At 38.3% G+C, this 144,179-nt stretch overlaps 1 protein-coding gene across 1 annotated transcript; it reads left to right on the forward strand.

Moving 5' to 3' along the window:
* The first annotated feature begins 15,257 nt into the window (after nt 1-15,257).
* On the forward strand, nt 15,258-107,048 carry LOC139717028 (Krueppel-like factor 6). The gene is made up of 3 exons (XM_071628542.1): nt 15,258-15,491; nt 53,705-54,290; nt 105,675-107,048. Exons 1-3 carry the CDS (start codon nt 15,390-15,392, stop codon nt 105,848-105,850), a joined length of 864 nt encoding a protein of 287 aa, XP_071484643.1. The 5' UTR covers nt 15,258-15,389; the 3' UTR covers nt 105,851-107,048.
* The last annotated feature ends 37,131 nt before the right edge of the window (nt 107,049-144,179 follow it).

The following is a 144,179-nucleotide window of genomic DNA, read 5'->3' on the forward strand; positions in this document are numbered from 1 at the left end:
ATTTTTTAAATTTTTGTGTTGGAACGGCTGGATGAGGAGACTACTACAGCTTGTGAGTCATATGCGTACAACAGTATAAAGAAAATATAAAAGAAAATTCAACATATTTTCACTTTTTTTGCATAATAAAAGAGCAATTGACTTGCCTCTTTCTAAAGGCAGGGGGAATAATATTACCCATAACATTTATCGGTAACGAGTCAGGGGAATGTGTACTTTTTTCAAAAGATGGAATTTTGTGAAATTCTCTTTATATTTTCCTTATATTGTTGTACGCATGTGACATCTAAGTTATTCATACACTGCAGTAGTCTTCTCATCCAGCGGGTACTGCACAAAAACTTCAAAAATTCATAACTTTTGAACGGATTGTCTGATTTTCCTCAAACTTTCAATGATGTGTTCTACTAATATTGCTACATTCTCTCAATCCTTATGTTTATGAAGGTGAACTTGTCCTTTAAGGTTTCTCCCAAGAATACCTCCTATTCAGTACAATGTAGGTGAAGTGAAGTCAAGATGGAATGGTGAGAGCGCTAACGTTTTTAACCAACACATATACATGTATTAGAATCTTCCACTTAATTCTTTGTGGAAAGCTGAAGCCCTTTGGAATATATGAGAGGTGCAATGGTTGCAGTGGTTGTAAGTTTTTAGCTCATCTTAGCCGAAGGCTCAGATGAGCTATTGCGATCACTCTTTGTCCGGCGTCCGTCGTGCGTTAACTTTTTACGTTTCCATCTTCTTTTAAAACTATACAGAATTGTCACCAAAATTGGCAGGAAGCATCCCTGGGAGGAGGGGGGGGGGGTGGGTTATGATATCAATTTGTTCAAGTGGGCACCATGACCAAGCAAGGGGGCCCCAGGGAGCCCACCCCACCCCACCAAATTAAGGAATCTTTAAAAATCTTCTTCTCCACAGCCAGATTTGCAGATTGGATGTAGTACATAATGACTGTAGTTTCATGTTCTGATACCATTCGTGTATATATTTTATAGTGTGTTCAATGAATTGTCTTTTCAAGCTGTATGAAAGTCAAATTGACACATGTACCGCTCTGTATCATGTATCTTTTTTATGGAAATAGATAAACTATTGAATTGAATGTATCTTTATGGCGGAATCAGGAGCGCCCTCCCTTGGCATCCAGGGGAGAGGAGTTTTTCTTCTTGAAAACACATGGTCAAATTTGTCACCAAAACCCACAGCGTTATCACATGACTTGTCCTTCCATAACATTTCGTCGCCTGCTCCTCCGTTCTTTCTTGAGGTCCAATCAATGCATTTGCATGTATAAGTGCAACGGAAACTACTAATGGACGTTTAAATGGTTCCACATACAAAGTGCGTTAAAAAGTAATTATTTTGTTCATGTTTTTCAAGCCAGACACAACCATCGAGGTATAGCGCCATCTATCGCTCAAATGTGTATTCGGTGACAGTTCCTATTTTAGCGTGATAAATGTTCCAGATTTGTTTTTGTTATTTGATTGTTTGTTGTTGACTTTGTTGTTATTGGTGGTCATGTTTCCCCCACCTCCCTTCCCCCCCCTTTTTTTTTCGCCCGAACTATCCATATTCATTGACATATTGTATAGTTGAGTGGTGGTATCGAGCTAGCTAAGTTGAATTCAATTCAATTAAATTTTTTGTGTATATAATATATACATACAAAACATAACACGGAAATATACACAAAAACAATTTAAAAAACACAGATAGTACAAGAACTGTTAACCTAAAAAAGAAAAGAAAAATAGACTGCATTGAATAGAAATTGGAAAAAAATGGAATGAATCTAAAAATCTAAAAAACACTCAAACAAACACGCATTTCATTTCCACAGCGTGCATGACTACACTGACTAGCCCGTCTGCCATATATTTGCTGCAAATGACACCAAAGCTGCAACTTAAAGGTGCCCAACAAAACAAGCAAACAAACAAACAAACAAACAAACAAACAACATGTTGGTACTAGATTCACACTTCACTCGCAGACTTTGATACAGAAAATAGTGTCGGCCGCCTTTGTCGCGGAGACATTAAAAAATACAAATAAGAAGTGCACAAAAAAGTAGTGGGATGCAAAATACATGAAAGATAATTTTTTTTTCCAGGTAGTGGACTGTAAAGGGAAGGTGTGCAATATTACTTATGATTTTCTGTCATTCATTCAAAATCTCTAGTTGCATATCATCAATCCATCACAAATCATACTAAAAATCGACCTGGTTTACTAGCAGGCCTGAAAATACAAAGTCGGATGGACTAGCTTTGCATGTTTTCAGACTGAGTTGTCAAACAAAGTTGGGCTTTATCTAAACTAAAAATTTGGAAGTCCGAATAAGCATAAAGCAGTGTTTTAACAGTTTATGTACATCCGTAATTACATGCTTGTTTCAAGTTGGATTTTTCTATCTTTCACAATTGAAAAACCGACAGAAATGTGTAAATGCAAAAACAAAGTCATTGAAGCATGAACGAGTTTTCAGTTTGTTTGCCGTGGATAAATGGCCATAAAGCTCTGTAGTGTATTAGAAAACGCACGCGCGCGCGCACACACACACACACACACCACAAATAAATGTTTGCACATGAATAATGTAAGACCATAAGATATTCAATACTTTAATCTTTCGAAGCGAAAAGTGACACCACGACAAACACAACGCCATTCTCGACAGTCTCATACATGAAGGCTGGCGAGTGGTTTAACTTATTGCGAATTTTTGGAAATGATGGGAGCATGCATGCAAGTGGCTAGGGGTCGGTAGTTCTATATACAAAATTCTGCACAGTTTATTCAAACGAAAACAACAGCAAAACAATAGGTCTTCGATAACACATTTTTCTAGCGCCCCAGAGGACGGACAGAATAACTGACTCATTGGCCCGAATTCACGAAGGTGGTACAAAATTAATGAAACCATGGTTTAAACCATGGACAAAAACCATGGAGCGTCAAGTGTCGCACGGAATATTCCGTAACGAAATCAGTCTTTTCGTCGATGAAATGATTATTTTGTAACGAAATGACAACATTTTGTAACTAAATGAACATTTCGTCCACGAAATGATAATTTCGTTAACGAAACGGTCATTTTGTCGACGAAATGACCAATTTCGAAACCAAATATTCTGTGCGACACTTGGCGCTCCATGGTTTTTGTCCATGGTTTAAACCATGATTTCATTTGTACCACCTTTGTGAATTCGGGCCATTGTGTCTCATTTAAACTAATAGGGACCTTTAGATTTGGACGTTTGAGACGACGATTGCATTGGACGTTCTCCTCTCTCCTTTCGTCGAGTTGAAAGTAGCTTTAGAGTAGGCGGAGACGCAACCTATAAAAGTAAAATGGCGCCCCTTGTGTAGTTGTGACCGTGTCCTACCTTCAGGCTTCTTAAAGGACAAGTTCACCTTCATAGACATGTGGATCGAGTGAATGCAGCTATATTAATAGAACACATCAGCAAGAGTTTGAGGAAAATTGGACAATCCGTTTAAAAGTTATGAATTTTTGAAGTTTCTGCTATAGTCACTGCTGGATGAGAAGACTACTACAGCTTGTGATGTCACATGTGTACAACTATATAAAGAAAGTATAAGGAAAATTCAAGATATTTTCACTTTTCTCGCATAATAAAAGAACCCTTGACTTCCCTCTTTCAGAAGGCAAGGGGAATAATATTACCCTTAACATAATTATGTCAGTGACGAGTCGAGGAAATGGGCACTTTTTTCAAAAAGTAACATTTTGTGAAATTCTCTTTATATATTTTCCTTATAACGTTGTACGCATGTGACATCATACACTGTAGTAGTCTTCTCTTCTAGCAGTGACTGCGCAGATACTTAAAATATTCGTAACTTTTGAACGGATTTTCCAATTTTCCTCAAACTTTCACTGATGTGTTCTACTAATATTGCTGCATTCTCTCAATCCTTATGTATAAGAAGGTGGACTTGTCCTTTAAACACTTTTTGGTGAGATAATGAGAAACCTCTTGTGAAATATGAAAGAGCATGTGGTTCCAAGAAGAATCTAACTTTTATTTGATGAAAATCCAAAAAATAAAGAATAAAAGCAATCCTAATAAAAGACGGGACAACCTGTTATTACAATCGCCCTGTTATACTATAATGTTTTTTGATCTCTCAGCCATTCCAAAACCGATTTTTATCAAGTAAACTTTGAATTCATCTTAGAATGGTATGCTCTGTACGTACTGTTTAAATAAGTGATTTCTTGGTATCTCTCAAAAAGTTAAAAGCTCAATCCTCATCTCCACCAATACTATACCATCCCTGTGCATCAATACAGTAGCTCTTTGTGTCGTGAATTGAGCGAACGTTAAAATAGCTCATGAGAATGCGTAGTGAAAACTCAGACGACGCTATATGAATAAATTAAAACTGATTAGCATATTTTTCCTCTGAACGTTCGCGTCGCAAAAATCCAAAGCTTCTAATTATTACGTAAAAGGAAATGAAATATTTTATATACAGGTTACTGATATAACCCTGCTCTTTGTATGCTCTTTGCAGTTACTTTCTTCAATCCGAGTTGCCGTCTCGGTGTTCATCGCACACAAAAGGTGTCTTTCTCTGACCAAAATAAGTGATTGGATTAATACATATGATTTTTGTTTCATTTCCAGCAAAATATTATACCATCATACACACAACATAATTAGATGAATTGAAAAAAATAATTACATATGAAAGTAAACTGTTAAGGTAGTAAAATTTGAACTAATAAAGTCATGTGAAATTAATTAATATTGTATTAAACAGCGAGTAAATAGGTAAGCTGTTGAAAAAGGAGGAGACTGTTAAAAAGTTTAGCTTATAATGCATTGCAATCCGCTCAAAAAAAAAAACGAACTTGGGACAAAAAAAGATGGATCGACGAAATTATTGATTGATGGATTGATTGTTGGATTGATTGATTGATTGATTGATTAACGGATGGATGGATGGATGGATTGATGGATTGATTGATTAATAGATTGACGGATTGATTTTCGAACGAAGAGGAAAGTATGGCACCCCTGCAACATTAAGGAAAAGACAAAACAAAACAAACCTTATAGCGTAATAGGGTCGATCGGAAAATAATAGTACGCTTGATGATAGCAATAAACTGTAGCTTATTGTGTGTGTTCCACTGTCTGCGATGCCTACTGCAAACCAAGAACTCTGAACCCGGATGTCGTGTCAATGATGTGTACGAGTCGCAGACATGTTTCGTATCCCGTTCCAAATGAGGGTTTGTGGCTTGTGAATTGTTCTTTACAGTGCTGGATCCAGAGGGGAGCGCACCGGGCGCGCGTACCCTCTTTATTTTTTGTTTAAACAACAAGGAATAAATAGAAGAAAAAAAGTATTGGGGGCGCCACCCCCCCTTTTTTTTTCATTTTGTAAAGGCGCCTCCCCTTTACGGAATTCCTGGATCCGCCCCTGCTTTTCGTAGCCACTGCAATGAGAAGATACCTTGCAATTTGATCGATAAGAACTGTGTTTATGTTTCATCGATAAAGATAAAACAGATTGTATTATGAAGAGTTAGCTTAAGGGCTTTTTACACTTGCAACTTTTTGGTTGGTACAGGACTTTCCTTAGCCCACTTTCTGTTTACACTTGTTTTTGCCAAAGTGGGCTAGCCCCACCGATAATCCCGTACTATCTGGCCCTGCAAAAAAGCAGGGTTAGCACCGCAATAATTGCGGTGCTAACCCCGCAATTGTGGTGCCAAGCAAGCGAGTGTAAACAGAACGAAGAAACAATCCGGGGCTAAGCGACAGAGACGAAGCCCGAACCCCACAAAGTACGGGACTAATACGAATGTAAAAAAAAAAAAAAAAAGGTCAGTTTTTTCTTTAGCCCGGGACAAAATCTTAGTACGGGATTTATTGGCAAGTGTAAAAAGCTGAAAAAATTGGTACAGGATTAACGATAGTCCTGGGACAGAGAAAATACAGGGTTAAGAAACACAAGTGTAAAAAGGGCTTTAGAGCGGCTTAAGCGCCACTTTTACATGTTTCTATGTGAGTCTATATCTGCAGATAGAGGAAAATGGTGATACCTCATTTATTTTACAACAAGGAAAAGTGGCTGTATTTTTTTAAAGATATTTTCTTTGCAGTTTTAATCACAAATATCTCAAATTGACGCAATGGATATAACTCGCTTTGTGATAAAAACATCATATACACACACATAATAATAATAATAATAATAATTATATATATAAATATATATTATGTCATGTCAAATCATATCATATTATATTATATTGTTTCTAATTTCTTAGTATGTAGGTTTTTTTTCCCTTAGTTAAATTGTATAGCTTATGCCATTCTGGCTGTTTATGTAATTTTAGTTGTATATGATTGATTGATTTGTTGTTTGTACTGATGGCATGTTTTGTATTTTGGTTGGACCCCTGTGAAAACCAGCTTTTAGCTGACCAGGGCAATGCATCCCATGAGTGGAGAATGAATAAATAAAATAAAATATTATCATATCATATCATATCATTTCATATCTTATCATTTGACAAAGGACAGGGTGCCAGAAAATTAATCAGTATGCTCTGTAAATAAACTGTTGGTATTGACAGAATAATATATTTATGGAGATCTGTTCTACTATTGATAATATCGTTCGATCAACACGAAACGTGAGCTACTTTCTTTTTTTTTTTTTGCATATCTAATTCCGTAATAAATTAAAACCCTGGCAGCACACGAAGTTGCCGCCCTTCCAAGTGGAGCTATCTGATCACCATTCCACTATTTCTGATAAGGAGACGAGGTCAACTAGGGTTAATGACGACATAATTCCCCAGCGATGATGAATCAAACAATATCCAAAGCGAAGGACCAAACTTTTTTCAGTATTTTTGTGAGCGTACTATACTGATTCTAATGCTGTGGCCACGATGATATCATGGACCTATTATCGTCCATGATGATATTAAACAAACAAACAAAATCCAAAGCGAAGGACCAAACTTTTTTCAGTATTTTTGTGAGCGTACTATTCTAATGCTGTGGCCACGATGATATCATGGACCTATTATCGTCCATGATGATATTAACCAGCCAAGGGGGACTCAATTGCCCCGCCGACTTGAATCTGAGACGGGAAACAACCACCTAAGCTAGCGTGGCTCTCTTTATCGTGTATATGAATATTTATGATGGGTGTATACCACGGGTTTGTATATATGCGACACAGCTGATCGTTCGCTATCTACCATCGGCAATCATCTCGCAACCCCGGAAAAATGTCTGCAAAATGCACGTCATGTTCGATGATATTCTCTCATGGAATACATAACTTGAGAGATGAGAAAGCCACTTCACACCATCGGGTACGGGAGCCTGGTTGAGGTGTCGAAAGACAGAGGTAAGTGATAATTCTTCGTCTGAAAAAGGATGATTGTGATTGCGGGGGCAGTAGAATCGCGTTGGTGTGGCTGCGCGAGCGCATGTAAACAAAGACACACGTGTCGGTAAGCCTACCGCTGCTTCCCGCGCAGTCAGCGGCAGACGTGCAGACACTACTGCCCTCGCGTGTATTTTTACCTGTGGTAATATTCCAGACTTAACAAGTTCATGCGCCCTATCCTTGGCATAGACATAACTAATTAAATGAGGCTTCTCACCATGCTTTGCTGTACGATTGCTAGGCATTATAGTTTACGTGTTTCTAAGGAGTTATAACAGAAAGGCACTTCCAGGTGAACATAATAATACAATGTGTGCATATAATCACCATTGATGGCCAGGAACGCCCTTTTCACTGTTTGTTCTCCTTGTAGGTCGACTGAAATATAATCATACATGTACGTCGCTTCCTTGATTTGTAAGGCAAATATAATTGTGTGAGGTTTTTTTTTTTTTTTTTCAGTGAATATATTGCTTGCTCAGTGATATTACCATATACCATTGCTCCGTGGTATTCTTATACGTAAAGTGTATACATTGTTAATGCTGGTAGACATTGCACCTATTCTTTTGTCCGTGGTGGTATGTTCGCGCGCAATATGAACAACGCACACACTGGTAGAGGTGAATTTGGAACTCCTCCGCACGATCATGTTGACTTTCTGAATGACGGACAAGTACACTGGTTCTGGTGAAGGCACAGAACGGTCGTACGTAACTTTACAAATCTGTTTAAGATGACAGGGGCAATCTTGTTCAGTTTAATATTGATAATACTTGTAATAGTGATTATAGTTGAATAGTGATAGTGTAGTCGTAAGGACAGGAGAAATTATTATGATAATAGAAACAGTAATAATAATGTCAATGATATATATATATATATAATGATAAGTAACAAAGCTGCAACAAAGTTCATGCTGTATTCACCAACGGTTTATTTCTTCACACAAATTTTCGAGCGTCTCGCCGCCCTTTCTCAAGTGTTGATACTGAGAGAACAATAACAATTGTTAATTGTTAATTGTTTTGTTATTGTTCTCTCAGTATCAACACTAGAGAAAGGGCGGCGAGACGCTCGAAAATTTGTGTGAAGAAATAAACCGTTGGTGAATACAGCATGAACTTTGTTGCAGCTTTGTTACTTATCTTTTTATCTTGCCAACACGTGGACTACCTTATCAGCATATATATATATATATATGATATATATAATATATATATATATATATATATATATATGATATATATAATATATATATATATATATATATATATAATATATATATATATAATATATATATATATATATATATATATATATATATAATATATATATATATAATATGATATATATGTTGATAAGGTAGTCTACGTGTTGGCAAGATAAAAAGATAAGTAACAAAGCTGCAACAAAGTTCATGCTGTATTCACCAACGGTTTATTTCTTCACACAAATTTTCGAGCGTCTCGCCGCCCTTTCTCAATTGTTGATACAAGTGTTAATATATATATATATATATATGTATATATATATATATATATAATATATATATATATATATATATATATAAGTTATGGTGATTCAAGTCATAAGAGCTTTGCTTTTAAGTGGGACACACTCTTTTCCATCGCCATATACTATTTACTTTTTTTTTTGCGGGGGGGGGGGGGGTTAGAATGAAAATTCACTACAATATCATCGTATCATATCATTGTATTCTTAGTCCTTGCAAATTTTTAACAGTTGAATTGAAATGTTTCACCGTGTGCTATGTATTTCCTTTTATTGATGGAAATGAAAAATAGCTGAAATATATGTGGGTGTATATGCATTTAGAGAGGGATGGGATGGAGAGATTGAGAGTGAAAGAAATAAGGATGTATACAACATTGTGATATACCGTGTCTTAATTCTCTTTTGTAGTATAGTAATGTTAAAAATGCTACTTCATTTAGTGAAAGAAAAATATACAGTAATACATAATTTTCATTCTCATCATCATTACCTAAAAAGTGTTATGATTAAAATCATAACACTTTTTAGGTAATGATGACGAGAATGAAAATTATATACATAGGGACAGTGATTTTCCGCGATCGCGGAAAACGGACGGAAAACGCGGAAACGGCCATTTGAAACGGACAAAATAATCCACACGGAAAATCACGGAAAATGATCCAGAGCTGCCAACCGTTCCGAAAAAATCGTATTTGTTACGAAAGTATTGTCCAGTGGTAGTACAATTGCATGATTTTGACGGTATATTATAGCCATAATGAAACTATTTTGTCCACGTCATCAACCTTGAATTGGGATCATGAGGAAAGATAGAAAGAGAGAGAGAGAGAGAGAGAGAGAGTGTGTGTGTGTGTGTGTGTGTGTGTGTGTGTTTGTGTGTTTGTTTGTTTGTTTTATTCTGCATATTTCTTGATAAACGTGAACGCAAAGGTAACGTCGAACTTTATGCAAATTAATTGAATGAACAATAGATACATGAACTTATCAGTCGCAACTCATTCGAATGAATTCTTATATATTCTATACACTGATTACTATTCATTGCATCTTACCGAAGCAGAGCAACCAAGAAAAAAAATACGAGAAACCGCCATCTATATCAATTTCGATTAGGAAGGCGCCGTCTTTCATAGATGAGAAGTGTGATTAATGTCAAAAAAAAAAAAAAAAATTAATACTGTACATTCCTTTTATCAAAACAGCTATAGAATGCTTGCCAATGACTTGACTTCTGCTTGTAAGACATAGCTACAACAACAAATGGGTGTAACCTAGAATTTTGGCGGGAATTTTAAAGGAGCCGATGATTGTCATTTTCCTTTCCTAGGTAAGGGCCTATTCATCTAGCACAACACTCGGAGGCTGTCTAGCGCAATGTTTACCTCAGGCCTACCCCAGACTCACCTGTCCTCAGGCTCGTGTTTTCTGCTTTGTGACGTGATCATTTACAGTCCCCCGCCGTCTGGGCGTGAACTTAGCACGACCTCCGGAGGTTAAAGTGCCGTGTTTTGGGGGACTCTAAACGGCCGGGGTACAAGATAACATTAACCCTTTCTCTGTCAATGAGTCAAATATTCACAAATTTCACACACTTATGTATATGCTTTTGGACAGGAAATTCAGTTTGGCGCGCAGAGATTTTACAAACCCACAAGGCTTGTTGATTGGTACACCGACTGCGCTTCAATGACGGACTGTGAACTATGGCTTATAGGATGTCATTTCTTTGAGCTTTACTTCTGGTACGGTAGGTATACCCAATGGTGGATAATGAGTGAGGTAAAGATAATCATTGATATGACATTTGAAAGATGTAAAGCAATCTTCGGTCATTGTTCCTGTTTTCGAAGAAGATATATATATATATATATATATATATATATATATATATATATATATATATATTGTATAGGTTGATTGGAGACTGCAGAAAGCGTAATTTTCCTTTAGTTTTATTGGCGAAATAATTGCCTCATTTTCTATTTTATGATCGATTTTGATATCACTTGAAAAGCTAGTTTAAATTTACTTTTTATGCTTAAAGTTGGAGTGACTTTTGATTCTTGATACAAGGGATCAAGAGGCAACACATATCGTTGATTTTTACCCCTTAGTATATTTCTCTTTTTTTTTTCTCTTCTCCTTGTACTTTCGAGCGTCTTTAGGCCGAATGAAGCGTTTCATTCCTAGACCGTCAGACAAATGAAGCCCACAGTGGGAAGATGGATGCATCTGAATAACAATATTTGGTTGTTTTAATTATTTTCGATAATATTTATAATATAAAAAGAGAGAGATGAATATGTCTATTAAATTGACATATTTCGCATAACTATACTAACAGCAACGCAGAATGGTGAGCCAACAGCGTGACTGTGGTATGCATAGCGCCACCTACGACTCGATTGTAGCATCTGTGCCAAGAAATTGAAGGTCGATTTTGAAGGAACCGTAGAAGTTATGAATGAGTTATCGAGAAAGGAGGAAAAAGAGAGAGAAAATAATCAAAAATGGAGAAAAATGAAAGGAGCAGAAAAGAAGAATTAGGAGATAGATAGATAGATAGATAGATAGATAGACAGACAGATAGAGAAAGAGAGATATTATGAACTGGCAGATGAACAGACACTTTTTTTCAAATATTTTTATTTATTCATTTCCAATCAGATAATACAAGGAACATCAATTCACTTTGGCATTTTGTATGTATTCCTTAAGAGATAACTGAAATATATATTGTACATTTTTATGTTTCAATATAACAAGTAAAATGGCAATAGTACAGCAATTACCAAAGAAAAAATGGAAGGATATTATTCCTAAAATAAACCCACCCAAAAAAACAATTCTCCCTAGCTAACCTTATAATCGCAACCCTTCCTAACACACTTCACTAGCACTTCTACACACACACGCGCGCGCGCGCAAGAGAGGGAGAGGTACAAAGTTATCTCCAATACCCTGATTGGGTGACATGAGATAAATTGTAAATTGTCATTGTCATTGTCATTGTCATTGTCATTGTCATTGTCATTGTCATTGTCATTGTCATTGTCATTGTCATTGTCATTGTCAAAGATTCAGAAAGAGAATAAGGGGGAAAAAAAAGGTAACTGCGTCACAAAGGGAAGATAAACAGCTCTCGTGTACGCTGAAAAATATGAATGAAAAAAATACGTAATATTTGTACTCACTTCCATGACAGGTTAATATGCGTATTTTATACCAAAGTGAAGAATAATAAAGAAAAATTCACCCCTGGGGTAAAGATGAATTGACAGTGTTAAGAATTAAAATTCAAGGTCAGAAGTCATTAAAATCTTGCTAAAAGGGCAATTTTCAGCTGTAATATCACTTAAATGATGTAATTGATCATCAAAATAAGTGGGAAATATTTCCATTATGCAAAAAGGTAAATCCTGAGGGTCATCGGTCAAGATCTATCAGCTTCATCCAAATGTATATTAATGAATGGCTTTGGTCTTATGATTGCATGACATGAGTACTGACGTCGACTGTGTACTATGAGAGTTAAAAAAAAACAAACAAACATTGTTCTTTTCCCCCCTTAAAGAGCAGAATTGGTTTGCCTTAGTCTTTGATATAAGGTGGTTAGAAATACACACATTCTTTCTTTTTTCCTCTTTATTACTCTCTTTCTTTCCCTGTAACTGTAAAAGGTCGTAGGTCTGGGTCGTCATGATTAGTGAGTAAATGGGGTATGTTACTGAGCGCCGAATGTTTGGGAACGTGTATAGCGAATTTTAGCGAATTCTATGTTTCGTCAGGGTTCGTAAACAGTTGCAATCAAGTTTTTTTCTATTTCGTCGCAAAAATTTTTGAACACGTTCAAAATCTCTTTACGATAAGAAAACTGTTTACGTGATTGAAAACTGTTTGCGAATTCGATTGTACTTGCTTACGAATGTGATTGCAACTGTTAACGAACCCTGAAATTTGTAGTTAAGAATTCGCTACGCTTGCAAACATTTGCAGGTGAGATACCCACTTTTACTCTTCGATTGTTAGGCCTACGCCTTGTTTGTGACTGTAAGAACAATAGTGAAATAGCGCCATCTACGTATTAATCATAGCAAGTCGCTAGAGTCGCTGGCTGAAGCTGTGCGAAGTATGATAGCGATTATTGTGTTGGCCGGCTGTAACTATGGAAACAGCTCAAAAGCTCTCAAGTGATAGGATCGAAGTTTTAGTTACATTTGTCACTGGTAATGAAGGAAATATTTCCCGTACAATATTGTAAAACCTGTGTGGGTTCAATAACCGCATTATAATTACAAGCATGTGTGATTTTAAAATGTTATAAAACATTTTTGTTCAACAATATTGTTCCTTGCACATAAAATAATGTACGTCCCATCAGAAGCCACAATATAATTATTTCTTATATAATTGTATTGGTTAGTCTAATACCAGTATAAATGGCTAGGACCATGTGGTAGCTAATATTATTTGCTGTGTAAACAAAATGGCAAACAGCATTCAACAGGATGTCGATATTTGTAGTGCAATCGATACAATTATTTAGCGCGATGAAAATGCTGATATCTATAGCAAAATCCAGTATATGGGTATCTTCCAGATTTGGATACATATATTCGATGATGAAATGTCAAGGTTCATACTCAAAGCGATTCAAATCTTCTGAGTGCATGAAGTCTTTAACTATTGTAGGCACTTTTTTTAACGTTGTTTAGAGTTGCATATTAAAATACTGTAGGCCTACATACAATTGTACCTCTGGCAGTGTTGATGTCATTCGTTATAGATGGGTTCACATAATTTCTTCGATCCTTTGAATGAAGTATGTCTTCTTTGAGATCTATTGTTTGTTTGTTTGTTTTCTTGTTTTTCATGAAGTTTGCCGATGTAAATCACAGATGATTGCTATGATACCAAGGCCCCGTTATGGCAAAAGATATAATCGATTATCTATTTCCTTACAACACAGGCTGCCATATAGACTCGTGATAAATTTCAACAATATAATCAATTATAAATCTTCATAAAACAGGGCCCACGACTGGGTTTCTCCCCCCCCCCTTCCTCCCCCTCCAGTTGAAACATTATCGATAAAAATAAATCAAGAGGGAGAGATTGAAAGTAGCGATAAATATGTTCTCTCATTCATATCTTATTTCATGCGCATATTTTGCATCAATTGTGTTATTTCTTTTCATTACATGTAGTTTCAAATGTCGCCCTCTCTACATTATATATATATATATATATATATATATATATATATATATATGTTATATATATATATATATATATATATATTTTACATTGGTTCAGTATCTCTTTGATATTATTATGCATAATACATGTGCATAGACATGCATAAATATGTGAATGTGTACAATGTATACGGTATGCTTTCATGTTTATTTTAATCACAAATACTCGCCATACAAGTAACAACTTCAGTTTTACCATTTCACCTTAATATCACTTTGCGTACTCGAGGTATAGATTAAAAAAAAAAATGTGAATGACTTCCGACTTTAATGAAAACATCTGTATTGCTTTGGGAGTAAGGCGATCTCAGAAATGAGTAATTCATTTTGTCCTGTGAAATACCAAAATGTGGCTGCAACTCAAAATCACAATAAAATAAGGAAATTCGCAATTGCGAGGAATTATTAGAAAATAGTTAGAAAGAGGATAAGTCATGTATGGTGAGCCCCCTTTTGCCGCAAAATCAAGCACAAATATGATTTTATGAAAATTGAGAGAGCCCATTGTTTTGTTAGTCTCTTTAAAAACGTGAGAAGGAGATATTCTCATATGATGTACACCTCTACTAAAGTAAGTTCAAGTATATACATCGGGGAAAGTGTCAGAAAGCGGAGATGGTTGTTTTTCGATGCAATCTCCATCACAACTTGATGCCCAACTGAAACCCTGGCAGAGGATAGCTCGTCCAGCTTATATACCGATCCAAAAATAGAAACTGATATATTAATCGCGATTATACCAAATAAGGAGCCGACTCGATAGGTCTCTCTCCAATCGCAGATTTGTTGAATAATTCATATAGGATCTGCCATAAAACAAGCATTCCAATTGGTCGATTTGGTAATTGGTTTTAGAGCAGGTGCATCTCTAACTGCCATTGGTCAATCGTGTGGGAAACTTTATGAGCATAAAATGCATATTCATGTTCGCTTCCGCGTTCGATTCACGATACACCGTGCATGCGCAGCGACCGAGGGGGGCCGGGTCGTTTGCTGTCGGTCCGTACGGTCTGGTCTGGCTTATCAAAACATTTCCCCATGTCACTCTAGAAATCGGCTAGGTAGCTGCATGAAACCTGGTGAATTTCTGGAGCCATTTCCCTCGGTTTTCTTGATTCTGGACTAGAAATTGGACGGTGCCTGACAATGGATGCGTTACCCAGTGGTGGAATTTTCAACGAGCTCGAAATTATCGGCGAAACGGGTTGTTTTTCTGCCTTACCTTCTGTCGAGGAAACATGGAGTCAGGTACAGGATAATTATTCGGAAAATCACAGTACTACGCCGTGTTTTCAGTCAATTATATTCTGTTTTTGACCTGAGAGGTCAAGCATGTTTTGGAATATGATACATCTATGGTATTACTCTCAAGATGTCACCAAAATATCAGCCATTTAAGCGTTGGTGGAATTTTAGCAGGTTTTTACTTCGCCTCTTCATCGAGGAAGATTTCTCACGTGTAGTGTGCCCTTCTCCATAGGTTAGCCTGCAAAGCGAGCACCTCGCTCGCTCGCTCGCTCGTAAGCACGTCCACAATCATACAGAAAAAAAAAAATCGTCTGCCTCGTCTGTGTGTACAGAGCGACGAGCGTGTCAGATGTCTGTGTGTGAGTGTGTGTGTGTGTGTGGTTCGTACATATTGCTGGTATATGTACATCAATGTCGTATGTCTGTGTGTCTGCTTCTCTGACTCTGTAGTCTGTATTGATGTACTTTACTGACAAAATGTACGTGTGGAATAATTGTATTGGTGGATCATTTTATTACTATCATCATTCATGTTCTATCTGATGTGATTGTGTATAAGATTATCGCATACGCAATACATTTAGAACGTAGGCCCATATACTGCAGACATGTTTTTGCATCCACAGGTCATGCCAATTTCCTGAGGATGCAAATCATGAATAATGTACAAGATTCATAAAATTAACCTGTCTGGAACCATATTATTTAAAGCACCTCCCTGCATGCAGATCTGAAATGGTTGGCTAACATTTGAATCAAAGCCATGGTTTTATGTCAGCTCCACTTGACAGAGATATCAGACAACATGTGAAAGCACACAATGTACATGTAATAACTCATCACTTTACAACAGTTCTGCATTGAAATATTTCATTTTCCTCACAAACATTATTTTGATATTCATTCCTCCCCCATTGCCCAACACACACTAAGCAGATAAATCTTCTACAATATACCGTAAGTTACATTTTGTTATTCTTAATTATCATATTTCATTTCTTAATATTTTTGTATTAAAGAAAGTGTAATCACCAATGGATCAAATTTTGAAATCATCCTCTTTGGAGGCAGTGGAGTATGAAGGAATTATGATGGTTGGATTGGAATGGGGTTGAGATGAAAAAATATGCCCTTGCTGTTTATTTGGAATTTGTCTTCTGAATGACAGATTTGACTAAAAATTGTTCAAAGGGGATGGCTGCATGCAAATTACATGATAACTGCATTAGGATGATACAAGAAGGATGGTCATGCTGTTGGTTTAATTGAAACTGTTATTTGGTTATGAAAAACAGAGTAGAAAAAAGAGGTTTCTGTCCCATGATGGAATTGGCCCTGCATGTACTGAAAGTTGATTGTGCATAGTATTTTCACTGTTTAATAGAACCTGATTGTTATGGCTGTGTTAAATAATTGTAAAACATGTGTGATATTGATGTTTATGTAGGTATTTGCAGAAAAAATGAACAGGGTCTTAATAGAAAAAAAATGACAGCTCATTTTGAGCATACTTTTATAGACAATGTAGCAACAGCTAGTTCTGCCTCATGCACACTAATAATATGTGATAGCAGTTGGTGCTGCAAGTGTAAGCATGTGTACCTTCTAGGGCTGCAGTGTGTTTGTATTGTCTTGCAGCGATTGTTAATGTTCCCTAGAAGGTTGAAGCTACACACTTCCATGGCCTCTGACAGCCAATGACAAGGCATGTGTATGCTGTAGTCGCCGGATACATGTTATGTAACAGCTTTCGCCATGATGTCACCCCTGTCTCCTAATTAGAACCTGCTGGTCACTCAGCTTCCTCCCTGCATCACTGAGGCTGTCGTGGAAAGTGATGACTCTGTGAATGGAGTCGACACAAATGTGGCATTGTAGGATTTTTCGCTGAAGAGTAGTCGCCATGCTGTTGTTGAGTCACTCTTGTACATGTATTGAATTTATGTGCCACTAATAGGACCTATGTTCCCTTCATCCATTGGGGAGGAGGGCATTTCATGAAGCATTTTGTCAAGATGGGCAAATTTACTCTCAGCCAATCAGATGCAAGGATTTCCGTAGCTTGTAACTGTTTGTCAGAAAAAATCCAACAAAATGCTTCATGAAATACCCCCCAGGACTCCAGGAGTAATTTAAAGGTACCTCCTGTTGTGAATGTCTCCCAAATGGGCATTTGTGACCACCCAGCTCAGAACCTACAAAAAGTTGCAGATTAGAATTCTATTTGATGGACCAGAAATAGTCGTCTTACTTGACCAACTCAAATTTTAAGGTTAATCTTATACCTTGGAGAGTGATCTCTTCTCTAACCTACTGTCAAATTTGGCTACTTCAAACAAAACCATAACAAAAATATTAGCAGTTTTTCTGGACCATTTATATATTTTTTTTCGCACAGGCACAGCTTTCGCTGTGATTTTCATCAACAATTGTGCATAGCACGCCTGAGTGACCCTAATCTGTAAATCCTCTTTTCTCCCCTTTCTATAAAAATGCACCTCATAAGCCTCTCTTCTTTCAATCACTTTTGAATGGGTTTAGGATGGTACAATCCTAACAAGTTATGTATCATGTTACAGCTTAGAGCTTACCCTTTTAAGCTATGTAGAAAAGTTTGAATTCATTTTGACCTACTTTTTGTGAGTTTTGAGCCAGGTGGTCACATTTTATTTTTTGAAAGTTTCTAGAAGATGCAAACAACCAATGTGGCAGCCCTGTGGTGTTTTGGTGACTCCCCGAGTTGACATTGCGTCATGTTGATTGCATGTCATGAGATATTATCCTGGTATTCTGTGAACACTCAAATTTCCCAGAAGGATTTCGAAGGGGAATAAATAATGATCAGATATCTTGGGACATATTTTATGGCCACATTTCATATGTCATACTCTGTGCTGTATTCTACCTGATTGGTTCGAAAACACTTTGGAAGAAACCTATGGGGGAAAAAAAAAACCACTGTTTGGTCAGGATGATCAAGAATTCATGGTTCATTCGTGCATTTCCGACCATTCTCCTGGCTGCCAATCTGTGGGCCTACTGTAAGTTCCACGTCCCATGCTTCCCTTTAAACCTAAAATTATAATGCGATTCTCTCTCGATCCCCCCTTTCTCTTTCCCTCTCCGCATGGTCAGTATCTCTGTATAGGCCCGGAGCAAGGCTATCTGTACGGTAGAAGCTTAATTACTCCTCAATGGAAAATTGCTGGCCCGTTAATTCAGCCCCTCGTTTTGATGCTAGTCTAATTCTCAGACTCTCGTCACTCACTGTTTAGGAAGGTATTGATGCGACAAAAAGAATTTGACACACTGTCACCAGCATGTAATATATATGCCTATAAACTTGATGTTTGTTCTCTGTTGACCATGGTACAATATCATTGTTACCCCCCCCACACACACACACATTAAAGTAAACATCTGGAGTTGCAAGTTAAATTGCACATTAATGGTTTCGGGGAACGACGAGTATGTTGCCCATTATGTCTTCGGTTAAACAGACACTGATAAAATCTTAATCGTGGTTTTGCTGCGTACAGCTATCTTGTTGAGCCACATTTCACAAGTTATTAATACTCTTCACTTTTGTTGGTGTATGCTTGTGTGTTGGTGGATTTGTTACTGGAGTTGGTCTTCTTTTAATCAGGATTTTGAAACGTGACCTTCCGCCACGTGTGGCCATTGAGGTCACAGAGCCACTTCCTGTTTGCGTCTCTCCTCTCAAAATGGATTTTCATTACAGGTGATGCAGCAATTTGGCAAAGCCTTGAGTCATGTGATTAATTACTATGCCTGCGGAGATAAGAGCATCCGGCACAATATTTGACCGCACTTTGCAATGTGAGCCACTATATTTGGGAAAATATTCACAGATAAGGTTGGAATCTGTGGCTCAAATTTTAATAGTGAAAGATGGAAAAAAAAAGCCCTCTTATGTTAAAACATTATCCCCTTGCCATTCTACCAGTTAAAACTGAAAGTGGAGTTTAATGTTACAAGATATCGTGTGAAAGACATGACACCCTGATGTACTATCCCATACCGATATATTTTGAAACAAAGGAAGTCATAATAATAGATATGATGAGAGTTTCTCATGCAACTAAAGTAAATCACAGATAGCAGATGATTGTTTAAGAAATACCATTGCCGTAGAAGTGTTCACACAGTAACCAAATACAGGCATTTATTATGATATAAATTCCAGTGTATGCTCTGTAGCCTATACATTGTTTGTGTGATAATTGTGAATGAAAATAAGTTGTAGTACCATTTCTTCTCAACCCTATTGATAAATTGCATCGCACACTTCCAAAAAAAAAAAAAAATAGTGTCAGTCATGTGAGAGACTACCATCGCATGATAAAGATAAACATTCATGAGTGGTATATGACCCGTTCCCTTCCGATCGATGCTACAATAGCACATTACCCATGCGGCATCACACTCCCAGACTCCCCTTATTCCATCACTACTCATTATTTCATGCCATATGCTTTCTCTTGGGCTGCCTGGTTGCTAGTCTGCTGTTCTTGGCACGTTTAAATTAACGGTCATCGACGATGCAACCAAGGTGATAGGCGTTAAAAACGTTCAAATCATCACAAAAAGATTAAGATAATTGCAGGATAGTAGCGGTAAGCATAACCACATTTCCTGATGGAATGTAAAATTGCACAAATGGTATCTTATTTTTTTGTTCAGATGTGGGAAACATAATATCTGCATAATATATGCAGCTTCCATTTGTAATCCTTTCTGTGGAGGAAACATGGGCAAATCTGAACTAAAATGACAAGTTATTTTGTCATAAATGTTAGATCATTCACGTACGTTACATTGTACATCATATCACGTTCAGGTAGTGCACATTAAAATTAAACCCCAAAGCAATATTACCAGGGTCTTTGCTGTAGACTAGACTTACATGGTGTTGTGTAATTATATGCAGTTGTGTGTAATCTGATATATGGCATAAAAAACATATTGGTGCAGTCGTTGCTGTCTAATTACCAGGGTATTACTGGAGAGATTGTACCAATATCCCTTTGTGTTCTTTCATGCAAATGAGGACTACGTAGAGATTTTCAATGTCGATGATTCATCCGACGTTGTTTACGTTGAGCGAGGCTTCTTTGTTCAGCTGTAATACAGACCAGATGAAAAATGGCGATCAATAATTTCTTTCTGTGTGAGGTGTCTACCCTAATATCGCATGTGTCTACGGTTTTTTCTAACACATTGCACATGTGTAAATTTGACATAAAGCAATGTGTAACTGAATATGTATAGGCACATTGGCACTTGCTTTTGTTAGTCTGTGTTCTAGTTTTCGAATCCCCAACGAGTTTATGGGGAGAAACATTTGTCATTTTCTTTTAATATCAGATTTGTAACCTTCACAGAATTTGATGGTTTAATCTCATTTTGTTGTACACTGATAATTCTCAAGATGCATTTCATGTTTTCTTTTTGTAAATGTGTGAGACTATATTCATTCAGCATTTATGTATATCCTTTCAAAATTACAAGAAAATTATGTTTGTGATGCTTTTTACATTTAAACTTGTGGATGTGATTATCACAATAGTGTGTGGAAAAAAAGGTGTTCAGCTATAAATGAATTCCTCCACAGTTGAACATAATTTGAAGAACTGTTTGCTTTTTGTGTGCTTGTGAAATCTATTTTGGGCAAGTGAGAGAGACTGCCCCAGTGATAGTTGTGTACACAGCTCAAGGTACATACGAGACATTTAAAAGTAGGTTGCCTAGTTACATCTTTGGAGGCAGGGCACTCGGCTGACAGATAATGTTTATCTCTGATCAGACTTTAACTGAAAACTTCAGATTGCCATGTTTACATTAAAGATGACGTGGCGGGGGGGGGGGGCAGCGACATTACATTCGTGCATTTCCTTGTCTGTCTTCATTATAAATATTGGATTGCAGTGTGCATACTATGCGTTTTGCGCTTCCTTCTTTAAACAGCGCTCAGAATGTCAGAGTACATATTGCGCTGATCAAATATGCATTAAAGCAGTCCAAACTTCCTTGTTGTGTCTCTATGAATAGATTCTATCAATATAAAACACTGTGGTGAAGGCCTAGCCCTGGTATAGTTTCAGTGTTAAAAAAAGATGCCCTCCGAAAGAAAAACATGTTGGTACGTCCCATTCATATTTCCTAGTTAGATGAGTTCCAGTGTGTTGTACAATGTAAGTCATGTTTAGTGCCTGAGTTAATATATAGTCCTGAAATTATTCATAATACAAGACACCCGTAGTGCACACACTCAAACAAAATGAATTTTCAAAAAATGCAGGCGTGATGGAATATTACTCCTTGCCTTTTATTACAAGATCACAACTGACATTAATGCCTTTTAGTGTGTGAGATGCCTCTTCCAGGAATATAAGTGCCTTTTATCATGATCTCATGGACAGCAAAGTTGTTATATGTGGTAGTTTCTGTGAGATTATATGAAGGATTTATGTATTGATAAGTGTTCTAGGACTTGTGCTCATAGGAGGAAATGTGTGAGAAAAAAAATAGTGATGTAAAAATTTGTAGGAAGTGGATCCCAATGATCATTGTTTGGAGAACAGGAAGGAAGGCATGTCCTAGGCCATATGGCTTATTAATAGTAGAGGAAAGAACATTCAGAGTTGGATTTGAAAAAAAAATATATATATATACAGTGTACATCATTCATCAATGTCAAAGGTACAATGTAGGATTGAAATGCCTCTTTATACTCATTATAGATACATTAGGTGTTTATTTTTTCTCAAATTGATACATGCATCATCCATGATGTTGTCGCTTGTATACTATCGAGTCTCATTTTGCTCTCGTGCACAGTAGATGAGTGGAAGAGGGCAGGTATCCTTGGCGATTCACTGACATTCGTTCCCGGGGCAGGTGGAAAATTTTGGAAGATGATACGATGGCCTTGACTGTCCTCATCTGCTGGCCTCTTGGCGAATTCAAATCAGCGGAGATGATGCGGACATTCTTTTTTTTCTCGGTGCTGAATATGCATGACTTATGAATATTCATGTGTATTGCCTGCCCAGCTTGGCTTTTGATGATGTTGTTTTTACATGTATTCGTGTCCGTAGTCTGGTGGTTGAGATGAAGATGGGAGATGGGAGATACATGCGTAAAATTATGTGACATTTTTAAAGATCTCTCCTTGATTATCTAGTATAAATCTATAAAATCTATAAAATGATCCATCCAAACATGACAGTGTGCACATGAGTGTCAGAAGCTGTACATTGTATTGTCCCTGCATGTGTAAAATAGAGATTCCTTCATCTCCCCCCCCCCCCCCGAGTCTGACCTGTGTGTGACACTTCAGTTGAGTGACATGTGAAAGTCAATCATCACCTACAGAAGATGATCTCATTAATCACAGTCTCCCTGCTCCGAGAAATTTGCTCAAGAAAAAAAAAGAAAAAGAAAGGAAAGGTAGACACATTTGTTCTTGACTAATATTTGTTGTACCTTTTTGCAAATAATTATATTCTTCACCTGTCTAAGTGTTTACTTGAATCCTGTGCCGTCTTTCAGGTTTGGAAGGTTAAGTAAGGAGGGGATGCAAAGGAAAGGATAACAGTTCAATTTGACCCTCTGAGGAAAGAGAGAAAGTAGGTGGGAGGATTTGATAATGGGGAACACGTATTGGTGAACTTCACAGCTTTAAAGTGCTCGAGAAGACGGCATACCGTCTCTCTACTTCTTGTTTAACGGACTTTGCTCTCAGCCAACACAAATATTTCCACGTTACGTGCCAGGTTGCATACAGTCAGCTCCGTTTCTCACACAGTGTATGACTTGACCAAAAAAGAAAAAAAGAAGAAGAAGAAAGCAACATTCTTTGCTCATGATTCATCCAAGAGGTAGCTTCAGCATTTAAAAGGAACCTTGGACATACAATTGTACTCACCCAAGAGCAGTAGACTATTACATTGTAAATATGTGTTATCTTCTGAACAACATGCGTGTCTTCTTTTGAATATGAATGTTTGAGTCAGCCTGATATTACATGCATATGATTATACATTTGAATCTGGCTATTAATAATCAGGATCTCAAAACACTGATGTAATTGCTATATTCTGAGCTTGTACAAGTATCTGGGCTGAGTTGTGCTTATCTGAATCTGATAGAGACATAATGCTCTTTGAGCTAGTCACGCATGGCAATGATTGCATTATAACTTCTCCTTGTGTTGTGGATTTTTTTTTCAGCAAAATAAACAGCTTGTTATAGTAAATACTAAATTTGACTGCCTATAACATATTAGAGAAAGATCCAATGGAACTAGTTATATCTCCACCAAATCAGAAAGGCATTTAGGCCTAAATGTAACAAAATTTACCAATTTAGGAGAGAAATTAGAATCTTGTTTTTTTATGTGCTGTCATTTGAAAAAAATTAGTTGATAGATTATAAAGGTAAGAGACTTAAATTTTCAAACAAAAATATATTCACTTTTGTTTGTTGATATTTTTCTGAAATGAGAGGAAGATTGTAATTGAGGAATCTACACATAACACATGAGAATGTAATTTAAACTGAGGAGCTACCATGTAGTTGTGTGTCAGTGAAGTGTTCAGGTTTGCGTGATTGCAAAATCCTTGAGAACTACCGTAGTTCAAGTTTGATACACTGTAGTTTGATCACTTCAGTTTTATATATGTCTACTGACATATATAATCGGAGGTATACCTCTCTTTATTGTATTATGTACATTACCATACAACACATACATTGTACAATGTATATTGTGAGGATGTACAACACCGGAGCCTGCAGTAGTGTTGTCGTACATGTGATCACATGACGTGGCGGCCCACTGCCTGCTCATTCTGTCTGTCTGATTCTTGCTGGTTGTGATCACGTATCAGATTTCAGGATGAGTATTTTTGCCGTTGGGTTTTAAAGAGAAATGTCCTTACTCTGAGTGTTCTTTTCCTACCTATTCTAGAAAAAGACTAAAGAAAAGCATGGGATTACACATGTACATATTGTCTTTTCTACAGTGATGAATTATAATGTGAAGTCATCATATATAATCTGAGCAAATCTGTAGAGTTTTACCTGCCAGATTAACTCATTCAAGGCTTTCAATATATATGACAAGCAAATTTCTAAGCAATTTCTAAACTTTGAAACCCAGTGATAGTCAACCATGTTGAGATTTTCAGTCTTTGTATTGAATGTGTTGCAAGATTGTGGATGTTCCACATAATCCCTATTTATCAATCATTGTAGTACTACAAATTTGTATATTGTAGATTTTTCAGGAGGGCTGATATTTGCCAATAATATGAAAAGAAGCAACATTAGATGTATATTACCCTATAGGGCTCACCAAGCATATTAATCTGCAAATTAGAATATAGCTGCCTATGTCATAATGAAAAGGACATGCATACATACCCCTATTTTCTATTTTGACATCAGATACTGTTGTAAAAATGTCAAATGTGTATATTTGCATTTAATGCCTATTGGTGCATGTCACAAAATGGTGATTATGACAGCCATTATTGTGGATGAACGAGGAATATATATCATCTTTCGTGGGGTGCAAAAAATATGCTGGTATGAACGTCAAGGGATACACTGTCGACAAGACGTGGAATAGCCTAGCTGCATATGATACATTACACAATTATCTTGTACTGAGTTGTATCTGATGCACTATATACTGTAAAACAAGGAATTTTCGTGTGCATTTTAATTTCGCGAATTTCGCGAGCTCCGAAATTCGCGAAATTAAAATGCACACAAAAGTTTTTGTCTACACTACATGCATTGAACGCCAGTGGCATTTCGCGAAAATTTCATGCCACGAAAAAGGCTGTCGGCTCCAATTCACGAAAATTTCATGCCGCGAATATATCATGTTTTACAGTATGATGCATATTAAGTGGCAGAAAGATGTTCAGTATCTCTTTGATAGCATTTGAGGACATTCAATGCTGTGCAAAAAAGACTCATTTTCCACTTCTCAACTTAATGCTGTGTACAGTATGTGCAAGCCAAGTTTAGCTGGGACAGTGCTCAAACACAAATGCACATGATTATTTGTGTGCGATATGAAGCATGTTGCACATTGTTGAATTGATAATGGTTTATTAGAACAAACATGCAAAGTAGTAGCCTGAAGGCTAAATTATAATGCATCACATAAAAAACATATGAATTACATCAAACAACATTAACATTTTAACAATAACAAATTCCAATTACATTAACATAATAAATACACAACATCACAAATACACAACATCATATCATATAAAACTTGAATTTCCCTGTAATTAATTCAATACAATATAAAAATTCAATAAATATATTATTCATATCATCTGTAAAAATAAAAAAAAACCCTCATTAACCATTAACACTTTAATACTCAAATAACTGTGTCTACATTCATATGTCATGAGGAATTGAATGAATATTCAGACTGCCAGGACAATTAAAAGTGTCAAGATGTCATATTAGAATGCTAGTTCTGCATGAAACGAATTTGCCTTTAAATTTCAGGAGTGGAGTATGACTCAATGGACGTAGGACAAGGTGCATTTTCATCACCATGGTAACGCTTCCCTCAAGAGTATTAGCTTCTGAATATTTTGTGACTATACCTTCAAGTGCCCCGATGTGAGACACATGAAAACATTGTGCTTTTCACCCAGTTTTTGTGTATTTGGTGACTAATGCTGCTGTGCTCATTTATATGTGCATTTGGAAAGTCACAGAGGCTCCCTGGCAGTTAAGAGCTGGCCACGATAAATTGAACAGGCAGTAAGTGTGAATAACTAGCCCATTTGTGATTTTGAACTTGTGCTCAAATATCACAAATTTTGTGAGAAACTCATCGCCTACATTGTATAATCATGTCATGTGAATCATACTTGTCAGACATCTTAGATTCTGCTGAGTTTTAATGTTATTTTTTTAATGGACTATTTTTGGATTGGTTGAATGGTTGGTTGAAAGTTCATTTTGGCACAATCAGTTGCAAATTACCTTTACTTGATGAGACTTTATGGTTTGTTGCATGATTTGTGGATACTTGTTGAGGAGATGAGCAGGTTCTTTTTACTCTTGGTAATGGATCAATATTATGTGTATGACAAAAGGAATTCTGTCTTTTTTATGCCTTGTACCATGGAGCTACAGTAGCCCTCTGTTAATAGCCTGTTGAGGATGAGTCCTGAGTATACTCGGGCAGGTGTCTATGGGAAATGCGTATTGTACTTGTAGCAAAATCAAACCGTCCTCAATGGGTTAATACAGAATGAGCATTCTCATGTTCCCAGCGTACTGTGTAGAGTATGTGTGTGAGGGTATGTTTGTGTGTATGTGTGTATACGATCCCCTGTATGTGTATAATGTGTGTATGAGAAAGAGTGTATACCCAGGTGTTTCGTCACATGGTCGAACATGCCGCCTGGGTATAAGTTTTTCATTACGCAGTATTTATCTAGTTCTCGTCGGATATCACGCCTCGTTGGACCTGAAGAGAAAAACGGCGAAGGCCACACTCAAAGGACTTTCCCACACATAGCACCACCAACTCGCCAAAGTTTGAAAGGCTCCTTTGTGTTAGCTTTACTACTCTCATTCATTACAGTCAATACCTCTAGTTTTTGGTCCGTATCAACCCCTTAGAGTAGATTTTGTTGTTCTCCTTGCGCTACATCCTCCATTCCAAATGCCAACCGCAAATGTGCGTAGGCACTAATTCAACATACACATATTGACAGTGGCGGAAATTGGCTGCAAATTCCCTCCACGCATTTGTAATTAATGTTTACCTAAAATTATTATCTTACCAATCAATATTGAATGGTATGTGACCCGTACAGTTCCTTACCCTCCCACTGATTCTCTTTTATACCCGCTTAAGTATTTCATTCTCAGAGTGTCCCATTGAGGATTATTCGAAGACATATTGCAAACAAAGGAAAAAATTCCGAATTATTCTGACATACCATGCAGCACTCTACATAGATCTTCAAAGAAATAGCAATTGCCTTCTGCCATGTTGTCTGTCTGTCTGTCTGTCTGTTTCTGTTCTGTTCTGATTTGGGGAAGTATTGATATATGTAAAGAAAAAAAATGATAGCAGTTTTGACAGTCATTGTAGTGGTCATTTTGTTTAGTCAGTGCAATGAAATTGACATAAAAATTTGTTTTCTCAAACATATGAAGAAAGTAATAACAGGACATTTTGGCTACCACTTTCACAGACTTTGCGAAGTGAGCCATTTCATGGTTTTAAATGATTAAGCCACGGAGAACAAGCTGATTTTGGTATAACACATATTTTCCAAAGACACTTTAAACGTGAGTGTGCTCGGGGCTTGTGTGGTCATGACATCCTCTGACGTAGAAAAGACGAATCCAAAAGAAACAACAACAGTGGACTCTTTTATTAGCCATACAATGTAGCTTCGCGGATTTTTGTAGTCATATAAGGCGTTTTCACATCAGCCCGATTAAAATCCAAGCTCGAGATATTTTTAACTTCCCAAGTCAGAAAATAGCGCGCTATTTCGAAACATCGGGCTGATGTGAAAACACCTATAGAGGCTATCAGTGACACAGTATGGTGTCTGTTAAGAGTCAAGTATACAATAACTATTGCTCCTAATGGAAGGTGTCAGGTTCTGATGTGAATGAAAAAAAAAAGCGCTTTGTATAAACAAGAATGCTACAGAGTAATTAGAATGCGGTGATTGCCTCCAGTGATGTTTAACAAAGACTCCAACCAACCGCATATTTGTTTTTCACACCGTTTCATCTTGTTTCTTCTGCATGTTGTTCAACATATTTAGAGTTCTCTGCTGGAGTCCTGCAAAATTTGTTATTTTGCTAGACGAGAAGTTTTAGTTTTGAAATAAGTGGCATTTTTTCCCTTTTGTGTGATAAGGCAAGAACAAGATTTTCCAACCATTACTATTACCCCAAGAGCTTGTAGCACAGTCGTGTTACTCAAATAAAGTAAGCTTGTTTTAGAGAAATAGATACAAGTGGTAGGAATGTGTGAATTGCGGTATGGGTGTGGACTAAAAGACAACTTTCTTTCAAGCCCCGCCCCATGTTTGCTCTTTGAATCTGACCCTCTTGGTGGTCATCATCACCAGTAGGGGAGGGATGGGGTGAGGGTGGGGTGTAGACATGAAGGAAACTGACCAACCAATCTTCTTTTTTCGATTGTTATGTCAGCTTAATATTGTCATACATATATGCACCATTTTTAAAACAAAATGTGGAGATTTTTATCACTTTTTTAGGAGTACGGGAGGATGGTTATTTTATAACATAGTATTGCCAATACCTACACTTTGTGTACTTATGTAAACATGTGAAGTTAAAAATGTTTTGATACTTTAATAGCTGTAGATATTTATTATTAGCACATGAATCAAATCTGAGTAGATCGATCTGGGTGGGAAAATGGCTGGAGCAGTGGAAGCAGAAAAAAAATGTATGGAAATAGAGAGAGCGAAAAGAACAGGGTTAAAGAAAGAGAGAGAGAGGGGTATTAGAGAGAGGGAGATATTCAGCGAGTGAGTGAGAGATTGTAATATTCAAGTGCAAGGTGGGAAAGTATGCATCCATGTGTGGTGTTGAATCACAACAAATGATGTCATCCAGCGCTCCCTGTTGAGCTCAGTCTATGGGCTGCATGCACGGCTGGCAGCCCTTCGCAGCGGTCGCCATGACAGGCGAGAGAAAGTTCGGCAGGGATGAGCACGCCCTCAGTGGGGGGAGCCTCTAGGAGCATCTCCTGATTGACCTTGTGCTCGCCGATCCCACGGAGATCAAGCTGCGACATTTGGCTGTGTTTGTTGTGCTGTCCACCTTTTCCTTCTCCCTCCTCTCTGCCCCTCACCCACAGACAGACAGACAGACAGACACACACATAAATACACAAATGAAAACATATATACAAACATACATACATGTATATACTCTCTATTTTTGTCTCTCTCACCCTGTTATTCTTTCTTTTCTTTCTATCTGTCAATCTTTCATTTTCTGTGGTTTACCTATGTTTCTACTTCTCTTTCTTTCTACACTGTATCTTTAACTATAGATCTATCTTTTTGATCTATCTATCTATCTATCTCTTTCTTTCTTTCTTTCTTTCTTTCTTTCTATCTATCTATCTATCTATCTGTCTATCTATCTATCTATCTATCTATCTATCTGTCTATCTATCTATCTATCTATCTGTCTATCTATCTATCTATCTCTATCTTTTCCTCACTTTGCCTCTTTCTTTCTCTCTTTATTTCCCCGAGATCTGATCTCAAATGCCCATCATATGACTATAGTCATAATCTTTGCCCTGGCCTGCCCAGCGGGTGTGTAATTGTACCAGGACCCACCAAAATTATTCAGTTCAGCCATATCCTACGGAGGTCATGGATGTATTCTCAATATCCTAAGTGTGAAGAGGTGCATGAAAGCAGATGGGACTTTGCAAGGGAACATAATCATATAAAACAGGATTGTTTTTATGGTCATATGAATGTGATAGTATTATGTTTGCTTTATTATCCCCCATCACTCCTTCCTCATATCACTTTACATGATTGCGTATCTAAACTTCTTCCTGGAGCTGACCAATGCCAACTTTTCCTTTTAAATTTTGATGATTATTTCACAGTTTTGAAGATGCTGTACTTTTCTGCTTGTTTATATTCCTAAAAAGTCATTGGGAGCTCAGACAGGAAAGTCGGAAATGACGTATGGAGTAGTAGAAACTGATAACCAAATCATTTTTGTCGTGTTTTGAGTCCCGAAGCTATGTATCTATTCCGAGAGTGAAATGTTGACATTCAAATCGAGAATGCTCATCAATGGCCGTTAATGGTTTTTGTACTCCTCCCACTTTCTATTATTTTTAGACAGCAGGAGTTTGAGAGGCTAAGGAAAAACAAAACAAGACAAGAAAGGTGAAAGCAGAGAAGATGTTGTTTTAGAAAGACCTGGGAGTATTAGCTTGTAATGAGCAAGTTTGTGAATGTGGGGAACTTGAGTGTGTGTGTGAGGACTCTCTTAGCTGAGAGTGATCTGAACTCTTCAGTTTGATACTCTTGTTTGGAGTTTCGTTATTTGATTGTCATTTTCCTTGATTTAGTGCGGTTATTTTCATGGGTGCACAGTATCATTTCTTGTTCGATTCCATTTAATACATGAAATGCAGACACAACTCGCTCAGGGAAATGAGCATTGAATTGAAGGCAGTGGAAATTTGCAACAAGATATGAAGAGTTCGTTTGCAAAAACCGATAAGTCCATTTTTGAAGATTTTGAGTTACGGTCTCTGTCATAAAGTACAAAATAATACCTTTTAAATGATATGTTGGTCATTACATATAAAGGTACATTTTTGAAGTTATGGTCAAAAGAAGCAACATTTTTCTTATCATTCTCTTTATTTTTCTTGACCTTTCATTGCAAATATCTCCATTTGGCAAATATGGACTTACTGGTTTTTGCGAACAAACTCTTCATATAATGGGTAAAGAGGAAGGGAGGCTTGTCTAAGGAATATGTTTCTGTATGTTTCTTTGTGGAATATTACTGTCAATCTTGCTTCTTGGTTTTTTTTTTTGGTGGTTTTTCTTTTTGCTCCTCTTGATTGACTTGAATTAGCTTGTCAAAATTGGTAAACACCAGTGATACTGTCAATGCAAAAATGAAAAAGAGAAAGGGGAAAAAATGTGTTTAGGCTGATCACATTGTATATAAGAGTATTCATCTTGGGAGAAGTCCCAATAGATTTATACATCTATGTTGTACAATGATTTCTTTGAGACCAGTCCCAAAGCTGTACAGTTTCCCACACTGACATAATATCTCCTTCTCTCTCTCTCTCTCTCCTTCTCTGTCTCTGTCTCTCCTTCTCTCTTGCTGTCTCCCTGTCACTCCTCTTCCTTTCAACGGTCAACATTATCCCTGCGAACAATGTGTATTCCAGTCAATCAGCTCTAACTACGGCATGAATGGCCGGCTTCTATGGCATGCAACAATTGCGGTTCTTTTCGAACAAAAGCGAAAAGCCTCTTTACGGAAGAATGGATTCCAGGTTTACTTTTGTGTTCAAAGAAAAGACGAAAATTCCGATCTGCCCTGTGATTTTTTTTCTCTCACTTCTTCTCACTACAAGCACCTTCATTCTCCGGATCTCTTCCCCCTCGTTGCATTTAAATCATGGAGGAATAAAGTATTAAAGAGTACTAAGGCATTTGTGGCCGCTGAGTCACATATAATGCTCTACTGTCCAGGACCATGCCAATATGTGCCCAGAAGCAAGTTCTCCATCATTTCATACCGTACACTCTTTGAACAAACTTCTAATGACATTTGGATGTTTAAATTAATGCTATTAATCAGAATTTGCTTGACAAAACACAAACTGTCATGATGGTTTTTCTGTATACTTGCTTCATTTGTTCATAGGATTTGTAATCACTGGTTACAGTTAGTCATTGTGGCATATGGCTTCTTTAACTATGGGCAAGATTAGGGCATGTGGATTTATTCACCTAGCAAAGCAATAATCCTGATCTGAAGGCAGTACCATGTAATTTGCAGTACTTGTGTAAAAGGTTGAGAGTACAGATTCGGTGACAAAAATCACTTCAGCGATAAAACTGGCTAAATTTTGTTAAACATTTATATCTTGTCATGTGATATGACATGGTGTTTTGTATTTGAATTAGACCATTCTGGAAATAAATTTGTAATATTTTCAGGAGTAGTTTCCCCAATTGCCTTTCTGTTTGAGTTCTAGCTTTATGTGCAATGTTTTTTTTTCTTGGTACATGTAGTTTTGATTTTAGTGTTAGCTTGCCACAGTTGTTGTTGACAACATTTAGAGTAGAATTCTATCCCATGCAAAATTCATGGAGATTGAAGGTACTGCCACAAAAGGAAGTGATGGGGGCAAATTCCTGTTGTGTAGACTGGCTTTATCTTTCCAGAAACATGTCCATTGGCTGTGTAAGTTGAGCAGTACTTACACAAATAGGTGTATGTTGGACTATTATTTTGGTTTGATACCAACGGCATGACGGTGGCTTGATTTTGAAATTGCGATCTTCAATTGATATTCTGTGAGGGACCTCACCATCATACTCAAAGTAAAATGCTGCACTTCTTCGTCTAATCATGGATAGAAGTTTTTTGTGTTTTTTTTTTTTTTTAATCCAAAAAGTTTTAGCCTAGATGAATGTTATGCCAATTCAAACTATGATCATATTGTATCTTAGGCAGCAAATGAAATTCTGTTTCTACAATGGTGAGAAAAAGTGAAGAGTTTGTTTGCAAAAACCGATAAGTCCATTTTTGAAAAGTTATGGTCAAAAGAAGCCAAAATTTTCTTATTATTCTCTTTATTTTCCTTGACCTTTAATCGCAAATATCTCCATTTGGCAAATATGGACTTATCGGTTTTTGCAAACAAACTCTTCAAGTTTTTTTCATAATCATTTGTAGATGACAGAGAGAGGGAGAAAAATCACTTTGTAATGTCAAATTTTGAGGGAATTTTTGCCCATATTTTGACTATTAGAAAACTTTGGAAATTAGAAATTAGAATTTATATTCTGATTTCAAGCAGGAAGAGCTTGAGAGATACAAATGAATGTGGCTTCCATGTTTGTGAAGCTGTGAAAGAGATAGGTGAAGATGTACCCATGTGACTATCAGAAACCGGTGGAATGAGGGATCCACTTTTAAGATGATGCTGTCCCCCGCAAAGAGAACTCACAAAGGGGCTGAGAATTTGTGGCTAGATAATCTGCATTAACGTCTGCACCTCTGGGCTATCCTCTCTCTAGCATCGCAGGGGCTTATACCGCTCAAATTGATGGCTAATTCAAAGTAAATTATAGAGGCTGTACTTAGGGCTTTCTTCTTCTTTTTTCTGAATGCATACTCTGGAATCACAGGCTTAAATCTGGCTTGCCCTCTCAGGCAGATTAGAGTCATGCCTGCTTCACTTCACTTTGTCCAGGAAATTCAGTGAACAATGACTTTAAATCTTCATCTTCTTTGCCCTTGAACTGCAGTTGCCAAAGACAAACCCTTTCATCCGATCTTGGACTCACCGCAAACATTCCTCTCTTGGATTTTACAGTTAAGATCCTTATCTCCTCGTTCTTTCGCGCTTTGATTTTTAGAAGAGTTTGGCCATTTTCAGTCCAAAATATCACAGCTTCCTAAATAGCATGTGAGTTACTGCAGCTATCAATTTACCCACGGGAATTAGATATAAGGATGTGCTGTCTTATTTCTTTAATACCAGAAATGCCTCTATCACAAAAAATGTCCACATGAAAATATTTATGTTTTCTCTTCCTTTTTATTTGGAATCCAATCGTGAAGATTCCTTGAATGTTTCTCTTGAAGTTGACAGTGTCTGTTGACATTATTTTAGAGTAATTGTGTTCCTTTGAAGGTTAGAGGGAAAATGCTACTTTGGGAAAGAGTTCTTGGTAGGGCCTAAATGATTAGATGCCAGTGTGTGGGAGCAGGGTGGCCATCTATACACTGTTCATTTGTCATACATGCATCTAGCTTTTCCACGATTCATAAAGCTACCCGAGGGTTAAGTGGTAGTGAATTAATGGTAATCCACCGGCATTAACTCTAGAGCCAAATTGCTCCTCCTGAGACTGAGCTGACAATTATCAGTGAGGAGGATAGGAGCCGCTGTTATAGATCTTACAGTATAAAAAGGATAAAATTAATGAATAGCTGATACTTCAAGGAAGATGAAGTTCATTGACTTTAAGTAGTACCGGCAAAGTCTTTCATGCCTTTTCCTTCTCTTTTTCCTTGTACCAAATGTATTTTCCAGGGACTATAGGGAATAGGGTTGCATATGTAACTGATACTCTGCAAAGTGACAGAGACTTCCTTCAGATTTTTCTTCTTTCCCTTTCTATTATTTGTTGTTCTTCTTGTTGTTTGACTTTTTTTTTTGGGGGGGGGGGGGGGGGGGGGGTCCTTTAAATCTCTGCCCGTTTCAAGCTCCAATTGTGCGTGTACAATGACTTTGGTAGAATAGAGAGGGGGCTAGGAGCTTCTCAATAGCATTCAATCAATACCGTCCTCGGACCCACTCCAGGAGGGACAATTCATGAATGAATGGCTCCGACTTCCAGGGGACACTACAAATCCTGATTTGCTCCCCCCCCCCCCCCCCCCTCCCCATCTGAGGATCATAGAATGAAGGGTAATAGAGGGAGAGCAAGAAATAGAGAGAATAGTGTCTGATGTCCACAGTCGAAGCTTTCTCCCTTTCACCCTCTTTCACGCCAGCTTTAGCACCTCATTTATCCTCCCCATGGCACCCCCCTCCCACAAAGCTCATTTGTTGTGCTTAGAAGCCAGTCTGAGGCGACGTTGGCTGAAAAGACATAACTGTTTATAAAGAATTAAAATAAAGGCAAATCCTCCTCTACCCGACATGGTAGACATCTCCTAAAGCCCCGAGATCTTGGCATTGTAGTGTCCAGTACCTGTGATTTAAAGAGGGAGAGATAGAGAGAGAGAGAGAAGTCCTTTTCTGCTTGACATGGTAGGCATTTTTTAAAGCCCAGAGATTTTTTGCGTTGAAGTGTCCAGTACCTGTGATTTAAAGTAAAACAGAGGGAGGAGAAAAAGTCCTCTCGTGAGTTCTTCTTATGCCTTGTTGACTTTGTCTTTATAGATTGATTGTGGTTGGCATGAATGAGATGAACAGTAGAATTAAGCAGCATGGGTTCCATCTCTGCTGTAAAATTTCTCCTCTAAGCATCTTGCTTTCACTGCCTTGGCATCTCTCAACTGTTTCTCAGCAGATTGTGAAACCAGAAACATTCACATTATCAAACTTTTATAAATTGGACCCGTTGTCATCTCACCAATATATGCATTTATAATGCATATGTTTGAGATAATATGAAGAGTTTGTTCGCAAAAACCGATAAGTCCATTTTTGAATATTTTGAAGTACGGTCTCTGTCATAAAGTACAAAATAATACCTTTTAAATGATATATTGGTCACTACATACAAAGGTACATTTTTGAAGTTATGGTCAAAAGAAGCAAAAATTTTCTTATTATTCTCTTTATTTTTCTTGACCTTTAATCGCAAATATCTCCATTTGCAAACAAACTCTTCATATAATAATGATTAAAATAGAGTTAGAATGAAGTTACTAATGCTGCTAAGGTTCCTTCAAAATGAATACAGTTCCAGGATTCATTTGGTATCACCAATAAGGAAGTCATTCATGTTTTGCCCCTTCTAAATAAAGCTTTTATCATATGTTCTCTCTTTGCTGAAGGAGAAGGAACAACTTGTAATGAAATGTTATAGGCTTGAAACTTCCTTCTCCAAGTTGGCAAAGTAGGGATCATAGCTTCAGTAAAGGATACCTCAATCAGATACAGCAGTGTAGAGTTTACCATTGCCTTTTCCATAGTTTGTTAAGATATTGAAAGTCCTCTTCCTGTTACCCACACCTGTACCAATTCCTTCCTGTGAGGTCATGTGGTTACTGTTGTTGTTGTATTTTTTTTTTTTGCATTTTTCTCGTTCAGTGGTAGACATGTGGAGATGAGAGTGCCTTTCCTGTTCTGAGCAGGATCTGGGTGTCAGGGTAGAATGGTGCAATGCCGATAGTGGTGAATTCCCAACTGGACTCCATGCCAGCAATACACCAACAGAGGCCGAGTAAACTTTGAATGATATGCGATGATGGGATAGAGCCGTCTGTGATGAGTTTTTCTATGACCAGTGCATCGGTGAATTTGTGTCTCACACACTCTTAGTATAGATCAGATAGGAGACATGAAAATTCTTTAAGTTTGTAAGACGAACAGCAGAAAATTAAAAACGCAGTAGTATTTCTTCTTTATTTATTCAATTTTAAGCACTCATGAGCAGTTAACCACGTACAAGACATTTATGAAATATTGATATGCATATGTCTACTTTAAATGAGGTTGGTTTTCTTTGTAAGTTAAAGGGAAAAAAAGGATGCAAATTTAGACTTTACTCTTTTTTTAAAAAGTATGATGGTCATGCAGGGTGCATAAGACACAGTAGAGCTGCCAAGAGCCGTCGTTGGGGAAGTGGACGTATATATTTGCAATTAAGCTGTTCAAATGATGCATTCTAGCTCATCTTCTCCTCATCCCCCAGGGTGAGTGGTCACTATGGTTGATTGGTCTGACTGCATCTCGTCGCTACGGAACCGTGAGAAGCAGTGTCAGATTCCGTGATAGTCTCGTGATATTAGTCCTTCATAAAGAGTGATAAAGTGGACTCCCGTAATTAGTCCTTCATAAAGAGTGATAAAGTGGACTCCCGTAATTTATAGTGAAGTCCTTGGGACAGGCAGTTTTCTTTCGTTATATTGAAATTTCGTTATTACCAAATAGATGAACAATAAAAAACGTAGAGGGGATAATTGTTATGGGGTAAATTTTTATTTTGTTGTAACCGGAATTTCGTCATAACAATGTTTGTTATAATGGGAGTGCACTGTATTGAATGAAATTTTACATGAAATCTCCATGCAGTTTTGTAACATGCATTAAAAAAAGTACTATCAGGTATTAATGTGTCGAGTAAAGCTGTAAAGATCATCCAGCCATACTTATTTTAGATATGGCTCTTATAACACTTTAGAAATTGAAGGTTCATTTCGACTGTTTTCCTATCATAATATGAGATGAGACATCAAGAACTAAATCTACCTGAAATTTTAAAGCAACATTATTTGAAATTGGTGTAAAGGCTAATATTTTTACAAACCTTTACTCACTGGCACGTTTATAATGGATGGATGGCGGTGGCTACTTTATGTCTTAATAATCTGGACCAGCATTTTATAGTTTATGCTTATCTCAGACAAAATGCCTGTCGCATAGATTTGTAGTAGGCCTATATTATTCAATAAGAAAACATCTATTATTATCTATTCAGGACAATGTTGCAATTATTCTAGGAACACTTTCACATCTGTTCTGGGCCTCTAACAAGTGTTAAAATGTAAGTGGTCAGATGCATGTCTGGCATCAAATTTTAATTTATTTGTGCCTAAGGAGGAGACTAATCAGTACTATAAAGTAGGATGGGATTCCGTGCAATTCCATACTATGATGTAGAATTTTATCTTGATTGAGCATCAGTGTCCATTAATTGTTGAAGGGGGAAATGATAAATCACAAAAGAGATGGAAAATAGGCCCTGGGATAATGACAGTAGATATTAGGAGCTTAAAGCCTTCATTATGTGCCAGGTTTATTCTCCACAAGATTATGAATTGAGTGTTTGTGCCTCTGAAGACAAATTGGTCAGAACGTACATCATACAACTGGCAGAATATAGTGCTCAGACAGCCTGTATCATTTATACAACTTTCTACCCTCTTTTGAGGCTGGCTGTTGTCATTGGAAGGCATAAAAGAGGAGTGAAGAATGAGGCAGAATTCCAGAACTTGTGTTGGTGTCTGTGTTGACAATACTAGCCAGTTTGTTATGTAGGTCAGTAACTCCTCTGCTATTGTTGGTAGAAAAGCCAGTTTTTTATCATCATTTTAAGGGAGGGAAAAAAAAGAGAGAGATTAGTTGGGGGAAGTTGATGGAGGGACTGCAATAAAAAGGAATGAAATCTATTCTTTGCGGAAATAGAGGTGGAGAGAGAGAAATATTGACATCATTGTTTGACCTAAGCTTTGCTAGCCCAAGGCAATGAGAGAATAGTTGCATAAAGCATACATAGATTCTGAACTTCATGCTTGCAAACACCTCTTTTAACCATGCAGATTCGTGTCGAAGCAGTATAGGGGGTAAAAACGGGGTACGGGCAGGAGGGGAACAAATTTTGATCAAAATCATTTGGCTGAGACTAGCACTGCTGGCTCTTGATGGCTGGAAAGATGGGATTTGAAAAGTTGATGGATGCACGACTTGAGAAGGGCTGTCAAGCGGGGATTAATTCCAGGCTGTAAACTACTGCAGCAACTTGGCACGCTCATCCACGGAATGATGCTCGTGCTGAGCATTTAAATGCAGAAGCCTACGACCAAATGTTCCACAAAAAAAAGAAAAGACAGACCCCGGGGAAAAAACAAAACAAAATTATCATTGAGCTGATCTTAGATTTCATACATCTTTATTTTATTCAGTGGATGTGTCCCATTCATGCGCACAGAAACACACAGAGATAACAGCCAAAGGACCAGTTGAATAATGAAACTCACTTCAAGAATATAATTTTGTGAGACGAGCACTATCTCATGAGAAATAATTGATGAATCAAGTACTCAAACTTATTTTCTTGAAAACTTCCAATTTGCAAGATGACCAATGCAGATGGATTGCCATTTCTGTTTTTGAAATATGTGTTTATTGTTAGATTTAGATGAAGTGTACTTATTGGAGATTTACTCCATTCCTGTTCTGACACAAGCATTGCAGTTTTTTCTCTCATTTCATAAAACAAATGTGCCATTGCAGTACGTATTTTGATGGTAATATGTGGATAAATTGATAAGGAAGGAAATTTGATGGAGAGATAGCCATATGATCAAATAGATTAGAGTGTGACGAATAAATCGTCCAGTAGCTATCCATGGCAGAAATTGAAATGTTCTTGTGGTATTTGGACGAAAACAAGACACCAAGTGATATTTTAACCAAGGGGGGTGGATATAAATGATATGTCACATGTTATTAAATCATACCATATGTTCCTATGTTTACTCACAGCTCATTGATTGGTTCGGAGTGGGCGTAATTCAAATCTAATTCGACGTTGTAGATGTGCAAGTGATGTGTGGGAACTTGTGATATCATGTGACACACGTAAACCAATGTGACCGCGCATTGCCCTCACATGTGTACCTTCGCTGTCTTTTGCGTCATGTGCTGTAATTTGTCATGTGATGCTGCACGGTCGTTAGTGAGATCACTTCGATGATGTTGCCATAATGTTGGGTCTGCCACAGATGTACAGCATATAGGTCGATATGTGTATAATATACGTATACCATAAGCAGGGAGGTAAATTAACTACAATTTTTTCAAGCTATTTCAGGTTCTTGTTTACCCTGGCAGCAAGAGAACAGTTCTGTTGACTGCTTGAATGTTTGTAGTCTTGTAAAGCTCCTCACCCAGTTGTGTTGGTATCAGTTATATTCAGAGAAATTAAACAAATTTTTGTGTGTGCTTAGGTGGCATAGAACAATAAAAGTGAAAGTGATAATAACAGTTTGATATCTGTGCATGTTGATATAGAGCAAAATGATATTGATATTAATATTTTGTCCTAGCCGCTGTTCATGAAAACAAATTATGTCAGTAATTACAGAGAAGGGTAAAATCTTGTCATGGAAAACCTCTAGAAGTTAACTCTTTGGAAACTGTATATGTTCCATAATCTTATTAAAAATGAAATTGATAAACAACAGCACCACACAAAAACTGAAGATGTTATAACCTGCTGATGATGGACTGATTTTGCTATAACATGCATTTCCCATAGACACCTGCCCAAGTATTCTTGGGACTTGTCTTCAGGGGGTTAAATGAGCGAACCTATTACTAGATTACAGATTACAGAATAATTTCTTCTCCTCACATAGATGCGTTTGTTGATACTCTGTTTTTTTATTAGCATTTATGATCCTATTACAAGTATACACACTAAAGCAGAAATGTATGCATTGTAGTAAAATTCTCAGTTTTACCACCTTGTGTTGATAGTGGGAGTTTTTTAATCTTCCAGAAGGAGAGTTTCAGCATAGTTTTTAATGGCTCTGTAGGCCTACTTGAAGATCAGATGCAGAGGCAATATCTCTGGGATGAAGCCGCTCGACCAGCTATCCCAGCAATCCACTCTGTCATATCTCAATATGAGTTCAGCCCCCTCAGATTTATGGGATCCCATTCGTCTCTCTGTTTCACAGTCAATTAAAAGGCCTGGGGGCCTAAAATTATGACAGCACCACTATGGATGCCAGTCTACAACTCTTCCTTACCACCATCTGCTTGTCATATTCGTCTCCTCTGCTCTGTTGGGGGGTGGGGGATGGGGGTGGGATTGGAGGGTGGGGGAGGGGAAGGAGGAGTAGGAGGAAGGCTGTCTATCAGGTACTTGACCATGATGAATTAATACAAATTGCTTCAGCCAAACCCCCATAAAATGTGTGAGATCAGGCATGAGTTCTAGAACATTCAATCACGTCATCTGATTCGATGTGATGTAAAGCACTGTGAAGATGTCAAGAGCTGTGAAATAACTAAATAGTTCGCAAGAGTGCTATACATGTGTAATTATTGTATTGCATTATATCAGGATCATGCTTCGACTTTCACCCACTGTTATGTTGAATGCTTACAGGTATCAAACATCCTTGGGGATGATGTGATATATTTTCATGTTCCTGTATTCCAGACCACAAAATGCTCTCCAAAAGGGTTCGGATAAAGGAAGAAAGAAATACATGTGCAAGATGTGCTGTTTTTGGAAAGCCTTCTTTTTTCCTGCTATTTTGATGTCATGATGCATCTTGTAGCAGAAAATGGATTACTCTCGGGGGGGGGGGGGGGGGGGGGGGGGAAAGAAGAATTTGTGTGGTATCATTCTCACGATGCGTGTTGCCTGCTAGAGTACATTAAATAGCCAACACCACCCCACCCTCAGTCCCCTTCACTAACTGGTTCCTTTCCCCCCAGTTTTCTTTTTATCGAGTGGGCGCTGGCGAGTTTCCATGTTTACTCAAAGTTTTAATGCAGCCACAAGAGGCAAATGATAACACAGCCATCCCCGTGGTAACCAGTCTTGCTCTGTTTGGGCTGGAAACGTTGCCATGGTAACAACAAGGACATGTGGGAAGCGGGGAGGAGAAGTGAGGGGAATGATTCCGAGCGCTGTGGCAAAGGGGAAGAGAATTCCCACACTCGGCCCCGCAGACCTCCACGCTGAGGAGTCGCAGTTCCTGATTGAACATGACACAAATTTTTGGCAGCTGAAGAGAACTGTCGCTATCCATTGTAGCGCTCTTTTAATACGTCCCACCGATAACCCGGGCTATGTGTAAACACCGTCAAACTCTCATGCTATCTATCACAGTAGCTGTAGAAGAAGTTTGTAGTGTGGTTGATTATTTTCTAGTGTGGAGGCCCTGAAGCCCTTTGCTGCACACATCAAAGAAAAGACAATGACAAAGACTTTTTGCAATTAAATAAAACTGAAATGATAAGTTAGAATGTAAATAGAAAGTTGTATTGTGGTATTAAAGAGAAAAACTTGTCGGTTTATTGTATTGGATTTGGAGGGATGAAATATGTTATGTAGGACCTACATTCCACTTCCATTTCATTTATGTAAAGGTTTCAGTGCTGGTATAAATGATACCTGTTGCTTAGCTGATTAGCAAGAAAAGATAAAGGTTAGACAGCTTTGCCCATATAAGATTATGACAATGTTTAGAGACAAGAACATATAAATATATATTTCATTGTTTTCTAGTGTTTTGTATTGGTTGATCAAATATTATTATTGTGTTGGGGTTTTTTGGGGTTTTTTTGTTTGTTTGCTGTAAGTGGTATATCATGGTCAACTCATAGCATTAGAGATGTTACAGGTAGTAGACCCTTAATGGTCCTGTGTGGTGGGGACTGTGGATGGTGACAGTGGTGCGTGTGTGGTGTCTGTTTGCTGGTCAGCGAAGAGGAAGAGAAGGTCAATCAGAGGAAGCAGATCTCCTCAATGGAAAGAAAACATATGAAGCTATATATGTTCTGTTTTGACAGCAGAGTGTGGAAAATGCTTGACTAACTCTTTACTGCCAAAGAGAAAAGAGAGAGAGAGAGATGAAAGAGAGAAAGACACAAGATGGGGTTGAAGAGAAAACAAATCAAGCTATTCCATTTCCAGGCTAATCCGGCAGAGCCCAAAACAAACTCTTTGAAGAGGAGATTCCACAATGAGGGGGATCGTTTGAAGGGAGACGGGATGAACCCTCAAGGAGCAGAGAAAGAGAGGAAAAAGACAAATATTGGCTCGGAGACATCTGAAAGGACAGACGGATAATAGTCACACCATTCCCTTTTGTCAAGAGCACTAAAAGGGTTGAGGAAAGTAGGCTAAATGCCTCCTAAGCTCTAAAAGGAGATATGCCGATGTCCGCATCTGTAGACATCTAAAATGCATCTTTGCATGATTTACCTGTCTTAACCAAATTTTGCAAGCCCTCTGATGAGTGCACATGAAATTGAAATGATGGTGAAGTTGTTTATTGTGAAAGAATGCATCCTCCTTATTAACCTGTTGAGGATGGTCTGATTTTGCTACTACACGCATTTCCCACAGACACTTGCCCGAGTATACTTTGGATTCATCCTCAACGGGTTAAATAAGTGGAACTTCAGTTTTGCTATGATTATTAAGGGCTTTTTACACTTGTAAATTTTTGCTTAGCCCCGGACCAACGGTGGGGCTAAGGGGGGGCCTTAGCCCCACCGTTGGTACGGGACTATCCTTAGCCCACTTTCTGTTTACACTCGTTTTTGCCAAAGTGGGCTAGCCCCACCGATAGTACGGTACTATCTGGCCCTGCAAAATAGCAGGGGTTAGCACCGCAATTGCGGTGCTAGCACCGCAATTGCGGTGCCAAGCAAGTGAGTGTAAACAGAACGAAAAAATAATCCTGGGCTAAGCGACGGAGACGAAGTGCGACCCTCACTGACCAATCAGAAACGAGGTTATCAAGTGCTGCCGGTGCGTGCGTGTACGCATACAGTACACAGCGTAATTATGAATATTCATGTGGTTTGGAAAGTCCGGGGCTAAGAAATATGAGTGTAAAAAGGTTAGTTTTCTCCTTAGCCCCGGACAAGAGATAGTACGGGACTAATTGGCGAGTGTAAAAAGCTGAAAAAATTGGTACGGGACTAACGATAGTCCTGGGTCAGAGAAAGTCCGGGGTTAAGAAACACAAGTGTAAAAAGCCCTTTAGTGACCATGATCAATGAATTATATCATCCCAGCTCAGGTCTTATAATGGAATCGCATTTGGGGAGAAATTCTTTTGAGATTTGTGCCAAGTGATTTATTAGGCAATTTCCATATTCTGTGTAGTGATCTTTGAACAGGGCATGCCATGAGAAAAGTAGGGCTTACTTGCTATTTAAAATACAGTGAATGCTGAAAACTAACTGCATTATTGGTGGTTGGGGCTAAATACTGTATGTATGTGTTAAATGATGTCTGATCAAGTGAAATTTGATGTGTTTTATGTGCTGTGATGTATTTTCTTGTTAATTTTTGTGGCAGTACAGCATTTCAGTACAGTGTAGCTCTATGTTATGCATTGAAATATTAAGTGGTCCTTCAAACTATTTTAGTGCAGCAAGACCTGTTGAAAATATTCTGGCCATGGAAGGTCGCATACCTCTTGAGATTTTAGGATTCACTCAGAAATTGTGAATAAAACTGAAGAGAACAGTTAGGTTGCTTTTTTTATTTGTTTTCACTCTACCATTCCTTACTGTATGTAACAATTTACAATAGCTTTTCAAGGCTAACAGATAAACAAAATAATGGCAACACAAATTTGAACAACTATCTTGCTACACTTACAGTTTGCTTGTGGCTTGGTCTAATACCGTATTTTACGTTTTTATGGCTTCCATGTTTTCAGATTGGAGAAGGATAAGGTGTGACAAGGCACAGCCTAACCCAGACAATTTATGAAAATGATTATATCTCCTGTTTATTATAAGAGGGGACAGCTTGTAAACATGGTTGGAAAGATCCCGGTTAAAAATGCAACCCACCTGTTTTGGAGTTTAGAATGATACTGTAACTCTTTGCCTATAAGAAACCATTGAGTCTCACACGGAGTTTGTAGGGATTGGAGACTACAGTGCATTTATAATATACCTACATAGAGGGTAAAGTGTCAGCATTCCACCTGTGGTATCATACAACATTGTAAAATGCTGAAGTCTGACACTTACATGATTTGACAAGCCGCAGTGGGTAGCTTGAGAGCTGCATTGTAACATGACAAATTGAAGCAAAAATAAATTGCACGTCAGTAGTCAGCCTGTCTCTCTCTCTCTCTGTGTTTCTCTCCCTCATTTCCTCTGAACAAAAAACACACAGTTATACTCATCCCACGCACATTTTCGAGAATGTCTGCGACGAGTAGCTGTTTGTGTGCTAAATCTCTTCCAAATAAGCATAGCAGAAAAAAAAGATATCAGTTTTTTCTCTCTCTCTGCCCTCAGGGGAAGTGTATGGTTGACATGTTAGATATATGAAAAGTGCACAAGTGTATTATATTCCAGAAGTGAAATACCACTGTGGAGAATGAGAGAACTGAACCAAAAACTTATTTTTTTTTCTCCTTATTATTATTTTTTTCAAAAGCCATCAACCGCAATTGTGTACAAGCACAGGTAAATGTAAAACAGAGCACACACCGCAAATGATGTCCGTGTCTTGAAAATATGTGAATCCTTTTGAATTGCCCTAACCGCAGGAATTCAATGTCCGGAACAAGGAAAAAACATATTTGCATTAAGAATTGCTTTTTGTATGGTTGTAGAGTGAAAGAAGAAGTTTTTTAGCAGTGGTGTTTTTCGTCAGTATTTGTTGGTATATGTGTTAATGCATTAATTTATCTATCTATCTATCCATCTATTTATTTATCTATCTATCTATCTACCTATCTATTTGTCTATCCGTCTATCTATCTATCTATCTATCTATCTATCTATCTATCTATCTATCTATCTACCTAGTATCTATTTGCCTATTCATCTATCAGACTTTTCTATCCATCTATCCATCCATCCGTCTATCTATCCATTTATTTACCTATCTATCTACCTATCTATCCATCCATCCATCCATCTATATCTTTTTCATTCTCTTTCTTTCTCTCTTCTCTTTCTATTGCTACCATTTGAAGTAACCATTTTATGCTGTTTATTATTATCATCTACCTGACAACATTTTTGTTTTGCTATTTTTTTTTAATTTGAAGCTGATGATAGAGAACAATAGATACTAATTTGCAGGGACACATTGGATGAGAGCAGGCAGATGTCAGTCTTAATATTTCATAAAAACTTTTTATTACCCTTTAACTTACAGCAATTTTGCAACTACATACATAGAGAGAGAGAGGTTTGCTGGGAATGTTTACAGAAAAGCTGCAGTGGGAAGAAAAAGTGTGTGAACTCTGAGATTTTGGTGATGCAGAAATTGCTAAAAAAAAAAAGAATAGCTGTTCTATATTGGTAGAAAACAGAGACCCCCCCCCCCCCTTTGGACATTTACATGAGAACGGGGATTAGTCTGACTTAACTGTGTAGCGCCTGGAGTGGTTTTGGGATTGTGAGGAAGTGGTGTAAACAGGGTCATGGTTCACTTCCCAGGGCACTCTGGGAGAAATCAGTATGGTGAGTCGACCAATAGGGATCCAGTGTTTTGCGTGTAGCGTCTTGTTCATTCAGCTGTAACATACCAAGGGGCCCCTAGATGTTGTTTCTTACACTTGCAGTTCTCACGCACATAGCACAGGCATGAAATGTTTCTTCGTCTTCTTCCTCTTTTTTTTTTTCATTCTTTATCAAGTTCCTTGAGTCTTTCCTGTACTGTATAGATTTTCTATGCATGAGGGCGCAGGAGTTGTAGAACGTGCTTATACTGCCATCCGATTTGAAGCTCAAAGAGCTGGAATTGGAGTGCCTGGGAATGGGATCGCACGAAACAGCCTTCACTGATCGCAATTATAATTTGTATCATGCGTGTACAGTAGGATGTGTGAAGGGAACTACTGCCGTGTGAGGTATGCACGGGAGTGAAATGTGGCTGTGTACCGTGGAGTTGTATAGAGTAAATCAATAATGCAAACACCAAATGTGTCATATGGTTTCATGAATTGGCAGGGGATTTTTTTTTTTCTTCCCAGTATTGTTATTGGTGGAGATGAATCTGTGGAAGAAAGGGATTTATTAATAACTTTTTTTTTTCATTTTCCAATGTATAACATGTCAAGTCTTCTGCCATAACAAAGGATGTAAAAAAAAAACCCACCAACAGCAACAGCAACAAAATAGGGTGTAAGGGACAAGAAAGAATAAGTCTCCTGAAATTATCCCATTGAAGCTTCCTGTTTTGATTATACTGGTGTGCAGTTCTGAATTGCAATGTATCAGAGTCGTATTCTGGTGACACAAAAAAAATGTGTTAAGTATAGGAAAATAAGGGTGAACAAGACAAAAATGTCATATGGACATATTAGGTCTTGGGGGTGTGTGTGTTGGGGGGGGGGGTGGGAAGGGTTTGCATCTCCCTTCCACCAAGAAATTTCCCCCTTCCACAAAGACCCCACCCCACCCCTCCTTTCACTGAGCAAGTACTTTTACCCTTCCCTCTACTGGAGCTCACCTTATACTGGGAGTTTGTACCCCTTTCCATCAGGAATCCCCTTTTAAGGGGACACTTTCCCCCTTACCTATTGATACCCTTTTCCATCAGGATTTTTCCCACTTCCATTGGAACTGTTTTCTACCTTCCAATGGGACTTTTTTACCCATTTCCATCAGGACTCCTTCCCCCCCCCCCCTTTCACTGGAACTTTTTCAGCCCTCCACCTTCAACTGAGACTTTTCACCCCATTTCTCAGGGACCTCCACCCCCTCAGTTCTCCTCTCTTCTCATATTGCCGATCTTTGGCTTGTTTTATTCCTATATTATTTGGCTCCCACATGGTGGTGCATTGCAGTTCCTGTTCACATGGTACATGTATTTGAAAGTCACTTTTTGAAATGTCAATTTTTGTGCGTGAATGGACCTACCAGTACTTCATCTTCCAAGCTCTTCTGTCATGCATTTTACAAGGATAAACACAAGTGTCAAGTGTCACATGTATTTTGTTGATACCCAACGAGAAATGTTTATAATATTCCGCTCTACCCAGAGGGTTGTGTGTCAAATATGAAATATGGGGAGAAAACTATGACACTTCAATCTCTGAAGGGATTTTTTTTTTGTACATTGTCTTGAAGAGAGCTGTAAAAACATACTGCTTGCTTAACCCGTTGAGGACGAGTCCCGAGTATACTTGGGCAAGTGTCTATAAGAAATGCGTGTTGTTGCAAAATCAGTCGGTCCTCAACGGGTTAATAAAGAACTGGCTTATCAGAGAGTTTTATCTTTTAATTTTTGAATGTTGCAGCATTTATTTCAGTTCCTGACATATGCAGTGTTATATATTCATCCCTTTAATATTACCTCATTTGTTGTCATTGAATGTTGCTTGGCAACAGTCTTTACATGGATACCATTGCATCAGTTTTGATACACTATCTGCGCAGTTACAAAAAAAAAAGAAAGAAATGGATGATTTGCCAGTGGTCCCGTACATTTAATGTTGCGTGGGTGAATGAGCAGTGATGTCAATCAGTATGCCCACGTTCTGTCTTTGTGGTGGTCTCCCACAGATTGTGTAGGCACTGCAAAAGCCCACAAAATTGAGCAAAACAATTTCGAACATTTTTGTTTACTTTATGAATGGGCGGGAGAATGTCTGCGATAAGGAGATGTAGTGAAGTACAGCAGTCACGCCTTATATGCAATACAGAAACATTGTCTACTGAAGATGGGAAATGTTGCATTCCTAGATTTTACAAACCTGTAAGAAAACTGGAAAAAGAAGTATTCTTCCAGCCTCTGTACTATGCTATACATGGTATATCTTGTCACGAGTCCAATTACTTTAATTGCCTTCTAAAGCAATTTTGTAAATATATCTTTTCTTCTTCAAAATGTCGAGGAGAAGAGATCAAGAAGCATGAAGTGTGTCAGATCATGTCAGAAAAACAGTGGTATTCTATGACTGGATTTACCCTCAAATCTCGCTTGTGCACTTTGTACTTAAGTTAAAATTACCGCCTTAAAAACAGCATTTTGGTATGCATTCTGTGATGTAGGGCCTATTTGCGTTCACATTACAAAACATGCACGGAACAAATGTCACAATATTTCACTATTAATGTGAACTTTCCTATCGAGTATTACCATGTTGTTGTTCTGCTCTGTTTTGAAATCATGGCACAGAGAGTAATATGCCTATAGGCCAAGTTGACCAAGATATACATTGTAGTTGAAAGAGAAAGTTATTTCTGCACTGACTGACTGCATGTTCCTGTTTTGCATTCTCTGTTGCCATGGCATGAAATGGCGTAGGAAGTATTGATCATCATAGAGTTTTTCTGTTTTGGTTTTCTTATTAGTATATTTTTGAAAAGAGAAACTGAAAGTATATCCAGTGAAAGAATGTTTGATCTAACTGTTTGATCTAACTCCTTGTATCTAGCTGAGTTTGGAGTAGGGTCTTGCCCAACCACTTTCTGAGAAGAAAATTGTCTCGAGCAAATCTAAAGGGAGGAAAAAGAAAAAAAGAAGCTCTCTTAAAGGAAAAGTCAACTCCCAGTGTCAAATTGGTATTTATTGGCACAAATTATCCAATATCCAACCCCCTCTGCCTTTTCCTAGTGGTTAACCCAGGAATGCAGTCTGGAGGCGTGTCTCCCATACTCTTCTCTCATTGGCTGTGGCCAAAGTTTGGCTTGAAGCCAAGGGGGACTAACTTTTGATGGAAGATTATTAGAGGGTCCCTTTGACCTTGTGGTGATATGTAGGTCGTTTGAGAGCAGTTAGGATTGTGTTGGAGGATCAAGAGCAAAGTTTGTCTACTAAATTCCTGTGGAATGTTTGGGGTTCCACCTTTTATTTCAGAGTGGGGTGTAGTAATTCTCCACATGAAAGGCAATAAGATTGAATAATGACATGCGTCCATGCACGCAATATCCTATATACCCATCTCTCGCCTCTTTCTCGACCTTTCTGAAAATGAAATAGGAGTTGCCTCCACTTCTTCTTCATGAGTGTTTTCAGGACCTATTCTGACACACTTTGAAAGTTTTTGAAAATTGATTTGTGCAAGGCGATGTGCAAACAGATAGGCCTAATTCTTGTCTGTAGACACTTAGAAATCATTAATTGTTCTGATCAGTTTTCCAATTGATGCGAAAATCTGTCCAGTTTGATTTTTTTTTTCTTAAAAAAAAGCTCTCATGTTAATTTACCCTTTGTGGCATGTATAAATAGCCCATGTAGAAATTATCAATTATTTTCATCCCATAATGCAACTCACCATGCTAGCTAGGTCCACACACTCATTTGCTCATCTGCAGGGTCATGCTCCATGTGTTGTTTAGGCCATATGCCCAGTTTTAAGACTCAGAATACTTCATTTACAACCATATGACTTTGTGTTTTTACCTGTGTGAACAGTTCCAAATTAAATTGATTTTTCGCTGGATGCGGAAAAAAAAAAAAATCATTCTCCTGTGTGTGAATGCAACTGCCATAATTCTCTGGGGCTCTCAGTGCTGGTTGTCTTGCACTTATTGCCATGCCAGTGAATGTGGTGATTGATGAGACTGCTGAACAACATCTTCCATGTTGGTTTGACATCAGTATACAATAATAGTGGTTGAGGAAGCTGCAAAACCTTTTTGGAAGGAAGAATGACATCAATTTTAAGTTGTTTCAGGACAAACTGTTTCTTGGACCTCACTGTCAAATAGTATAGTGATGTCGGTCTTTTTAGTTCTACGATATCTGTAACATCATGTTTGATATACAAAGTCAAATTTAATGATCATCTGTTGCCTTCATTTATATTCTTAACTGTAAATTTGTCTCTAGGGTGCTAAGCATACTGTACTTCATTCTCTATTACTAGTGGCCAGAGTTGTGTCAATATGGTTTGATCTTCAAACAGGGAAAGAAAAAATATATGCACTGTTACCCAATACCCATCATTTTTTTTTAATCTCTGTGTGAAACACTCGGAATCCTTCAGGGAGTTGTGATGCTGTATAGTATAGTTTCTTCTAAACTCAACTTAGTTTTCCTGTTGTTGATAGACGTTTGCTCATTAGCGTCAGTTTCTAAACAGAAGCAGTCATAAAGATCGGCGTTCTGTGATAACAGAGGGTTTATGGTGGGGTCACTTCAGAAAGGAAGCATGGCGTCTAAAACAATTCTTTACCTTATTTCTTGACAGATTGCTAGACTACCAATCTCCTCCTATACTTTACTACCCTCGTTTCTGAGTTACGCATACAGTGTGAAGGAATTTTGGTGCTTATTGGGGGAGAGGTTTATAAAATAACAGCGAACAGCATGTTTCTGTTGCAATGTGAGTAGTCTAGAGATCTGGTTTACACAGGAGGCACCACTCTGTCATCATTGGACAAGACGTGTTCTGAAATCTGTGCACAAGTATCGTATCGTCTCCACCTCATAGCCACTTAACTACAACAAAAAATTTATCCAGCAGTGTGCATCCCATGCCATCTACTATGAGTGGAGCAAAGGAATTTGTGATGCCCTAAGAAAGCTTTATTTCAATATCCTGTTGTTACAATTTCATGTTGTGCAGATCCATTGCCGCAATGGAAAAGTTGGCAGAGAAATCTGTTTGGCGAAACACCTGCTCTTCGCTTTTAATCTGTTCAGTCTACACTTTGTCTTAGATGGTTTATGTCAATGGTACAAAATATTCCTGAGTGTACTTCATCACCTCATCATTGGATTATTGTAAAAGCAATCACCAGATCAGCTAGGACTATAAGTTCATTCCAAATTTGTTGCAAATTCCAACATATCAAAACAGCACAATTCCAAGAAACCAAACTCAAATTCTATTCTTTTTAGTGCTCAATCCACGGCAAACGTGAAGGCATGTAACATATCTCTTGTGTCAGCAAAATCCTCTGTTCCTGTCTTATCTTGCCTTTCTCATAAGTTCCTAGCAAAGTCCTTTTTACCTCTCTCTGATCTTGGAATTCGTGCTTAACAAATACAAAAACTACCTATTCATATCAGGAGAAGTTAAAGTTCGATACGTGCGAGTTAAGGTACCAGTATTCGGTGATTAGAGTCCATTAGGCTTTGGTCCATGAAGAGGAATTTTTCAAGGAAATTGGCCGGTGGACTGATTAAGTGATTAACCAGGTTGAACTTCCTTTTAACTTATTGAATTCTAAAGTGAGATCCTGCATTTATTTCCTTTGATCGAAGGGCCAAAGCTGATGAAGAATGCACTTTGGGCTCCCTTTTGACACGATCTCAGGCCTCCCACGGGTAAACAGTAGCTTCTACAGTTGAAGTGGAATCTGTGTCGATACCAGTTGGGCAAGAATGGTCACGACTCTTAACCCATTGAGGACGGTTTGATTTTGCTACAACACACATTTCCCATAGACACCTGCCCGAGTATATTCGGGACTCGTCCTCAATGGGTTTAGACTCACAGCTACAGGATGTAAGAGCTATGAATAGAATACTATGATGATAGAAGATAGCCTTTGTCATTAAAACAAAAATAAGTTTTGGAGAGAAGTGACAGAGTTAAAGTGATATATTCATATGTTTATCCTCTTTTGATGATTGTAAAGGGTGTTCTGTGCTCAAAAACACTTATCATCTTATAAATTTTCCATATTTTCATTATTATAATTATATGGACCTGAAGATCAGATACATTTGCGATAGTTGAGTCAGAAGCTTTGGGTGTAGGCCTACTTCAGCCTGCTCCAAGAAAGGTAGGGTGAAAATGGTTAACTGTCACAACTATCGTTCACACTGTATGATCAAAAGCAAAGACAGAATAAAACTTTTATTTTCTTAGGCCTGTAATTGTTCAATGAAAAACACTTGTTGGAGATGATGTAACACTAACCTTCCTGAGGTGGGTGGCTGTTACATAACCAAGCAGGAAATCTGTTTATGAGGAACCTACACTTTCATGGTAAGCTAGTCAGAATGGAAATAGACAAAAGGAACAGCATACGTGTGTGAGAGCATGTAACCACATATACTACGTATTACACATGATCAGATTTTCTGGGTACTGCATGATTGTTGCCTTCTTACATTAAGTTTGTGTGAATGGTTGTGGACAGTGTTCGTCTTCTGAGTATCCAAGTACATTTGAATGTTCCTATGTATGCTGACTTTCAGAAAATGGCCTCTCGGTGATGTGATACTCACTGAAAGAGTCTTCCACTAGGATTGATGCAAATTAAGAGCACTGATGCATTAGAAAAAAAGGTAAATTAGACAAAAATACTCACAGTTCTAATACAGAAAGAGAACAGATATTTAGAGAAGAAACTCTAATCTTTCAATCGGTGTAGTAATCACTAAATTGTGAGATTTCTATTTTTTCTGCCAGACACATCAGTTCTCAAATAGCACACTCATGCAGCCTTGTCTCATGCATAATTGATACTCACATGTATTCCATGATGTGTGATGTTGTGGATGGCTTTTATGTGATTAGAAAAGATGCCTTCAGCTGTATTTGGCATGCCTGAAATGCCATAGTCAGCAGTGGGTGGACTGTGGGTGATTTACTCTCAGCTTGTACCGTGGGCTATCTGGTAGATGGAGAGAAATATGTGTGGGAAGTTGGAGGGGGGATAACTGCCACAACATCCTCCTCTAGGAGGGCCGGCGTCTTTGGTTGTCAGGGCAACATAATATGTACTATGTGAATCCCAGCAGATGGATTCTGAATGTCCCCACCCTTCCCCCCCCCCCCCCCCCCCAAAAAAAAAGGATCCAGGGGGAAATGTACACCTGCAGTCGGGCGGTCAATCAATCTTTGTTTTAACCAATGTTTGTTCTCTTGAGCAGTTGGAACCAAATGGCTTGCAGTGCAATAGTATACCACAAGCTGTGCACATAAACACATTTGTGATATACTACAGTCACTGGATTCCAAAGTAGATCTGTAAGAGAGAAAAAAAAGCAGAGAGAAAGAGAGACTGACAGACAGACAGGCAGACAGACAGAGAAAGCTGTTTGTGTGTACCTCAAATCTTTGATTTTGATATTTCATTCAAATCAAGAAAAAAAAAATAATGAAGGGAAGGTTGATTTCAGCTCACTAGATATTGTAGCTGTATGTGTCTGTATTCTGTGAAGCTGACATTGAAATGACATTGTTCTACAGGGAGTTGAGTTTAATATAAAGCATCTGTTTTATTTATTGTCATTCTACAGCACTGCCTCGAAATGGAAAGGTTGCTGAAGTCTGAGCCTCGTCCGATACGGGATAAGCGAATGAAGGAGCCGGAAAACCCATGGAATAAATTCATTTTACCTTGCCAGGACCGTGTCGTCGAGAAGGACTGCGACATCCTGGGCTTCTCCGACAGCGAGTGCAGCGACAGCCGGTTTGACACGATAAGCCTGAGCTCGAGCTCAAGTGGAGTGTCGTGGGACAGTTCTGGTGAGCTTTCGCCATCCCCGTCGATGACCACCATCAACTGTGATCCGTTCAAATCGGAATTCAAAGCAGCACGGATGATTTCAGAAGCAACACTCACACCTCCCTCCTCCCCTGAACTCGGCCGTAGCCGACTAGTCAGTATGCCTATGGGACTCGTAGCGGTCAGCGTAGGGAGTCTAGTAACGGACAGAGCGACGGTCAGAATGAGGAGTTTAAACCCCACATCATCACGTGGTAGCAGTAAGCGTTCAGAATCGCCAGACCCCAAGCGAAGGACTCACAGGTGTCAATTTAGTGGTTGTCGGAAAGTTTACACAAAAAGTTCGCACCTCAAAGCACATCAAAGAACACACACAGGTATGTCACAAAACGATACTCTTTTTAATTAATTTCTATCATAGAGTTTCACCAAACACACTGTACACGTATGATGAATTTGATTTGGGGACTGCCCTTGATTATGTTGAACACCTTGATCAGTTCTTTAATATCTATGATGCATTTGTGTCATATGCAAGGTTTGTGTATTGTATTCAAACTTATTATCTGTGTTACATCGTGATTTTTATGACACGTGACATGTTGGTGAAATACTCAGAATGCCTTTTATGTAATATTGATATGTTTTGAGAACAGCAGTGTTTGAATGTCTGTAGTGTGAAAAAATCCTATGTATAATGTATCTTGCCCATTGAGATTTCATCTCAGTTTCTGATTGCTTTTTAAATTGCAAGCTTTATGGTATGTTGTTTAAGTCTGATGCTGTATGTGTACTATCCTTCCGTAAGTAGTGGGTATTACGGAAGAGTGAAGAAGGTCAATAGAACTCAATGCAGTATTAAACCCTTTCTTTGTCAATGTCTTGTCTTGATAAATTAAGAAAGACCTTTTAGTGCTCACTATGAAATTCATAGAGCTGAAGATACTTCACTTTTCAGTGGAATTGTGATTTGATATGTTTATGTTTAAATCATGCAGTTATCCAGCCACAACATTTGAATGCATAGAAGTTGAGAAGACTACACATACAAGTGCATACATATACCCAAGAATACATCCTGAAACTATGGACCGACTGCTTTTGTATTGACAGATAGAACAAGTGCAAGTCATGGGCATCTTTCATACAAAATTGTCAATGGCAGTACAATTTTTATAGCTTGATTGCATGGATGCCCCAGAGGTTTGTTGACTGTGGACTGTTCTGTAGAATCCATGCCTTCCGGCAAGTCTCCTCACAGCAGAACCCACAAATCAAATATGGAGATTAATCACAGGGATTAACGAATCAGGCGCCCCCAGTCTGCACGAGATTTTTTTTTTAGGACCGTCCACTCGCGAGCCGCGAAGGGCTAATTGGCTTCGATTTGGTCAGACAGCTCTGCTTTAAAATTGGCGGTTATTGATTTTTTGATCTGTGCAGTCAAATGTTTTGTGTGTAGAGTAGAGCGGCTTAATTCTGACTCCTTCTGGTTTGGTCGGGTTTTGACGAGTGCAGAGATACGGCTGTGCTCTTTTGGCCAGGTCTGGAATTTGACAGTTCCTACTCCCTTTAATGCACGTAGCGTAGACTCCAATCACAAGCATTGTGTGTATTGGCGATGGCTACTGATTACTAAGGATAAAGTTCACTTTCCTGCTTCATTATCAACAAAGTGCACTGAGTTTGGCTTTTGTGATAATATTTCATATGCTAATGCCATCCACAGACCGTTTCCTTGTCAGAAAAACAAGAGAAAAAGGAAGGAAAATCTTGTTTGAATACCAAATAAGAGCTTCTAGTGTTACATAGTAATTTCACCACTCGTACAAGCTTGGTTCCTTCCTAGATGGGTATTGCAAAAATATGCAATTTAGGTTGTGGTAGCTAGGGAGAAATTGAAATGCAAGCCAGCTTTCCATTCAGGAGTATACTCAATCCTGTCTATAAAAAAAAAGAGGAAATGAATAAAGAAAAAAGTGTATAATGCACGCTGCCTCGAGCATGTGAGATAAGCGCGGAGAATATGAAGATCAGGCACAGAATATGTATGAAGTCTGAAGTGGCGAATTGTAAATGCTGGTGGTGAGTCAAGAGAGCTATGCAGTGGAGGTTCTACTTCCTGCTAGGGGGTTTCAGGCAGAGTATTATATAGCACGAAGAGTGAGCTGGGACTCGCTTGATCGTCTTGTGTACTTTTCAGTTTAGGTGAATTGGCTTATGGGATGAGTCATTAATGCATAATTAATGATGAAGGAAACCTTTTTTTCCCCCTTTCCTCATACTCATAGCAGTAATAGCCAGTATCTAATTCTACGTGCCTGGTCAGTCTCATGAATAATTTGAACCCGGCACCATCTATCTGGCATGTTAATGGCCTTTTACAATCCTTTCCTTGATTGCATAGGACTATTTGTCTTTTGTTGTTGTTGTTGTTGTTGTTGATGTTCTGGGTGTAATTTTCTGCTATTTCTGATTATGTGCCAAAAGTGTGGTTTTTATTCCTTTTCCCACTATTCTCAAAATCAGCACGATGAGTAAATTATGTCGTGAAAGTCAGGTCCAGTAGAATGCCGCATGAGATTTCTCACCAAAAAAAAAAAATCTACACTTTGAAACAAACAGCATGTGAGACAAAAATGAAATGTATTTTTCCAGATAATTTTATAGTCAAATTGCTACAAATTTTAGTAAGTTTATATGATATACATATATGATGCTATAGGATGTATAATTGACTGTGGTAAATGGAGAGTTAGGTTGATCAGATACCATAAGTACACAAGCTGTCTTGGTCCACAGAATTTGCCTTCATTTTGCTCAGGCAGGTACTTCCCATATAGATGCCAGTGTTGTGTGACATAGATTATGACCATGATGTTCAACAGAAGTCTTGGAACATGCACTGAATTCATTGAGAACCTAGAAATGAATCTCATATGGACTTGATAAAGTCATTCAGGGCTGAGAAGTGGGGGGCTTGATATTATCCCTTTAATCCAGAGAGTGTAGGTGTAATGGCTTCACTGCACAGAGAGATCAGTGGGCAGCCAAGCTTGTCGATTTAAATCATTGTGATCGCTCCGGCTTAATTGCATTCTTATTCCGCATCCACTCGTTAGCATCCGACAGTCAGCCCGGAAGCCCACTCATGCGAAGAGTGACCATTAACCGTCGGAAAGATGGAAAATTGAACTTGTCATATCACTCCAGAGCTTTTCTCTCTCTCTTTTTCCCCCCTGTCTCCTCCTCCGCTTTTATGATTCATCTGTGTTCGGCCCATTTATGTCTCAATCTTACATGCTGTTTGAATCTATAAATCTATCTCTCTCTTCCATATTAAAGCCATATATTTTATATCTTCCTTTCATTTCCTATTACATATCAAAAAATCTGTATGTATTTTCATCACCTTCTCTCACTTGTATTCATTCTCTGTTTTCTATCCTCTTGCATCTATTTTTACCCATATCTGTTGCTTCCAATATAATTTGCCTCTTTGCAAAGTGATTTGCCATAAATGAAATATATAGGCCTATTTGGCATTCAGAGAACAGCAATGTTTGCATTTTTGGCTTCAATTTTGTCCTCACTTTTGCTGAGATATAAAAAAAAGAACAATTTTGAAAGGTCTTGGAAAAGGAAATCATGAAGAGCTTTCTAGTTTCCATATCTAGGATGCTTCATTAAATTTCTTGTGTGACATGAGACTGGATATTTTCAAAGGGAAGCATGCAGCAAAAATCAAAATAATAGCAACCTTAGGAAAATACCCCAAGTATACAATGTACATCCAACTTGAATGGGAGATCTAAAGAATTTGTCAGTCATGATAAATAAAATGATAATTTTTCAGGTAGAGAATATAAGCTGCAGGTAAATGTGAGCCCAAATAAGATCAATCATAAATGAAAGATCAATCATGTTTCTTTAAAAAGTTGTCATAACTTTAGACTGAGCAAAGCCTTTTTTAGTACTAAAGCATATTAAACTGGATTTTATACTTACTTGTCTCCTGATCTTTCTTCTCTTTGTGTGGTTCTAAAGTTTGAGTCATAGCAATAACATGCTAACAAATTGAGTATTGGAAATTTTGCTTCTCTCAATAAAACGATCTGAATCATGTAAAAAACAGTGACTAGACTAGCATACATGTGTAAGCTCCCTTTAAATATTGCATGTTGGTGAACTGTGAAAAATGCATAACAAAAATGCATCTGTGTATATACATGTATTCAACCCAGTTGAGTGAAATTCCTCAATAAAACACAAAAATAAAAAAGAAATAAATGGATGATTTGATGAAACATGTTATGTCATTGCTATGATTGTACTCTGGCTTTAATTTCTCTTCGCTTTATTTGTCTTTTTATCATTTAGTATTTCATTTTGTTTTTATATAGAATGGCAGCAAACATGTTTCAGTCACGTTTGCAGTCCTGACTCTTGGCTCTCTACCCAGGGTTTTCCCTTTGCCAAATAGACAAAATTCAGTCTGCTGTCATTGATCCGTTGTATTAACCATCTGCATACTGAAATATGTACTAAGTCCATCTCATCTTCAACAGGTTGATGTCTGCTGCAAAACTAATTTTTGCCATGAATCTGATCCTCTAGAATCTTTATATCTTTCAACTTGAAGGAAGAAGTGTTCTTTGATAGTGGGAGCAAGCGATGTTAAAGCTAATCATAAATGGATGATGTATAAAGTTGTGTTAAACTGAAGGAAAGGATTGTTGGGAGTAAGTGTGATATTTGTACATCTGTATCGTTTAATTGAAATTATCAAGGTGGATTAAGTCATTCTTGAAACTGTGGTTAGCAATGACTGTAATTGGGACATGCTACTGTTCATGTCTGCACTTTCCTGGAGCCATGTGCCTAGACAGTAAGGATATTAATGCCATTGGACTTCAGGGGGGATGGGATGATGTAAGGTTGAGAATAAATGAGGCCAAGGCCCTATCCCTTGGGATTGTTCTTGTAGTTTCTTTTCTTGTTTTTCTTTTTAAAGGGAGGGATGGGTGGAGAAGGGATCCCAAGGTAAAAAGGAAAAAAAAAAAACTCAACGAAGCTAAAACCAAAACCCCTGGTGATTACAGAGGGACCCTGGGGGTTTGGAAACAATTCAGGCCAAAGACCTACCCCTGGGGACTTGTTTTTGTTTTGATTGCTGTTTGTCTTTTTATGGTGGGATTGGGGGGGGGGGGGGGGAGAAGGGCAGACCCTTGGGATTGAGAATGAACCAGGCCAATGCCTTACCCCTGGGGATCTCGAGGGGGACACAGGAAGGAAAGCCTAACTTCCGTCTGGAGCTTCAGTGGCTGCTGATTGTAACATGATCAAAAAAAGAAGAGAGGAGGTGGTGGAGGCTTCGAGGCCCGCTGGCACATGGGATCGTGTTCCGGTATCATGAAGGGAGAGAAGATGAATGATAGAATGGCTAGGTGTGCTCATTAAAGGAAATCAGTATCAATATCTATGTATTGTATGCGGAAAATTAGCTAGTCATTAATGCAAAATGTATATAATTCACGTAAGAGTCCCTTCCTTATCTTATATGGTATTTATAATAATACTAACTCTCCCTACTGTAGATTAAAGTTGATATTGTCAATCATGACCGGAAATAAGCAGTATTGTGGAGCAGGCATTGGTGATGTATTTGATGATTTGGGTCTGTAGAATATATGCAATAGTCTTACTGTCCTTTCAAATGCTTGGGTAGAACTACCAGTTTGTGTTTGATGCTGAATTAGTGGCTACTCTCCAGCTGTAGTTTCTTCTCACTCTGGTTGTGGAATCGGAGGCAGTAGATTAAAGGTAGAGTGAATTGGATCAAGACTAGTCCCGGGACCTGAAATGACATCTCAGAAAAGGTTGAGAAGGATGCAAGCATCTGGGCTGAATGGAGGATGCATTGGCCAACCTTCCTAGAGGTGGGAAGGGAAGGAGACAAGACATGATGCTGTAGAGTAGAAATCATACTTGTGCGAATAAGCAGGATACAAATCATGAGATTTGCATTGCGATCCAAATCTTGCATGGACATAATGTCCCACTCAAATAGCGTGCTAAACATTGCATCCAAACCCCAAGAAATCTTGTCATTCTTTCAGAATTATCACAATAATTAGAGAAATAGCGTGGTGATTCTCACTGTGGCGAGCATGCGAATGCTGGAGTAAAAAATCTGGAGTTTTCTTTTTTCTGTCATTCAAAACATACATCAGGTCAGCGCATGAACATGAGGGCAGGGATCACCATTCTGTGAGATTTCATATGCAGTCTGGTTGACAAAGTATTGCGATCTGCAATTGACAGGATATTCTATCCATGTGAACGGATGCAAAATATCTCGATATTTGGATCGCGATTGTTATCCCGCTATTCTGTCTGTATGAATGTGCCTACAGAGTGAGGTGGAAGTCATGAGGATTGCCTGTGGATTCTGGGGATTACAATGTGTGTCGTCGCCGGGGGAGACTTGACTCACGGAAGGTGACAGGTTGATAACCAAGCATGAACCCTTCCTGCCACACACATTTACCCATTTGGGATGGGGTAGCATTTTGTACCCTTGTCTTAAAACCCATGCCTTTATTGCAGACAAAGAATATTATTGTCATATTGGCAGTCACCATGTTATCGCTTTTTAACAAAAAAAAATAAGAATAGAAATATCATCAAGATGCAGAAATAATCATTATTAACTATTCAACCTGCGTGTTACTTCATTGATCAGAACTGAAACTTTTAAATCAAATCGAACATTTTGTGTGGGTTTTTTTTTTCTCATGCACGTAAGTTTGTATGTGTTTATTTATGAGGAGAATCAGTTCCTTGTTTTCAAATGTGCTAGTCATATTTTCCACAACATCAGAGTAGAACAATGATGTGGCTTCTAGGAAGTCATAGTCATTACTACTTTTTTTTTCAACTGTCAGTTCATTGTTATTGCAGTCTTCCCTCATATCGAAATAATTCATGCAGATAGTTCCCACTCAACTATGCCCCTCCAGCGAGGGGGGGGGGGGGGGTGGTGGTGGAGGGATGGGGTAGGATTATCTAATGCACCTCCTTACTGCCCCATGCTGCACATAATCCATGCACATTAAGTGGGGGGAGGCCACTTCTATTTGCTTGCTCTGGGGGCCAGACATGCTTAGACGTGAATACATGTCATAAATTACTCATAAAGCCCCTTGCTGATTAATATTGCGCTGATGCAGTTCCATCAGGCGTATGTGTACTCTATCACAACGATCTTCTCTGTCCCACAACCGCAAAAGTAGAGTACCTCTCTCCCCATCTCTTCTCTCTCACTAAACCCCCCTTTCTCTTCACCCCGTCCGCTTCTTCTCATTCTGCAGCCCTTGTACAGTATGCTCCCTGAGCTGCATTTGTTTATTGCCAATAGATACCAGTGGCGGATCCAGAGGGGGGTGCAACCGGCGCACGCCCCCCCCCCTTTCTTTTTCGTTAAAAACATAAGAAATAAAAAGAAAAAAAATGAAATGAAACCCGGAAGTGGCACCAGAAATATTAGTCACGCCCCCCTTTACAGAATTCCTGGATCCACCCCTGGATACACTCTCAGTGCATGTTAAAGTTCAGACCTTCTCCATTAGGTAAAGATAATATATGATGACATAAATGGTATCGCGGGGTACCAAATAAAAATCAGTCATTTTGTTGAATTATTTTTTTAAATTTTTTTTAAAGGTTGTACCCTGGGTTGCCAAAAAGTGGAAATTATTTTGGTGCTGGAGCTAGCGCGCACTAGCCACTGCACTGCACCGTACGGAAGCACATGCTATTGCTAACAGTGTGCCATGCATGGATAGTACAAGCATGTATAACATGCAGTAGCATGGGAATGACAATGTACACGCACACACAGTGCATGCATTTCTCTGCGGCTGTCCTCGAGTGGACGTGAGGTGGCGCTACACAACGTGGTACACGGTACCCTGGGGTAACACGTGATGCATCATATATAGAAATGATTGAAATGAAGAATATCTCCCCCCCCCCTAAAAAAAGATTAATGCTACCTTGAATGTAGCTGCATTGACTGTAGTTACATTATTGAATTTGATTCATAAATCCTCTTTTTACTTTAGGTGACCCTGTCAGGGGAATGCTGCATGTCTGCAGAGCATTACAAAGATTTTTCTGCCATTTTTCCCAAATTATCAATGTAAATGCAGTAGTAAATTCAGTACCGTATATAGGCCCTAAAGGAGATGTTTTCCAGCAGTGACATAAAACTTTCACTTTATCCAGGCGCTCTTGTACCTTTCGTGCAATTTCAGTGCCCTCCAAGTCCCAAGTAATGACCAGCAAATAATTTCTGCTTAAGAAGAGCGAGGCACTCATTACCGTGGGCTTAAAAGACGTTAAAGGACGCGAAAGTGGCAATAAAGTACGGCAGGTTATTAATAAATTTGTCTGTTGACTTTCAGCAAAGGGAAGGGGGAGGTAGGGGGGACCTGCAGGCTAGATGTGAGGCGGTTTTTTAATAAAATGCCCTTCCACGGCCAGTCAATAATTTATTCGGTCGAGTCAGTTGCCTGATTAGCCATCTACTCGTGCTGCAGATCAGAGCTGTAGGTACTGTAAGCTTTGCTGGAGAATAAAGGTAAATGTGGCGTGGATTTAGGGCACTTTATGAAAACAAAGATGTAGAAGACCGCTATGGAAGTCACATACACAATGAAAAGCGTGCACTGTGAATTATTTACAGACAATTTGTATGTACTGCTGTCTCCCCATTTGTATTTTTTTCTTAAGAAAAAATTCAATCTGGAATCTATCTTTATGGAGATATTTAATTAGTGCCGTTGCAAAATCTTCCTTGGTTATTTGGTTAAGAGAGAAATAATAAAAGATTAACAATTTTCACAATATATTTGGCCAGTTGATAATTGTCTAGCATTCAGTTCATAAAGTATTCACGATTTTTTGTTTACCTTCATTGTTTTGGCTTGTTTAAATGTACTTAAAGGACAAGTTCACCTTCATAAACATAAGGATTGAGAGAATGTAGCAATATTAGTAGAACACATCATTGAAAGTTTGAGGAAAATCGGACAATCCGTTCAAAAGTTATGAATTTTTGAAGTTTTTGTACAGTAACCGCTGGTTGAGAAGACTACTGCAGTGTGTGAAAAACTTAGATGTCACATGCGTACAACAATATAAGGAAAATATAAAGAGAATTTCACAAAATTTCATCTTATGAAAAAAGTACACATTCCCTCGACTCGTTACCGACAAATGTTATGGGTAATATTATTACCCCTGCCTTTAGAAAGAGGCAAGTCAGGTGCTCTTTCATTATGCGAAAAAAGTGAAAATATGTTGAATTTTCTTTATATTTTCTTTATACTGTTGTACGCATATGACTCACAAGCTGTAGTAGTCTCCTCATCCAGCGGTTCCAAAACAAAAATTTTAAAAATTCATAACTTTTGCATCGATTGTCCAATTTTCCTCAAACTTTCACTGATGTGTTCTACTAATATTGTTGCATTCTCTCAATCCTTATGTTTATGAAGGTGAACTTGTCCTTTAAGTTAGTGAAATTGGAGTATGAAAATATGAAAGGATCTACCAGGAAATGCAATTTTGTTGTGTGCAGGATTGGGGAGAGAGTATAATGTATCACTTTGAAATTTAAGTACTCCTTTTTTTTTGTTAACAAGCATTCTAATTGTTCAAACAAAGCTCAGTTTCATGGAAAACTTGAAAGCTATCCTCCTCAATGGCACAAAACCACAGGATATGGTTACTACCACAAAATGTGATTTTTCTGTTCATATTGATATTGACTTTGAATAATAGCAGGGCTTGAGAATAATGATGATAATTGTAATGTGGATGACCTCAAGGCCTTCAGTGGTTAACCCATTGCGTATGGGAACCGGGTGTGGTGAGTATGAAAAATTTAAGGTCAATTACCTCGTCTCAGAGGGAATGAGTTAAAGACCCCATAGAGTAAGGGAAAACAAGGTTTGGGCAATTGAATTGTTCTTCATTCACAACCAACCTGAGTACATTAAAAAATGATATCTAGCATGTGCCTGCAAGTAGAATGAAATTGCCTTTAAGCGAATAGGGCCTATGTTCACCAAAGCATACCCCCCTTATTGGTAATGTTCAACTCTATTTGAGATTCACGATCTTAGGCTATTTGTATGCTGCATTATATAGAGCTGTACACAATTATGGGGATTTTGGAATATATCAGAGTCTGGCAAGCTTCCCATTGCATGGTCTCCCCATACTACCGGATCATTAATTAATACGCAAGAGATGTGATTATTTTGTAGACCGAGAACAATTGGCTGTGACGCCTTTTGAATGGAATGTGAACACTTGATTGATTTTTAAATCTGCTGATTGAATTTCGTAGAGGAAGTCCTTTTGTCTGTACACCCCCCCCCCCCCCCCCACACACACACACACCTTTAGTTGTGCACTGGGAGATCTTTAAAATATGAGTGCAGCCTGCTCTAGATGTCATCTGCTTTTGAAAAATGGAATCATGTTTCAGTAGAATCGGTTCCTGCACTCACAAGAGGCAGGCTTCAAATCACAGGGTAATTGAGGAACTGGAAATAAGGCATCTTATAGGCACTTGCATGCTGAACTACACATAACAGTACACTGCCAATAGCCAATTTCTATAGCACACAGCCTTGCCACAGTGACAAAAAAATCTTGTTCATAAACCCATTTAGAAATATATTATGCTAATTTCCCTGTCATTAGTTTGGAAGGCAAATTTGGATCACATTGCTTTTCCCCAAAAACGTTTCTCAAATTAACCTTGGCCATTAGCAGATTGGGGCATCTTTTTGTGTGTGTGTTTTGCGTTTGTGTTTCTCAATTTGCAGTTTGAGCAGTTTGACCGTTAGCAACAGTATTGAGGAAGTAAAGTTTAGCTTGACCTTACATTTACTTTCGCCTTGATACTTGCATATGCACGATACCACATCTTAGATAGCCATTATCTCATGCAAGAATATCGAAAGTGGCATGTTCAATCGAAATACCTCGGAGTTTGTAACACATCTGATGTGTGCGTAGAATATCGTTTGAAGTTCACAATCAGCATTTGGTGATTCTTTTCTGTTTTTATATGTGTTTCAGAAATGTAATCACAAACTGTCATTTGAACCTTCGCACAAATGTAAAATCCCTGATTTTTCAGTACTGACAGGACTTGTTTTTAAAGGCTCCGAGACTTGTTATTAGCCTTGACTCAAGTCTGGAAGTTTGAATTAAAGTTTGTATTCCTGAGAGGCAAGATTCAGAAAAAGTGTAGCATCAGATTCAGAAAAACTGTAGCATCATTCTGTGATCATGTACATCGTCTAGACTATCCATATCTTCTGGGGTTTTCAGCTCTTTTTTTTTGGGGGGGGGGGGTGGGGGGAAGGAAAGAGGGTAGGACAGAGAATGTTTCCATTCTTGTGCTTCTCGTTTCGTTGACTGCATCATGTGTCGTTAAATTTACAGTTACACTGTAGGTAGTCCCTTCTAGAAAATGAGGTCAGCCACTTGTGACTGTGACTTTGTTCATTCATTTGGAGAAGCTTCATTCTGTTGCCCAGGGCAGTGTGGGATCTAGGCCTACCATCTAGTGAAAGGGGGGGGGGATGTGTAGCAAATACAATACTAGGCTTGTTCACATTGGAAAATATTCTGATTTGTTAATGATTGTGATGCACATGTGTGACTGCCTTCGCAGCTTCGCTGCATATAGCCATAGGAATGATGTACAATTGTAACGACAGCTTAATTGATAAGAAGTTGCAAGTTTTGTGTGTAGCGACAGGGAGGAAATAAGACATCGTGTTGAAGTCTCGTGAGAAATAATGACAGCTTTCCTTGAATGTCATGATATTTCTGATGAAACAACTTTTAAATGTCAGTGTGAATTGCCCTTTTGTATACCAATTGTTGTATACTGAAACGTATAGGGGAAAGGGGGGCAATTTGAGCCCCCTTTTTTACATTTTTAAAAATATCTCAATAAATAAAACATGCTGGAGCATGATAATACCCCAGGTAATAGTAGTAGATAGGCTGAATAATGCCATGTAGAAATTATGATACCAGCTATTCCAATTTGCATATTAATTGGTGTTTAATAACTACAACAAGGGGCTCATTTTGCCCCATGAAAATGGGGTAAAATGAGCCCCTTTTCAAAACCATTTGTAATTAATCAATTTCTATTCTGTAACAAACTGTAATGAATTTTGCTTTTCTCATAAGTATTCTGGAGTATAAAAGTGTTGCTGATAGCTTAATATCCCCCTAATTAATGACCACATTAATTAAAGCAATGTTAATGACATAGCGTATGTGTTTCCACCATGTTCTATTTCCGTAAGTGTTGTCACACAATGCATAGTGTCTGTTTTATATGATTTGTTAGCAATAATTGCTTACAAAAAACTGCTGTAACGTCTAAAACTAAAGAGAGATCAATGCCACAGCAGCAACACCCCTGCAAAACAACTTTGGACAGAGATAACAACCAATGAACTTGAGTTGATGGTATCATCAATTTCACCACATGCTTCACATTTTTCGACTTCATTGTCATCCATTTGGGGTTTCATTGTCACTTAGTGGAAGTTCCACTGGCTCATCAAAAATATTCTGTTTCATCCCTGTCTTTCCTTTGTTCTTGATTCTTTCTGTTCTGCTTTCCTTACAGTCTTCTTTTAGCCTCTTCACTCTTTCTTACTCTCACCCAATGTTCCGATGCACCGAATAATGGCACAAATACGTTAGTGCAAGATGCATCCTATTATTGTAGGGCCACATACACCTGTATTCTCTTTAAATGTGGGCTTGATTACATGCATTTCTCTTATTCAGGTATATTTCAAGAAACATTCGATTAAAATCATAAATTCTATTAAAATATAATACTCGATCCATTATTCACATTACACAGCGTCCATACATAACAGAGGGGGCTCATATTACCCCACGGGGTACTATTCCATACATTCACATCCAGGCACAAAATCAAAATGATTTTCTCTAGAATTATTTTATAATTTGCACATACTATGGCTACTTAACACAATCAACAAAGAATACAAATAATTGAAGCAAAGGGGTGGATAGAGTACTGATCTTTCCAAAGTGGACATGCCACTTTCGAGATGAAATTCCTTAGTGCTATGTATTTAACTGCTCCTCCTTGCCATATGAAATAGGATGTAGGTGCATATTATACTGCAACTTGTGGCAGAGATAGTGGACTAACATACCACAAAGTAGTAGCCAGTTTGGCCCTGGCACATTAGAGCAGTGAGCAAAATTCCTCAAGGGGGCTCATTTTACCCCGGGGCTCAAATTGCCCCCCTTTCCCCTAACCTTCCTCTCTTCAACTGTAGCTCTGTACTAATCAAATCACATGAAACAGATTTAATCAAGTAATTGCAGCTCTTATTCACAACTCCCCTCCTCTCATTTCAGTTTACCTTTTATGTATGAAGTGTGTCTCTTTACTGATAAATTAATAAGTCTGCGAAGGAGACAAATACATTAGTCTCCTCCAACAGACACTTTCATGTACATTCACCTTTTGAAAAATTTAATGAAAAATTCTGAGACAGATTTTTTTTTTCTTCCAGCAGTGTTTGCAAATGAAGAGTTTGAATGCAAAAGTAAATAAACACCAAAGTTAATCTTTTTCAAGTGAGGTTATCATCAGACAGAGAAAAGTGAAATATTTTAAACGATAAAAGTACTTGTATGACAAGAAATATTTTTGAAGATGTTAAAATTATCCCATATTAATATTTTGATTATTTTCTGTGCTTTTAGTAGTTTTTTATATCAAATATCTCAAATTGATACAAATGGATATGTCTGCTTTTTCATAATGAACTTTTTTTTTCCGTGTTCATCTCGTCGGTAGGTGAATAAACTTTTGTTATGGAAAAATGATGACCCTACTCCTCCCATTTCACCCTTGATCAGTATTAAAAACAACGATTTTTCAGGATAAATTTCCCGTTTAGATCAGTCACCAAAGTGTCCTCGAATTACTTGATTGGCATTTCCTCATTTCCCCCCTGTCCTTCACAACAACCAAATAGTGATTTTCAGGGTAATTTGTGAAATTATCAAACCAGTCAACGGTTAATTGGTAGCATTCTCCTTCCTATTCCTCCATAATTACCAAATATATTCTAGGGGTTGGGTGGCAGTCATTAAGTTTACAGACGAACAATAAAATTTTTGAAATCGTTTGCCAATTAGCTGTTTGAGTGAGACATTTTTTCTCAATCATACTCAAAACAAAATGAAATATAACAATGTAAGAACACATGAATGTTGTGGCACCTATTTAAAACATATGACATATATATGTCTTTAGGTATTGTGTAATAGAAAAGTGGAACATTAAGGATATGAAATCAGTCAAATTTATTATCATAATGCCTGAACTGTAATCTGAAGGAATGTATTCCCTTTATGATACGATATAATAAAGATAATATAATGTAATGTAATATAATATAATATGATATAATATGATGTAATATAATATAATATAATATAATATAATATAATATAATATAATATGATGTAATATAATATAATATAATATAATGTAATATAACATAATACGATACAATATAATATGATATGATATAATATCATATATCATATCATATATCATATCATATCATATCATGTATCATATCATATCATATCATATTTAAAATAATACAATGCAATACAATGAATAGGGACTACTTTGTAGGCTGTTCCCAGAAAACTCACATGTCACAGCACTTACAGCAATGTGTATGGAGATTATTATAGAGTTGAAATTTTAAATCCTTGGATTCTGCACATTTTCTACATTCAGTTTTAAAGTAGTGTAACACATGCCAGAGTTTGTCCTTTGTGCTACACCCTGTGTATTTTGATAATAACAAGAGGGTGCTGAAAAAGTACTGCATTTTACATACTTATCTTCTTCTTTGAAATATCCTTTTCTTAGCTTCATGCAGAATTTCATATGTTTCTGCGGTCTGTGAGATCTCTCGATAAAGCTGTGTCAATAAACAACATAAAGCGCTGCATATGAATCAGTCACCCAGAAAAAAATGGTTATCTATGATTTCAAAATGTCAACCAAAGATTTTTTTTTCCAACCACTGGACCACTGTGTCAGCATGGCCACGTACTGTGTGTGTGTGTGTGTGTGTGTACTGACCTTGTAGATGTGGGCCATTTCCTTTTCACTAAGGAGATAGATTCTAAGGGAACCAAAGGGGAAAGGTTGACTCAAGGTGCATGTATAAATATTTGAGTGTTAGCATAGCCCGAGATTAGCCTCAAGATTTGCCAGTCCCATTTGAATTTTCGGCATACCAATCCCCCTCAAAATCTGCTTGGACAAACTAACAGAGACCCTCTAAAACATGGCCCTAAAATAATCAATTGGCAGCAGCGCAGCTTTGACGGGGAAACAGCTAGGCTTCAAGGACAGCCTCTTGTACGTTATTTGACTTGGTACATCGCAAACTTAATCCCTCTTTGTATGGTTCTGGAAAATCACTCCTGCAATTATGTATAAAGCAATGTAAAGTTAAGCTCCTATTTCGGTGGTCATACAAAGGAGGAGGGAATAATATGAATTATAGAATATTTCAATTACAGCAAACTCAATGATAGTATTATAATTGATGTTCAAGAAAAGAAGGTTAAAATATTGAGATCAGTAAAATGTAAAGCAATTATATTTTATGAATAAAGCATAAACATAGTGCCAGTGAGTAAAAGACATTAAACTACAAACTGTCGGCATATGCTAAGACACTACAAATTAGTTGATTTGGTTTTTAAAGGGCAATCAAAAGCGTATAAACTAAGATGAGGATATAGGTTCTAACAGGTTGAAAGGAGGCCAGCTATGTCATCCCACCTGGTATGAAGTTTATTGTCCATTAAAGTTTCCTAGATGGAGGAAGAATTGTAAATATTGGGTCATAAATCCTCCTAATTAGACTATAACATGGCCCAGTTAACTCAACGTAGTTGAGTAAATCCAGTTTACCTAGTTTTGTTTGACCTTCCACCCCTAAAAACTCTGTTTATATTTTAGTAGCTCTGCACAAATTCTTGTAGGTTTATGAAGGCAACTGAAAAGATAATTCATAGAGTCTGCCCACCATTAGATGAGGAAGTGAAGGGAGGAAGGAGAAGAGGGAAAGGAGGAGGAGGAGGAGGAGGAGAAAGAGGAGGAAAATAAATCAGTATTTGACTTCCAACAGCTTTCGCAGTTAAACGACACAAATTACATGTTGATGTAACATGCAACACACAAGGTCCAAATCAGAGTGCCATCTGACAAGAATTTGTGTGTTCGGCCGTTCATTCATTTGCTGATACATTGTGAGTCACCTGCATGACGAATCCTCCACTAGTCTTAACGATGCGGTTGCCACGGCAACTAGCCGGTCCACATTCAGACCTGAGATGGAGCATCGGGCCATCATGTTATATATTCATCAGTTGGTCGCCATAGCTGGCGGGGAATGGGGTTACGGAGGGGGTGGATCTTGGAGAATCTATACAAGGTATGAGGTGAAATTTCTAGAGCAAGGGGATGAGTGGGAATGCGGGCTTGTTAAATTGTCACATTCTGTGTCTATGTCGATAAATCCCTCCAAATCTTTTAGAATCTACAATTATCAATAGATGCCAAACTTCATGTATTTTTCATGGAGAGATTCTAGATCAGTCCAATCCTCTGTTCCTGCCTTGCTAAATTGAAAATAGCTCACCTGCATAAACACTTGAGATGTGTGAGCGTATCACATTAGCACTGATAAAAAAAGGAGGTAAAAGTCATCGAATTCTGTGTTAGAAGAAGGCGATTGTTTAGTCTACATAGCTATGAAAGCAGTGTACACGAGAGATGAAAGTCAGTGATAAGCATAAAATGTGCTACCACATCATTATCTCTGCAATGCTCTGTTTACTGTAAGTGAATAGTGAAAGTGATAGCATAGGAATTGCACATAATTTCACATGAACCAATGACCTACCAAGCTTGCCATAGCTGTGTAGATAGTCCATCAGTCTTGTAAATGTGAATGCTACCTGAAAGTAATAGTCGTACATACCTGTAGTTGTTGTTGAAATGCCTGCAGGGTGCTAGAAACTCACTCATCTGGGACAAGTAAAACTTGCCATGGGGCATGTAAAATGAATAGGCTCATTCTTGTTTAAAATCAGGTTGCTTTTTCTTGCCTAGAAATGCCCATTTGGACAATTTGGAGGTTTTGATCTATTTTTTTTTCAATGTCCATCCCCTGCTACTGTCAAAGTGGATATTTCTCAGTATTACCTGCTAAAGTGCTATAGTGTTTTGACACATGTGACAATTGAGACATCAAGTGTAAACACATGGTAATCTCATTAAGGGGCTAACTAAGGGCTAATTTCCCCCTAATTAGCAAAGAAAATGTTCTGCCCCAGTAGATGATGCTGCGAGTGGGGAGCTGTGAACAAAGATGGCAATGGCAGAGAACACATTCAATGGGCAATACAGTTCTATGTCAGAGTTTGATTAGTCATGAATGTAAGCGTTTGCTCTTGCGTGCACCTGCTCGGCATACATGTGATTTTGATTTTGCAGTTGAACGAGTCGGTTACAGAATATAGAGCATGATTTGGTGATTTACGTTGTATGGGGTTGGTGAGTAATAGTGAGAAAAAGCAATGTTGTAAATCTTGGCATGTTTGGCGAGATACTTGTAATGTACGTGATGTCGCTGTCTCAAATCCACTCTCAGTTCCGAGCCACACTTTTAGACTCGCATGGCTGGCAGCGGAAAATGAGTCACCTTCGCTTGCGCTTTGAGGTTTCCTTTTCAAAGTCTCTGGGAATTCCTTGTTGACCTTCGACCTCCCTCTGCAGGTGAGAGAGGCGACAAGCTTTTTTTCAAGGTGTTGGGTTCTGCTCACAAGTTTTTCTAAATTGAATAACGAGGAGGGGGTGAAGCCTAAAAGAGAAGCTGTAAAAGCATACCTCAACAAGATAACAAGGTTCTCTGCGGCAGAATGGTGTTTCGCTTTTCATCTGTTTAATGAGGACAAGTGCATGTTATGTCTAAGTCCTTGATCGAATTGGGTCAGTAATATTAAAAAAAAGATTATCAAAAAAAAAAAAAGAAATGAAAAAAAAATATAATCATTGCAGACTAACTGGCAATATCCAAGATTACCCTTTTCATGTTATTGTTGTTGGCATCATGTTACTGGTTGGTGGTATCAAGCAATAAATCATGTGCTTTGAGAAACAACAGATGCAAGACACTTGGTGATTTTATCCAAGAGATTGTGCTCTCATACCATACTTTAGATTTCTATTCTAGCATGTGTTTAGAGTTTGATAGTTACTATGTGAAGTGCTTGGATATTTATTTCATAGAGGATATACTGCTTGTGAGTATGCTACACATTGGAGGATAACATTTTGGATACCATATTGTTGAATATCTGTGAAAAAAAAGGAAGGACATATGAAATCAGACTGAGAGCTCTCTATCATGCTTTTGTGGGAGAAATTCCTTTGTGTTCTCCCAAGTTAGATCCCTCATTAGCGAATTCTCAGAATGTTATTGTGTAAGTTGTCCAACCGCAGGCATGTCCTGCTATATTCAAGGTGCAGGAAGGGGGAGGGGGGGGGGGGGGAGGGGAGGTCATTTGACTGTTGATGAAGTCTCCTTTCCATGTGCGAGATTCTTGAATCTTGATTGAAGAATCGTCATTCAAGAATGCTCTAGAAGAGAAGCACCGATGTCATAGAAAATTTCAATTTCAATTTATTTTCATATTTCTCACAAATATAGCGTGGAAAAAGTACAATTATACAATTCCAAAATTAGTAAGCATAAATTAGATGAAACTTCTCTGGAATGTACAACAGCAGTCTGCCTGAATATAAACACAAAGGTCTATTTACACTCATGTTGGGCTTTGCTCGGAGTTCGAGAAATATGATGGGTCCTATGTAAAAGCAAGCTTGTTTATTTGTGGGTTCCAGGTTGAATCAGATAAGGGGAATTATGAAATACAAATATCTATCTAGACCATACTATGATTGAGGGAAACCGATTAAAACAAATATGAAAATGTCAAATAAATGTTACTTAAATAAGACACAGAAATGAAAGACACCCTGATTACAAGTTCTACTGTGGGTCTTCTTATGGTATTCTTCTGGCCTTCGACAAATCAGAGTGTCATTAAGTGACAAGGTCCCTTTTCAATTAATATCAAATTAATATATCAAATTAATATTTGATAGCAACTGAGATCAAATGGGGTATTAAGCCTTTACTCTGTCAACGGAAAGTCATCTCCAGGTGAAGTCTCAATGGAAATAACTCCATAGGCAATAGAATTTGATTCTCATTAACTCCTTCAGTCTAATTCTAAACCGTCCTAAGCCTGCTTACCTTTGTCAACCAACAGTTTTTAAACTTTACTGTTAATAGTTCTGAGACTTGTGTGCAATTCTGATGCAGGTTTGAAATTGTCATCCTGCAATGCTTAACTCTGTGTGTGCTTTTAATGCAGATTGGCCCAGATAAGAACCATAGTGTTGTACATTCTGTCCAAATTCCCTGGCACAAAAAGGGTTAAAATGCCATTTCACTCCTCAGACTGCCTGTGGTGGCTTCCCTCAGATTTGACAATAAAATTTGACATAATGAACTCGTAGTTTGCACTTTCCTTTATTCCTTCTCAGTTTTTCTTTTTTTTTTTTTTGCAAACAAGTGTTAACAGACACATTTGGAACTCTGAATGCCAGGGCTGATACAACTCCATAGTGGGAACCACCAATCATACAGACCTGTAATAGCCTTGGAAAGTGTCATGGGCAGATATAGAAATAAAAATCTAGGAAGGGCAGTTTATTTATTTGCGAGTTCCTCAGGGGGTGAGATCGTGTGGAGACGGGAGTGGAAGTATTTCAGCACTGCCCTGCCGGCCTCGTACACCGATGCCCAATTAGGCATTGATGGATGCGATTCATAAACTATACAGCTTCATCATCGCCGCGAGTTGATGGCGGCCTGAGAGAGATTCCTGGTACGGCTGCCAGTCTCCCGTTCAATGGAAAACAAACACATGGTAGTGGACCTGCAAATGTCATATAATTTTTGTTTCATTGTTTATGGGGCACCATGGCAACCAGGTGAAGCGGAATGAAATGCTCGGTATTGCTATTTGAAAACCAGACAGGCCATCTTGTGTTGCTCCAAACCCTCTGTTTGTACATCCTGTGGTGTCCACTCTATAGGGGCGATGGACATTGAGTGTTTGATTGACAAGATGGTCTTCTAGTGCAGCCTGTGTATGAAACACATTTCTCTCACCTATCTTTCACATCTAAACCCATTTATTTCTCACTTCCACTTAAGAATGGAATTTAGAAATAAATGTAGGCCTACGTGCAGTGTGTAGGCCCTGTAGAATATATTTTGATCATATAATTCTGGCAAATCTTTGTGAGATAGAAATGAAGCAGTCTTGTATATGCCTACTCTTCCTTTTATGAGTAATCAACACTTACCTTGATGCAGTAATCCCTTCTTGCAACTCTTATACAAGTGATCTCAAAATGTGAAAACAGATCATTATCTTTCATACCCTTTTGAGATTATTAAAGATTACCACACTGATATAATGTGTTATGTTTACTACCATTGATCAGTCTGTATGTTTGATATCAGTTCTTCTGTAGTTTTGTTTTTCTTTTACAAAAGCAAGGAATACTTCCTTTGAACAATATAGAAAGAGAAGAAAAGGGGAAAGTGAAAGAAAGATCTCTCATGAGATGATAGTAGCAGATTCAATGAGGGCTGAGAAAGCTTTGCCTGCTGATTTATCACTCCGGACGATCTGACGCATCCCGGCAAGTCGAGAAGAGACGAGGATGTTGTTTTGGGGTGCATCTGAGCATCATGCTCAAGATGCCGCTTCTCTTCTCCCCACCCCACCCCCACCATCCATCCCCTTTGCTGCGGTTTAACCGGTGAAATGCAATGTGGGTAGATGAGGCACAGATCTGCTACAAGATACGTTAGATATAAAAAGCGACGAATCGTGATGCATCGCATTGCCAATGGTGCAAATCAATGCAGAGTCTGATGAGTCCAGACTACACATCTTCACCTGTGGATGAACCTAGTCTTGGGAGATGCTGTGGGGAGGAGAGTGGAAGAGAAGAATAGATTGTGGAAGATGGCAGAGGATGCGAGAAGTGGGAGAGACGGAGGAAGGAGATGGAGACGGAGCAAGAGAGGAGGAAAAAGAGAAAGAATAGAAATCATGGAGAGGAGTTTATTGGGGAGATGTTCATGCTGAGTTTATGGTATCCTGGGATGGAGAGAATGAGAGAGATAGAGAGAACGAGGGGTGACGAAAAATGAGATCAAGAGGAGATGTGAGAACATTACAAATGAGGCTGAGTGGAAGATGGTCGAACTGTCTTCAGGTCAATGTTGTTTATTGTTCAGTGGATGCGCCATGTCGTGCGAGCCCCTCTTGTTATGAGTATTTTGATGATGCAATTGTGCAGGCAGTTAAATGTCTCTGTAGGAATGAATGCTAGCTACATGTATGCATTTTAATACCTCTGTTACAACACATAAGCCTTTCCTTGCCAGATTTACGGCATTTTACAGAGCTTTGCTTTTGGGGATCATAATTGGCAAATGATAAAAGTCATACATAGGATGTGCAATTTGATGACCGAATCACACAGAGTTTAAAAAAAAAAATTGAAGGATCATGGAAGTATTCTGTTTATGTGCATTTGAAGATTGTATTTATACTGGTCTATGCAATGTACAAATGTGTAGTAACAAAATTTGTCACACTGTGAAGTTTTGGAAAAGTCATACTTTCCCATTAAATTGTATTTTAAGATAGAAGTTTCATAGTTTTATATTGTACCTCAAGGGAATGTCTGCATGATATTTGTATGGCAATGTACAAGTAGGTAGATATAATGCATCTATGTATGGAAATGGTGAGTTTCAGTCTATAACCATACCAGTGTTGACATGACACAGATGCAGTGTACAACATGTGATTCTGTGTAGGCAATGAATAAAGCAACCATGATAAAGCGTAGAAACCACATAAAACCTGGATGGAGTGAAATATGAAGAAAATATTTACTTGATTGACAAGTTTTCTTGTGACATAAAATACATACATGTAGCTTGACAGGAGAAAAATTTGAATATATCCCTACACTGACATGTTTTTCATTACTGCAAAATTCATACTATTTGTAGCTTTATCAGAATCCTGTCCATTTCAATTGGAATCACTGTAGTTATGTGCAACAACCCCGTCATTAAATGAAGATTAATGTTGACAGTACCCTGCAGGGATTTCATTGTTGTTGCAATCAGAATGTTTATCATATTGGAAAGATTTACCCCGATGTGCTCGAAATCATGTCCCAAACAACCAAGATTTATCTCTCGGGCCGTGGCTAATCATAGCAAGAAGAGTGATTGGCTCTGTCGGAATGTTACTAGGCAACAGCCTTGGAAAGAAGAAGACGATAATATCCAGCTCGTCATGGCAGGGATTGCAGCGCAGACACAATTTTGAAAACGGGAATCACCGTAATTTCGAAACCGCTGAATAACCATGGCGACCCTCTCCTTGTCTCTACAGCAAATAGAGCAGACAGTCAAAGGCATAATATTTGTTACCGTGCTTGAACAGATGGATAAAAGCTGAACTCGGGATGAACCCGCACAATGCACACCTCGTCTCTTGTCCGTGACGTCGGCAGCCATGGCAATTTCTGCTCCAAAAGAGCTGTGCTTGATTAAAAAGTGTGACTGACGAGGGGGTATGGTGGCAATAAATAGGCGCAGACCAAACAAATGCTGCCGTACGACATTTTTCCCAAGTCTGCATGAAGACCGTGGCTGTCTACAGTTAGATTTCCAGTTCATAGACTCAAATATAGATTGTGCTATGCTGTTTGTCATCTCTCTGTCACATGTTTACTTTTGCATACAAAGTCAGGAACTTGTGAGGTGCTATTTGTTTTATGAAAAAAAAAATGTACTTATTTCCTTCTCTGGGTCTGGTATATTGTCAATATACACAGAGCAGTTGCTTTAGCCCTTTCCATGATTGCAAAATAAAACCATACTGTTTACATGAGTATATACCAATGGAAAAATGTGTATATAAAAAGAGAGAGAAAGAAAAATATATGTACTTACATGTGCCATGCATACAAATTTACATTTATGTCTTGAAATTTTGATGTCTTAAGGCATCCAAATTATAAAAGCAGTACACCATAACAAGCAATGTTAGAGGTGATGGTAATAGTGTTGATCAATGCCATGGGCAAATGCCATTTGATATGTAGAAGGGTTTAATTTTCATGATAGACTTTGTACGGTACTAAGTGCATTTTGGTTATCAAATGGTGAGAAGTTTACCAGCTTTGCACCACTATGTTATACTGGTCAAGTCCATACATAAAGACTTTACGGCAGGAGGTTAGAAGGCACAGTGAGTCACTGTCATGATGAAATATTTATTTATAGCTGTGACCGAAGGAGCATTTTCCTAGAAGTGAGTAATATTCCAGAACGTCATATAAACTGGACAGGCCTGTGACTGTGCCTTGCAGAAGGCTGTGTCTGTTACAAATGCATTCCTATCTCATTTTTTAGCTCATGTCTGGTTCCCTCATAAATCACACTCCAAGAATATTGAGGGGAAAATATGTGGAGAGTGTACTACGTGTGTATGTCTGTGAGTGTGTGTGTGTGTGTGTGTCTGTGTGAGCGGTTGGGCCAACTCCAGTTTCTTAGGAACGCACATGAAAGAGCGTCTTGCTAAATGTCAAATGGATGAATTATACAGTAGAGAAATGGCCTCCTCACTTGATTCAGATTACGGACCTTACGAGATATCTCAAGAGGTGGAGGGAGAGATAGAGAGCAGAATATTGAGAAAGAAGGAAGTGATATTAAATAAATATTGTGAAAAACGAGAAGGGAGACAGAGAAAGAGAGAGAGGAACAAATGGGAAACAACAAGTGAGATTTCCTGTCTTTGAAAACCACAATAAATCTGCCTTCCAGACTAGTTTTGCCTTTTTTTTTTAAAGACAATTTTCTCACTGTAAAACCAGACATTTTCATGTGCATGAAACTGTGCAAATTTCCGAAGGAGCTAAGATTCGCAAAAGTCCTTTTTTTTAATACACAATGCATTGAAAGCCAGCAGGTACTTGCAGAAGTCACACGTTGAAAAATAGGCCGTCGGCCGTAATTTGTGAAAGTTTCCTGTCATGAATCCTGTCTAGTTTTACAGTATTTTGTTTCAACACTCCAAACGAATATCTCAATTCTGTTAATGATGTCTTTACCCCATAATGCTTTGCCACTGATGAGAGCAGCTTTAACTTGAAAACTGCGTGGCCATGTTCAAATCGGGTGGAATTTACCAGGGCAGGGTTTGTATGGGGTCAGGGGAGCGACTGGGAAGGAAAGATGGGAGTTCTCCGATTATCATCATCACCAGGTCCTTCCCATTCCTCATCACATGCCTACCACCTGTACAAGAGCCACTGAGCACGAGGTAAACTGACCCACCTGACCTGGGAACCAGATAGTCTGACCAAATCAGACCATTTATATAGAAGAGCAAAAGGCAAAACAAAACAAAACAAAAGAAAAAATTGCTTTTATGAATGACTTGAGATTTGCATATCTTAACATCATTTGACTTTGATTTGATTCATTATTGTTGTAGTCTCTTTTTTTTGGTGCAAATATTGAATATATGCCTCTTCTTTAGCTCTTGACCATTATTATTGTGGGTTGTTCTCTCTTGTAAGAGAGAAAAAACATTGTGTGGAGAATCTCATTTCGATAAATTTGGTTTTCAATGGTTTTGGGCAGAAAAAGTTACGGTGGCTGAAATCAGAGACTGTTGATGGCTCTTGACATGCATTCCCCTGAACTAGTCTGGGGAGATAAGATACAGACTGTGACCTGTCTGCATCACTGATATGTAATATGTACAGTGAGAATCCTAATTGGAAGATTTGATACCTGTCTGGGATTCCAAAGGAGAGCATGAGACTTTCCCATCTAGTCTCCATGTCAAGACACTTTTACAATATTTTTAGACTTTACTCTCAATAATAATATCAAATGGTAGTTTTATGATTTTTCATATGTTTCTTTAGAGGGGGGGTGATGATGATTATTAATTGAAATGTACTCATGTATTTGTTATGGACCTGTTTGGTATTGACCTGTTATTATGTAGGCCAGGAAAATCTGATTGTGTTCATGGAGGTAAATCCTTGGGTTTGAATGGGAATGAATCATCCTCATTCCTAGCTGCTGGGTTCTAAATGACTTTTGATTGTTTGGGTCCCTCTCCTTCTTTCATCCAGTATTGCAGAGATTAGTTTTTGCCTCCAAGGAATAGGGTACAAAACCTTCGAATCCAAACAGAAACACCTTAGACTTTACTGCTTACCACACATTGTATGCCATACTCTCGGGAGAAAATTGAATCACTGCATTCATGCGATTTGTATTCATGGTTCAGCTCTCTTTCTGTTTCGATATACGTTTAATAAAAGCCTGTATGTTATCAAGCCACCAGTGTAGTGAAACTGCCTGCACACGACATGCCTAAGTTTCACATACTGAGTTACTGTTCAGTTTGAATCTGAATTTGTGGTCATAACCATTCACTTGAAATGGATATCATAAGTATATTTCAATGAATGAGAGAATATGATGTGTCACCTACAAATACACTTACTGTGCTGCATTGACAGACTATGGGCATGAATCATTTTATACTTGATATGTGTATGAAGTTTCAGTCACGCAACTTATAGTCGTCTTTCAGTGCATCTCTCCTACTGGATTTCTGAAATTAGAGTGAGCACTTGAGACATAAAAAGCCTTTTTTTTTTCATATTGACACCAGGTATACCATGCATTGAATCAATGGGGAACCACCACATATAGGTAATGACATATCAAATTTAGTTTTTATATGACAAACTACATGAAGCAACCTGAAACGACTGGGAAAGACAAGAATGTTCCATGTTGCGTCGGAGGAGATCTCCGTGAGAAGAAGCATAACATAAAACGAGAATCTGTCTGTGAGCAGGTAATGGTGGGAAACCATTCTGTTTGGTTCAAGGAAGAGATTATCTCTGACCACCATTCAGGATTTGTCCTTATAGCTGGGGCTTCTATACAAAATGGAATGTGGCCAGACGCTAAGTAGACCAAAGAATGTCAATTATTATGTCGGACAATCACTACCTTGTTCTGAATATTTTGATATGGAGGGACCATTTGATTTCTCTGTTGACCTTCTTCTTATTCATTGAGCCTCTAACCCCTTGAAAGTGCGATTAGTCAATAGAACGGATCTCTTTCGTCTTTTTTCCCCCCTTCTTTTGCATAAGCAAGAGGTTTTGGGAAAATGGGGGCAGATGTACGGTGTTCTATACAAACAACCTGCACATTTGAAAAAGTGCAGAGAAACACTGTAGAGATGATAAATTACCTCTTTAGACTTATTCATGCTTTTGTCACGTCAAGACTGGACGCATGTAATGCACTTCTCGGTAACGCACATGCAAAAACCATCACTAAGCTCCAACGGGTACAAAACATAGCAGCAAGAATCACAGAAAGGGCGACCACACACACCAGTACCAAACTTCTCCTCAGAAACCTCCACTGGCTCCCTGTCTGCAAGCGTGTAGAATACAAAATACTTCTTCTCACATACAAAGCACTCACTGGTGAAGCTCCATCCTACATTTCTGACCTCATCCACGTCTACACACCTCCTCGTGCTCTCCGGTCACAACACCAACTACTTCTTCAAGTCCCCCGCTTCAACACTCAATACTATGGCTCAAGTTCCTTTTCTGTCATGGCACCCACCCTATGGAACACCTTACCCAACTCTGTTCGCACCGCACCAACACAAGAGACTTTCAAAACTAAACTAAAGACGTATTTATTCAATCAATACTTTGATCATTTTTCTTAATTTCTTTATTGTTGTTGTAGTCAGTTGTATTGTATTACATAATATGTATTTTCTAATTGTATTGTTATTATAGAAAATTTTGTAAAGCGCATAGAGACTTCAGTGTAACATGCGCTATATAAGCAGAATGTATTATTATTATTATTTAGAAAGTTTATGGTGCCAGTTGTGGAGTTATTCTGTATGAGTCACTCTTCTTTTAAGTTTGTCAAAGCAATTTTCTCTTCACATTTTAAATGAATCTTTGAATTAGCAGAACCCATCAAACCAGGCCCAAACTTTCAAAGAATATTGTGGAATGTTCCACCATAAACCTGAATAGTAAGAATTTCTTTTAAAAACCAGTTTGAATGAATCTGCTTCCTAGCTGTGAAGGAGGGGAAAAAATAGCAGTGATAATAGCAACAGGTTTTTGGGGTTTGTTAAATCCATTGGGGACGGACTGAATTTGCTACAACACGCATTTCCCATAGACACCTGCCCGAGTATATTCGGGTATCGTACTCAGTGGGTTAACCTTTTCTCTGCCAGTGAGTCAAATGTGCTCAAATTTCATACACAAACCTATGGACAAGAAATAGATGTGGCACTCAAAGAATCAAGGGAGCAAAGACAGTCTGAGATGAGACTAAATCTCTGTCCTTCTCCTTCTCCTCCTCTTCCTTCTCTTTCTACTCTACCCCTCCCCCCCCCCCCCCCCCCCCCCCCACCTCCACCACCATGATATTGAATGAATGTTGTGAAAACATTGACGCCTGGTTCATCACTTGTTTGATTGCACCAAGGATCCAAGCTACTGCCACCGCCAGTTGAATCAGGCTAGGCTCGGGTTCGGGGGAATTTGTAGTTCAATGACACAAAGAGCGTGAACTGGAGAAGCATCGCCTAACCAGATGCAGACATAGCATGGTGATGACGTGCCTCCATGGTTGTCAATGTTGATGCCCTTCTATCTCCACTAATGTCACTCCAGATGATTTTAGATTCTTTTTATGGCATGTTCTGCCATTGATGAGATGTGCAAAGGTTAACACTGATATTCTAAATATTCCCCTGGATTTCTAAACCCAATTGCTCCCACCCCTTCATTGTCACTAAGGCCCATGTCAGTGTACATCCCCCCTTATCTTTTTTACTGTACATTCATGTTCTGTTTACTTTTCCTTTGATGAAAGTAGCATCTTCCATTCCTACCAAAATATTTGATGCTTCCACTTTCAACTTTTGCAGATGAGAAGTACAAGTGAGCCACCTCCAAAGGGTTTCTTCCAGATGTTTGACCCATTGAAGACTAGTGAAGACTAGTCCCAAGTATACTCGGGCAGATGTCTATGGGAAATGCATATCATATCAAAATTAGCTCATTCTCAATGGGTTAAGCCTTGGACTGTCATATCCCAGCGTAAACCCAAGTGGAAAATAGATCCTAATTTTTGCTTTAGTGAACTTTTGTGGAGCAGAGTATCTTCAGTATTCCTACTGTTTGTGTGGTCTTAAGCTATAGGGCCCTATATTCGAATATTTGTGAAAATTATGTAATCACATAAAAAAGATATTAAATATCCACAGAGAGTATCAAAGTTCTGATCCACTTTGTTTGTGCATAATTGCTCATATCATATTGTGAGGAGATTAGATATTATGTTCACACTGCACCTCTTTGAAAGTTATGCAGATTCTTAGAGCTGAAAAAAAAAGTGCAGTTATGGGAATGCTTGCTTGCCACCGAGGCAAATCGCATTTAGAATCACATACTTTAAAATGGTCTTTTCATCCCCTCCCAAATAAATGTGGTTTCACTTTCGTGCCATAAACATTCCAGTGCTGGTCTGCTTGCAACGTGTCATGTGTCAAATCAATGTTCCATGACTATATGTGTCAGTAACAACTTGTTGGCTTAACTATAAAGAAAATTTGGTATGCTATTCTGCAAACTGAATATTATAATCAAGGAACTTGTTATAATACAGCTCCACCTAAGTTGTGTTCTACAGGGGATGGTATCAAAATGCTTGCATACAGTTTATGTAGCAGAGTTGTTCATGTTTTTAATATGTGGAAATTGTTGCATCATTGCTGAGAGTGGCACAATGTCGTAACTGCCATTGCAGTATTTTGTAAGCACACCAATTAAAGGGCATCTCTTAAAGTTTAATACCTCCATTCATACTGGGTACTTAGGAGTACAATGTACTTATGAAGTGCTCCAAACTCAGTATGAGCAGCACTCTAGAGATATTATACCCCTTTCAAGGCTAGGTTCAGGAGCACTGCTGTAGCACTCTAGTCTCTGTGTGAACAGCCTTTAATAGTACTTTTAGAACATATCAGACGTGGTATGCAGCGTGCATTGTGTATAGGCCTATAGTTAGTCTATGTGCAGCAAAGTTGCCATGACAGTTTATGGCTGCCTCATCCATGTTATGTATGGTCTTGGAGCACAGCGACTCTCTGTATGGTTTTGGAGCGCAGTGACTCTCTGTACGATCAAACTCAAAGGGGCATAATTTGAAGTGCTTTAGGAGTGCTCCTTGGCCCAACCAAAGACCCCTAGTACCTCCTTGGCCCAAATTTGTGTGTGAATGGGGCATAAGGTCCTCTTGTTGTGATATGATGAATGTCAGTAGAAGAATATGGGGTGGAGAGGGAGGGGGGTACAAGGAGGCGACACTTTGTATATTTTGTCAGGTAAGAATTAGGAAGGCATTTTTGTGGGCATGGATAATTAATTGGTCATGGAAGTTCTGCAGCATCATGCTACATCATGTATTCAAAAGGAAGGAAGGAAGGAAGGAACACCTGGAAGTCATAAATTCATTGAAGTGTACTGCAAAAAGGCTATATCTCACCTAGGGCCATTACAGCCCACGCTCATTTGCGACCTCTGACCATCCAAACATGGCCGCCGACAATAACTGTCAGATATCGGCAAACTAAATAGTGTCATCTGAGCAGCAAAAAGGCTGAAGGGTGCTACTGACTAATTCTTCTTCTGCACAGCATATGACTGTTTGTCTGAATTCTGGTTTTCTGACATAAATATTGTGTGGAACTGTACCAAATGATGGAGGGGTTGTGGGGGGGGGGGGGGGAGATAAAACTTGACAGGTTACTCCCGGTCAACATTCAATCCCAAACAGACCAGGTTTCCTTGGTTTCACATGCATCTCTCATCGCCAACAAGCCATGAACATCTTTTCTTTTCTGTCTCTGTTTCATAGTTGGGGAAAACGATGGCAATTAGATCACAGCTTCCAGGAGGAATGCCAGGTTGAGAATTCCAATTTATGTTTTCCAGCATCTGTTTCGGAATCTCCTTCCCATTTTTTTTCTCTCTCTATCTCTTTCTTCCAAGCTCCGTGATTCATGTGTTTATATGTTTCCTTCGGAGTTAATCTGTCCACACCTGTCTCGCTCTCTCTATCTCGTTTTCTCCATATCATTTATTACATTTCCACAGATGAAATCTGTAGTCTAGCGAATATCACCAGAGAGTAAGATCATTGAACCTTATCATGAAAAGGAGAATATTAGCCTACATCCAGTTAGGTGTCTTGTGATTAGGCCAAGGCGGTTCAGAAGGAGCATGTATCAGTCATACCTAAATGCATATTTATAACTCCATAGAGTGGACATAATATTTCTCTCATCTTCCTGCAATACTGGAAAACCAGAAATATTCGCGGCATGAAACTTTTCACGAAATGGAACCAACAGCCTTTTTTTTTGGGGGGGGGGATGAAATTTTTGCAAACTGCCACTTGCATTCAATTGTCAAATCTTGGCACTCACAAACTTTGCATCCAAAAAACGTTGGTTTTACAGCAACTTGTCACATATGGACCATATTGATACAAACAATGCCTGTATTGTATGCGATTACTGTGAAAGATGGAATGTGAAGGAGTGTGGTCTAGCGTCTAGGTGAAAGGCTAGTGCCACAAACACACTCACAAGCACACACACATACACACACACACACACACACACACACACACGCACACAAACATATGCAGGAGAATCACAACCCATGACTGCAGGGGTACAGTGGCGGAACAGTAGCAGAACCAGAGCCTGGGCTTTTCCTAGGTGATGACAGGCTGGCCTTTCCCTTCATAACATGGGGGCAGACAGACAAACAGACAGACAGCCAGACAGACAGACAGAATCACTGACAGATGTAGGTTAGGAGGGTTCTTGCCATCCCTGACAGGGTTCAATTGAGGTCGCATCACCACCATAACACAGATGCTGATTCTAGATTTGGTGTTCGGTTTCCCCCTTGTTACGAGAGTCGGTGAACCCTTCTTTCTTTATTTTCCAGTTGCTTTTTCCCTACATAAACCTCCCTCTTGTCTATTTCTGACTGCACTTCACACCTGGAGAACCCTTACCCGCAATGCACTGGGATGGTTAGAGGTGTTGTTATTTGCAAAAAGAAATTTTGTCGTGCTCTCCTTTCCTCTTTCTTTCTCTTTGCTTCTGTGCTCATCTGTGTGCCAGGTCTCCTTTTTGAATGTGAAAAAAAAAGTAAGCCTCTACTTGATTCCCAAAAGATGCAGAAAATGCCACAATATTTTTACAAGGGTTTTAATTAATTTATCTTACGTTTATGCAGATGAAACTGCAATGTGAGGAATACCAGGATGTTATCATGAAGGCAAAGGAACATATTCATACACTTGCCCACCACACATGTTCAGGTATATGTTCAGCACATATGATTTGATTTGATTTGATTTTATTGTTCCACATCTCAAAACATCAAACATATGTATACTATTTGTGCATGGATGTGTACCAGTATGGGTGATGGCAGGCAGCCCAGGGGCTGGAGAATGTTAAAACTAGCCTGATGGTGATATAGTCTGCTTATATTGACAGAGGAAATGTGATATTATGAGGAATGTTTATTTTCATACCATCATCCATAACTCAAAGTGGGGAGGCATGATTCTTGAGAGGTCCTAATGATGCAGCTATCATGGGCTGCGTTCATGCGAAACTAGAATTGCGTTTCTAAACACGTTTAGTCGCTAAACGTGTTTAGTTGCGTTGCGTTCATGCGATTTTTCCATTTAAACGCGTTTCAAAACGCCGATCTGAAACGCGGAAAAAAGGGCGTTTTGAATCATGATTCTGCCAGAATCACGATCGCAGAAACCGCATGAACGCAACCGTGATTTCAATCATGATTCTATGACGTCATTGTGCGCTGTGCGCATGCGTGTCTCATGGAGTATCCCATGCACAGCTTCTAGTTCTGTTCGCGCGCTTGTGTACGTCTTATGAATCGTGTGTTTTGGTACCATACTTGCACTTGTTTGTTTACATCAACGCCATACACCGATTCTATGCTAAAATCTAACGTTAACTGTTTAATATAATAATACATGTAATTACTCTCCGATTGAGTTGATAAAAGTAATAGCTGCAGCGCTGTGTCTACCAAGGGAAACAATTGGAGAGACGAAGAATTAGGATTATTCCTCGATCTGTTCCTTGATCTGTGGGCAGAGCCTGAATGCCACGCACAGTGTATCGGAAAGTATTCACCGAAATAAAAACGTAAAGGCCTGTACAGCTGGAATAAGGAGGTCTGGCTCGAGTTGCAGAGACAAGGTCAAACTGCGCAGTGCGCTGCGCAATGGCAAAGGATGAGCTGAGCCAGAATCAGCATTGCGAAAGCCCGCATGAACGCTCTTCCGCTGAGACCGTGATTTGAAACGCCGTTTTGAATCATGATTCATGTTTGTGATTCTGGCTACGAAATTCGCATGAACGCGGCCATGGTGTAATATCCGTGGAGTATGACATCAAGTCTGTTGTTATGATAAAATGAGGCAGGTTTGCCTATTTTTTTCATTAGGATGGAATTTACAGGCCTAGGCCCCTGAACCAGGATAAGACCCGGCTCATCTCAGCCATTTGTCACTCTCGAGCTGGACCCCATGCCTATAATTTTCTCATCCCCTCAACCTTCCCTCCCGAGATGAATTGCAAGACTTGATCACGGTCCTGCCCGGCTTCATAGTGAGATGGCATCTTTGTCATTATACCGGTAGCAGCTCCATCCTTGCCCCCGTTTTCCCTCCCATCCTCCCCCATCCCCTCCAGGGAGGCGGCAGAAATGGCGGGTCAGAATCTTAATGAGGAGGCATAGAGCATCTCGTTGGTAGCCTTGGAGACAATCCCAGAGATGATGAAGATGGTGATAATGATGATGGTGGTGGCGATGCTGCGAGAAGGTCACATGGTGGCGTGAGTGTGCCGATGGCGTGACTCGATTTATAGCTCAGAGTGAGCACTCCAGAGTGATCAGCTATGTTGAGTTATCGATAATGATCACGATCCCTTTTTCCAGCACACAGCATTCACATCATAGTATATGCTATGTATGCACAAATAGAGCCTTGCGTGACTACTGTATAGGTCGTTGTTGTTTGCACCGTCACTTGGAGAATTTGTGTTACGTGTAAATAGTGAGACATGTGTTTTAAAGGGGAAGGCTAGTAACTGATCAATGGGAATCAGTGGAAATCCTGGGTTATGATTGTTCCAATCCTTATGGGACTCATTCAAGAGTTCATTGTATATCTATTGTTGTGTGAAAATGATTTGCTTCAGAATGGTCTCATATTCAAGTAATGTGCAGTTTAATGCTTCCAGGTTAGCGTCCCTGGTCAGTGACGGAGCATTAATCTGCACATTACTTGAATATGAGACCGTTCTGAAGCAAATCATTTTCACACAACAATAGATATACAATGAACACTTGAATGAATCCCATAAAGATTGGAACAATCATCTCCCAGCATTTCCACTGATTCCCACTGATCAGTTACTAGCCTTCCCCTTTAAATTGCAAGTAGAAAAATGACAGGGAAATAGAGATGTGCATTGTATTTGTGGCTTTGAAAGAGAATGCTGGTGGAAGTTTCCCATTAACTTTCTACTTCTTGGCTGGCAGTTACATGGGTGGTATCAGTATCGCTTCTCAAATGGTCCTCGGTGCTCATGGCGGAAGTTGAGAATCAAATGCTGCGAAACATGCCAACTAGCAATGAGAGACGTGGACGCATTGCTTGAATAGCCGGCAGAGAAAGAGGAGATGGAGGATGTCGTGCATGACCACCAATTCAGGCCGTGATCTGGTGACCAATTAAGACAATTAGGTCATCAAGCGAGGTATGGAGGCCCGGGGCATTGGCCAACCGTTATCTCTGGAGGCTTCAAATGCATAAAGAACAAACGTAACATGTCAAGCTTACGAAACAAAAACCCAAAAGGAATTTAAATGGTTTCCATGCATGATAAATTGCATAAAGACAAACGAACAAACCCACAGAAAGAAGAAAAACAACAACAGCAATCGCATTATGTGTTGGGAATCGCAGTCACTAAATCCAGAAATATTTGTCGTGCCATTAGAATGGAATGTTCGCCTTGTGCAATGAGCTACGATGTGCCATTTCCTTTGCGCTGTCTTCGCACATTAACGGGGTCGAATGTCTAATTCATTGCCTCAATGGCAGAGGAGGACGATACAACGCGGCTCGTTATCAATACCATTGCAACTTAATGAGTTTGTCCCCGTTTAAACTGGTGTGTCCTGGGTCACATATGACATTCCTGCCACCCATCCGCCCTTGTGACTTGTGTGAACGACCTCAAATGAATTGCTGAGATTAAGATTAATCATTTGTCTGTTGAGCCTCTGTTGTCAGCTAAGGTTATTATCTTCATTTTTGTTGTCGTCGTTGTTGTACTATCAAATGTCTTCTTTTTGCTACGCTGTAATTCAATACATATGTACCATGATCCAGTTTGTAATCGATAACACGCAAAATTGGAGCAATGGACAAATGTGATCTTCCCGGGAAATCTTTTGGTCCTGTGTGCATGAACAGTAAATATATTCAGAGTAAAAGTTAGATGGAAGTGGTTGTTAGTTGTCATTCCAAAGATGTTTGTGTCGTTACTGTTTGACTGCTTGTTCCAATCACAGATTTGTTTATTTTGCTAATACTTGATCTTTCATTCGATGAGTACTGACAGTAATTTCAAGAACCCAGGCCAGATGAATAAAGCTTCACCTCAGTTACAGCACTGACATTAGTCTCTTTATTTTCAAGGAAAACTCTTTCAATTTTTGTTCTTGGAATGCTTCATGCGTAATATTGATTATGTAACTTGCATGCAGAAGTAAAACAATGCGACACGAGAATGCTGCACATTTTGTTGATAGTATTTACAGAGTAGCATCATTCTCGAATCTGTAAAATCGGTAGAATGATCATCTACATGTAGTCAAGTTAAGTTCCACTCTTTTTTTTAAGTTGTTTGTAGGTTACTGAAACAGAATATGAAACAATACTGAATGTAAAATCCTCTCTTCTTTTGGTGCCATATGGAAAGTATAATATTTGTACCTGTAAACATACTCATCCCTTTCTCGTGTTCAAAGAAGCACACAGATCCAAAATAACATCTGTTGGAGAAATCATATTTGCAGAATGAAAATTACAGACTCATCCTTCTTCTGTCAAACAGGTCGTGAAATGTGATGAGAAATGTCTCGATTTTGACAGTGGATCCTTGGCAGAAATATATGCTGGATGCGGTTCAAATTGATAAAAATTTTTGTTAACATCTGTTGCTTCTTTTTGTCTTGAAAAGTAATAACTCTTCCGTTTGAAAGCTCTCTTTTCTGTAACTATTTTGCCGTCTGTATTTCATTCATTCGCACACACACACACACACACACACACATACATGCTCACTCTCACTCTCCCTTCTTTCAGATTTTTTTTCTTAATCTATATCCTATCTTCTGTAACATAATTGACAATCCTTTGGCTACAGGGAAGGATTTTGCCCAGTGCAGAGCCTGAGGAGTTTGTAGAATATCATCCCAAAGGATTAATAGCCAAGAAGGGACAAACAGCAAATGTGAAATGAAAAGCTTCTTTGTTTTGGGATATTGCCATTCCACTGATTTATCTTTCAGATTTTTTTTGTGTGTGTCTTACTTCTTCTGCTTTTTTAAATCTCCTGGGATCATAACTAAAGGAAGTATATCATTCTGTCATCAAAGTGCGTAATGACAGCTGGTACCGAGTTCATTCTCCACTATTAAATGTAAACTTATACCAGGGATGTTTTCTACCCACCCCGATGTTTTCTAATTCTACTAGTGCAACTGTGTACTGGCAATGCTTTCTACTACTACAGTACTAGGGACATTCTGTACCAGTGATGTTTTATGCTAGGAAATATTTTCTACAAGTAATGTTTTTATTATACCAGTGATATTTTGTGCCAGTGTTGTTTTATACCAGTGATGTTTTATACCAGTGATGTTTTATACCAGTGATGTTTTATACTAGTGATGTTTTATACCAGTGATGTTCTATACCAGTGATGTTTCTACCAGTCCAGTGATGTTTCTACCAATGATGTTTTATACCAGTGGTATTTTCTACAAGTGGTCTTTGATACTAGTGATGTTTTCTGCTGGTGATCTTTTCTGCCAGCAGTATTTTCTACCACTTAGAGTAATGTACTGTGCTATTGTATGGTTGTATATTGACAAGACAGACCAAGCTACTGGTACCCAGTCAGTTCTTTTTGACATGGATCTAAAATAAAGGCTGAATGAATGAATGCTTGATTGTGAAATCATGGCAGAATTAGATTACTCTGTAAATATTCTTTATTGCACTTTATTAAGAAATTGATTGCACTTTATTAAGAAATTGATTGCACTTTATTAAGAAATTATAGCCAGTAAGTGAAGAGGCCATGCGGTTAATTTCTTGCAGTGCTTTTATTTCATATTCAATTGAATGTAAAAAGAGACAACTGTCAATCCGACCGATCGGTGTGGCAATTCTATGTGTAGTTTTAGTGGCTTGTTATTGTGTACAAATAAGCAATACAACTTAAAACAGGGTTCTTGGGAGATATTCATTTCATGAGCTATACTTTGCGTGTATGCCGCCATCGACAGGAATTTCATACCAGCAAGGATGCAGTTCGTTCGTGTCACTTTGAGACAATTTTGTAATGGAACTAACTTTGAAGTTTCATCTTAACATGTAATGAAGATGACCTTCAGAACCTGTTTCTGACGGTCAGAGTGTAATGTACACTGATATATTAAAGGCCCATTCGCACACACACAGAAAAAGTGTGTGGTGTGAATTGTGATTCAAATTACTTTTTTGCACTCTTGTTACATACTACTCTACAGGCCTACATTGTATATTTCACAGAGTTTTTATTTTCTAGACTTTTGCAAGGAGGGTAATATTCGCAAACATAGCAACATGTGAAAGTATAAACTCTGAACCCCAACATGAATATGACATGCACATATATGCAGTACAAGGTATTGGCATTCCTACTGTGTGAATAGATGCATGCACTTCCCGATTTCTCAGTCCATTGCTTAATGCCATGATCACAAATCTAACATCTTGCAAAACTGTTTGGAAGTCCTGATTCGTGAAAAGGTTGACTTGCTATCATATGGCATATGGGCCCTGGAATATTCATAATATAGCAACTTGGAAATGGTGATGATGATTCAGGGATTAAAGTGACAGAATCTGATGATGGTGCTATGGTGATGATAGTGACAACCGTAGCAGTGGGTCCTGTACACCCATTCAGACTACCGGTAGTTCCCGCGTCTCGGGAAACATCCCCCATCTTTCAAGACTATTATGTGGAGAGGCTCAAAGGGGACATCCTTCTGTGTCCCTGCATAACGTGTTGAGTTAGGGAACAAACTTTGGAGGGGAGAGTGACCGCTGGTTCGTAATTGATAGTGCCCAGCAGTATTCATCACACATGAGCATGTGCAACTCTGGTATTAAATGGCAGTGTGCGCCTCATCCATGCATGGCCGATATGGCAGAACTGTGCAGGCAGATCGGGAACATTGGACGGCTAGTATGGACGGTCAGTCGTAGAAAAGACAAGATTTCTCCTAACCATCCCAGAGACAAGGGATCTGGTTTGAACGCAGGGTTAGTGATGAAAGGGGTGATCCTGGCGTATAGAGGAGATATGGTCCTCCAAAAATGCCTGTTTAATCATTTACTTGCACTTCCAGAGAGGCATAAAATGCCCCACTAGCAGACAGAAGGGTTCCAGAGTACTCAGCTTTGCTCCCTCACCCCCATGTCGCATTGCTGGCATACCGCAAATAATTGTGCTTTCACAGACCATTTGTGGTGAACTTGATGGTGTGTATAGTATTTTTTTCTCTTCCCTTCTCTCTTCCCCTTTCAGTTTCTATTTCTCTTCATGAAGTGAAGTAGGCATTTCAGTGAATGCTTATTTTGCCTCTGTGCTTTTCACAACATGCCATCAACCAGCGCACAGCCTGTGTCTGATTGCCCGTTGAGGCCTCAAACATATTCCCATACTGATATATCATTCTCGTTCATTTTCACCAGGCTGTGTTATCTTTGGTTGTCTATCCTTCTGGCTATATATATCTATATGCCTATCAATTGGCAGGTTTATCTGTCGGCCTATATATATTTATCATCTTGTTGATCTACTTCACTATTTCCATTTTCTGTTCATCTGTCCACTGGTCTATGTTCATTGTGATCCTTTTTTAACCCATCCCATAACATTCTGCCATCATTATGTTATGATAATTTTTTCACTGACAGTTTGCGCTTGATTCCACAAGATATATGCATTCATGCATATTCATTTTCATCTTTGGTCATCATATTCTCTTCAAGACTCATCCATTTCTGGCTATGTATTCCTCTGTATATAACACTGCCAGGGGTATCTAATGCAACAGATGAGATACCCTTTTGTTGCCTGATATTTTATCTATCTCCCTCTCTTTACCTCTCCATCCTTCTCTCCTTGCCTTCCTTTCTACCTCCCCCTTTTTTCCTCTCTCTCTGTTATTATCCCTGTTTGAGAAGGCACGTAAAATCAGCTCTGCTGTCTGGTTATTTTTTTTCTGTTTGTGTCTGTGTGTGTGTGGGGGGGGGGGGGGGGGGGCGTCATTTACGAGATGGTTAAGTCTTTCCGAGAATGGAGCCACCAAGATGGGAGCAATCCTCCGGTATAATGATGCTCTCCCTGTCCTCATCCTCCAATATTCGTGATTATCTTGAGTGTGGGAAGTCATCCCAGTCGTGCTCGGGCGGTGATGATACTCGTTTCGCCTTGGCCGTGCGGGTAAGTTGGGGGGGGGGGGGAATTTCCTCTCTAGCTGATCAAATTGTCTAGGACGCCAGACGCGTGTGCAAACAAGAACTGGCTGGCTATCCCCGTACGGCGTAAACCTGACATCTGAGAAGGAATGTTGTGCAAAAGAATATACAGGGTCTCGGTAACTTTACACAATCCGTCAAAATTGTGAATTTGGCGTAGCTGTAGTAACGCAATAATTTAAATAATGCCTTTGTACACCCTGAGGAAAGTTACATCAGGAGAAGTCTTAACCCTTCAGCTCCTAGTGGTTTCTTACGAAGTCAACTTTTACTCTTGGATGGGAAGAAGCTGTAACTTTCATACTTTGCATGGATTTGGACAATTGATGTGGTATCCATGGAAACAAATCCTCAGAGTTGGATGATGCAGGCATGAGTCAAACCACACAAAGCAAGTACAATGTTAACACAATGGCACACAAGTTACTTTTTTTTCTAGAGGAATGTATAAAAGGGTAAAATCATCTATTCTGCAATAAGTGTATGTAATACATCATATACTTGATATGGATTGCATTTAATCTCTTCAGAGACTTGCTTGTGATAGCTGCTTCATGTGTGTCGGTAATCAGAAGGATTTATTGGGATGACCCAAGGAGAATAGGAGCTGATCTCTTGATCCAAAACAGGCTGTGATTGATTACCTGTGAGAAGACTTAAGCTGTATATGTTAAAGGGACTGTACAGTACTGGTTGAGGTGGGGATTCAGGTTTATAACATTCCTAAGTGAGATAATGAGAAACCTTTTATGAAATATGAAAGAGCATGCAAATTTTAAGAAGGATTCAACGTTGATTTGATGAAAATTGGTTTTCAAATGGCTGAGATATCCCAAAAAGTGATAATAATAAAAGGCGACAGGCAACGCCTTTTATTAGGATCTCTTTGTTTCACCTTGTTTTTGGATATCTCAGCCATTTCAAAACCGATTTTCATCAAATAAACTTTTGATACCCCTTAGAATTGCATGCTCTTTGACATCTCATAGAGTGGTTTCTGAATATCTTGCAAAACTATAAAAGCTAAATCCACACCTCAACCAGAACTGTACACACCCTTTAAGATTGTCTACCAATCAATAGTTAGTGCTCGTCAAATAGTGCAAGATGTGCTTAATATGGGCCTATGCCGAAGTGGGTCTAGAGATCTTTATTTAGTCCTTGGTTTCGAAATGGACAGTGCATGTGTATCGCTCCTCACCTCAGATCCCATCTTTCCAATGGAGATGGGAAGTGGTGGGGGGGGGGGGAGAGAGAGGGTTTTGCTTTGATGTAGAGAGGTAGTGACAGAGACACGCCGTTGATTCAGTATTATTAATTTATGTCTTTCCTCGATTTGATGCGTGGTAATTCATCCCTGCCAACATCCCCTTTCTTCTCTTGCTCATCTCGAAGGACAACTCGGGTTTTGTGCCTCCCAGGTAAATGTCACCAACATTATTGAACTTCCCCCTGAACATTCGGAATGAATGGCCCATCATTGTCGGTGTGATCGGGTGGAAAGGACACCTCGTGACCTCATGATAGTTATTACAAGGATACGCTATGGTGTCACATGACTTGGCCCTTAGCCTCTTTGATGTATTATCTCTTCATCACCATATTTTCAAGGTGTACAGTATTTCACTCTACCTGCATAGAAAGAATTGACAATTGCTGCTTACTGAAGATGTCTGTTCTAGAGTTTAATCATTTGTTTTAGATGTTATTTGTTTTATTCAGATTGTTGTATTCATTGCAAGAATTGCATGGATAAACAAAACCATGTGTTTCAAGTCACTTTGCATGTTGAAAGTGAGCAGATGGTAATGCCTGTTTATCTGGCTGAGAAGCACCACCAAGTAAAAGGCCAGCCATATTCCGGGGGACTAAAGGCGGATGCGGTTTGTCTTTAATACCTCCAGGATATCTTCATTGCGATATGTGAGATAATTCCTCCACAACCTCGAGGGCAATGTTACCGACTAAAAAAATGGACAGGATGCGATATGAGTGGAAAAGGGCAGTTTAGAAGGACCCATTCTTCAGGGGTTTTTTTTAGCGGAACTCTATGATATCCGCCTACATCCTTCCTGTTTTTTTGATGCAGAAGAGGTCTTCTGTGGTTGGGAAAAAATGAATTGGTTTATTAAAAAAAAAGATTGTTACTGAGGGTAAAGTCACAAACTTATTCTTTCAGAGAGGTGATCATATGCTGCATGCATGAACATATATTACCTATGGCAGGTTCAACAATTGTGAATTCTATGGGTCTATAATTATTTGCCTTAGAGTTGTAATTTGTAAGCTAGGACTTCAAAATGTTGCAGCCAAGGAAACCCAAGTGCTTTCGTGATATACTGTAAAAGCTAATATATTCACCTGCAGATATTTGTGCAAATAAGGTAGTCACATACATTTTGGCGAGGTGTTGTTTTCGCAGTGTAATTGACAGTGAAACTATCGTAAGTGCATGCCACTTCATTGTATTAGAAGATATTTTTATGTGTTGTTAAATTTGCTGCCCAGCAGTGATTTTTGAAATTCTTGAAAATAAGACCCAGGCAAAAATAACAGCCTTTTCAGTAGCAGCATTGAAGGCATAACATGTAGATATGTGTATTTTCATGAAGAGCTGTGAAGTTATTAGGAGCACTGAGAAAATTTTTCTCACCTTCTGAATAGATTTTGACATCTTGCACATTATTTGATCCTCTTTGCCACGTGGTGCAATTCAAAGATACTAGATAGATTGAGGAACAGTTCATACTCTCATGCGTACCACTATCGATGTTGTAATGGACACACTTATTTCCCCATCCCTCCATCCATCCATTCCCATCAATCATCCATTCCTGCATTCATTCATCAGCACCCAAACCTTTCATTCAATCCACCCATTCATTCATCTTTCGTGCGTCCCTGGAATGACGTTTACACCACCGGGCGAATTCCTGTTCCCACACCTCTCCCCTGATTCTCAGAAATAAATCATCTCCACATTATTGTTCATGTTAAACCGCATTGACATGGTCTATTGATCAGAGCAATCTTGGAACTCATTTGCGATGACCCGACTCAATAGTCTCGGCCTCTAGTACCTCTCTGCACCACCCCCTCCCTCTTCCTCTCCCTCTTCCATCCTTTCTCCTACTGACCTGGAATCTCATGCCCCTTTACAACCATGATTTGTAAGGATTCCTTGGATCATGTTGTCCAGATTTCTATTGTACCCTAGCTCTGCCAATCTTCCGTCTCTTATGTTGGAGGTGACGTGCCTAATCCTCGAGTCCTCATCTCAATCTGATCGACAAACACTGTGCCTTTGAATTCTGTACTAGCAGCCTGAACCAGGGAGGTGGAAGCACCTCCCTGGCCTGAACCATGTGAAACCCCCTGTCATTGATACAGTGTAGTCCATTGATCCTCACTGGGCTCATTAGGTTGTAAATCCTTGGATATCATTGGTAGCATTACATTCATTGTTACATCATCACCATTTACAACTTACGTTTGTAGTCTTCACAGCACACATGTGCCTATATACTGTTGTAAATGAATAGAATCTGCTATTCATTGTCTCTATCTCAATGATATATATGCCATTTCCATTGCCCCCCCCCCCCTCACTGAGATTGCCATTTGTCATGTCAACTCAACATTGTTGCTACTTTTAATTCAAACGATATTGTCTCTTCATTGTAGTTGAAGCTATTTTTCCTAAAGGAGATCAGAGTACAACTGTAATGGTCTAATTCTGCCTCTGAATGCATGAAGTTATCATGTACAACCAGTTGTAGCACCTGCATTTTAGGGTCTATGTGTATGTCAATTTGACATGCAGTTACAGTTCATACACTCCATGTCGTGCCCTGTGTGTATGTGCAGACGTACCATTTATACCTTTGCTCAAGCACCTGTGATCAATGTTTAAAAGGTGTGTTTATTTTCCTTGTTAAAATTGTCATTGTCTGACCAATAATTTAAATGATACTGTACAAGGAAGACAGGCCTGGTATACTGGTTTGGGCTCTTGACAATCAGTTTAAAACAATAACTCCGCATGCTATATCAACATAGATAAAAATCCTTATCTCATAAGTGTGTGACTCATTGAGGAATATAGCAAAGATATATCATATAACGTGCAGTCCAGGTGAAGATTGCAGAGATAAGATGAACTAAAAGATTGTGATGTTGATTTTTCAATGATCCATACCCACACCCTTGTTTGGAAAATATAAGATGGGGAGGGGTCAAAGGAAGAATTTCCTTTTTAAAGTATAGCTTGTATGGTGATATCTTATGGATGATTCATGCTACCCGCACATCTGCAAAATTCTTAGTGACAGTTGTCTCGTATGCAGTAGATGAGAGCACTAAATGATATTAAAGCAGTGCAGGAGTATGTACGTATACATACAATACATTTATGCTGGTCACTTGCTAGCCCTGTGCTTGGTCGTGAAATATTACGTGTATGTTTTTGGCTGTCATGTCTACCAGCAGGAGGGTACCGTGAGCAGACAGTCCAACTTGACACCGTTCAAACGAAATTGGGTCATGTGCATGACAATGTCTTACTCTGCCTGTAGTTAGATCCACTTTGCAATTAAACAATGAAACTGATTAGCCCATGACACTTGTCTGTTGGCAAACTGTAAAACATGATATATTCGTGGCACGAAATTTTCGTGAACTGGAGCTGACAGCCTTTTTCGTGGCATGAAATTTTTGTGAATTGGCACTGGCGTTCAATGCATATAGTGTAGACAAGAAATTTTGCGTGCATTTTAATTTCGCGAATCTTGGTGCTTGCGAAATTCTCGAACTTAAAATGCACTCAAACATTCCTCGTTTTACAGTAAGCTGGCAGATGTGGACGCAAATAGACAAGAACATTGAAGCATTTTTTTTTATTACTTACTTGCCTACTTGCTTGCTTCCTATCAATGTAACAAATGGCCACTTTTGAAGAATGACAGTATTTTGTACATAGTCTGTGGAATCTGATGGTAATGTAGGTCTACAGGTCATGAATTGTTTTGAATCAGATGTATAAACATCTTTTGAGTTTCCTGTAGTGTAAAATATTGGACTTGAAAAGATATACAATATGTCGATGAAGCTGTTGATTTAGGATGATATGAAATCTTCAGCAGTATGAGGGGGGAAAAAAAGATTTGACTGTAATTTGTGCAATAGTTTTTTTTCACCATGTGTATTTGTTTTTTGTCAGTTATAACCCCCAAAATCGGAAAAATGAAGCCATTGACAGATATTAGAGTGAGATAAGACTGCAATTAATGGAAGGACACCAACAAGTCAAACTTGGCTAGAAATCCCACGCAATGAACTTTGTCTCTTCCCTGCAAACTTACTCACCCACGCATTGTATCCACGGTAACCAGAATGACAGGCTGGTTACATAATGACCTGCACACCTAATGACTAAGCCAGTCTCTTCTTCAATGTCAGGCCCTGATGTTGACACAGTTTTATTCAATATTGTGCTCTGTATTTGGCTTTGTATATAATAAGTATGGGGAGGGAATGGAAAATCATGAAATGGGCTAATGTTTCCAAGAGAATGCCAGAGTGTTCATAATATCTTGAAGGAACTAGGCATAGAAAAGGAAGTAGAGCTGATGAAAATATGATTTGACCACGTGAGAAAAACTGAGACAGCAGGTTTAAGAACACCAGTATAAGCCATCCTTCCTTCACAAGAGCTATCATGTGCTATTGAATCCATGCATTGGTTACTACAGTTTATACACAACTTATTGATGTTTCAAAAGAAGGGTTGAGCAGTTAGAATTATGATACAGTACAAGAAATCATTGTTCGGAATCATATTTGTCATGTGAACGGGTCTGCCTCTTGCTCACTTAATCTTTGCAAGACAGACAAATATTGGTTTTCAAAGCAGAGTGATGTCATTCTTTGCATAAGCGTTGTTTCCTACGCCTGTCCTGTTTGCATTCTAGGCCGCCCCGTCTAGCGACCTAGGCGTGCTGTTTGATATCTGATGCATATCTACCTGTGCAAACTTATGCAAAGAGAAAGCAAAGGGGAAAAAAATGAAATAAAAAGGTCCATGTTTTCAGACAGTAACTGAGGTTGCAACCTTCCCACCATTAATCAGAGAGAGGAAGAGAGAGAGAGGGAGAGATTGACATATAAATGGTAAGAGAAATATACAGATGTTGTGAGTGTACACAGCGAGGGGTAGATTTCAAGATGTCCTTTCCACATGTATCATCAATAACTAGGTCTGTCAAATGTGCCAGCATAAGCAGTAATTAATTATATTCCTCCAAATGCATGCCTCTCATAGAGTGTACAGCATGCCAATATTCCCCCACTCAGAGACGGCGAAATGCGGGAATGCTACATTCATTGATGTGACTATGTCGACACACTTTCCCTCTTCTTCCTCTTCCCCCTCCTTTCCCTCCCCTTCCTGCCAGCCATGCTACGAGTCACCGTACAGGGTATTTTGCAGTATACCACACTTGTGTTACGCTCACATGACTGATCGAGCGCGTTGTCATTCATTGTCATTGCAGTGTTGTCTCAAGCGATTTCATTCACTGAAATTAGTTCAAGGTCGATATCGGTTTTTACTCGCGACAAACAAGTATAATATCGCGCCTCGGCAAGACAAAGGGAGAACTGGTTGTCGGGAGAGCTGTTGTCCAATGGACGCACTGTCCAAGTCTAAGTCAAGGACAAATGGTCAATGTTTGAGACAATGGAAGATGTAGATATAATCTCAATAGTGTGGCCAATGGACAAGGCTACCCATTCGTCTAGATTTTGTTGTTGTCAAAGAATTTAAATTTGGATGTAAAGCTTCACTAGGAATGCACCCCATACAGAGGATCAGAGTGATAAATCCCTCAGTCTGCATGCCCCCACTGCCACTCTCAATATTGAGACTGACAAGCTTTGTCACTATCACTCCTGTTGCCTAATGCTGTTCTGAATTTCATGATCCATGCATTATAATAGACTGGCACATGGACTTTTCCTGCAAAACAAGATCTGACATTTTGAGTTAAAATTGATTTCATTATGAAAGTAAACTGTAACTCTGTATACATATTGTGAAGCCTCTATCTCATTCATGGATAATTTATTTATGATGAAATGAATTGATGTGCATATTTTTATTATTTTTTTATTTCAGTTTTTGTGACTGCTCAAAATCATGAGTTCTTTATCACAATATGGCACATAGAATCATGGTCTACAACAAACTAAATATATTCTAGAATGGTGAAACAAGACAAGATGAAGTATGAAATGTGAGCACTTGTAATTTGGCAATCGGTCAGAAGATAGGTCAGATTGCTAATGCTTTGATATTCACAGTTATGTTTTTTTTTTGAGGACCTAACTACCTAATCCATGTACTTGTTCATTCTCAGTGTATTTGAATACTTTGATAACAGGCAAGACTCAGATAATCCTAGTTTTCACAAAAGCAACCTTGGTTATATAAAAGTTGGTATAATATTTGAGTGTGTTTTATGAACATGCTACTCCTCACCAGTATGATTTATAAAACCACATAATTTTTTTTTAAAGGAGTAGCATTAAAAAAAAAAACAAATCGGGCCATAAAATGTGCTTTAGCGCATACTCCACTAACTACCACATGTATTAGATTTTGATCTGTTTGTGTGTTGGTTCTTTTTTTTCCCCACTTGGGAAGAAAAATACCAAAATGACTATGAACTGTTTTAATGATGCCATTCCCTACCATTAATTCACTTTCTACAATCTGGGCACACAGCTGTGGCTTCCTGTTTGTGCGTTTTTGAAGCCGGTAATAAAGCCGAAAAGCTTCCATCATTTCTTCATTTGTTTTCCAGTCTTGCAATGCAGTGTGAAAGTCAGGGAAGTGATACAGTAGTACATGGCATTCTTATCGCATATATATATTCTAAGCGTTGGTTGCTCTAAAAGGCCTATTTCCTACTCAGTGGACTTCGAAGAAGAGAGCGCCGGGATAGATATTCTATGAAAGCGTAGTTCTTATTTGCATTTCATAACAAGAGCTGGGGAATATTCTTGCTTGGAGACATAGGGGGGAAAAAGGGCTTATCAGCAGGCAAGTTATTACCATATCGGGTAAGTCGGTTGTGCTTCAATTGACTATAGTGTTGTGAATGACAACGTGTCGAAATTTTAATGAATTAATCCATCGAGAAAAAACGGGAATGAGTTGTTTGGGGGGGGGGGCGACGTGTCTCCTCATCATCCAATCAGGATTTGGAATTAAGATTTCGAGCTCCGCGAGAAGAGGCACACGCAGGCCTGTCTGCGTGAATCCTTCTCTTTCGCGGAAAAAATGGAGACTGGAAAGAAATTGTCTTCCTGTTGCCGTGGTTTTGAGAGTCTGGAGGAAGTGTGAATGCTTAATCAATTCTCGCTGATGACTTAAGGAGGCTAAAGTGGCTAGTCTCGATTCTAAGTATTTCCTTCATAAATTGTCTGCACATAAATAGTTTTGTCAGCACTTGTTGGACTGATTGCAAGTGTTGACATGCTGTCGGTGCTTACTTTGTAAAGACGTAAAGATTGTCAAAGATTGATACGCTCAACCGGGTTTGAAAGTAAGCTTGATGTACCATGTATGTAGGTCATCCCTAAGTTTGGAGCACATGTCCAAATCTTTTGATGATTATCGATCAGTCCATCAATATCTGTGCCTTCATCTTCATAGAATACAATCTTTCAGAAACACAAAATCTTCAAACTGATGTCATGTTGCTGCTATCGCTTTCACACAGAGATAAACGGTGTATAACGTGTAGGTCAGAGTGGTTATTTATCGTTGTAAGCCTGAGTTTCAGACTAGTAGATCAGTATCATGCTGTTTTTTGGTGAGTGCCGACAAGGTCATTAAAAATAACAGGAATGCTTCAATAAGGCGCAACAGTGAACAACAGGTAAAGCGAGTCAGGCCACTATGATGTAGTCTCATGTACAGACTCCTGACATAACCTTTGGTATCGCTCACATGACACATTTGGGCAATACCAGCATTGAAATAAGCAGTTTGTACACTACAGACTACAAGTAATTGCGTGTAGCGCAGTTGCTAATTTCCCTTCATTAAATATGCAATGCTACAAGGAATATTACACAGGAACATATTTAAATGACAGCATTAATTCATTAAAGCATTTCATACCAGTAGGTACACATAGGTGCTCTCTTAATTAACTTTTACCATGCATTCTTTCTAATTAGTGCATACTACAAGGCAAAAAGCCATACATTCTACCTGTAACACATATACAGTTGTATTGTATGCACTTTTAAGTGGAAAGGTGTCTTATGCAAATTTTCTGAATGCATCACAAAAGTGAAAGATCTGTTGCACTTTTCTTATAAAACTCTGTTAGTACTTGTATTCAAAAAAAAAAAGTGAAATGAGCCTGCTGTAACTGATATGGCCATGTTTTTACAGGAGACATACACTATTTCAAGAATTCATAATTCTTACAATCTTATTCTTATGGTGTGCCCCCTCTCATGCATTCTTATGGTAAAACTGTTACCTTGTTCAGTGTAAATTGTTTGGGGTCTTCAGAGCATTTGTTTCTCTGCTCATGGACCACATTTAATCCCACAAATCTAAACATGAAGCTGTCGATTTATATGTACTACACAATGTGTAATTATGAAAATTGCCTGGACTTCCCCTTTAAAGTGTCACTGTTATTTCACAGGATATTCAATGCCCTTGGTCATGACATGGTTCAAGGAATGTGCATTGAGAAAGGTCATTTTCAGCCACAAACCTGCCCAACTGTTTGGTCCTCTTTTCATGCACCCTTAGTCTCATGTAGATATGATTGCTGCCTTCCACAATAAATATCACAGTTATATTTTAATGCATTGTATGACCTGTGAGACCACTTTTGTTGTTTGTTTTTGGTGTTGTGTGCACATACGTCAGACACATGGTGATATAGATATTTCATATTGTACCTTTAAATGGTGGTATGAGCGCATCGCGTGCAATGATAAAACCATTTCCATGCACTGTTGTTTGGTTTATGTGAATGTTCTTATCCTTTATGTGTATGTGGTGATACTAGTCAGGAATTAAAGAGTTTGTTCGCAAAAACCGATAGTCTATATTTGCTAAATTGAGATATTTGCGATTAAAGGTCAAGAAAAATACAGAGAATAATATGTTTTGCTTCTTTTGACCATAACTTCAAAAATGTACCTATATATCTAGTGACAATATATCATTTAAAAGGTATTATTTTGTACTTTATGACAGAGACCGTACTTCAAAATCTTCAAAAATGGACTTATCTGTTTTTGCGAACAAACTTTTCAATTATTTCTTGTGCGCAGCTAGAGATGACACTACCTCTTATTCCAAAACTGACAAGCACATCCGTCAGTGACAGAGTGCTCGGCTTTCACAATATCCCTGTCTTTCAAGAGTAAGACTTAATTCGTATGTCAAGTTGGGGGTGGGAGGAGGAGCTTGGAGTCTGAATGCTTTTGAATGGTTCATACGTAACTCACAGAAGTTTGTCTGAACACTCCTATAGTCATTATTGAAGCATTGTATGTACCTTATGATATGTTATACTGATGCAATTACTGAGCGTGTGTGCAAGCCACCCTTCCTACTACTCATTCACACTCCACCTCCTCTGATTTTCATCCTCGGAGAAAGAGCGGTTCTGAATTCTTGACGAAGTGATGTAATAAAATGTACTTCGAGAAAAAAACAAAAACAAAAATTTCATGCGGAGAGGAAGAGGGCCTGATGCATGACAAATCACGAGGGTAGAAGCAAGGTGCTTCTCGAACGAGACAGGAAGTGTATCCTGTTTTTCCCCCTCGTTAAATTAGAGCAGAAATTGGATCTTGTGGAAGTGCGGGAGCAGCTTGTATCGATCTATTTGTTTTGATTATGCCTTGCCCTGGATGCGGCAGCCATGAATGTATGTATAGCAAGGTTAATGTAATAAGGATATGCCAGGAAAAAAATCAAAATGTTGCCAACTAATAGCTGTTTATTTTTTTCTGTGCTTCAAAATCTATACTCTATTGAGTGTGGAAAGATCCTATGAGGTATATCAAATAATGATGAACATGTGCATTTCCCTGCACATTTTTACATGTGCAGCCTGAAATAGGTTTCAAGAGTAGAAATTCAAGAGGAGTTAGACAAATATTTTCTATGCCAATGAAATATAGACTAAAACAAGAAAAAAAAATTGGACCTCAAGCTTTGTTATCATACCAAAAATTCAGAAGAAATAAAGGCAGACCAACTTCAGCTAGCTGTGAGCAATTTCAAAGAATGACACATCTAGTCAACAAGGACTGTTCTGAAAAAGAATTACGTCATTATGTTGATTATATCGTATCACCCAAAATATGACTTGAAATACTGCTCTGACCGTACATCATTCAGAAAAAGAATTATTTTTCTTATTGTCGATATGAAATTCTGCCTGCTCTTCCCTCGTAACACTGTGCTCCTGGGATCATTGAAGTGAATGATGTGAGCTTCGCCCTTTCAAATGCCATGTTCATATAGGCCTACCTGTGAGGGATTAACAGCCGAGAGAAATTGACTATTTTAGGCCAAGGCAGGATGTACACATGACAAGTGCTCTCGGGTGCCTTGGCGAGCATTTCACGCTTTTCTTCATCCCGCCAACAGCTCCCTCAGTGGTTGAATTATTCGGTGACCCGGGAGTCACAGTTTCGGCTGGTTGCCCTGTATAAAGCATGTACATCATACCACAGCTAGCTAGCTGTACAGAATGACACTGCACTGAAGAAATGGAGGACTCCTGGGCTTGTGGGGAAGGGAATTGATTAGTAATCTTTGATTCATTTCCTTTTTTAACCCTTTGTGAGTTTTGAGTGCTAATTGGTGCAGAACTACCTCATAGTGTTCTACACACTAGCCAAAGTCCATGGCACATATATTTCCTTTATCCATTAGAGCAGTTGAGATTTGGAGGATGCTCAAAGCTGAAACAGGGGTGTACAGACAGAAAGCAAAAGTTGTGCTGGCTGGTCCCATTTGATCAAAGTGAATGAATTTCTTTATCGTCGTCACGTGTACGACTTGTGATGCTACACCCACCTTCATCCTTCCCACCAAAGTCAAGAGTATCGCTTTCGCTTTTAAAGATACCTCTGCCAAATGAGGATGTACAGCATGGTGTGAGTGACCCGTAGGATACTTATGTTTATATTAAATATGTGTGCAACCTTTAATTGAAACGTGTGTCTCATCACATCCATTCTAAATCAACTTTCCTATTTTTGTTTTCTTTCTCCAATGCGCAGGTGAAAAGCCGTACAAGTGCACGTGGGAAGGATGCGAGTGGAGGTTTGCACGATCGGACGAGCTCACGCGGCACTACCGCAAACACACGGGGGCCAAGCCTTTCAAGTGTACCCACTGCGAGAGGTGCTTCTCGCGATCGGATCATCTGGCACTCCACATGAAACGCCACCTCTGATGAAGCGCCAGCGTACGGTCCCGCCCCGTCACGTATCACTGGCGACGCGAGTTTTGCGTTCATTACCGACGACTTTATACTTTTGATGTCTCCCAAGACCATTATCCTACACACAACCCTTCGTACTTTCATGAATTTTTTGACCGAGACATTTCTTTCGTCTTTTTTTGAAAGAACGGACAAATCTTTCTCTTGCTCTGAGCCTTAAGACTTAGGTGGATCTGATGTGGACTGCGTCATGCTACAGAGCCACACTGTACATTATTCGTTCGTATTGTGATGTCAATACCACTGCGTTGATTTCTCAAAGAGGACAGTGTATTGCAACTACAGTATATGTGACTCGACCTTATTAAGCACTGACTGTTTATGACAGCTTCTCAAAGTATAAACTTATCAAAAAAAAATGAACAACAAAAAAATTAGAAAAAAAAGAGAATCGGTTTTCTTTCGAGAAGTTTACGAGTGAGGGGTTGTGAAGAGAAACGACAATGGTGTAGTCAGTCAGCCATGTTACATTGAGATTCGCTGGTACAAGTGCCAACCACAGAACAACAACAACAAAACTGCACAGTTCGTATCCAGTGATCAGTTGGGGACGTCTCGATTCATCGCTCGATGTCAACCCAACTCCCAGGATGGCGCGGAAGCAGACGAAAGCGCCATCACAAAGCTCGCAGTGTCGTGTAGAATATCAAACATGTAGTTGAGATGGTGCTCTGTTAGATAAGCACTATAGTACGATTGCATATGTAGACTAGTAGCAAAAAAATTTTTAAAAAAATCAATAAAAAAGTAATAGCAATTTATAGTTATGTAGCATTAGAAAATGATAGCGTAGTATTAAAACCATGTAGTGTAGATCACGTGAAATGTTGTGATGTGAATCATAAGCTGGCTCTTTGAGGGGAGGTTGCCATTGCTGAAACCAGCATTTTGCAGTATGGTGACATTCTGTTATATGTCTTGTGTGATGTGTGTCATACTATGTATGCTCGACCTGATGGGGTGGTTTTCAGGGGTTGTCCTCATCGTTTTTGTCAAAAACGATGGAGCGACGCAAGGGTGGAATCTTAGAAAGATAAGACAGACAGGGAAAGAGTGTTGTATTCTCAGAGTGACATGTGCTCCCAGATTTGTGAAAAGATCTATGCCCTTCAGGACTGGCGAACTAGAACCACTGAATGCAGCCTGCATAACCATTGGTATTTTACCCAAAATTGAATCCTTCCAAAATGATTATCAATATCTACAAAAACTTGATTCTGATGAAATCATTATATATCTATATATGAAAGCATGTTTTCCATTTGCAGGAATGAAGAGGAATTGTGTAAGGCCAATGTTGTTTGCGGAACAAATTTACTACGAGTTTGATAGAAACAGACATATTATGAATTGTTGATCTGACAAATTGGATTTTGATGAGCAAAATTAATTATTCACTGATTGGATATTATGGAGTGCTGTATTAAAAGTGGAATGGAAATGCCGTAATGAGACGACACGAGTGATCGGGTCGCAAACAAGTCTCAAAGAGGCACAGAAACGGGAGCACAGATACGCGGGACGGTGGGGATGTCTGGCGATTGCATTTATGATGCAGACCAGTAGCACATGTGGTGGATTCTCAACATTTATTACAAAAAAAGAGGAGAGAGAGAATGAGAAAATGAGAAAGTGAGAGAGAGGGAGCAAGTTAGAGAAGATTACAAGTACCTGCTCATGATGATGGCTGTATATTTATTGTCTCCGAAATGCAGCCGGACGGCGAGCAGCGTGCATGGAGGAGAAGGGGGTGGGGAGGACAGCCTAACGTGGATGCATTCTCATGTAGATAGGCGTAGTGCGAGCAGAGCGTAGTCGTGGAGGAGGTTAGAGCCCTACCCGCCCGTTGCTAGGCGAAGGATGCATGCCCGTCTCATTTTGAGGTCCGGTAGGCATGCAGTGCCTTCGTATCCTTAGTAGCCATCTCTTATAGATTCTGTCAATGTCCAGTTGGTAAGCTGTGAAAAGTTTTTCTTTATTATGTGTATCGACTGTGTGTCTGATTGGATTTTAGAGTATGGAAGCGTCTCGTGCCATAGTACTGTAATTTGACTCTAACAACATTCCCACCTCCTAGGTTGATAAATTAAGTCACTTTCATAGATTTTAATTTTACAGTGAAACATCCATCGTCATTGTCACCACCTTTCTCACTTTATTAGAGGTTTATAACCTTTGAGTCCAGGCTTCAGTTCAAGAGCATAAATAAATGTACAATATTCTAGAGAAATGATAGAAGGATGTTATTCAGGGGTTTTTTTTTCTTCATTATTCGACAATATTTCTGTTGAGAAGTGAAAAGAATGAACTCATGAGAAGTTTTTAATCTTCGCAAACTGAATAATCTGTTCATCTTGTGAATCTGCCTAGGCAAGTGCTCCTGAAAATGAATTGAACACCAATCCCTCAACAGATCTCAATACAGAAAGTACCAGGACAGCTGTACAACCTGCCTTTTCCAAGAAAAATTGTTTAATATCTTAGATGGAAAAGTATGTAACATTTGTACTCCAGCTCCATTTGGCAAATCCTCGCATCGTTGGAGATGCAACCCTGAAAATGAGTACCAGAAGGAGGTATCTTCTTGGCTTTGATGAAAAAAAAAATGATTCTTTAACTTATTCATCTATCAATAATTTACCAATGGGCTTTGGAATAATGGTAGTGGCTCTAACCTCAGTTGTTATGTATTGAGCTTATGCACTCACAGCAGCAGCAAACAATGTTTGAAATGCAAAGAAGCAAAACAAAAAAAAAAAACAGTAAAAAAGGTGGAATAAAGTAGCAACAATTTCCAGTTGTAGTATGAGGCTTGTAGATAATCTGCGTAGTAAAAGTAAAATGTAATTATATCTTTACATCACTGTGATATATAAACAAGTGAAAATGATGAAACAATAGAATCCTACTCCCGTATGTATATCAGTATGTGTTATAATGACAACATATTGGGTGTCAAGGTGATTTGATGTGTGAAAAATAAGAGGTTTTATTGAAATTGAGCTTTAAAGTTCAGGCTATGGTGATGTCTAGCATAGGAAACTTGGTGGAGGATACAGCGGCATTTTGTATAAAGTGTTTTGAGATGATGAGCAGATATTGAGAAGAGAGAGCTGGTTATAGAAATCTGAGTGTGAGAGATAGAGAGAGAGAGAGACTTGGCAGAGTTTTTAAGTTATAAATTATTTCTTTAAATGTTGAAGATCTTATAAAAAAAAGTCAAGAGTTATTTTTATCAACCATCATCCTTTTTGCCTTATTTCCAAATAATTTTTAATGGAGCATTGAAAAGTGGATGCTTGTTTCGAGAGTGGTTTGTATAAGTTTGTGTCTTTGCGTACAAAAATGTTGCAAGAAAGATCAAGTCACTGGAAAAGATACAATGTAAATGTCAATTGTAGGAAGGGAGAAGTCTACTTGTATAGATTTTATTTAAAAAATGAATGTAACATGGTTTGACTCTGTGTAAATATCTATTTCTTGGGGAAATAGGTAAAAAAAAAATATGTCACTATGAAAAGAAAGTTGTTTGGCCAATAAGCCACAAAGGAGGAAATCAATTGTTAAAGTTCTGCAAAACAACCAAAAAAAGATAAGATAAAGATTTAAATATGAAAAAAAAATCCTTGTAAATTTATGTTTGTAATATATAAGGTAATACAGAGGAAAAAAAACTAAAAGTACTATATATATGTAAAGATATATATGAATGATATGAATATATGGAACAAGTCCAGTAAAAGTAAGGGTTATGATGAAAGAGAAAAATGTGAATGGGGTGAAAACAAATTGTCAGACTCTATGTGTCCTGTACACAAATATGTTTTCCCTTTGCTCATGTGAACTATGTGTACCATTTTGCAATGTAAGAATTACAATTACAATATTTTGGAAGGAAGTGGTTAAGGTAGCGTAGTCAAAACTGCATTCATACAAGAAGATAATGAGGGGGTGCAAACTCAGTACCAAGAATAATGTCGTTTACAAGTGTAGAAATGGATATTAATGTGCAAATCATCATGTTTCATGCAGATCGTCAACAATTTATCCATATCCCAGCACATTGACAGTTGGGACAATGGAAGATCATGTCTTGTCATTTTGATCATGTCCAGGAATCAATTCTTGTGACCTTGAAAAACAGAAGGTCATTGTTGACAGGCAGAAGGTCGTTGTTGACAGGAAGTCTATTTCTGTAGTGTGGGTAGCTCTTGAGCCCATTGTATGTTGGAAAGTTGTGAATCGCACAGTGTCCAGTGTCAAGACAGATGAAGTATTATCGCAGTACAGGCTTTAATGAATTGCTATGAATGATCCATAGGGCAAACTTAATTACAAGTTCAAGACATGAGCAATGAATTCTTGTATATCAGAATACCGTGGAAAGAGTTTAAAATCTCTGCTTTTCAATTGTTGATTGAAATTTGCTAAACCTTACATTTTTACAGTGAGTTGATATAGTATTATGGAATACTTTCCAAGATGTCTGACAGGAAAATGGAACCAGTTTGTCAAATCAATTTTAATTGAAACTTAATATTACATGATTCTAGTTAAAGAACGTTGAATCAATAGAAATATCAATTTTTTTTACTTTTTACATGATTGATGCATTGTAGCATATTGTTATATTTAGATCTAAAAAAAAACCACACACACGCAAATGGAAGCTTTAATCCTTGTCAGGCCCTGTTAAAGTAAATTATAAAGTTAAAAGATTAATTTGAAAAGCTTTCAGGGAAAGTATGGCCCAAAGCCTGCCCCCCCCCCTTTTTTTAGTCCAGTATAAAAATACTGTGATAATGCAAACACAAGATTAGGTTTTTTTCCCCACTGATTGATCACAAGTATTTAGGAGTGTGGTTTTAAGATAAACTCTTTGGATTCTGCATATACAGTAAATAACCGTCAACCCAGGAGCAACTAATTGAAATGCACATCCGAGCATGGTGCAAGGAAATCATCTGTAGGTCTTTTTTGAAAAGCACACTCCACTATCGGAGTATTTCACGTGGGGGGGGGGGGGGGGGTGTAGTGAGAACTCAGATTATTTTTGTGTTTTCTAGTGTCTTTTGACGTAAGGTCCATTACACCCACTTCAGCCGAGCATTAGAAATTTGCTGTGACACAAACTGCGGCAATCAGAGAAAAGCAAGGTAGTGTTGTCTTAGATGTTGGAATGTGTGAGCAGACTGTGTGCACAGAATCAAAAAAGGCTTAGCCATGTCTATGTGCTTCCCTACACTGTAATTATGCTCCTTTTTTCCCTCTTTTTTTTCTACGTACGGGATGTCAGAAAGGTAGAAGTCTCAATTATGCAGTCCGACGATGTGTCTGTCGCTATTTTCGTACGAGAGTAGAACAAAGACGATTGGGATGAGGTGCAAAGGAGAGATCCGACTCGGTTGGCATCCATCCTCAGTCGGATTCTGAATGCTTGGATACTATAGGGTTTGAATGGGAAGGTATACTTTACAACTGAAGAACAGAAAATGATGCCAAGTGTGATGCCTGTGTAGACAATGGCTTGTTTAAAACATGATGGCAAAAAACAAAAATAGAAAAAAAAATCTTCATCTGTCATTGATCACTTTTGATTCCGTCACTTTCGAGATTTTACGATGCCTCACATTATAGAGGTTATGACTGAAATGTCTTGGTGTTTTGCGTTTTTCTCAAACAAAAAACCCACATGATTTTATACACATTTTGTCAGTTCCGTTTTTTTTAATATTACAATCATTTATTCCATAGTGGTTACAGGCACTTTTACAGAAACCAAAGTTAACTTGATGTCATTTTTCTCTCTTTTTTTTTACTCTGTGTCAGAACAATACGAGTCGTGTGTAGGCAGTCAATGGTAATGCAGCTCCGTTTGACAGGTGCATGTATAGATACGACCCCAGCGTAGGTGCACGTTACGAGACCGACATCCACAAGTCATACAGTCTACGAGTTTAATATACAGCCCATGAGTTCGACACTAAGCAAACAAGGTCCACGAGATCTGTCGAACTCGTGGACTGTTTTTACCTAGTGTCGGTCTAATGGGCTTTATTTGCCTAGTGCCGGACTCATGGGTTGTAGGACTCGTGGGTGTCGGTCTTGTGGGATGACCCCGTGCAAAACACCTCCCGACATTCCGGGAGGGGTTAATGATAATAGGGACTGCCCTTCTGGAGAGCCAGACCATAATGTTGTAACAGCTTCTTCCTGGAGCTTGACCCCTTGACCTTCAACTTGACCGTGCAGGCAATTCTCCTGTCACCCTTAAGAATTTCATAGTGTGCCATGATTTGCAGCATTCTTTCAATTTAAAACTATTGTTGTATGTCACATGAGGAGTAGAAGGGCATAAAGTCAAGACTGTCACTCATATACCATTCTGGGGATCATGATATCTTGAGATTGGAGCCAAAGTATCAACTCAAGGCTTGGTGATTATCAAAGGAGACTGTGGTCCATAGCGTTCTTTTCATTTTCAAAATCTTATGAAGAGCCATGTTAGATGACGTGTTGACAGTCAAATGATTTTAGCATTCTCACAGGTTGTCTACATTTGGTAAATTCTGCATTGATCCGTTGCTGTCGGTTCAAGTACTTTTATTTCGTATAGCATTTCTCTCGATTAAATTCTCCCTAAAAAAGATCATGCTAAAGTCCTCTTAATTTTTTTGTAAGTATCCACTACTCTTATTTACACATATCAACTCGCATACCTCAGGTTATATGTTGACGGACTGCTGCAATTTTTTGTCGTTATTTCAAAAAAACAAAACAAAAGCAATTATGAAAACACCTCGGAATAAAACTCACTCTGTATATTAAAGTCCTGTGCAACTTATGTTTTCTTTTTTACTGTCAATGACAATGTGATGTAGATTCTTTCCAGACCTGTTTTTTACTGTCACTTTACTACCTAATTAGATGCTGAATCTTTGCATTGTCCAAGCGTCTGTTTACAATGTTTACATCTTTCAAGAGCTTGCCTGCACCTAAAGGACTGACTTTTCATTTGTACCCTTGTTTTCAAAAAGTTACTGATACCCCTAAAGTATCGCTGTATGGTGCAAAAAATAAATCTTCTGACTTATCAGCATAGCCATTTATTCCAAGGATGAATTCCATTAATCCAGGTGCCAATTGAAAAAAATAGAAATCATGTCATATTTTAGAAACCACGTTGTTGTTTTTGTTTTTAATAGGTGATCACCCAGTAGAGACCCCTTCAGTATTTTTTTCATCTTTTGGTTGCCAATTTGAATAACTGCAGATTCCTTATCCATGCAACTCAAATTTTTGTCAACAATTTGTTAATAAAAGCCAGGAGATCGCTTTATGGCATCCCCTGACAAATCGAAAATGTGATTATTACATATACCCATTGAATATCAAGTTTCCCTAGATGTTATTCCCAAAAGAGCATGAAATATAGTCAACAGAAGTGAATATGTGCATACTAGACATCTCTCAAACACATCAAGAATTCATAAGTTACCATATAGGATCTGCAGTTATTCAGACTACAACTCTAATGAGGTTATCAATACCAAGTGTAGTTTTCTTCTTTTTATCACACCCTTTTTATCAGTTCAGGTTTTTGTTTTAATTATTATGATTATTAGAAATACTATGATTATTACTATTGTTATTATTATTATTATTATTGATATTATGATACTATGTTTACATGCATTTGTATTTAAGACAGAAATATTAATTTTCATGTATAAAATTTTGATTATCAATAAAAAATGTCAGTACACCATGTCAAACAGATATTCTAGTCTGACTTGTTTTTATGTTTGTATCCTGTTGTGTATAGAGCCTTTTACAAATGTGAGTGTAAGAGCCTTTATGTGGGTGTGTATGTCCTTTTCTGTCTGTTTGTGTGTGCGTGTATGTGTGATGTAAGTATTTGGTTGTAAAAGCAGTTGTAGGTTACAACAATGGCTAATGAAATTTCATGTTACCCACAAGGTTAAAACATACCACCAGGAACGGAACGACGATCTCGCACCGTCGATGCATTTGATGCTATTCTCATACACTGATGCTATAAATATTGAAACATGATAGCCATATCGGAAGAGATGCAATATTGTGTGTTTGATTTGTTTGGGTCTTGTAATATGTATTCAACAAATGATCCAGCTTTTCTTTGTTGTTGTTGTACTGACTCAGTAGCCTTGAGTGATTAATACCAACCCACATTTCACATTGATCTGTTTCAAAAACTGGCAAATTCTCTTTGCAAAACATTCCAAGAGTCCTAGCTTCATTTGACAAGTTACTTCTGAGGTCCAGAGACAAAATTGAGACAACAGATGCACAGTAGCTTTGTCTGTGTGTATGGATATGTGTCTGTTTGCGTGTCCTGGGTTTTTATGTTGTTAGTGTGTGGTGGTTGTGTGTGTGTGTGTGTGTGTGGGTTTGTTTGTGTATATGTGTGTCGTCACGTGTCAGTATGTGCACATTTGTAAACTCCTCAAATGTAGACCATTTCAGAACCACGCACTTGTTGGATACAAAAAGCAACCGAAAGATAGCCCCGAATGTCGTTGGTTGCTGATGGGTGAAGTGAGCCGTAAATGGCAGCAGACCAGGGCTACGATCTGTAGTTTGTTTTGTTTATTTTGCAAAGCTAAAACAAAGATATATCTGTGTCTTATATTCTCTCTCTGTGGGAGCTTTGTTCACATCAATCAAACAACATATGACACTCATCCAATAATCAGGAATCCACTTTAGAGGGCACACCACTTCAATAGGCGTGTCTTCATCAGACCGAAGTTTCAAAATAGCTCGCTATCTTGCGGTTACCAAACTAGTCCGATGTCAAAATAGCGCGCTATCTGTGTAGTGAAGACGCAGATAGCGCGCTATTTGATCGGGAAAATTTTCCCCCAAATCTTGGTCTAGTTCGTCAACTAGAGCGCTAATTCGTGAAATAGCGCGCTATTTTGGGTGCGTCTCCATCAGCCCGAAATTTTCTCGATCCCTCCAAGCTTCTGGTTAGCCAGCTGGCAATGGAAAACGCATATACAAGCTAGTAATTGTGTATAGCACAGACATCATTAAAACCAGGGAGGTGATTTCCCTCACCTCCCTAATAAAACTCAGTGCCGTGCATGCTAGCTGTTTTTTTAGCTGAAAATTCATGCAGATTGTGTGTATTTTTGATTTGTTTAAACATTGCAATTTGTTAACTTCATATAAGATGCCTCACCGGACAAAAGAGTAGCGTTATTAATATCCCTTTGGAGAGAATTTGCTGTACCGCTCACCTCCCTGTTTGTCGTATCGTACATACGGTGATATGGGAGATTTTGAGCGGGGAAATCCACTTTCGAACCGCGAGCTAGGCAGAGTAATATTGCAAAGTGCGCATGTGTTCATTTTCGGACTAATTTCCCGAAGCAGGCTGTTCGAGCTGATGAAGACGCACATTCGCTGTATCGGGTTATTTACTAAGACCGCAAAATGTCCCGCTAGTTTGAACTTCGGGCTGATGAAGACACGCCTAATGCAACAAATTCAACATACCAAAAGCTTTACATGTTATTTTCACCTCTTTAAGTTCATCAGAATCACAGATCGCTTTATCAAGACATATTTTGTTTAAACTGCATGCTTCGGTTGTCCCCTGTTAATGTCAGAAAATAATAGGCCTACCCAAAGTCTTGGAAACAATCATGGTGATTTAACTACCATACAAGAACAAGAACATCTAACCAATCCCATATAGATTCTGTTTTCACTGTCACCTACATTTGCTGTTGGGCAGTGGGACCTTGCACTGGTGGCCATATTGAGTGCAGTCAGATTCCACCCATACGTACACTTCTGCACAAATGCGGATGCAAAACGGGATCCCCACTTTATAAAGGGGGGAAAATATTGTCTTCTGACCCCTACTGATTAAGGGGGGGGGGGGGGGAGTACTGTAACTTGAATCATCTCAGTTTTACGATGGTTATGAAAACAAACTTATATAATTTTTTCCCTGTATTTCCCTGTTGTATTTTTGTTGTTTTGTTTCTTATTTCCGTCTCAGTCGGGAAAATTTTGTTTTCATTGTTACTGTTCTATCAAATAAAATGACTTTGCTCCCTCTCAAAAGGGTTATACCTGCAGGGGTAGACGAACTTTTCATTGAATGTCTAATGTTTGATCTTGCTATGCTTGGCTGGATATAAGAATTTTATTTGTCTATTCTCAATTCTTCTATATCCATTTATAGAACACTGTTCAGACGTAAATATCTCTTTTCAATTCCTGCCCCCCCCCCAACAGCCCTCCAAGTCTGATATTTTGTTGGCCCCATGTAATCATACATGATCATCAACAGTTTGTAAGAGTATGTCCATGAAAAGAAAAACGACCATCCAAACAGTTCTAGACGAGAGTAATCGTAACATTTGCATTTGCCACCTCGCTCTCCCGCGCTCGCCGCTGCAACCTTCGCGACTCGTCTGCGCATAATGCACACTTGAGCTCTCTCTGCACGTAAAAGAGAGGCATGTTGTTGAGGATGTGCGGGAATGGGAAGACATTTTAAAGAGAAAGCGGGAGAGAGAGAGAGAGAATGACAGATAGATGGACAGACAGACAGACAGACGGACGGATTGAGAAAGGAGAGCAGACATGAAACAACAGGCCCCAATCCATCTCACACCTCTTCGGCAGGATATCCACAACCCAAACAAGCGGCCGATCGATAATCTCTCGTAAAATGCGTGGGCAGGAGGGGCTCGCCCCGTGGCTGTTTCCCAGGCTGTCACGAGCATGTGTGTGTTTTATGTGTGTGTGTGTGTGTGTGTGTGTGTGTGTGTGTGTGTGTTTTATGCGTGTGCGTATGTGTGTGTGTGTGTGTGTGTGTGTGTGCGAGAGGCGCGCTCCGAGCTCTCCCCGCTTCGAGGGGTCAGTTACACGGATGATTCACAGTGCACAGAGGGCTCTCAGCCAGTTTTATAGAGAGATACTTTCACTTTCCTTTTTTTTCTGTTTGGCTTTCTCTTTTACACTTCAAGCACCCAATTAAATGTTCATGAATTGATACAATGCTGCTGTAAAATCATAATATGAGGTCTGCCAAGTGATCATGCCATAGTGGAATTGTTTTTTTTAATATTTGGACATGAAAGGACTGTTAACATCGCATTGCGAAGGAAAATTACAAATCGTGCACAGCAGTGATAATGATGATAATTTTTGTATAGTGCATTTCAGATCTGACAGAAGTTTAAGTGCATTTTTCATCGAAGATAGTACTTTATTTTACACTTAAAAGCATAATTTACCATTTGCATATGAAACAAAAACCCCACTTTAGTACTTCGAAATAGTGCTAGAATGTGAGTAAGGGATAGAAACAACCAATGTAAAATGTTAATCAGTATGATCACTGTTCAGTACAAAATATGCACAATCGTTACATGTGTATAATAGAATTGTTTCTAGAATAAATTGTCTACAGTTATGGTTTATCAGGAAAAATAATGGGATGTCCTTATGTTTCAGGCTTTATTGCAATATTTGTATATGGTAGGATGTTTTGCGATACAACTGACGTTCACATATGCATCAAATGTGATAACACGAAGATTTTTTAAATCATTGCTCCCAATGGTAAACAATACCTTTAAGTTACAAAACAAAATTAAGGAATGAGGATTAATTATTGAAAATTAATCTGCAAAACATGGTTCAATTGAACGCATCATTGAAAAGAACAAGAAAATTCAGGGGCATTTAATAGTGATTTCTCATTCATTATCAGTCTTGTTTCAATAGATAAGAAAGATCTACTGGTACAACACTTTATAGTTGACTTAAAGCATAAATATATACATATATTACATATATGTATTACAAAATATATTCATGTATACATATATTACATATATATTACAAAATATATTCATAAATACATATATGTGTATATAGACATAAAAATTATGTTTGTGTGTGTTGTGTGTCTGTAATCTGTTGGTGTCTGCTTGTGTGTGTACAATGCTGTTAGTTCAGTGAGCTGTAAGAAACGTAAAGGTCATGCTATGAAAAGCTTTTGATGCCAGGTCCAGCAGACACGGTTTGTCCAGCGAGCTGTCACCATTATTCTGCGGTCAGTTGGAGTGAAAGGGTCCTGCAGGGATTCACTACACCAGCGGCTGATATGCGCTTTACAACTTTAAAGGGAATCATCAAGCACTGAGACAGACAGATCTCAATAGCCAACACTTGGTGAAACTACCAGACAGATTCTACTCCTTTTTTGTTTTGTTTTGGTTTTTTTTTTTCTGACAAGAGAACTAAATGTCAGTTGCACTGGATTATTCAGAAATTTGTCAGTCATATTAAGCATGTTTTAAAGTGTAAAAATGTAAAAATACAGACGACACTTCTCTTGGATTTCTAACATTCATGATATCTACCTTTGCAGTGTTGTTGTACATTTGAAACATAAACTCCTCAAATATCCCCCCCCCCCCCACTCACATGCAGTGGATTGTACGAAGACATTATTCATATGAAGATATGCAAAGGTAGATGGTTGGTGAGACTAAGTTTCCTGTTTGACTTTCAATTTTTGGTCATTCCAGTTCTTTTTATATTATGAATTATGAATAAGTTTAACCCATTACTGAAGGCAACCTCATATACATCCTGCAAACCTTTTAGGATTTTACAATCTTGTATAGTAATCAGATGATTTGTCTCATTGCTCCACAGTTTTGAGTGACTTAAACATGTAATATGACAGAGGTTTCAACTTTGTGGATTGCCAACTTTTATAAAGAATGAACCATTGATAAACAAGTACAGACAAAAAGAATAACTTTATTTATATATTTATCTATCTATCTATTCATTCTCATCTAAACGGTAGTCCCCTCAGTTTTTCAACTGTTTTATAGGGGAACTCTGTGTACAAAGATACAATTAAACTCGGAAATAAATACAACAGAATTCACAAAAATCACACACAGGTATGACACACAAAACAATATAAATATTCTTTTTTTATAGTACATACATACAAGACTGACATATCTAGAAAGTAGCATACATGAAATGAATTATTCAAAATCATAGACGAATAAATTAACTGTGTAATTACCGTGATGACAAGAACAACAGCCACATTTAAAATTCAATAAAAAGTTTTGGTGGAGGAATCAATAAATTGTTGTGGAAAAATACAGTTTGGTACAATAAGTTCAAATGAGTCGTTGATGATAACTTTATAACATTTTCATATAAAAACCAATTGAGGATTAGACAGCATTATTGTCTTGTCTAACCAGCAATTACAATTTCAACTGATACCTCTTAATTTTCCAAGAAAACATATCTTAAACTTCAAAATTCCAGAACTTTCTTTTTTTTCAGTCCAGCTTTAATGAAACCTTTACTTTCTATCACTTTGCTGCCACTTCCCTCTTCTCAATTAAGTCAATTTGAATGCAAAGTGGAGTTTCACTTTTCAGATCTCTTTATTAAGTGAGGATATTTAATTCAATAGCTCAAAACAAAAAGGACATTAGAAATGCAAGTAGCATGGTGCTGATGTGTTTCGATGGTAAGCATTTACTGTTTTTGGATCAAAGAGAAATTGTGACTGATATCACACTGAAATGAAGCATATGTTATGTTCCATTTCAATGCATACAGAATTTTGAGTAGCACAAGAGATACTCAATTCCACAAAGATGTTTAAAGGAATTTGAAAAATACACACATCCTTCATATATATATATATAGTCACAGCAGGGGTAGAGCAAATAAAAAAAAAAATCCTGCTCTAAATAAATGACCAAATATTTGCCATCCTACCTACAGCGTAATTTTTCTTTTCATTTTGACAGCTTTTCCCCAAAGCACCCTTTAGTTTTCCTACATTTTCCTTTAATATCACCTTCTCGGTCTATAACTCATTTTTTTTTCTCCACCATACCTTGGAAATATTTACCCATGCCCTGTTTTGCCTTTGGAGCTCCCATTGCTGGCAATATCTCTCAAGTCCAAAATGTATGCATGCATGCATGAACATACACATGTGGGCACACACATTCAATAGATCATTGTGCCTCATTCATCCATCAAAACTTATATCTATTTCCAATGTCACATTGTATAATGTCTCTGTATGCATTTCCATCATTGAATATATTTCTGTCTTTCTCTCTCTATTCATTGTTAGCTGTATATCAACAAAACAACAGTAGTGAACAAGAGGTACATGAATTACATGACATACTATGCCTGTAGATCAACTTCAAAAGAAATATCTAATCTCTGTTCAGTATTTCTTTAGCCTTCCACTATCTTCTCCCTCTCTCTGTGTCTATCTATCTATCTATCTATCTATCTATCTATCTATCTACATCTTTCTTTACCCATTGTAACCTAAGTCAACAAAACAACATATAGGGAATATTGTGCCCTGACCAGATTGAAAAGAAATATCTTGTCTGTTCAGTATTTCTGTAGTCTCTCACTATTCTCTCTCTCCCTTGTTAAAATGTTAATCTATCTATCTATCTATCTATCTATCTATCTATCTATCTATCTATCTATCTATCTATCTATCTATACATATCATATGTATCTATCTATCTATGTATATCTATCTGTATATTTATATCTCCCTCTCTCGAACAAGTTTTCTGTATATCTCATTGTAGACTCTATCTCTATCTCTCTTTCTTTATATTGTATGATTCTCTTACCTCTTTTTTTCTGGAATTCTACCACATATCTAATTTTGACTGTAAGTCTGCTCATTTCTGTACCTTTCTTACACTCCTTACTCCCTCCTTCTCTCTCCCACTCTTTTCTCTCTCTCTCTCTTTTTAAAATATCTCTCTCACTTTCTTTTTCTCCCTCTCTATTTATCTATCCAGCTATCTATTTATCTAACTTGTTCTCATCTCTTTCCCTTTATACTGCCGAGCGTGAATGGCCTCTGTGGTTCACAGAATAAAGTACAAACATCCAGTCAATGATCAATGATTAAAAAGAAGAGAGGAGAAGGAAAAAAATAATGTTCACACCATGTCCTGTCCCTGAGAATATTTTCACAGTCTGGGAGGGTCTGTTCACACTGCCACTTCAGACGACCAAAGGGTTTTTTACACTTGTAAATTTTTGCTTAGTCCCGTACCAACAGTGGGGCTAAGGGGGGGCCTTAGCCCCACCATTGGTACGGGACTATCCTTAGCCCACTTTCTGTTTACACTCGTTTTTGCCAAAGTGGGCTAGCCCCACCGATAGTACGGTACTATCTGGCCCTGCAAAATAGCAGGGTTAGCACCGCAATTGCGGTGCCAAGCAAGTGAGTGTAAGCAGAACGAAAAAATAATCCGGGGCTAAGGGACGGAGGCGAAGTCCGACCCCCGCTGACCAATCAGAAACGAGGTAATCAAATGCTGCCGGTGCGTGCGTGTATGTGTACAGTGCACAGCGTAATCATGAATATTCATGTGGTTTGGAAAGTACCGGACTAAGAAATACGAGTGTAAAAATGTCAATTTTCTCCTTAGCCCCGGACAAGAGCTTAGTACAGGACTAATTGGCGAGTGTAAAAAGGTGAAAAAATTGGTACGGGACTAACGATAGTCCTCGGTCAGAGAAAGTATGGGGTTAAGAAACACAAGTGCAAAAAGGGCTCAAGACCATTTTCACACAGATTGAGGTACATCATTGCAATGCTGAATTACAATTATGATTCAAATCCTGTCGCACAACCAAGGAAGGCTTCGCGGATTCTGCAGTTTTGAATTTCAGAGCGAAGGGGAGGAGGTGGGGCTTCTTTCCAAGTTCATTAATCACTCTTGAGCGGTAAGTGGCATACGCTTTTGGCTGCACCGCGAGCGTTTTGAGAAGCACATTTTTTTTGTTGCTGTGGAAATGGTTGAAAGGTCACTGTAAGCTCCACCCCCAAAACACGACTTGGAGGTCAATCTGTACACATGACTGTTTCGTTCTGTAGTTCTGGAGAATCGTGATTGGAAAACACCTTCCGACCGTTATTTGAATCACGCCTGGAATTACGATTCAAGTCACCCTCCGTGATTCCAGTTTGCATACACACGGCCAAAGCGTGTCATTTGAATCATGATTCCAGCGATGCATCATTGCAATCGTGATTCAAATTACGGACACTCGGGACGTATGAAAACAGCCAAAGACACCAGAGAGAGCAACTTGCATCATATTTACGTTGTAATCAAATATCTTGTTTCTGCAGAAGTGAGGAGACAAAGAAAAACAAAAGAAGGTAAATATAGAAAAACGAGAAAGAGACAGGTACAGCAACTCTTCATCTCACTTTTTTATTTTCATGTCCCTTTGTGACATTCTAACTTCCCGCTCATTCGTTTCACATTTCCCATCTCCAAGTTTCATGGGATTCTTCCAGCCTAAGTTAGTCCTTATTTCATCAGACATCTCCAGTTACTCTCCGTCTCGGTCTAATGCTTATCCCAATCTATTGGCAGGCTCTCCTTTTTCACAATGTGTTGTGTAATCCAAACCTGTCTCTTAACATAGCTCCTGCGAGATGCTTCCAATTTAATTGACCTATCTCACAAACAACTTGCCACAACCTGCTGTCTATTCCAATGCACTGTCTTCTGATATATACATGATACATAGCTCTAATGATAATGATAATATCACTAACTTTTATAAATTCCAATGATTTATAATGTCATTGGAGCCAAAGGTTCTCAATTGCAACATTTTACATTAAATGCATAAAGGCAAGATAGCTGAAAAAAATATGCATAAATACTAATCTCATTAATATTATCATACTTAATATCATCATCATCATCATCGATTTCTCCATTATTCTACAATATCTATCATCAAAACCATGGTCATTATCGTTACTATAACTATAGCCATTATTGATTTTATTATTATTATTATTATTATTATTATTATTATTATTATCATTATTATTATCATCATCATCATCATCATTGGCATGATCATGACTAAAGTTATCAGTTTTATAATTTTTCCACATTCTGTCTTTATTCTTAATATAATAGAATACTTAATACTTAATACTAGAACCCTTCCACAGTGCTTAAAGGGTGTGTACAGTTCTGGTCGAGGTGTAGATTTAGCCTTTAACATTTTGCGAGATATTCAGAAACCACTCTATGAGATGTCAAAGAGCATGCAGTTCTAAGTGGTATCAAAAGTTTATTCGATGAAAATCGGTTTTGAAATGGCTGAGATATCCAAAAACAAGGTAAAAGAGAGAGATCCTAATAAAGTTGTGGCATGTCGCCTTTTATTATTAGCACTTTTTTGGATATCTCAGCCATTTGAAAACCAATTTTCATCAAATAAATGTTGAATCCTTCTTAAAATTACATGCTCTTTCATATTACATAAGATGCTTTTCATTATCTCACTTAGGAATATTCAAAACATGATTCCCTACCTCAACCAGTACTGTACAGTCCCTTTAAGGATCTTCCCACACATGATCACCCTTGGGATGAACAAATCTGCACCTTCAGTACATCAGCTGCACTCCCGGGGAGGGGGGGGGGGCGGAAGCAGTCTGGCCAGGGCTGTCCCCATTCTGACACACACCTGCAAACTCTATAACCACAACAGTGCTTACCCCTCGGTTTGCTATGAGTGCCGATTGGCACCGAAAAACCCCATAGCATTGTACACACCGTCCTCAGTCCCTGGCACAGAAAGGATTAAAGGACAAGTTCACCTTCAGGTACATGTCGACTGAGTGAATGCAGCAATATTAGTAGAATACATCAGTGAAAGTTTGAGGAAAATCGGACAATCCGTTCAAATGTTCTGCATTTGATAAGTTTCTGTGCAGTCACTGCTGGATGAGAAGACTGCTATAATTTATGATGTCACATACGTAGACTAATATAAGGAAAATATAAAGAGAATTTCACAAAATTTCATTTTTTAATAAAAGTACACATTTCCTCGAAACTGACATATGTTAAGGGTAACATTATTCCCCCTGCCTTCTGAAAGAGGCAAGTCAAGTGCTCTTTTATTATGCAAAAAAGTGAAAATATGTTGCATTTTCTTTCTATTTTCTTTACATCGTTCTACACATATGACATCCCAAGCTGTAATAGTCTTCTCATCCAGCGATGGTGGCACTGAAACTTCAAAAATGTTTTAAATGTTTTAAAAACTTTTAAATGGATTATCTGATATTCCTCAAACCTTTACAGATGTGTTCTATTAATATCACTGCATTCTCTCAAATTCACCGGTTGAACTTGTCCTTTAATCCTCCTACCAGGTACCAATCTACTCACCTGGGCAAGGGCGGTAGTGGTTAGGCTGACTTGCTCAAGGACACAAGTGTCACACAACAGAGCTTAAACTTTGTCTTGTCATCTTCATACAAAAAACAAACAAACAAAACAAAGCAAAACAACACTTGGTGCATTCACACCTACTGTAAAATGCAGCAGTTCTGTATGTACTGCACAGTTTGTGATGTGAATGCAAACTACACACCAAGAAATACATCACAAAAGACATCGGGAAAGAATGTAGTATTCAGGGTGGTACAATTATTCAAACTTTGCACAAGATACGCATGCAAGATTTAGAGTGTGATTCATGTCAAGAAATACAACCATTCTATAGGACTTTATCACTGTATTTCTTACACGATATGACACACTTCCAGTCTTTCCCCTTCCAGAGATATGCAATCCTTTTGGAGATCGAACACATGCGCAAACACTCACATTGGGGAGGTGTACTTTGGGGCCAGATATACCACGGTATTTCATGAATTGTACCAAGTGAATTACCACAGCATCGGTTACCGTGGTATTTTACCAATGAGAATGTTTCCCACAATTCCAGGTGTGCTTAATACCAAGCTATTAAAAACTCAAATGAATGCACTTAGTGCTCCATTCACCGTACTTTGACATCTTCGCGGCGATATCGTCTGGTGACCCTGAATTGTGTTTTAGTGGAACACTCTTTTCTGTCTTTATGAATACTTTTTCTTTTTGTTACCATGACAAAGTGTGTATTGTTTTCTCTTTTTGGGGAGGGGTTATAATATCATTCATGCATATATTTTATATTGTGTTCGATGAGCTGTCCTTATCAGATGAATGAAAGTCAAATTGACAACTTGTACCGCTTTGAATCATTTTTTTTTTCTGTAATGGAAATAAATAAACTATTGAATTGAATTGAATTTTTAGGGGAAAAAAACAGAAAAATATTGTCATATTTTCTGTTTCTTTCTTAATCTGTAGATACACTACCAGCAAAAAGCCACGTTTTTGACATGTGCAGTTCTGGTGTCAAATGCTGAGAAGAGTAAGCCTCTCCCTTTAAGTAATGCTATCATTGGCCAATCTGGCCCCAAAATGATCAGTGTTTATGCAGGCAGCACTCCGGCATGATATCAAAAATATGTATCAGATTCTCGTGGGCCTGACGACGGGGAAGCGTGTCCGCAGGGAAATAAAAGGGCTCAACTGCCCAACTCCATCTTCTCCTCTTACAAGTGGTCGTCTTCTCCTCGGCAGTCACGTACTGGAGCAAGAAAGCAGACACTGCCCGGCAGGAGGGGTGACCGATATCTCGGGTGCGCCCCATAAATCCTCCAGGGTGTGGTAGGTGCAAGTGATGCGCCCTGGGCGTCACCCGGTAAATTCCAAGATCTGGTTTAACAGAAGGTGCATTATCATTAGGGCCTATGTGTTTCTCTCCCCTCCCCCCACCCCTCCCCACCCAAAAGTTTGTTGCTTGAATGTGTAATGTTGTCTGTATAGGAGCAAAAGGGGCTCTCCACTACAAATTCACTTTCTGCAAGTTACAATTATTCATCATTAACTCAATGTTGTTGCTCTAACTCAATGTTGTGATTTAAATTTTATGTTTTGATCCCCATAATGTAACAACTGATTATACAACCATGTAACCATAACCTGTTTTCATATTGGCTCATTATCTCTAAATTTGCACAAATCTGATATTTTGCCTCACTGCTCTCTATCTCACTTTCACACACTCCTTTTCCATGACACGATTCACCTTAAACCCATTGAAGACAAGTACTTGAGAATACTCTGACAGGTGTCTATGGGAAACATGTGTTTCAGAACAATCAGCCTGTCCTCAAGGGGGTTGAAGTCCATATCACTTTTTTATTAGAAGTCACCAGAATGATCTGACTTTTTAAATGTGACTAAAATGGTTGGCAACAAGAAAGTAAAAACAGCAACATAACAGCATTGAATCTGTGATAAAATGTTATCGCTTATTCAGATTCTTGTACCACATCCTCCCTTTCTCCCCTCCCCCACTCACCCCCACCCCCACAACCTTGCAGTATGTGTCAGCCAGGGCAGGAAAAATGTCTGCCTCTGGTACTCATCCCTGATCGTAGGAGTGGCTCCATCAACTGGGATGATTTACAACATTCATACGAGATTTGACTCTCTCGCCAACATCTGTCAAATTTGCCGCTTGGGAATAAAAGAAGAAGAAGAAGAAGTTCAAATCCATGGCCTGCCACTGGCATCAGAAGACGACTTCTTTGACTATTTTTGCTGCCAGAGCAGCGCATATGAGATGCTCGCTGAGAAACCATGAGTCATTAAAATGATTCTTCCACGAGTAGGCACACATCTGGTGTTGGCATGCTCCCCAGTGAGTAGAGATGATGTTCAATTAAAACACATCTTATGTGATATTTGTTAAGGTATTGCCTCCTCCTTCCCCCCCCCCCCCCAAAAAAAAAAAAAAAACAATGATGATGTACAGATATATTCAGGAAAACAGCTATCCACCTGTTCTTCAATCAGAAACCAAAGCCTTAAAAACTATGCATTTTTTACAGGTTTTATCAATTTGTTCAAATGACTCTGAACTATTTTTGTAGTGGATAATTACAAGCAGACAATTCCTGCCTTATTTTTATGCTTCCTTCAATTTGGGGATATATTTCTTATACTGCAGATATATATTTCACTATGCAATTTGGAAAAGAGAAAGAGAGCTTAAAGGGATAGTACAGTATTGGTGGAGATAAGAATAAGGCAGATGAATTCCATCTGCCTTTAACTAGAACTATGTTTACACAATCTATATTTACATTTGCTGGACCTAAATATTGGAACAACCTTTCTAACAGTTTAAGGACATCTCCAAGTTTAAGTTCTTTTAAGAGTAATCTGAAGAAAAATATATTGAATAGTTATAAGAATGGTTGATTCTTTATTGGTTGCAAAGAAGTGTAAAATCCAACCTTATATTCTGTTGAAATTACAGCTAAGCGGCTCCATCCATCCACTACCTCTCGTGTCCTATTTTTTTTTGTCTTTTATCTTCACTCCACGCATTAAGCTGCTTTCTCACCCCCCCTCTCTCTCTCTCTCTCTCTCTCATACACACACACACTCACACACACACACATACTACTTTGTTTCTCTCCTCTCTTTTCCGGCATGACAGCGACTTAGTGTACGGATTTGTTCAGGGTTTTGTTTCGGATAAGTTAGGTTATAGGTCTTTTTGTCTTAGTTTCTTTGTTTCATCCATTTTCAATGTTTATCAGTCAATCGATCATATAATTTCTTGTATTACGTGTGGGGGGAATGCAGCCTACAAGCTCAGCTTTTTAGCATTCCTCCCCATTTCCAACATTTTCCTATCCCTACAAGTTTTCTGTAAATTTATCCTTTACTTTGTATGATGAATTTATGCACTGTATTCAATTTTTGTAATATATTTATATGTTTTTGTTGGAAATGAAAAATAAATGAATGAATGAATGAATGAATTGGGCTTTTAACTTTTTGCGAGATACCAAGAAAACACCTATGATATATAGTACAGAGCATACCATTTAGAGAGGAATTCAAAGTTTATTTGATGAAAATCGGGTTAAGAATGAATGAAACATCCAAAAACAAAGTAAAACAAAGCGATCGTAATAAAGTGTGGGTCCCACACTTTATTAGAATCGCTCTTTTTTGGATATCTCAGCAATTTCAAAGCCAATTTTCATCAAATAAACATTGAATTCCTCATAGAATTACATGCTCTTTCATATTTCATAAGAGGTTTCTCATTATCTCACCAAAAAATGTTAGAAACCTGAAATTATGTCTCAACCAAAACTGTACGATCCCTTTAATCAGAAATGAATTCAGCAAATAAATCAATTACAGTTGAAGTTTCAAAGAGAGATAGAGTGTACAAGGGTCTTGGAAAATCTAATGACTCAGTGATAACAACTTGCAACTGTACAGCACAAGATATCAATGGTGTTTGAGAGAAGTGGTCTTGGGAAGGTTAATTAGGAGAGCATGTTAACTTTTCTTTTAGTTACCATGGCAACGAAATTCAGAGCGAGGCCTCAAAAAGAGGGCATCCAGGCAGCTTAGGTCTTCATCGCTATGACAACATCATCCACATCACTTGCCATGTCTCTGCACACAGAGCAGCAGTACCTGATCCTAAATAGTTGTATATCTTTGACCCTGTCCACCCCTGCAAGAGGGGAGAGCTCAAGACTTATTACCCTGTCCACTCACTCCATCAAAAGAGGGGGATCACAATAACCCTGGCGGCTCAAGGATCAGAAGCCCGCCCAGTGTCAGCGCCACTCTGTCAGACGGAGATTTGATTGTAAAAACAATGCTGCAACTCTGGCATGCAATCGATGTGTATAACCTCAAGACTTGAGACAAGTTCATTGTATCCTGCGGCACAGATTCAACAATTCACTGGAACAAGAGTTTTCTCTTCTCTGACGCTGCAAGAGCGCAGGGAAATACACAGCGTGGATCAGATTGAAAAGAAATATCAATGAAAAGAACACATCAAAACAAAATCATACTGATGATGATGATGATGATGATGATGATTATGATGATGAAAGAGCTTAAAAATAGGTCTAATATGGTATGACATATAGTATTGCAATCATTCTGCTACCTAATGGCAAGAAAACATATATTTAGTCACTTTTGTGGATTAGATTCAACAATTCACTGGACTAAAAATCTTCTGTTCTCTGACACTGCAAGAGCACAGTAAAATATACAGCATGGATGGGACTGAAAAGAAATATGAATGAAAAGAACAAATCAAAACAAAATGGTACTGATTACAATGGTGATGATGATGATGATGATGATGTTAATGATGATGATGATGATGATGATGATGATGATGATGATGATGATGATGGTGATGATGATGATGATGATGATGATCATCATCATCATCATCATCAATGCAGATGGTGATAAAAAACTTGAAAACAGGTATGATATGGAAGTGTATGATATACAGAATTGCAATCATTTTGCTACATTCGGCAAGAAAAAAACAACACACAACATATTCAGTCACTTCTGTGATATGGTCATCTAGACTAGGTCCATAGCTCTCCCTTCCTCAGCCATACCTGATTTCACTTCGATCAAATCTGACATTGTGTGAAATATCCAGTTTCTTTTTCTCCTTGCCATATCACCTCTGTATACTCAAATGCAACATATCAAGGCTGGTCACACAATATGCAACGCAATTTAGCCAAGGGCTAAGGTTACAGGATTCAATTTAAAAGTCTAACTGCTTTGAAATGCAAAATGACAGAAAGGGGAAAGGCAATAGCATTTAATATTGACCTTTGGCAGTGCATACATGAAAAAATACAGTCTTCCCTTGATCGAAAGTTGACCAATGTCATTCCAGGCATTACTTTGAGTGATTCGTGACAAATTTCACCTGTTGATATGAATGTAGTATTCAACTTGCTCCAACGCAAATCTTTCACATAAGATCATGCGAGTGACTCTACCAGTACAAGCTTGCTATTGAATAATAAAAAAAAAAAACACCCTCAAATATGTCCTCTCTAGCAATAAATCTAAAGCCGTCTCATCATACAACACTACAAACTTTTTGGTGAGACCAGTGACCCAAACAGAAAATTTTTGAAGCAGACAAAATCATGTGGATATTTGCATCACGTGGCTTGTCTGATTCTTATAGTATCATTAGTTGTTTGTTTTATCAACTTCTGTCAATTAGTAGTTTGGTCTGATCATTATCTATGCTTGATATTTAGCTGAACCCACATGTTACCTTACAGTCATTTTCTTTAACCAGTTCCAGCTAATATTCTTCTCAGGTAAGATGTGCAGTGGAATTCAGAGATGCCATTTCGACCATGACAAGATGATCAGTTTTGGAGCAGGCTGCTCCTTGGATTCAATGGGTTAAAGAAAACTTGTGATGTTTGGAAGAGCAGACATGTTATACACCAGATGTAAGCAGATGGGAATCAAACTGAAGAGCCAAGGGTAAATATGGGGGGCAGCCTTGCGCCTTGGTTCCAGGCAATTGCCCGCCGAAGAGCATTCAAGATATTGGCTTCCGTGCGCACCGTGAAAGTTAAATGTCGCAAACTCCCATCTGTACACTCTTCTCGAGGGCCAAGATCGCACGGAGTTACGAATCGAGGAGGCGACGGGAAGGGGGGGGGGGGGGGGGGGGAGAGGGGGAGCAGGGCTCCTTCAGACATGCTCAACCCAGATGCGGGAACAAACAACGGTCCAAGTGAAAGCACAATGGAGAAAACTCGTTCCACAAGCAAAAAGCCTGTCAATGCTGTGAATTGAGAGTACGAGATACATGATTCGGATCAAATGAAAGCGTACTCCGGTCAATATTGGATGTGAAGCCACCTGGGAAGGGGAACGTACAACCAGGAAACGGGTGGTGAATGCATTCCTGTTTCCCAGAATGGAGTGCTTCAAACATGAAGATGATGATGAGAGAGAGAGATTATATCAAATGAAAATATTCTCCATGCATCTCCCCCTTCCAGCTTCCATAATCTCCTCTGGTCTACAAATCATATCTCAGACAGCAATTCTTCATATTCCTTCTGTCAGTTCTTGTCACACAATGTACAGTTTTGCAAAATGACATTATGATTTTTAAGCCAAATCATACATATCATATGTATATTTTTGTTTTATTTTTTTGTGTATTATTATTATTAGTAGTAGTAGTATTAATATTATTATTATTATCATTATTATTATTATCATTATCATCATTATTATTATTATAATTATCATTATTATTATTATTACTATTATTATTATTATCGTTATTATTATTATTATCAGGATCATCATCATCATCATCATCATCATTATCATTATTCATTATAGCTATTATTATCATTATTTCACATTCCACAATGCCTAGAACACAGTCTTCACTTCTGGACTTCATCTAAAGCTTCCATCTTCTTTCTGTAATGATGGACCCCTGCCATGCAATATCATATAGCTATATAGAAAAGACACTATCATTATCATAAGTAAGAAATGAAATCTTTATGTAAGGAATGATAGCTTAATAACTGCTTGTTAATTATGGTGAACTCCTCCAGAAGAAAAGCAAACCCACCATAAGCCAGCAAATCAGCACCTTTTAATTGAGAGTTTTTGTTTTGTTTTGCTTTGCTTTGTTTTGAATAAACATATGTTGTTGTTTTTTTCAATTCAATGCAATTTATTTCCATCATCAACAAAAATAATACATAAAAGTATGCATATTTACATATAAATTGATAAAATGTCATATGGTTATGGTTATCCTTGTGTGGAATTTGATCGAGTACTGAACTTTTTGTGAAAATGTCAGGATTGAAGTAAAAAATAAGGGTTTACTGCGCATAGTGTCCAAATACACATAGCATATATTGTTTCTGTCATATATTTAAGGAGGTCACTTTTCTCATTTTTTCCCAGTGGAAATATTCTAAGAATGTGGATGGAAACCTATCACAGGGTACTGGTAACCCCAGATCTTTGCAAACCAGTTTTCATTGGCTGTCTACCTTCTGCAGTTGCAGTTGGTTTCCACAGTAAAGTCTTTGCATTATAATGCTTTTGCAACTATTGGTAGGAAAGCATCGACTTTGTTGAAGGCACAGTGCATCTGGGGCAAGGAATAACTCCTTGTACCACATTCGTATATTTTGTAAGAAAGCAGTGACTTTTTATTACATCTTGTAAAATATAATGATACCAGCAATTACTGTCTACTTGGATAACTGTAATATGGTGGTATAAACCCGCATATCGATATGAATATGACACATAGCAAATATCACCCTGTTTATGACTAGCTGAAGGACAGTTGGAATCAATCATACATGCGTGTTTTAACCAACTCATATAACCATTGCAAGGTCAACAAACTATCAAATGCAGCTGAAGAAAAATGAGTGATTCAACATGCATTTTAGCATTTTCAAATGGTTAGAGTATTTAAATATGATAGCTGATAAGAGACAGAAACTATGCTGTGTTGGAGATGAAATGTGCAAGTGTCCAAGTTAACACTATTTTTTTTAAAATCACAGACTCCACTGACCTTCAAATGAAGTGGATATTTCGTACTGCATAATGATAAAATGCAATGGAAAGTCTTGCATGATGTGTCCACTAAAAAAGGGCCAAGATTTGATTAGCTACCAAAGGCACAACCTACTTTGTATTAAGACATCTATGCCACCACCAAGTGAAATGCTGCTGGTTAAACTGGGGTAAAATAATCAGTTCAAGTCAAGCCTGGATGAACAAAAAGCGGGTGATCCAGAAACTCCAATAATCACATTCTCCAAGAAGATACGTGAAAGTTCCTCATTGCAGTTATGTTCCATGGCATAACTCTATGCCAACGATACCTGGCTTTAATATCAATTACACATCCTTACTTAACCAACTCTTTTTCTTCATTATGATCAGGAGTGTAATGACGACTTAACAGTAAAAAAAGAGAAAGATAGCAAAAGTCTAATTCCTGCATGTGAAAAGAAGCTCGAAGGAAGCAATTTAAAACATCTCGGACTACGCATTATCTCCTGCTAATCAATCCTTGACTCTTTGAAATCACACTCCATTAGCATGATGAAGAGAGGAATATTAGACAGACACCGAGAAAAAAATAAGAATTCTGAAAATGCAATCTATAAAAAAGAAAGAAAAAATGAAAGTCTTGCCAACTTGAAGAGCCTTACGTAAAATGCAATCTATCCATTCACTGATAAAAGCCTCCTCCTGCACATTACCTTTTATCTCCACTAGCCAGGAGAACATTTCATTGTTATCTTCTTCAGCTCTACAATGTCTTCATCCCTTTCTAGCCTTAGAAAGGTCAGAATGATTCTTACTTTTTTTTTCCCTGGATCGACCGACCGACTCCTTTGTCTGCCAAACATCCTTTGAGGGTGTCCGCACCGTCTCCTCCCCGTGCCGCGTAATCTGCGCATCAAGCACAAATGTGATGTTACTGCCATTACCGTTTGGCAAGGGGATAAAACAAAGCAAGACAAAACAAAAGCAAAAACCTCCAAAACTGATGATGCGGTCGTCGTGGTAACCGATCGTCACTGGGAGACCCCCATGCGCTCACTTTACATGATACCTTTGGGTAACACATGACTTCCTGCTGGGGAGAAAGAGCTTTCAGCTTTAATGGGATGGTTGCAGTAATGATGGATTTGGACATATTTCTCAGCCTTTGCAACCTCCTGTTGACTGAAACACTCCACAAAATATGAACATGAAGTCTCTCTAACCGCATTCACACATGTCATGATGCAAAACTTGAGTTTCTTTGCAATTGTTCATACATAGACTTCGCAGGACAATTAATCATTGATATGTCTTTAAAAAATCAAATTGACAATGAAAATCACTGAAAACAATCTTAAGAAAATGCCCTATGCAAAACCAATGCACTATTGTTTAAACCTGAACCATTCATAATGCTGAAATCCCAGCTAGAATCTCATCTAAATGCACATTTAATCTGATTCCTGTATCTGAATCCCAAACAGTCTTGCCAATTCCTTCTTTTGAAAAAGGAAAAAAAGACAAAAAGATGAAAACGAATCCATTCATCAAGTAGCAAATTTCAACAAAATCACACAATGCTTGGGTTGTGAGAATTACCTGCACTTACGAATGTCTATGTTACCAAGTCTTTAAACTTCTTGACTGCTAGGTATTGCTATTTATTACTATTTCAAAAGTCTCACTAGTTGGCTCAGGTTGCCATTGGCAACACAACATAGTATCACTGCTGTGAAACTGTTTTGAGAAGTGGTACCACCTCCCACCGAAGTGGACCCCATGGAAGACCAGCTACTGCAGCTGAATATGGGCTATCCAGCCATCTTCTCAGGTGGAAAAATTAAACAAGCATTCCCATTACTTTAAAGGGATCGTATAGTTCTGGTTGAGACCTAATTTCAGGTTTCTAACATTTTTTGGTGAGATAATGAGAAACCTGTTATGAAATATGAAAGAGCACGTAATTCCATGAGAAATTCAATGTTTCTCTGATGAAAATTGGTTTTGAAATGGATGAGATATCCAAAACAGAGTGATTCTTATTAAGTGTGGGACCCACACTTTTTTGCGACTGCTTTGTTTTACTTTGTTTTTGGATGTTTCCGTCATTCCAAACCCAATTTTCATCAAATAAACTGTTCATTCCTCTTAGAATGGTATGCTCTGTACTATTTCATAAGTGTTTTCTTGGTATCTCGCAAAAAGTTAAAAGCCCAATTCTCATCTCCACCAATACTGTACCATCCCTTTAATTCTGCTGCGGCATACTTCTGACCCACACACAGAGGTTGGTATCATTTTTCAATGTGCAAAATGTTTTGGTACAATATATGTCTGCAATTTGCGGGGGCATCATCATGTAATCTTCTACTTCCTTCAATGTTTCCTGTTCATGTGATCTTCTGTTGATTAGATCACCTGACTCAGAACAGAGTCTTCTTGCTGATCACATGATGGACCCACCACCACAAAAACAATCTTACCAAGAATTTCTCCCCCACCCCCTCAACCCCCCCCCCAAAAAAAAAAAAAATATATATATATACAAACTACACTCACTACATTTATAAAATGATAATAATAAAACATTCTGTTATAGCATTTTTCTAGAATGTGCAGTAAACACACTCAGTGTAAACATATATGGTGCCCAAAGCTTGTACTTGTATTACTGCTCATTCCACACCACAATATACCATAATACAAACTCCCTCATCGCATATACATGTGTATCTACAATTTGTTGGTATACAATGTCATGCAGTCCCATCTGTTACAGATGGCTACTATGTAGGCCTACCTGCACAGACTAGTTACAGCTACACAAATAACTTTGTTATTTGCATTTTGTTGAGGTTAATTCCAAGAAATTTTTTGAAAGGACAAGGAGAATTCCACAAAAGCACGAGGAGAATTCTGCGGACAACAATGGTTGCACTCGTACATCCTGTCTCAGCCATCATCTTAACCCATATCCGCCGGTTGTGTAATGCAGATTGAAGGCTCTTGCTGCCAGAGGCTATTTCACGTGCGTTTACTAAACTGTGCCGTCTCAAATTCAAGGTGATGTCACCAACACTTATGAAGAGAAAACTATGGAAAACTATATATCAATTGAAAAAGAAAGTAATGGCCATTAAAGGGAAGATACCCAAGAGCAATGTGGATTGAGTGAAAGCAGTAACATTAGTAGAACACATCAGTGAAAGTTTGATGAAAATCGGACAATCGATGTAAAAGTTATGAATTTTTAAAGTTTTGGTGTTGGAACCGCTGGACGAGGAGACTACTAGAGGTTATGACGTATGAGTGGACAACAATACCAAGAAAATATAAAGAAAATTCTACAAAAATCCATTTTTCATGAAAATTACAAATTCCATCAACTTGATATTGACATATGTTAAGGGTAGCAATTATTCCTCCTGCTTTCTGAAAGAGGTTGGTCCATTGCTCTTTCATTATTCTAGAAAAGTGAATTTTTGTTGAATTTCCTTTATATTTTCTTTGTATTGTTGTCCACTCATACGTCATATCCTCTAGTAGTCTCCTCATCCAGCGGTTCCAACACCAAAGCTTTAAAAATTCATAACTTTTGCATCGATTGTCCGATTTTCCTCAAACTTTCACTGATGTGTTCTACTAATGTTGCTGCTTTCACTCAATCCACATTGCTTTTTGGGTTTACCTTCCCTTTAACATAAGGTGTATATCAGCATCATGTCATGAATTATGTGATGTCATATGATTTTAGCATTTTCCTATGATTTACATATTTATGAATAATCAAATCGCTTATACAAAAGAAACCACTAACTATGTTATTGAAAAATATCCACAGCCTTTATACAGAAAAATACAAATATCAATTTTGAAATCTTCATAATGTAAGCTTTCCAATGGCATATAACTCATAGGGTAGGAATATGAAGAAATATCAAATAATAACTCAAAGACCTGCACTCTATGGACTAGTGTGGTCTATAAACTCATAGATCCTATGGGTGGGACTACAGTAAAGTAGGCCTATACGTACGTGTACAGCAGTGTTCGATCTCACATAGATGTAGACCTATTCTGTCAGCAGCCGGCTGTAAACCTCGAAAGTGAATACATATCCAAATGAAAATATAATATCAGTTACAGGAAGTGATGCAAAGGACTCTGGGATATCAAGTCAGAGTTCATAGGCTCTAATAAGCTATCGAAATGACATCATCGTCCAAGCCATTCCTGCTATGGATTATCCCGTAGATCGGCGTTCACAGCATTTGTGGAACTATGGAATTGATATCCCGTAGATCGGCGGATATGGGTTAATGGTCGCAAATGCTCATTATACACTATGCTTAAATGCAATCCACTATTGGGCACCAACATGGATGGAAATATGTGGACTGCTTCGACAAAACATGGTTTATAAGCGATCCAATTACTAACATTTTGGCTTAATTGTGCTCTAATTGTGCTCTAATCCAAACTTATGCGCACATGCTGGCTGATACTGGCATACTTAATGAGTTTGAGGATAAAGTAGTTTGGAATTTTGCATTGTTACTCATACTTCAAGCTGCCACAATATCAAACAGTTTCTTCATAAAGTCAGGTCTATGAGAAGTTAGTCTTGTTTTTGCTTGTTTGTGGTAAGATAAACAAGAAAATCACAGTACGGTATATCAGTGAAAAAATGGGCTCCTTCAAACATTTCCTATTGGAAAGCTTTTAAACTACTTTTTAACAACCCAACAACAAGCAGACTGTATTTGGGGGGAAAAATGGATTTTGTTTTCTCTGCACAAAAGTGATTTACTCTTTTGAACTCCCTGAAGAAACAGCATCAAGCACTCCAGCACATGTTTACATGACTGCAAATGCACTTATTCACTTATTCTTGAATATTGTAAGAAGGGCTTTCAAATGAAATTGTGCAAACAGACGATTGCCAAGGCAAAATGGCATATCAAAATGCCCATGAACTTTTTTCTTTCCAGCCAAGGCCATGAAAAGAATCCATAAAAGGTATATAAAAGTTGCACATAAACACGAAGTCAAGTTGGGGCATTTTTTAACAACACACTTGGATTTAATCCCCCCAAACAGAGCCAAGTTCTCAGCCTCGTGGAAAAGAAAATGGCATTCAGCAGTTACAGCAGTTGAACCAAAGTCTGTTTAGAAACAGACTTTGGAAATATTCTTATCCACTAAACAATTCTTTCCTCTGTCTTTCTCAGTCCATTTGTCTTTTGGCAAGTTTATATAAAAGTCTGCTCAACTTTGACATTTCACCCTTGATCACAGGGACTAGGCTTTAGAAATCAAACATTGATGCTTCTTGTTAAATTTTGCCTTTCTTGCTCTTATAATCATATACCATATTAGTGCTATTCACATATGGCACTAGCATGGGGGGGGGGGTGGTCTATACCACATGAATGCAGTCGTTGTTGCTAGTAAATGCTGTCCTACACAAGATATCGTGCTACAAAATCTGATTTACAGTTGTATTGCAATGTCAACATGGGACATTACTAAAAACCTTCTGAGAAATCAGTGAAAATATAACAGAAATTAGAATGCTATTTTTTTCTTTTATTACCCTGGGCACTGCAAGACAAGCAGCTTTTGAGCTACACTTCTTCGGCTGTTTTCACACGTACTGAGAGTGCGTGATTTGAAACACAATTCTAATGGTGCATCACTCCAATCATGATTCAAATGACGCATTTTGGTTATGTTTATACAAACTGGAATCATAGAGGGTGATTTGAATCATAATTCCGACCATGATTCAAATGACATGACAATCTACAGCTGTGTTCCAATAGTTCCAATTACGATTCCCAGAATTACCGAACGAAACAGTCGAATGTACAGATTGATCTCCAGTCATGTTTTGGGGGGTGTGGCATACAGTGACCTTTCATCCATCTCCACAGAAAAAAAACAAAAACAAAAAATAACACGCTCCTTAACCCATGGAGGATGAGTCCCAAGTATACTCGGGCAGGTGTCTATTGGAAATGCGCGTTGTAGCAAAATCAGTCCATCCTCAACGGGTTAAATACTCGCACTGCAGTCAACGCGCATAGGTGCTACTTACTGTTCAAGAGTAATTGATGGGAACTCAAAAAGAAGTCACGCCTCCTCTTCTCGTTCTGAAATTCAAAAAGACAGAATCCGCAAAGCCATCCTCAGTTGCGTGTACGGACGATAATTCTAATCGTAACTGTAACCGTATGTGTCCCTGCCTGGGAAATTATGTCATCCAATGAACTTTAGCTGAAATCGAGAGGACAGGAAAGGGCTTTCAGCTAACATTTAATTTCATCTTCAATCATATGATCTCCTACTTCAAGTGACCTTTCCAATGTTTAATTGCTGATGACTCATGCACAAAATATATTACCTTGACTTTATCTTGTTTGCCTCTTTCCTTGAAGCAAAAGAAACTCAAAACTCACATAACAGCTCGAATGTTTCTTTTTGATTACATATGATATTAAAATTTAATGGTTTGTTTAATGCTTTGTTTTTTGTTTTTGTTTTTTAATATTTTGATTGCATTTTGGTTGTAATGAGAGTAGATTTCAACCCACTGAAGACCAGTCCTGAGTATGCTCGGAAAAGGCGTCTATGAGAAACGTATGTTTTTCAATTCAATTCAATTCATTTATTTTTCATTCTTCTTTTTCCAACACATGTTACACATGTATTTATAGTAAAATCAGCTCACCCTCTACAGGTTAAGATACTTGATTTCACTTTTTTTTCACTCTTTCTCTCCCCTCCCACCCCCCCCCCCCACCCCCCACCCCCCCCCCCCCCCCCCCCCCCCCCCCCCCCCCCCCCGCCCACTCATTTCTCTACTGGTATTTTTACAAGTATCTGTCCACTCATCTATCAGCCTACTTCTTATTGTTAACCCGTTAAAGACTATAGTCCAAAGTATACTCGGACAGGTGTCTATGTGAAATGTGTGTTATAGCAAAATCAGCTTGTCCTCAGCGAGTTAATCTATGACCAGGTCTGAACAGTTGTTGGGATGCTGGAATGGTAGCTTATTATAGCAAAATGTGGTTTACCTTCCATATTTTTTCTACTTTGACTTTGATAAACTGATCAAATTATCCTACAGGATCATTTACATCCAATATATGATGGAAAAGGGTAAATCATTGCCTGAGAACTAGAAGGGTCCTATCTGGATCTAAGATTTGAGCATAAATAAAAGTGAAACAATCAACTTTCATGAAATAAACAGTTTATCTAATCAAAAGTGGGTGAAATTAGAAGCATTGTTCCAAATATCATGTAAAAGACCACCCTTGTGGTTGTGATTTTTAAGAATTTACTGAAAATGAAAATGACATATGATACTGACACCATTTCGTAGAGGAGATTGAGCTCTACAATGTGATATCAATAATTCAATTCCCCCTACCCCAAAACTGCGATAACGGCTTTCTGGTTCTCAGACGAAAAAATTAATGAGGACTGTACATGGGCATCAGAGCGTGTATATTTGCATACTGATAATGTATCAAAGAATTAGGAGGAGTGCTGATGCTATCGGCCCTATAGAGGTGGTAGATCAAAAATGTATGAATAGATGCTCTCTGCTAAAGTTCTTGGCAAGTATCTGCATGAGAATATGCCCAGTAAATCAGTGAAGTGGTGAAGCGGTGAAATCAGTGAAGTGGTCCCGCCTCACATCAAACTGGACCCCATGGGAGACCAGCTTATTGTAGCTGAATATGGGCTATCCAGCCATCTTTTCAGATGGAAATGAACAAACGAACAAACAAACAAACAAACAATCAGGATCAGTCAGCATGGGACACGAACCTGTCTCCTACTATATACCAGTCAGGAGTACTACCATGTACCAAGTGCGCCAAAAGCTAGTTCATGGTAATGACATGATGAACTTGGAACAATACCCCGATGCCCCCCACCTCTTTTTCTTCCTCTTGATAAGGATAATCCTTTTTTATTGATGTAATATTTCTTTGTTAAGACTCATATTTCATTAGTCCTTACTTATGAAGAGCATTAGCAAAAAATATGTACTCATAATTGCACAATCTATCCATAAAACTAATCCTTCTTAAATCATGAAATGCAGACTTCTTAGCATGTCTCTTTTTTTTTTCTCCATGGATATCGGCTCTTAAGACAAGACAGTGTGAGATATAGCTACATGATCCAAGGTAATTTATCAAATATACACAAGAGCCAGAGACTGCTTAAAGGGATGGTATAGTATTAATTGGTTGAGATGAGAAACCACTAATATGAAATAGTATATAGCATACCATTCTATGAGGAATTCAAAGTTTATTCGATGAAAATTGGTTATGGAGTGGCTGAGACATCCAAAAACAAAGTAAAACAAAGCAGTCATAATAAAAGGTGGGTCCCACTTATTATTAGGATCGTTCTGTTTTGGATATCTCAGCCATTTCAAAACCAATTTTCATGAAATAAATGTTGAATTCCTCTTAGAATTACATGCTCTTTCACATTTCATATGAAAGAGATCTCTTCATTATCTCACCAAAAAATGTTAGAAACCTGAAGTTAGGTCTCAACCAAAAATATAGATTCCTTTAAGTGTGGGATGCATTGCATATCCAATCACTTTGCGACGAAAAGCTTTCCCTTGTGACATACAGTAGCTGGTCCAAGCGCACCTCTATTGGTGGGGTTTCTACAGTGAGAGGCTCTCAACCGGGCTCGAATCATCATCGCCATTAATGAGCGGAGAATTAATGATCCCATTATGAAGGTACCAAGAGTTCATTCTCTCTCTCTGTCATCGCGGAGTTGATTGGATGATGGCAGTTAGCCAGAAAGTCACCAGCAATTAGCTGGGATTTCTAAAAAGTCCATTCGTTTCCTCTCTGTCGCGCTCTCTCGTGGGCTCAATTAAAGATATTACCCATCGTGCAGAGGGAACCGTTGTAGGTACGTTGGTCTTTGACAGAACCGAGGGGACGAAAAGACAACTGGCTGGATGGAAACTTGATATCATAACTTGCCTGGCGGACTTGGTCACACAACAGGTGACACAATAGGCAAAATGCTCATTCACACCTGAAATATAATCCAGCTATCAAAATGCCACTGAAAGGTGACATGAAATGTGAGTACAACAGCAACAGCAATAGTAAAAACAACAATAACAACAACAACAACAACAACAACAACAACAACAACAACAACAACAACAAAAATAAGAGGATAAAACTGTTTCTCAGTGGAAGGCTTGCACAAGACTAAAGATTTGCCCCAAATACACTCTAGCCACCCTTCATTAATGAAAGATTTGTGGACATTCAGGGGCCTAGCACAGAAGGCTAGTTAGCTCCCAGCTGAGCCTTACATCCATATATATGCATAGGCCTATATCGCATTTATATATATATGCATATATAAATCTTTATAGAAATACATGCCTAAATTTCACTGTGCCCCCCCCCCCCCTTTATACAAGGGTACTCTCTTTTTTCATAACATAGAGTACATGGATATGTGGTGTCTAGCATTCAGCTTTGCAAGCAATCAAGGACCGAGTGCCTAGCTTTAGCATAGTTTCCTTGCAAAAATGCTTCATAATGAGCAGGGCGTACATGGTCCAATTAGACTCTCTTCTGACTTCAGTAAATGATTCATATGGCATTTCATAGTATAACATTTCAGTTGTAACTGAAATGTGTAAATTTCCATGCATGTCTATAATATATGGGACATTGTCCACACTTCGGATGCTACCGACACCCAAGCCCTAAATTTAATTGTTCATTTCATTTATTTCCACTTTCATAATTGGTTTATTAAATTTGCATAAAGAACAAACAGACAAACAAACAAACAAGAATGACCATAAGGGAAGCTTTAAAAAAGGGGAACACAAGGTCTGAGAATAAAGACTAGTGGGTATTTACATTACGGGGAAAGTAAATTAGATGGATAGTGCACACAGCATGGAAACTACACACATCGGATTCATTAACAATTTGTGCTAATCTCTTCTACGATGAATAAAAGCTCATCAATATTAACCACAGCAAACAATGGATGTTCTGTGTTCTTTCCGCATACACGTATAGTACACTCTATGCATATACTTGTAATAGGATTTTTGTAGGGGAAGGGGCAGGCTCATGAAATGAGTTGGTCTATAGTATCTTTAACCAATTCTCAAAATCCTCAAATATTGAAATTATGGGCAAACAGGTAGTGGAAATTGAATCTGCTTACAGTTGTCTTTAAACTTAATGGAAGGCATGACAATGAGAAAAAAGAAGAAAAACAAAGCCTCAATTATTTTGTTTTATTCAATTTCAAACAAAAATGCAACATCAATAAAACATTTGAATGTGTATAATTACATAAAACAACTACAACATTGTAATCAAGAAAAGCACTGTGCATTGAGGTACAATACATGTTGTGATTTTTATGACAGATACCAAATCAAAATTGTTGGAAATAGAGGGGACTACTAAAAAGCAGGGCTTGTAGTTTGCAGTCTCCATAAAATTATAACAACAACAACACAACTGGTAAGATTTCTTATTAAATAATTCAGTGTTCTCTTAATGAGCTACATCTCTCAACACAGATATTGTCACAATTCCGGGATGATTACATTTTCAGCCATTGGAAACATTTGTCTTGTGACAGGTTTGTCCCTCGACAGTTTTGTCCAAGATGACATGAAAATGAATTCTGTATTTATGATAACTCAGAATGTAATGGAACAATATGTTGCTACTACCAATGTTGTTATGATTATCATCATTGTTTTATTGTTATTATTATTAGAATTATCATCATAATCATCATCATCATCAATCATCATCATCATCATTATCAGAGAATAGTCTTTCAGAGATTTTCTCGTACGCTTTTATAATACGTTGTTGTTTTTGTGAGTAGTTTCACTGATATGAGATATTATTCCATATCGACTTATATTCCTACAGTAGAAGGTCAAAAACACCAATTATGTTCACTATGTAATGATTCAGCCTGCTCAATAAAAAAGACCTAGTTAATGTTATACATTTTACTAGAGGAATGAACCATTCGAAGGAAATTAAGGAATCGTTATCCTTGTAACCGCCAGTCTTGGGGAAACCTTTCATTCGCAATAAGAATATGCACCTCTGTCAACAATCACACTCTATATGCATATATTTGATGGAAATTAAGGTGTTTTTCTTTCTCTTCTTCTTTTTTATTTTGAAAATGAGGTCAACTACACATCTTTAAGAGCTTCTGTCACCGGATTGCAACATCTCTGCGGTCAGATCTGCCGTTGGCTGATAACCAATAGGATGATCGGTTTCTTGGAAGGGAAATGATCTAGATTGATATGAACTGGGTTCGCGGAGAATTTTGCAATAACAGGCCCCCATAGCTCAAACCACATCGGCCGATCTCTGTCACAATTTCCATGAGTCACGCCAACAATGCACAGACTCGTCGGTCGCTTCTAATATGAAGATCATGTGCAGGAGAATGCCTGGGCATGATTTATTGATGTAATCTGCAAGATTTACAACAGTTGACATGACCAAACAAAAAAAAAAAACAAGACACCCAATACATAAACTTGTGATTGCAGGATTTTATATAATTATGGCATCAAATCGTGCACATATGTGCACGTTTCACGCCCCCAGCAAGAAGAAAAAAATTAATTATCATTGTTTGAAGAATAGCACATACCACAGTAATTGGAATTTTTTCTGATTTTACTTTTGTCAGTGAAGTGCATTGTATGGCATCCAGTGTGTAGGCATTGCCACTTTATTCTTAAACCC

Source organism: Diadema antillarum, unplaced genomic scaffold, assembly GCF_040938485.1.
Source record: "Diadema antillarum isolate AM-2024a unplaced genomic scaffold, OU_Dant_1.0 scf00000071, whole genome shotgun sequence".
Lineage (NCBI taxonomy): Eukaryota > Metazoa > Echinodermata > Echinoidea > Diadematoida > Diadematidae > Diadema > Diadema antillarum.

Coding starts and splice junctions, on each gene's coding strand:
- LOC139717028 (XM_071628542.1), top strand. CDS start 15,390: ATGGATGCGTTACCCAGTGGTGGAATTTTCAACGAGCTCGAAATTATC. Junction 15,492..53,704: donor TCGAGGAAACATGGAGTCAG/GTACAGGATAAT, acceptor GTCATTCTACAG/CACTGCCTCGAAATGGAAAG. Junction 54,291..105,674: donor ACATCAAAGAACACACACAG/GTATGTCACAAA, acceptor TCCAATGCGCAG/GTGAAAAGCCGTACAAGTGC.